This window comes from Poecilia mexicana, unplaced genomic scaffold, assembly GCF_051168715.1.
Source record: "Poecilia mexicana isolate PSO_F unplaced genomic scaffold, ASM5116871v1 scaffold_16, whole genome shotgun sequence".
NCBI classification, from domain to species: domain Eukaryota; kingdom Metazoa; phylum Chordata; class Actinopteri; order Cyprinodontiformes; family Poeciliidae; genus Poecilia; species Poecilia mexicana.
In genome coordinates this window covers 25,668,768-25,790,663 of record NW_028263385.1, presented here as the reverse complement: position 1 = coordinate 25,790,663, position 121,896 = coordinate 25,668,768, and the positions used below count along the sequence as shown (strand labels likewise).

General features: G+C 40.9%; 1 protein-coding gene across 3 annotated transcripts; it reads left to right on the top strand.

Annotated features, from left to right (window-relative positions):
* The first annotated feature begins 5,980 nt into the window (after nucleotides 1-5,980).
* On the top strand, nucleotides 5,981-65,511 carry znf516 (zinc finger protein 516). 3 transcript variants are annotated; one of them, XM_014989963.2, is made up of 6 exons: nucleotides 6,527-8,636; nucleotides 44,095-46,203; nucleotides 48,051-49,358; nucleotides 54,483-54,587; nucleotides 58,751-58,821; nucleotides 61,674-65,511. In XM_014989963.2, exons 2-6 carry the CDS (start codon nucleotides 44,457-44,459, stop codon nucleotides 61,731-61,733), a joined length of 3,291 nt encoding a protein of 1,096 aa, XP_014845449.1. In that variant the 5' UTR covers nucleotides 6,527-8,636; nucleotides 44,095-44,456; the 3' UTR covers nucleotides 61,734-65,511. The 3 variants fall into 3 exon arrangements, with proteins under 3 accessions (XP_014845446.1, XP_014845449.1, XP_014845445.1); XM_014989960.2 differs by lacking the exons at nucleotides 6,527-8,636; nucleotides 58,751-58,821 and adding an exon at nucleotides 5,981-6,274; XM_014989959.2 differs by lacking the exon at nucleotides 58,751-58,821.
* The last annotated feature ends 56,385 nt before the right edge of the window (nucleotides 65,512-121,896 follow it).

Sequence of the window (121,896 nt, the reverse complement as noted above, 5' to 3'; positions counted from 1 at the left end):
TCAGGTTGCAAGGTTACTCCATGCACCATCCTGCAAGGGTTCTTTTCTCAAAAAGGGAGATTTATCAGAGTTCAGGCGAAGCCACTCCCTGATTGATAGGCCAATATAATCAGGGAGGAAACCCTTGAGGAAAACATGCAACAGACTTGATGTTGAGGGGGATGTTAACCTTGAAGGACGACAACACTAACATGTACAATAAGAGCTATATTGGAAGGGTTTAGGTCAAAGGATAAAGACCCATTCAATAAATTGGAATATTACTGAAAAGTTCATTTATTTCAGGAACTTTTTCATCAAGTCAAACACAATATGTAGATTAATTACACATAGATGGATGTTTGAGACTTCATGTCTGTTAATTATGATAATTTTACACTTACAGGTAATGAAAACGTGACATTTAAAATTAGAATATTACATAAGACAAATAACAAAAAATACTTTTAAAAACAAAAATGTGGGCTTAATGAAAGATAGGTTTAATATCTGCTCAATGACTGCGACAGACTGGCACTGGCGACCTGTCCAGGGTGACCCCGCCTCTCGCCGGGACGTTAGCTGGAGATGGGCACCAGCAACCCTCCCGACCCCACTAAGGGACAAGGGTGTAAAGAAAATGAATGAATGAATGAATGAATGGATGGACGGACGGACGGATGGATCTGCTCAATGATAGTTATTTTCAAAACGTATAACTGCTCAGTCAAAAGTCCAGTTGAATTAAGTCAAATTGAGAATCTGTGGCAAAACTTCAAAACTGCTTTTCACATGTGCTTTTAAGGACAGCCTTAAGAGATATCTGGAAATTTTAATGAAATAATATTGAATTGACTGGATGGATGAATTTATATGCATGAATATTATTACTGTTTGTTCTCAATACTTTTTTTAAATTGTTGAGGTGGTTAATTTGCGTTTTTTTTGTTTTTATTTATGTGTTTTAATGTATTTTGTGGCATCTCTTTCTTGCAAGACTCTAAGGGGGCTCTAAACTAAAGTAAACTAAACTAAACTTTCCATTGAACCTGACAAATCTTGAGCTAATTACACATTAGCAAACAGGTCTCTATTTAGACAGAGCGCACACACACATAGCCGAAAACACTTACAGCTGCAGTTCCACAAAATACTGTCTTAAACAGCTGAAAACAAAAGCAAACCTTGTTTTTTGGGGGGGTTGGGGCAGGGTCTTGAAATAAAACACAGTGATGTTTGGGGTTTTAAAATGTCAAAATGTGAGAAATTCCAAGGAGTATGGATTGCTCTGCAAGGCACTGTAAACCAAAGTGAGCTACCACACATGTATACAGACGGCAGATATAAGCACCGGCTGGAAAACTGCACATTTTCTGTGTGTGTGTGTTGATACCAGGGGTAGCTATTATAAGAGCTGCCCTGAGGAACGTGCACGTGTGCGCCATGCATGCAAAAGCAGCATGCATGCAAAAAAATAAAAATGCACATCCTATTGTCTATCTGCATGCACCACGAGCACTATGGTTAGAGATTTTGAGAACGCCCCACCTCACCCCCTCTACCTCTCCACCTCTCTCTTGCCACCCTACCTTCCCTTTTTTTTTTTTTTTTTTTTTTCCGAGGCAAGGGTTTACTGAGGTGTTTTAAATTGCTGAGTGGGTGCAGGCTGAAGGGCGCTCAGCAAACGACAGAGAGACTCTGGTTCAGAGAGAAAAAGAGACAGAGACAGAGGAGACAGGAGTGGGGGGGCAGAGGAGGAGGGTGTAGGGGGAAAGGACACCTTGGCGTGTGTTTGGCTTGACATTCCCTCAGACCAGGCGAAGCAAGAATAGAGAGGAAGGGAGACTGAAAGATGGCTCTCTTTTAACAGGAAGTATCTGAGCAGTGACTCATGCGCACATTATAGGGACAGACTGAAAGACTGTTTAGGCTGCTACTGTATACATCACCTATGTGAGTCTTTATCTTACCAATGTTTGGGGGTGGATCTCTTTCCATGCATGTTACACTGATACCAGTGAAGACAGCTTTTTTTTTTCCTTCTTCTTCTTTCTGTGTGGGTCTTTTACATTTAGAAATGAAAGGTTTGCGTGTTTTTAGACCTACAAAACAATGATCTAGACTATAAAAATTACGATTTGGGTCGTGTTGCTAACACGGTCCTGGCTCACATATCAATCATTTTTTCTGCGAGTTAATTCAACACAAGAGGGTTAACCTAACAAGAGGGTTAGGTTATAGATTCCATCTATCATATGGTTACAAAAAAGCAGGAGGAAATATGCACCCATAACCTGCATTACCACATAAGTAACATTATTTATTTTTAGTTCAATTCTGTGTTCAAAACTAAAAGGGAATTGGAAACTTCATAATGTCTAATAAGACCTTTAATGATTAACGGTTGAATTTGGACAGCAAAAATTCTACTCAAACAAATGATTAAATAAAAGCAATAAAAACGTAAATGATATTTAAGAAAACTTAAAGTAGAAACAAGAATTACTACTTAGTCTGTCTACATTGACTTTATTACTGGTTAGTAGGTAAAAGGCTGAAGGGTTTTGTCTCACCAGGTGTTCAGCAGCAGAGGAGCACCACAGGAGTCTGTGCTCTCACCATTTCTTTTCACTCTGTACACCTTTGACTTCCAGTACAAAAAAAGACTCCTGTCATCTCCTGAAATAGTCTGATGACTCTGTGGTCGTTGCACGTATCAGAGATGGTCAAGAAGCTGAGTGCGAACATCTGGTGGACCCCTTTGTCTCATGGTGTGGGAACAATCAACTCATCTTGAATGTGAACAAAACAAATGAGATGACTGTTTTCAAGGTTTGTCTGTTGCAGAGAGTGTTGGGGGTAGCAGCATCACAGCCAGGGACTTGAAAAGACGTAACAACCTGATAAAGAAAGCTGGTTCTCTTCTAGAGATGACTGTGGAACCTCTGGAGATGATGGTTCAAAGGAATCTTCATAAAATCAAGAAATCTACAGACAACCATGAGCATACAAGAACAGAGTGTCTTCAGTCAGAGTAATACATAATATTAAAACGCTGCAGGAAGTCCTTCCTAAACACAGCGTCTACAGCTCTTTGAAAAAAACTGGCATAATATGACTTACAACAACGTTGAGCTTCACCAGGGGCGATTCTAGCATGTTTGGTGCCCCGGGCAAATCAGCCAGGGTGAATGCCCCTCACCCCATCACACCCCTACCGTGACACATATTTTAAATTTGACACACTCAATTTTAGAATAATACTATAAATATCCATAGCAAGACATGAACATAGCGCATACCATGAAGTTGAAAATATGCAATACAAATACAAAAGATGAATGCAATTCAATATAAATACATTGAATATAAGGTATTTCTAAATAGAATCAATAGTCAGATATTTATGAAATTATGTGTATAACCAATGCGGTTCTGGGAGCTATTGCCACCCTGGGCAGGTGCCCACATCACCCATATCAGACACCGCTACTAAGTTTCCCCTTGAGGATTAATAAAGTATTTTTGAACTGATTTGACTATTAGTGCAGCTAGAAAAGGAAGCAACGTTGCGTTTCCTCACATTGATCACGGTAAGTGTTGGGTGTAAAAGCGTAGGAAGCCCCTCTGAAGCTCTGGGCACTGTGGACTCACAGAAGCGTCTCTGCCGCTATAATTTGAGGGCCCGTCGCTGACAAGACGTCCGTGTGTCTTGAGTCACCGGTACATCTGCAGTCAGCTGCATAGCTCCTTGTCACAGCTCCCGGCTGAGCAAACAACCCTGACCTCGACATAGCACCCAAAACAACAAAGCCGAGTGACAGTGACTACACATAACTTTGTGCACAGAGAGCTGGAGTTCGTTTCATCAACACATATATCTGAATACCATCAGGATGTTTAATCCTTAAAATATGCAAACAACTGGGTGGTGATGTGATCTGAGCAGTTGACCATATGATAAAACTGCTGCCATCTGAATATATGTGCGATCAGTATTACTAGAACCAAGAAGGAACTCTTGCTCGGATGTTTACAATCTAATCAAAAGGTTAATTTTTCAAGCTTTTCTTGATTTTCAGGTCCTGCATTGGAAGCTTTTATAAACAAAGGTCTGGTGACTTTTTCCGGGTGTGTCAGAAATGACCTGATTAGTGAGATTAAGTTTTCCTTTGAGCAAGCTGGCATGCTTGATGATTTTACAGTCGAAACTATAGCAGCCGTTAATCTTTATGTCGTGGTAGTCACGGTCATTATCTGAAGACTTTTTTTTGCCATTTTTTTGCTGCTTGACATTCCATCTTGCGTACGTGGAACAGGATTGAGAACCTGCTGGACGAAAACGATATCAAAGTTATCATCCAAGGCCAAAAGGATTAAATTTGGCTTATTTTCAATTCATAATAAGATAGACAGCTGTGATTTCCTTGTATAACGACAAGGTTTTGGCAAAATATTTTGGCTAGAGGGGATAAAATTTTATTTCTTTTTTTTTGTGTACTTTACAAGGGAAAATTTACAGCACGTGTGTATTTCCGCATAGAATTAATCTATACTCATGAGTTTCAAATGTTTTAGTGAGCTAGCAGCACTGCTCAAACATTTGTGTAACAGCAGACATTTTAAACAGGCATACAACAGGACCCACTTCTCCACTTTGTCGTATTTAGTTGCTTTAAGTCATAAAAACAAACAAAAGAAAAAATTATGACGTTGGTGAAGCAGAATTTTCTCTGACACGGTTACAAGGAGGGAAAGCCACAAAAGGTCATTACTAGAGAAGCTGGCTCTTCACAGAGGGCTTTATTTAGGCTTATTCATGGAAAAGTTGAGTGAGAGGAAAAAATGTGGGAGACAAAGTGCACAAGCAACATGGAAAACCATTGCCTTCCTAAAAGACGTTTTTGTTTTAAACAGGGATGGTCTTAGGTATTTGCAAACTCTGCAACTTCCCAGCAGACCTGAAAGGAAATGTTAATAAATACAGAAGTTATACACACATGCAGGTGTATCTCAAAACATTTGAATATAATCAAAAAGTTAACTTATTTTCAGGACTTAATTAAAAAAGAAGTCAATCATTTATTTATTTATTTATTTATTTATTGTTGTGGCTTTCAAGTAATAAAAGAAGTCCAATTTCAGTTTTCAAGAAAATATGAACTCTTATAACTTATAAAACACAGGTAACTCTTGTTGCCTGTACACCTTTTTTGCCACACTTTTTCCTTCCACTCAACTTATTGTTGTTATGCTCAAATACAACAGTCACGTGATTCTTTCTATGTTACAAATCATAATTCTGGCATTCAATTTCGCCAGAAATTGATATTAAATTTATTCTAAATTAATCCGGAATTTATTCGGATTTTTGTGTTTTGTATTAAATGTGTACAATAGTCTTAAAATTAACAGCTTGTAATGTTATCACTCTGTGTGTAATTAATACATTAGTCTCACTTTTTGAATTTAATTACTGAAATAAATTTAGTTGTTTTTGTTTCATTGGGATTCCAATTTAGTTGTATGTGTTTATGACTAGTGCATATGTCAACATGGCTTCAGAGGACTTTGAACTGCTAGGCAGTCGCAAAGTTCGCTTGTAACTAAGGCATCCTGTCCTCATTACTGTTTTATTTGCCTAAGACATTTGATAAAAGATAGAATTACTTTGAATTTTGCTGAAAAAAGTTCGTTATTGTTTGACCCAAATAAGCAGTTCGGGTGCTCACGCGCTGTCAAAATAATGCCTCTCGATTGACAAAGGGGTGTATTAAATGACTCCCAGTGTGTTTTCCACCTGTAATTGTCCTGCACGTTTCATAAATCCGATAATCCCATCAATATATCTGCATACTGGCAGTGTCGCGTCGTTTTGGGCCACTTTTCAGAGTCTCCCCAGCGGTATCAACAACTTTTCGCTGATGAGACAATAGCAGATAGTTCCATTTAATGCGGGAGCAGCCATCGAGCTCGTGCAAGGGGGCGTCAGGAAATCGTCAGAGTTCTCCCGCGAGCTCAAAACCGGCCGAATCTACAGTAGCGCGTGACGTCTTCTGACGTGCGGTGCTTCTGCTTGTTTATTTACCGCGCGAGCGTAATACAACAGCCGGTGTGAAAATGTAATGTGGAGAAGCTTCCCTTCTCTTATTCTCCCCCCCACCCCCACGGGGACTGAATGGACTCGACCTACTCAATCATGCACTTCAGCATACACTGCAAAGAGCATGCTTTCACCTTTAGGATTGTCTCTGCTTCTTGAAGTCACCCTGGAATTCTCTCGTGAATAAAGCAGGTAAGACCGACCTTACTTTTTCCTCGTCTTTGATCCACGCACGGAGTTCAGTGAAGTGTTTTTTTTTTCCCTTCCCTCCTCAATAGACTGTGTGTATGTGTGTGTGTGGAAGGCGACAGTTTGATCTTGATATATAAATAGGTTACAGCTAGAAGTGTTGTGGCTAATTTAAAAAATTATATATATATATATATATATATATATATATATATATATATATATATATATATATATAAGGGTATATGTGTGTAGTTTTATGCATGCTTTATTGACTTTGTTTTTAACTTCAATTTTAATGCTTAATGAATGAAATCAAGCTTTCTAAAGTCAGGATAAAGTTGGAATTGAAGCTTCTTTGAGAAACCTTGTGGTAAAGCAAACTTTCCACCAGCTCATGTTAGTGTTTTTTTTTTTTTTTTTTTTTTTGGAAACCACTCTGTAATCCCCTCAAACACAGAGATGGCAGATATACCTACAGAGCTATAAATGGTGTACAAAAAAGATAGGAATCACCCAAGAGGAGGGGAGAACTGTTCTTTTTTTATTTTTTTAAAGCGATTATTTTATTCACTCAGCAGCAGGCATACAGGGGGAGAGGTGGACGTGAGGGAGGGGTAAAGGAGGAGGGGTGTGGGGGGTATATCCATATTAGGAAGTCGTGTCCTACATAATAGACGTGGCACAACTGCCACTGAACGGGGCACAGGTGCCAGTAGTCGCTTTTCTTTGACTTGCCAATATGAGGATCTGAAACCGCTGGAAGCTCTTTGGTGTGTCGCATTTCTTCTTCTTTCAATCTCTGCGCTTGCACGCGGGTGAGTGCGTGCGTAGTCGTGCGCGTGCACGTCGAGATGTGATGGTGGTGGTGTTGAAGGTGGTGGAGGGAGGAGGTTGAGGGTGCGGGGGGGTTGCGGAAACATGTGGAAGTGAGGGATGATCGTGTGCGCGTGCACGTGAGCTTGATGTTCTAACTTTTCCCCCTTATTGATAAATGATGATGATGGTGATGATAGCGCCCACGCGCAGGTTGGGGCGATCTGTGCGCGCGCGAATGTTTGCTAAGCGTTTCGATACACACACACACACACACACAGAGAGACATATATATACACACACACACGCCTACAGGTGCGTGCATGTTTCTTTTTGTATGCACAAGTCCCGGTCACAGATGTTGTCGCCGTACCTGTTTACCCAAAATTCAATTTCACGCGGTGTGGCGTGGATTGTTTTAAGCACGCAGGGAACAGGGGGATGGAGCGCGAGCTGCATGGGAGACAAATGTCCAGCGTCAAAACCTCTTCTTCTCTGGACACTTTATAATTACGCAGACGCGCACGCACACTCGCACGCGCCAGCTGATCCTCCTCTCGAGGAGGAAGCGCAGGAGACATGAGTGAAACAACAAAGAGAGATAGAGGAAGAGGACAGATAGAGAGGAACTCGCGTTGCTCCGAGCTGGGGGACTGCGTGGGGTGTGGTGACAAGGTCTAACACCAGCAGGACAAACTTTGTCTCCTTCTCTCTCGTTTTTTTTCTCGCCCTCGGTCTTGTTCTCAGCGTTTCACACATACACACACTGGGCATATTTCCATTCGCGGTGGGTTCAGGTACTCCCTGAAACTTCACCATTCCATCGCTTCATCAGAAACAGAGCTATTTCAAGTTTTAGTTCCTTTCCATCCTTAGTTGGAGATAAATATACAACTGCTAGATTTGTTTGAGAAGTGAACAGATAAACGTTTTGTTGTGTCTGCCTGAACTAGAAAAGCATACATAGCGTGGTCTTGTTTTTCAAAAGGAAACGTTTTTTTGTTTTGTTTTTTTTTTACATATATGTTTTATAATAATTGGGGATTCTGGTTTAAATAAAGACTTAAAAATAATCATTAATTCGCATAATATCCAACAGGTGTTTAACAAACACATTGCAGGCTTTTATTTTGTTTATTTCGTCGGTTTGTTTCTGAGCTACAACATTTCCGACTACCCCTGAAGGCAGCATGAGGGAAACGATAGGAGACGAGAAACACGCAGAGAGAGAGAGAGAAACAGAAAGAGGAGAGTGACAGAGAAGAACCTGTGCTCTTCTACAGCACCGGGAGATAGGAATTCACCAGAGATCACAATTTCTTGTCCCGATTATTTTTTTCTTTTTTGACAAACTTAGTTCGGGTTTCCTCTCCTCTTTTTGTTGCTGTCAGTGTGCAAAATACAGTGGACTCCCTATCTCTGTGTCTCTGTGTTCGTGTATCTCTACTGGATCTTCACTTCTGAGGCTGTGTACAGTTTTGGTTTTGGAGAACTGCACCGGTTTGTTTTTTCCTGCGAGGTTTTTTTGAGCCGAGTGCTGCTTTAACTGGTAAGGAAGTGGCTGTGTATGTATATTATTGCTGGCTGTTTTCTGGGTGGCGTTGTGCAACCTTTTGTGCAGAATGGATTCTTTTCACGAACTTAAACATTTTCATAAAGTTAAGCAAACACGAATAGTAAAAAAAAAAAAAAAAAAAAAAAAAACAGAAATAAAAAAGTAGCAAAAATGTTAGGTGCTTTACTAGAGATAAAGGTTTTTCAAGGGAATTTTTCACTGATAAGATTATTTTCTCCTTGTTTTAGTGGGAAAAAAAGTCAGTAATCATAAATAGTTTTACCTTAGAGGGATGTCAAAGTATGAGTTTGTAATGTTATAAAGCAACAGAACACAGCTGTAAACATCTGGAGTCCTTAACTGATAATCATTGGAATGTGGACATGGGCTGACATGAGGTTGTCATGATAAAAATAACACAGTAACATAATACTAAATGAGGAGTTGGGAGAAAAATAGCCAGTAAAACACAAAATGACACTTTAAGAAAAAAAAACAATCTTTTCAATGAACTAAATATAAAAGTGCTGAGAATTCCAGTGCTAAATTGACGCCGTCTCTTTAAGAGTGATAGGTGGTGCCATTTTTTTTCTCCCTCTGGAACAATGTACAAATTGAAGAATTTAAGAAAAAAAAAATTGTCGAAGCCTCAGCCAGCTGACCGGCAGTGCCTAGCAACACATGGGGGAGGGGCAGTGTAGTCTTAATCCATACTTCAAACTCGGCTCACTCTGACACATTCTGTTTTTTGTGGTTTGGATTTTTTTCCCCTTCTTCTTAAACCTCAGTATGTCCACGAATCAGTCTTAGGCCAGCTTGGAGAAGCTGTGTAAAAAGCTTTAAAATAAATTATTAATTAATCATTGCAGTGAGACGGGGAGGGGAGGCAAAGGACTTGCGTTGCTATACGGCCCATACAACCAGAGAAATCTGGTCGCTCCGCCACTTTTTCACTGGCATCTCGCTAAACGGAAAGGCACGGTTAAATAATCTTAGTAGGTTTAAAAAAAAAAAAAACTTTGTAAAAACCTTGTCATACCAATAAACAGGCCACGAAGAAACAAGGAGGGTGAATTCACGACAAAAGTGACAAGAAACCAAGTAGAGCAAACAAAACGTACTTGTTGAGACATTGTGGGCATTGCCTTTGTAGAGTTCCTCCATTAGGAACTGGCTACAGTGTTTACCACAAGAGACAGCCAGCGGAGAAAGAACGCACAGAATATGTATGTGTGTGTGCCCGCAACTTCTTTTTTGCGCTTTCACAAAAATAAAAACAAGGAAATGCCTTATCAGTCGGTACTGGGCTTTTAACTTCCAACAGTAGCCTATAGTAGCTGACTTTACACACACGCACGCACGCACACACGCACACTCACATTCACACACCAACATACACAGCTGTAGAGCAGTGTGATAATAGGGCTGTGTGTTGGCCGTTTGTAATCCAGTTATTATCTGTCTCAAACTGACGGCGTGTGTGAGATCATCAGCTGCAACTTTTCACTACTTGATAGCGTTTTTCTCTTTTTTTTCCTTCCTCCTATTGAGATTTACTTTATAAACAATACCGTCATGGATGCACCCAACCCAACATATTTTTTTCCCCCTTTGCTGTGATGTCACACTAACTCGTAGTTAGAAAGAGAAAGAAACAGATAGCAGAGGGAGGGAGGGAGGAAGGGAGAAGAGACAGCACGTTGTTTTGCAGACAGGATTACATTGTCTCCCCCCTTGTCAGTTTGCAGACATTATCTTAAACGTTTCTTCTTCAGCCTGACAAAATGCTCACTCTGTGGTTTTGTACAGCATCTTCTAAGTGTAACATAACAAGCTTGTTCATAAAAATTGGTCAAGCTGGACAGAAGCGCTGATTGGATGCAAAGATGAAGTTGTTCAGTTGCGAATGTTTTGGGTAAGAGTGACAAAAATTGGTTTTGAGTGATGTCTTTTTTTTCTGAAAAAGGTGAATGTGGACAATTTGTTACACTCTGACATGTTTCCCTTTTATGTTGATGAATTTGAGGCTGCCTTTATGCAAATAGGCCATGAGATAGAACGCACGTCTATGTAAAAATGTCGATATCTGATTATAATAATGTAATCCTCTTGGACTGCGGAAGTCCTTTGTGAAACCTGTTGATTTACTTCAAAGCTGTGATACCTGTTTATGTTACAGCCGCCACCTACTATTACTCTCCATTGACACCACAAATTACACAAGTTGTTTTTTTGTTTTTTTGGGGGGTAAATGGAAACTCTTTGAGCTACTCGCTGGGTATTGTAAAGTGCAGCAAAAGAGGAACCTGACCTATGCGTAATAGTGTCTTGTTTTTCAGGTTTCCTAATCCAGATGTGATTCATGCTCCTGCTTTTGCACAGCATAAGATCAATAAGATGTAAATTAAAAAAAAATAAGAAGAGAAAAACGTACATGCTTCGAGTGCAGCGCACTTTCTTTTCTGCTTCTTTTCTCTCTATCTGGTCGCCTTCTGCCATTGTCTGTCTTTTCATACACTGGAGAACCGCTGCATACATTTGGGCTTTTGTCAATAGCAGTGTTTGTCTTCTGTGTGGTGCTTGTGTGCTTGTTTCTTCATCCACGTGCTTATCGTGATCAAACTTTCTACTCTAACACGACTCTTTATCTCCTCCAAAGATTTGCTTCACTTGCTTGCCTCTTTTTTTTCTGCTTCTTCTTTTTTTGTGTTCCCATACATGTGGGTGTAAAATTAGCAATTCCATTTTTTTTCTTTTCTCTTGTCCTTCCAGAATGTGGAAGTGTTTTCTTGGTGTGGTGAGAAACAATGAGGACAAGGCAGGGCTTTGTGGTGGCAGAAATGCATTTTTAACCCATGTGAATGAATGGTGCCTCACATTCCACAGCACCAGGCCCTCGACTGAATGGCAGCACTAACACGGCTGTTTTCATTACTCATTACTGCCCTGTGCCTTTTCACCATGGACTTAGTCATTTACCTTTACCTACTCATACCGGGATTTAGTGGTGTGCTGGTTTTTTCTTCTCCTTTGACTTGCGCTTTTATTATGCGTGAGCTGTTATTTCAGCAGCATTTCATGTTGCTCGTAAGCCCTTATTCGAGTTATCATCAACGAAAGGCTCAAATTACAGTGTGTAATGTAAAAAGCTTGTTATTACTTGTGATCGCCTAATATGTCCCACCCTAACATTTAGATTTCTGCTGTGTTGTGTTTCTGTTTTGGGGGTGGGGGGGAAGCTTAAAGTAGCACATTTTATTGCCTAAAAGTCAGTGCAACTCCTTGGTCAGCAATAATGTTCATCCATCAGTTTGTGCTCATTCTCCATGGCAACCAGCTGTAACACCTGACTGGTAGTGAGAGTGTTTTCCACTGTCAGGAATAGGTGTGGGAGATATAAACTTGAAGTTTCATTGTGATATTTTGTGGTACAATTGTGGTAACAATAAAAATGTCAATAAGAAATATTTATTAGTTCTCTTTTAGATATCTGTAGGACTGTGACTGCATGGCACAGCAACACACCCATATGAAATATGCGACTGTAGGACACCAGTCACTTAAAGAAGTGTGCTATGTATCACTAAGCTGCACATGCAATCTGCTTTTAATCATATTTTCAAATGTATTATTACTTATTATAGTACTGATTCTCTCATTGAACAAGCAGTAAGACTAACAATCCCAAAAATACAGACAGGTTTGTGTGATTTAATCAGAATTTATCATGACGATAAATCAAAATTCTTATGACAAGAAATGTATCACGATAAACGATAAACAATACGATAAATGCCCAACCCTAGTCAGGAACATGTGGGTTTGTCACAACTGATATTACAAAGTCTAACATGCTAATGGACTTACCTAAAGGCTAACGACAAGCTATCCCCTATCCTCCATGCAAAATCAGAGCCATTAAAAATAAAAATCTAAAAATAAACCCTTTATTGTACCACATGAATCCAAAGCCAAAGGTTTCCCTATTCTTGGTTTGTGACCATGAGCAGAGCCATTATTGTGCTTCAGTCTCATTGTACTCTTTGGACAGATGAAAAAAGCCACAAATCTAGCATGGGGTGGATCTGAAAACAACTGAGTAAGGGTACAGTTTGATGTTTCTTTCCCTGTTTTTTTTGTTGTTGATTTTTACTCTTGAACAATATTAGTGGCCTTAGTGGAAATCCTTGGAGACTCGTTCATTTTCTTTGGAATATAAATGATTGGCTCTAAATCAAGTCCCTCCCTTCCAGTTTCCAATACTTTCAGTTTGTGCCCTTAAACAAATCATTTCCTATTTATGTACAGTACATAATCATTGCGTAATAGTCAATTTCTTTTGTTATTTAACTGTTGAATTTAATTCTGCAAATTACATGCTCGTTAAATGATAAAAATACATTTGTAGTACAATATTTTCATTCGTCGTTTTCCTGAAAATTGTGGTTCTGCTTCTTCTCTGGGCCAGGCGGCACATAAGAGATTTTGACCCCTGATCAAACCAAAATAACTCTGAACAACGTACTGTTGGTATACGAAATGCATCAGACTCTCATCAGGATACTTTCTCTAAGTAAACTATGAGAATATATAGCAAGTTACTTATAAATCATCATCTATGAAAGCAGGTGGAACACTTCCCCACAGATTGAGTCGAAGTACGAAGGGGATTCTTGCTGTACCCAAATCATGTTGGGTATAAAATAGACAAAACTTGAAAAGCATAAATGAGTAAGAGGAATTTCCTAAGAGATTCCAGAGCTGGCTAGTTTCATTGTAAACATTCAATTGCAAGAAGTTTTGACTTGATGGATGTGAGAAAAAGTGTAGACATCGAGTCACGTTATTCCCTACCAGGTACAGTCGATGTTGCTCTAGCATTCTCCCTCTTGTCTCTGCCTTGTTATGCTTGAGGTTGTATCAGTCCTTTCTGCCTGAATGCGAAAAGTGTATCTGCGTTCAAAGGCTTAAATAACTTTGTGTGGCATATTGAGGTTGGATTAGGAACAGAAGCAGGAAATGGCAAGTGCGAGAACCTATTTTAGCAGCTGTTTCCTTTTTGTTCCGATGAAACAAACCATGAAAATAAACTAGGAAAAAAAAGCGACTATCTCTTCGCTGATGGTCCAGACATTTCTGTCATTTCTATCCAGAGTCTCATGCCTGTTCTGGCATTGGTTGATGGCATTGATTCCCCCTGCTGCATGGTGGGGGTTTTCACTCTGAAAGGGCAATCTCTCTGGGTTAGCCTTGAAACACCACGCTCCTGGATTAAATTATAAATGAGCCCTCCGTGGGATGCGTATTGCTTACCAACCTTGGATAATGAGAGGGAATTTGGATTCGAAGGGGACAGCACTTCTGTAGATTTTTTTTTTTAGACTACCATCCATTTTGTTGCTAAAAAGTTTTGGAAACTGGTGGGGTATTTAATCCCCACCAGTTTTGGGTCACACCTGCACCCACTGCATCCACGTGGATTGATACGAGCCAAGCCGAGACTGCCCGGGCCCTGGGACGCGAAGTCTGATAGTTGTCTAAATTAGTGCCAAGAATATGATGTGGCAATCAGAGGATTAAGATAGGACAGGGGTCAATGGGGGTAGAGTTGGTGGGCGGGGGGATCTGTAGTCACAGTGATTTAGGTAAAAGGCCGTTTTAGCCTTTGTTGTGCTCTCGTGTAGAGTTGTTGCTACTCTTTCTTGAAACAAAATTGATATCAGGAAATATTCTTATCGCCAATGTTGTTGTTATGACAAAGGCTCACTTTTTTTTTTCTTCAGTTCATTGCTGTTGTGGTGGAAAACCCCCTCTGAAATTCAAGAAACTACCCACAGAAAAAACAGTGACACAATGTGCATATTATTTATATGCCTACAGTTGATCCTATTCAAATTTCCTGTTTTGTTTCATGGTTACTGATAACGCAGAGGACAGGTCCTGACATTAGTCACAGTGATTAGAGAGAACAGCGTGTCTTTGAAAACAATCCACAATCTTATTGGTAGTAAGTGAACATTTGCCCTTCAAAACTGTAAAACTACTAACCTTAATGATTTGGAATAATTTGAAACCCATGTAGCTTCAGTTACACCAATGAATTACTGACAACAAAGTTTCACATTAGTCATTTTGAGAATGCCTACAAATTCCCTGTATCTTGAGTAGGCGTAGACCATATGAACTTGAGAAATTTTAGTAAACTAAAGTAATTACCACAAAATAACTATGCATTCAAAATTTGTACATATTTCTATTTGTTGTACTACTAAATAAGATGTTAACCTGTAATGGATGGTAGTTAAAATGTCTAGTTTACTTTAGAGCTCCATCGTTTCATAACTTGTTAAAAACAAACTAACTGGAGTTACTTTCTAACCTGGTCACAGGTCAAATATGGGTTAGTGTTCGATCTCTAATCATAGGTTGATTTAACCCAATTGGGCTGGGTCAGAGGTTTGTCAAAGCATGCTGGGTTAGGTTTTCAACCAAACCAAGAAACCAAGGTCTCTGGTTTTAAAGTAATTCATGTCTAATAATAAGGCTACAAGAAGGAAAGAAAACCCATTATTTGGATCGCTACAGAAGTATTAATGGTTTTTAAAATAAATTTCTTTTTAGTTCAATTCTGTGTATTAGGGATGGGCCATATGGACTTGAAGTTTTATCGCGATATTTTGTGGTGCTACTGCGATAAATGATACAAGAGACAATAAGAACTATTTATTACTTCTTTTTTTAGGAAAATTTATTGCTTTGACTGAATGGCACAGCAACCACAATCACATGTAGAAGTGAGATTTGTGTCACTAAACTTTACACAGTGACTGCATTTAATCATAACTTCAAATTTATTGGCACTTACGAATGCTCCCATTGGTGAAATGGCAGAGGAAATAGTGAAAATAACTATTCTGACAATACATACAGTTGAGCTTTTTCTTTAAATGACATGATGGCAATAAATCAAAAATCTTGTCAAGATAAGAAATTTATCGTGATAAATGATAAGCGATATGATAAATACCTGCCCCTATTGTTTATCACAACAAATTTACTTCAAGAAGGTTGTCAGACGAATAAGATATGCAGCAGGTTGTTTTAAATCTTTTAGAAGATTGAGCCAAACCTAATACCTTTAAAACTGTTGCATAGATCTGAACCAGTTAGCAACATTACAGCATAGAAAGTTTTCACAAATTCCTACGGTTTACCACCACAAATGTCAGTGTCTAGAGCTGTATGGAGGAAAACATAGAGCCACCTTGGCCCTTCTCCCACCTGTTGCTGTGCACTGTGAGTTAGCTGGCTTAAATAAGTCATTGTCATTTTTTCTTATGCTTTCATAATACAAACTAATAAGTAATTTATCTGTGGAAAAAAAATTACCATTACAACAAAACAGTCAGTCATTGCTTGGAAACTAAAATATCACTTCCCACTCAGAAAAATATGCAACCTTTAGTCTCCGCAGCATTAACCAAGCAAATGAGTTAAAAAAAAATATATATATATATTTTTTTTTTCGTGCGGTCAGAAATTCAATCAATTGAACAGAGTTTCACTTTGGGTCAGTCATGTTTGCCGCCGTTTCCATCTTTGTCCCTCGTGTTGATTTTCCGTTTTATTAATGAGCCGATGAAACCGAATGCTGAAAGGACTGGATTCATTAGCGGGGCGCTCGTCAGGTTTGGAGTATGACACGCGGTGATCACGGTTAATAGATTTAGGCCTGTTTCTGTGAACCCTCGCTTGGCATTGTTGCTGTGATTGCCGCGGGATTAAAGGGGAGAAATAAGATTAGCTGGGAGAAATAGCCCTGGAGAAACACGTGGCTGTGATCGGGGATTGAGGGAAGGAGAGAGAGATTGAAGGAGAGAGAGAGAGAGAGGGAGGGAGGGAGGGAGGGAAGGGGAAGGAACTGCGCTCTTTGTCCAGCCCAGATGTCACCGTGTTGGACTACCATTATTGATCCGCTGCTTTGCACACGTACAGCCGGCACCCACCACACACACACACACACTCACTCACTCGTGCCTTAAATAGTTGGCAGTAAAATAGAAATTAAAGATAAAACTTTGTTAGCTTTGGATTATGAACACTTTTTAATAATCCTTTATCTTTTCAAATCACTTAACATACATCATCCATCAACGCTTTTCTCTGTATTACAGCGTGATGAAGTTCATCACACTCATACAGACACAATACTTTGCTGTATACAAACAAAACATCACGTCTTCTTATTGCCTAATCGTGTGGAAAAAAAACCTCACTACTTTTCTTATCTCTGGGCTCTTTCTTCCTCTTCTGTCGAGACAAGATGGCTTTGTTGACGGCCTTGTTTAGGTGCGACGGGCCAAGATCACGCACAAACTTTAGCATGTAGGTGTCTGTGTGCGCCCTCGCAAGGCTCGGCAGGGAGGGGAACATGGCACCCAAACTTAATCCAAACTCACAGCAGCCCAGAGGGCATTAAGGGTGAGTGGGGGTTGGGTGATCTGTTTCCTAAGCAGAGAGGCTCCTTTTTAGCATTCTGTTCCAGTTTATTAACACCCTCTGAAGGCCCACACATGTTTTTTTTTTCAGATTCTCAGAAAAGGGAAAAAAAAAAAAAACATAATATTTTTAGAAGGAAACTGCAGGACATCTTGTGTATTTGCAGTTTTGATAAGCGATTCTGGAGACCTGACAGAGCAGAAGTGTAACTGAAGTTGATATTAATAACTTAAAATGAAAAATGGGGGGGGAGTGGGAGGTGAAAGGGTGAAATAAAAAAAAAAGAGGAAGTCCGGGATTACACGTTGAAAGGAATCCGTCATTCCAACTTTGGTTTCACTTTGATGCAAATACCTTCCTGCCATATAACCTCCCCCCTCAAACGGACACGTTCAACCATAAAGACACAAACAGTGCAGCCTGATCTCCCGCAAAGACCTATTGATCTGACTCCATTTTACTATAAAAAACAACTTGAAACACAACAAACTTCTCTCCTTCCCTATTTCACCTCATTCATCCCAACTGCCCAAAATTCGCTATATATACTTAAGCTTCTCATTCATTACTGCTTACTCTCTTAATTGTGCCGAATCAAAGAGAATCGGGGGTAGTGGGGGGGGGTTGGTTCTGACTGAAGGCCAGTGATGTTGCATGTCTGACTAACTTAGGGAAACAAGCTGGAAATGTCTCCAGGCTACTGCAGCTAATCATTCAGGAACTGATCGTTAGCCGCTGATGTCAGCCTAACCTTGCCACTGTGTGTTTTAGTGAGTTGTGTGTGCATGGATGGGGGACATGGAGATACATATAGATAGAAATTTGGAGCGTATCCTGTCAAAAAAAAATATGGCGCATATAAAAGATAAATAGCGGTGTTTCTTTTTATCTTCATTTAGGAATATAGCACAAAACTACATTATTTAGTACAAGAATTTGGCGTACATCGCTACAAGACTGTGAAACAATTTCATTCTGTTTTGTTCCTTTGTAAAGCTTATGTGAAGCTTTCACCTGCTGATTAAAACCATCTTTAAGAATTTTACGTAATTTTACGTTAATTTTTTTAAAGCCATAGATACAGTCCCTTGGTGTAAGTGCGCAGTCGATGCAAAACGCGGTTTTTATAACACAAAACACAGATAAGATCAAATTTACATTTTAGGATGTTTTCAGCCTCAAGTATTTGGGATTAGGATGATTAGCATTGTTAACTGTAAACATCAATCTCTCTGTGTGTGTTTCCAAGAGGATGTAGAGTCCAACTTTGCTTGAGATTCCCAAATGGTGGCCACATGTTTAAATCCTGCGAGTATTGTGACAGAGAGAGAGTGTTAAAGATAAAGATTCTAATAATAAAGCTTCAGGTCTTTTTCTTTTTTCCTTTACCAAATCGTGGGTATGAAAGGAGCAAAACTGCAAAAATACAAATCAACCAAGGAGCCATCAAAGTCTGGCGGTCTGTTGGGACAATATTAAACATAAATACTGTTATGCTGTCTATTTCTCTTGGTAACAACTTCCACACCAAAGAGTGTTGTGGTTATTGCTGCCACGTAGAGCATATGAATGATGCATTTTCTGGTTGGAAAAGCGTTTTCTTGGATTCCCAGCAACCCATTTCAAGACAATATAAAGGGGCATTTCTCAAAAAAATAGTTTTGTGGCAAACTACATGATTGTGCTATAAGAGCAAAACTGATGTATATATATATATATATATATATATATATATATATATATATATATATATATATATTTTTATATATATATATATATATATATATATTTTTATATATATATATATATATATATTTATTTATTTATTTATTTTTTTTCCTTTTTGCTTGGGGAAAATAAAAAAAACATCCATCTAGAAGGGTAGATTCATTTCTAGGGGAACTTGGGGTATTTTGGGGTTTTCCTTTCTTTGCCCAAAAGTTATCCTTCTTTAAAAGAACCAAGTGACCATCTGTTTTTACCACTGGCAGAAAAAAAAAAAACCCTCAATAATTTTTGAGTTTTTATCTGACATTTCTCTGCACCTCCAGTCGAGGTGCAGAGAACCAGGTCTTGGGGGAAGTAGCAACTGGAGGCACTCTTGTGGGGTCAAGCAGGCTGCGGGGTCACTGAGTACAGAGGTGAGGAGGAGAAGGAGGAGGAGGATGTTCGCCCAGGGGCTACAGCGCTCACCCAAAATAAACACATGTATCAGAGACACAGTTCAGCAGCAAGCAGGAGGAATCTGGGAATGCAAGCGCAGGTTGCAGTCAGTGTCCATCATGTACAGCGTTCCTGGGGATACTTTCTGTGAAAGTACAAGAAAGGACTTTCTTCTTTGTGTTCAGGGATCCCTTTCTTACGCCTGTCTGATCCCTGATTGTAGTTCACAGACAAACAGAAAAACTGCTGTCAAGATTGCGAGTAATACATACATGTAGTAGTTGTGGTAACAACAGATTCATGTAATTGTTTTCGCTCTCAAACTTATGCAATATGTCCTCATATTTCATAATTCTTAGCATAAAGTGAATGTGTGCATAGGGGGTGTAAAATCATGATCGAACTTTGCATCTTTAGCCAAATGCATCAGTTTGAAGTAAGAAACACAAGAAATCTTAGGAATTTTATAGACTGTTTCATTTTTAGACCACAGAGTCAAGGAATCTTCTGTATTAGACTTGTTAGGTTGTGCCACCGTGGGTAATGAAGGCAGGAAAACAAGATGCAGTGTGTTTGGAGTGAGATAAACCATTGTCTAGTATTGTTTAGCTAAACCCAGTTGGGTTAGCCTGGTGAACAGTAGAAACACTTGATTTGTTGTACTTCATCTGGGACAATGCCTCCTGATTGTGTTTCCTGGGCTGCAGTCTGCTGCTCACCTCAGTTCCCACCTGCCCCTCTCTGTCCGTCTGTTGCTCGGGGGGCTTGTAGTCAGCTAGGGAGGAAGGAGACCAAAGACCGGAAGATCTGAAGTCCCCCCGCCCCCCATCATCTTCCCTCCATCACAATAAACTCAATCTAACTGCCCCAACATCCACCTCTGCTCTCAGCAGCAACACTCTTGATGTTTTGCGAGGATCCCCTCCCACCCCCCTCTAACCCCTTCAACTAACCCTCCCTTCAGCTATTCTCATGTCCTCAGTGCCTTCTTCCTACATTGCATCCAGATAGTTGAGGGGAGAAGGGCGAGTCCCACTCGTGTCTACCTCTCACACCTCCAGTCCTAAGAAGACGAAGCGAACTAAACTAATGAATTTAGCTTCCGGTATTTAGGGAAATGCTGAAGTTGAATCTATAGATTCATTTAAGGTCAGGCAATACTAATTTTGCTATCATGCCCTTCTAAATGAATATTTGGGAGAAGACTGTACAGTGTTTTACCATCAGCCAAGACAGGCGTGAATTGTTAGGAATGTTTGATTTTATGGCATTCTTAAGATTTTTCACTTTAATTTGTTAGACTGCAGATGGATCTGCATCATGGAACAAAGTCAACTACAGAAAAAATATATTATTTTCTTACCACTGCAAGAAGATCATAAAATAAACATGTTACTTGTAAAGACAGCGTTTGTAGAGATCAGCCTGTGTCAGCTTACTGGTCTAATTTGGCCTTTCTTTTTCATCTAATGTGATTCCCACTGCCAACCAAGTTTCTTTAGATATGACAGAAGTCTGGCTTAGTTGAGTCTTTTCTAGTTGAGGTTAGCATATGCATTGTTCTCCTCCTCAGGTTTCAAGTTTTCCAGCTCAAAAGACTTGCTTCAAGATGGACATGGCAGGAAGGAGGTGTAACTAACGTCCTTTCAGCACAGCATTTTCTTCTTGTTTGTCCTTTAAAAACTGGGGTTCAGCTCGTGCATCTTTTGGCTTTTAGTTTAAAGATGCTCTGTCAGTAAAATATGACATATATTAATGCCAAACGCCTTTCATAAAACCCTATAAGGTTTGACTTGGCGATCTTTTTGACTGAGGTGATGAGATGGGTAGAAGTTAACCCACCACTATTATAACCATGACTCTACAAGTGAGGCAGTGAGGTGCAAGAATAAACCAGCATTTTTGCGCGTAATGTAGTGATTACAGAGGGTCCACGCGACGAGCTGGCCAGGACTTGTGTGGTTTATTTCTTGCTCTACAGTTCATTTTGACAGAACGGAGATCTCAGCCATAGGTTCTTCCTTCAGGTGAAACCTGATTAAAAGTATAACAAACATTTGTTTTAAACATTTGTCTTTTGATTTTATATCAACCACCTTCCTTTTGGTTCCACGTTGCAGGCTTGATTTATGATGACTCGCTCGTTTTGCCCAATATCTTCAGCTGGATTATTGATTTCTAAATGACTAAAAGCAATCGGGAGAGGTTCGATTGTCTTTATGCGTTTATGATGGAGCCGTTTTGTGAAAAAGGCTGAGGCGTCATCAGCCGAGAGTGTTGCTACCTGTAGCTCGTGCTTGCTGCCGTCACAAGGCGTCGCCTTTGAGAAAACGACACTTCTGTAAAGTAGAAGTGGTTGCAAATGTTGCGTTAACAGGAAGTACACCCATTCGCATCCATAAATAAAAGTATGATATCAAATTGGTGCTACATCCTGAACAATTCTGTGATGATCCCACGTTTATCTTCACCATATAATAAGCACGGTAGCATATGTACGTGTCCCACCGTAGCGACACCTTCTGTGTCTTCTTCCCACATCATATAGATGAAAATCTGTTACTCTTAAGTGCGACCGCCTGTGATTATCTAATCCCTGGCTGTGCAACTCTATTTAAAGAGTGCAGCCGCTAATCCTATCAGATTATACCTGACCAACTCAACAGAATCACCCAATTAGTGGTCTTAAAGAAGACACCAAAAGGCCATCTTACTGAGAAAGAGGAGAATGAAGAAAAATCGCGTTGAGAAATTTGACCCAGTTCTGGCTCTTAATGCTTAAGCCCAAACAGAGAGGTAGCCGAGACTAGAATAAGGAATTTTGCAGTACATCATTATTGTTTGTCCATTGTACATAATACAGATGGGACTCTCTGTAAAAACACTTTTTTTTTTTTTGCCAGCCAACTTTGAATCTGAGATTCACTGGGGAAGCTTGGATTTAAGTGCCTGGGCAGCAGGCGCGGCAGGCACCGTTGTCCCAAATAGATCTGTGTGATATCCTCGTACCTATCAGGATTTGTGAAAACTGTTTCTGCCAGCAGCGAGCAGCAGATCAGCCTGTGCCAATTTTCTTTTCTTTAAAAGAAAGGAAAAAAAAAACCTCTCATTTTTCTTTTATCTTTCGTGGAGTACCAACCAGAGCAACAAAAGGTTTCCAATGCTGTTATTTTAAACAGAAGCCCAACTCAAAATATGCAGAACTATCAACTAGCAGCATTTTAACAATATCACTTTCAGGACAGTGTGTTGACTTCTCAGTCTGCTGTAGCGTTCCATGTTCGACTCGCTGGAGAAAATCAATCTCTTCCTCATGTAGTGCAGTTTGCAAACACTGCATCTCATAATAAGTTCCACTTCATCAGATCGTTTTTTTTTAAACAAAGGTGTTTTTACATGTAGTCATATTTGTTATTACAGCCATCTCTCTGTCACACTAAAGCCGTGGTTGCTGCAGTGCAAACTCCCAGCTGTTTGATTTGCTTATCTTAGGAGTCATACAAATTCATGCAAGTGAACCAACATTGTCTTTGACTTCATGTGTTTATTTTTGTCTTTTTGAACCGACTCATCGCCGCTTTCATTATCCCGACATCCAGCCTTTGCTCGGCACCCGGCGTCGTTTAAAAACCTCGCAAAGTCGGGAACGGCGCGGGAGTGGCTGCCAGCAATTCCCCGGTCTTCTTCTGCTGCTGATTTCTGGCCTAGCAGACCTGTTTGGTTTCCAGCAGTAGCTGATGAAGGCAACTCCCGCCGGAGCTGCCTGACCCCTCCAGGGTAAGCAGGGCAGGCATGGCTGCTTGATGCAACATTTGCCTTCCCTGTTGCCCTCCACCTTCTGCTCTGAATCTACAGGCCGACATTAGGTGGAGTGCAGAGTCGAGCTGTTGCGGCTGCTTGATCTTTGTCATAGTGGCTTGTTTTCGTAACGCAAATCACTCCGATGGTAAAGGAAAGGAATAGATTACTGCTAAACAGATGGCGGTACTTCCTTTGACTAGTTCATCTTTTTTTTCTTCTTTTTTATTACGAAGTTGGTTTTATTTGTTCTGGCTATATTTTTGAAACTAAGATGTTGCTTAGATTCAAATGCAGGGTGGATTTTCTGGGCATGATCCGGTTTCAACCCACAAGAGCAGCTCTATCAGACGCTGGATCCACCGTAGACTCCAAATCACCCTTAGATTTGAGTTGAGTACTTAAACTGCTTGTCTTTCCTGTCTGTATGATGTCCCTGTGATGGGCTGGTGATCTTTCAAGGGTGTATCCAGGCTTTTACTCATTTACTGCTGCAAATGGGTAACAGCCTCGCCCCATGACCCTGGAATGACTTAAGTGGGTGTAGAAATGCAGTGGATGGAAGCAACGACTCAGGACATGGATCTCTCAACCTGCCAACTGAACTGGTGACCGGTAGCATACCTGCCTCGTAAACACTGAGTTTTAAGAAAATAAAATGTAATCGTTACAGGACATCCTAAAAATGAGCGTGGCCATGCGTTGTGGTTTATCTCGCGTATGTCTGAGTTGACCCTGTGATAGATTCATTCAAGATGTAGCCCACCTTTGCCCCGTGGAAGCTTGTATGAAATCCTTCACCTCACGACCCTGGTAGTATGAAGAGGGGGGTAAAAATGGATTTAATTTTGGAAAGCAAATCATCAACATTCAGAGGTCAAGCCGCTGCCACTGACACTCTTAGAAACAAATAGGTTTAAATGTGAGATAATAAAGTAGATTTTATTTTATTGATTTTGAAATATACGTGTCACTGTGGATGTATGACGGAGTATTAGGGCCACGCTTAGAAAATAAAAAAAAATAAATATAATTATGAGAGTGAAGTCATAAAATTCTGAGAATAAATTCATAGTATTAGAAAAATAAACTTGAATAAATTCATAATAAATTTGGAACAATTTGCTTGTCATAAGTATTGTGATAAAATTATAATATGTTCTCATATTATTACGACTTTATTCTCGTAGTAGTATAACTTTGTTAAAAATTAGTTTTACAAATTTATTCTCTTGAAATCACGACTGCTCTCATCATTGTATGGTTTTTATTTTTTTCTTAGTATGATCCTAATATTCCATTGTAATGGATGTGCTCCTGCTCTGAAAAGTGTTTTTATGTTGAGGTCAAAATGTCAGAAAGTGTGCCAGACCGCTTCATGCTGTTCATACTGCAGCTTCATACTTGTAGGATTTGGAAGTATTTTCTGTCAACGGCATTGAAACAAAAGGCTGATATGCATAGAATGACCGAAGTATTACATTTTATCTGAATTAAACTTTCATATGAACAGCTAAGACAAAACAGGAAACAAGAATAAGCCGGGGACTGCAAGTAAAGAATCAATGTTAAATCAGACAAAGTCTTCTTTTTGTCTAAATAATAACAAGACTGCAGGTTTTAGAAGCTTTAGCAGATGTAGTCTAAGCAGCTGAACAACAGTGTAATTTAGCATTGAGGCTGTAACACATCTATAGTATGAGATCTGGGAAGAAGGCGAGTGTTTTAGAGACGTTTTTATTTTTCACAAATGGAGAACAGTTTCATAAATCACAAAAAAATCTGTGTTCAGTATAGAAAATATTTTAAGGTTTGAACTAAAGGGGAATGCATTCCAGTATTCCAGGTTCAGTAAAAAACTAAGCAAAACCAAAAGTTGCCTAATTTGCATAATTGGCTAAATATATCTCTAAGTAAAATTATTTTTTACAGTTTCTTGCTTCCACATTTTCCACAGCTTAGCCTGAAATTATTCATACGCCTGGCAGTTTTAATTTTAAGGCGATTTTCATTCAGCCACACAGTTTATTATTGGTATGTGACAGATGTCGCATTGATCCATTTCATACATTATAATCAAATAATTTTTTCATATCTTTGTAAAATAATCAATGGGAAAATCCTCACTGTAACATGGTATTTTCCCATTTATTTAGGTGATTAGCTACGGCCTGCTACCGTTTACCAGGCCATCAGTGAAGGTCCTGCCATATGCGGATCCAGTTGCTGCTCTCCTGTAAGATCACAGCTACACATCAGGCCAAGCTGATAAGCTTTATTGCAAACAGGCAGGTTGAGGAATGCTCCTTATTTACCAACAGGATGGTGCAATCTGTTGTTTTGGGGGGTTTTTTAAACCGACTTTCAGGAGGTGAGAGAACAAACTAAAGCAGACCTGCAGAATTTATTTTAATCAGTCTCAAAATAATTCTTGAAGTGCATTTAACTGATATAAACACAAGCTACTCAGTGCATCTTTCTTCTTAGCTTTCCTGACTTTGCGAGTGTTGCATCTCTTCACTCCGTCGTAAGAAATCCCTGTTTTCAGTTTGTAACAGCTAATAGTTCAGCGGGACGTTTCTCAGCTTCCCTAACTAAAACATTCATTTACGAAGGAGAAAGAGGCAACCTGTCATTTGCTGCACCCAGACACCCACCCTTTTACAAACACACCTATGTCAAACATACTCATTTGTTTTTTACATTGCAGTTGGACTTTAAAAAAACCCAACAAAACAACTGAAAGCAAACCTGTAACAAAAGACGGTCTCTGTTGGTCTGCTTTGATTAAAGAGGCACAAAGATATTGTCTGATTTGTCTTCTTCATTCTGGCTGTGAGAGAGTGAGAGAGAGCAAGACTTTAGGTAAATAGCAAAAAGGCTAAAGTGAGCACAGATCTTGTTTTTATTCTTTTCCTTCCCAATTTTTTCAACACAAACTATGAATTTAATTATGCTGAATGTGCTCATCACACAAAAAGTCGGCAACTTTTAAAGTGAATACTTGAAATTGGTTCAGCCAGCTTCTCAACAATTCGAAATCAACACAAAAAGCACCAGTACATCTCTACTTTAAGTATTTTTATTTAATAAGAATAAAGAAAACATTAAGTCACAGCTGATAGTGATTTTGGCACTGGTAACTTCTTATTAAATGCTACTGATCAATTTTCCAAACACCTCAGGAGTCAGGGCCTTGCTACGTGAGTTAGCTCTGTGGCGTGTGGATCACGACCTACATTTTCCTCCATTCCTTCCCTCCATCTGCAGCATCTCCGTTTCGTTCTCCCTCCCAGTCCGCTCCTATTATCCCCATCCATCTCCTGCCGACTTTACATCTCTATTTACCACTTATCTTCGCCTTGCTGCCCTCCCTCTCATTATCCGCGCTGCCTTCTCTGCAGTCCTTGACGTGCATCTGTTCCCGTCGTTCTGATGCTGCCTTGCTTTGCTCCGTTTATTGGTTTATGGTTGTTGTTTTTTTCTTTTAACTGGGTGGGTTTGACAAGCCACTATGATTTCATCGGTGTGGATAAGTTGGCCTGATAAGATGTGACCCAGATGGGATCTCCGTCTCCTTACACATCTGTCCATCATAACAAGACGCATAAGCTCCCACTCAAGGTTCAAGATAATGAGTCATGTGACTGCCTGAAAAACTCTTGAGTACTAACAATGCTTGTTATCCTCTTTCTAGGAGCCCTAGTGTTTCGTGCAGTTTCTGTTTTTCTTCTTCTTCTACTTATTGGCTCTAAACTCCTGGGCAGATGTGGAGCTTACATGTAACTTCTTGAGTATTTCTTTAGGGTCTGCTAATGGTCAGCTATAAATTAGTTTTACTTTTTATAAACTTTGACGTTTTGCACTTCCTCTCTCAAATTCCCTCAATAATTCTTCTGTAGGGACTAAAACTATGTTTTGATGACGTAAAGATGACTTTCCAGGCTCATGAGTACGTCAGATGTTACATTTTTTGAGTTTAGGGAATGTTGCTCTTTATTGCCAAGATATATTCAGTAAATCTTACACACACATAAAAAAACATGTAATCACCAGATACAAATGAAATATGATGTTTTTAAATCACATTTGGCTGTACCTTTTTTTTTTTTATGCAATAAATGTCTAGTTTGCAGCTTTGAACTAACTAGAATTATACTAGAGAAACTAGTCTGCTGTGGTTGAAGAGGTTTTGAGAAGTCTTTAGTTAAAAGACATCGAGTGTGATGTCTTTTAATTTTAAGACGTTAAAAGAAAGATCAAATTGAAGCAGTTTAGGAAGATAAAATTTGTTGCCACAGAGAAAATCCTAACTATTTTTCTCAGACTTCTCAAATAAAACGCTCTTTAAAAGCTTCTCTTTTTGAGCTTGTGTGTGTCATCTTTGTCCTTTTGACCTTTTTTCAATTTTGGACTTGTGTGGCTTTGGTTGTTACTTACTCAACATTTTTTGGTTAGAAGTTGAGTCATCTGCTTTGTACTGTGAGAGGGACGTAATGGTTTAAAGACGCTTTCTATTGTCTTGTAGTTTTCTGTGAGGAAATCTAAATATACGTAACTGATCAGGGATCCTAATCTTGTATATTTCATTAGGAATAACTATCCCTAGTTATGATAACAACCAATGTTAACCAAACTTGAGTGTAATACAAAGTTTTTAGAAATACACTGAGAATTTGATTTAAAGTAAAAGTTAGATTTTAACATTTGTATGACGGTTATCTCCATAATTGACAAAAATAAAAAATAAAAAATACGTAACTGAAAAGAAAAATAAACTGGGATGGGATAATGGTTGAAGTACCCCAGGAGATGGCAGCTTGTTTACGGGAATTTAATTAAAATATAAAGAGATGAAACCTATTGCTAAGATTCAAAGGTACAAAGTGGTGAAGGGGTGAACTGACCTTTAGCTACGATTCATAAAGATATATTTTGAGGGCAGACTTGGAGCTCTGTCAACGTTTCCATTCTCTTTTAGACTTACTTACCCAGCATCTAAAGTAAGCTAATTAGAGTTAGAAATTGGGCAAAAATAGTCAAAATTCTCCTTTAAAATGTTAAATGTAAATACATTTCTGCCATCTTTCTGCAGTTTGTTGTCCTTTATTGTGGTAAATATGGACACATTAGGTCAGACAAGTAAAACAGGGCTGTTATTATTGTTGTTATTATTATTATTATTATTATTAATATTATTATGATGATTACTAAGCAATATTTATTTCCATCTTGCATGTATTTGTGTGTTAGTGTGGTAGAAATGGTTGGAAAAGTGGAATTTTTTGGGGGGCATGTGCTCATTATCATGGCATTAAGTGAATAGATGAAGTTACCGTCTACAGCACTCCACACACACAAAGCAATGCAAGAATAGTCTGGCAACGCAGATGTTCAAAGATGTGGATGGTTGGTTGTAACAAAGGAGGTTTTATAGCAGCAGTGGAGACAGAAAAAAGGGTGATTATTCAGTGCAAATTATTTTAGAAACACTACTTTTTAAACTTGTACTAGCCTGTTAAGCAAAAGGGCAGTTGGCATTAAAACGCTGTTACTATAAAATGTTTATTATTTTGTTTCTTTTGTGTTTTTACTAGGAAGATGCTTTAAAGTTCTAAACTGCATTTTACGACCCCTTTCGACTACGAGATCTGAAATGTTTCCCCCCAGAACTTTAATTTGTTCTGGCCTTTTTTTTATTTTTTATTTTTGTGATCACCCCCACTGTGGAACAGGGCCATTGCAGCAGCAGAAGCTGAGCGGTAGCCCCCCCCTGCCCTCCCCCATCCCCACTGCAGCTGTGTCAGCCAAGGTCTTACTCAGACACCGAGAGTGACAGAGACGCTTACATCATGGACTTGAAAACCATGATTTTTCTACGAAACTAAACTGTAACTGATGACTCCGTCTCATTAACTCCAAATTCAGAAGTTACAGAGTCATCACAAACTGTGGAAAAGGCGTAGCTGGAACCACTTTTGGTAACACTTTATTTGAAGGGGGTTGAATAAGACTGTCATGACACTTTCATAAACATGACATAACACCTGTCATGAACATGAATAAGCCTTCATGAATATTTATGACTGTTGTCATAAAGCGTCATTCGGTAAATTATGACACTTTTAATACAAAGTTGACATTATTCAAAATGTCTTTGTTATGACAACTTGACATTAACCAAGAAATCATTACTGATATAAATTTGTTATAAAATAATTTAGGGCTGTTGTAAACGAATATTTTAGTAATCGAGTAATCTATCGATTATTCTTACGATTAATCGAGTAATCGGATAAAAAAATAAAATAAAATGGAATATTGGTAAATCTGGCATAATACCGGTGTTACTATCAGATATCAATATCAGTCCAATTTTTCATATTTGAGCATCCCTAACAGTTGCTTTTTTGTAGTTTAGAAAACTAACCTGTAACAATAATAGCTCACTTTCTAAGTAAACCAGAAGAAAAGTTATAGAAAAATCTGAAATTATATTGAATTTAATAACAAAGAGGCAGGCTCACAAATATGCTTATAAAAAATGTCTACAATCCAGCTTTTAGTTTATATATTCATCTTCAGTGAGTTTAATAGATTAATTAAACTCACCTTGCCACCTAACCTGTCACGCTTTGGGTTTGAAAATACGGGAAATGCCGCCTGGAGTGGGAGGAGAGGGTGAATGAACGAACGTAAGATGGGGTGGAGGGGAGGAAATAGACCAGCGGACTGACGAACCGTTAGACCGGGGGACGAACACGGGGGGAAGCAATACGGGATATTTACGACACCTTCACTGGTCACACTCAGAAACTCATCTACCAGCCATGTACGATGCGCTCCGCCACCCGTTTCTTCAGACCGGGATATGAAATTTATTGTGCGGTTCGTCGGTAAAGCTACATTTACACGGTAAGCATCAGCTACTCAGCCGCCCGCCCTGTTCAGGCTATCCGCTCACCTCAGCGCTCTTCCCGCCGTTCGCTTTCAACCAGCAGCCCCGGAGGAGAAATGCTGCCGTACTCCAGGCATTCCCCCAGTCATTTTAAGGATGCTTATTGGTTCCCCAAAAACGATAAAAAGTCGGGCATTATCATCAATCAATAAAATCCCCACGGGCCAATCTTGAAGATTGGACTTTATGCCGCTGAGACTTAGCTTTTGTCAACAACTCAGAGGCGGAAGTGAGAGCTCCGCGCAACGCAAATGAAGTCCCGGCCGGAACACGTTGCGCTAACTAATAAAACATAAATTAACGAAGCTTCGAGGCAGGTAAATTTTCCTCGAGGAATTTTAGTAATCGAGGTACTCGAATCATTCGAGGAATCGTTTCAGCCCTAAAATAATTACTGATTGCACTTTAAAAATTAGGTATCTTTATGTTATTAAAGGTAAAGTTTAAACAGTAATGATTTCCTGGTTAATGTCAAGTTGTCATAACAAAGACATGTTGAATAATGTCAACTTCGTATTAAAAGTGTCATAATTTACCGAATGACGCTTTATGACAACAGTGATAAATATTCATGAAGGCTTATTCATGTTCATGACAGGTGTTATGTCATGTTTATGAAAGTGTCATGACAGTCTTATTCAACCCCCTTCAAATAAAGTGTTACCCCACTTTTTAAAGAGACTTCACTGATGTGCTTTTTGACTGGTCTCAGTCTCCCAGCAATAGTTATGTACAATAGCCGCGTTTCCACTGACCATATAATTGTGCAATTTCATATTTTGAAAAGAACTTTGCTAAAGACAGCAATTTTGGAAAAAAAAAAAAGAAAACTTTTGTCTTACGGTAAAAAGTTTTGGCAAGAGGATGAGGTGGTTTTTATCAACCAATCAAAATTGGGTTTTTTGCAAAACTGCCAAGAAACATTTTTTCCCACAAAAGTCACACATTCAATGATCGGATCTTGCCGCTGGCATAAACCATGAAGAAGACGACAACAGGAAGTAGTTGGAGAATGATGATGAAGCAGCATGTTTTGTAATGACTTATCATGTGAACCAAGTTATTCACGTGTGAATTATTATTTTTTTTTTTGTACTTAATGGGAACACTGCAATTGCAAAATCGTGTTTTTTCAATGTTAGCAAAAATATTGACAGAGTTTTGTGCACATTTATAATGGAAACACAGCTACTGTGAAATCACATCAAAATCATAGAAAACAGGTTTGTTTTCTATGATTAGTTTAATTTGATACTGAATTTAAACCTTGAAAAAAAAATCAACCCCTTGGACTTACTTAGGACTCTTCCTACACAATTCTCTATCCACAAGTTCCTGGTAAATAAAAAAACACTACCTCTATACTGTGCCTTTTTCTGAGGAAAGTGTGTTGCTGGTAAATATTTTAAACATTTTTTTTACCTTGTTAAATGCATTGCAAATATAAGAGTGTGATAATGAACCCATAAAACTAGCCCAGTTCTAGAAAAGCTTCCTGTAGCGGAAAGACGCCTCTAAGCGTTTGCATGTTAACGGGCCCCGATGAAGTGAACCAGTGGTATGCTCTACTTTCATATGAAAACATAAATGCTTCAGTTTTTCGCATGATAAAATAATGCATTTTCTTTTTCATATAAAGTATGTGAGGGACCGTGTAGCTCAAACTGGAGGATAGTTTAGTTGGCTGAAGTGGCCAGCCCACAATCCTGCCTTAAATTTACACATGGGTTATGTTTTTTTTTTGTTAAAAAGTGAAAATAACTTGATCTGTGTACCAGGACTTTTCGTCTGTAAGCATTTTTTCTTTTTTCCCTTTAAAAAAATATATTTATATTTTACATTTTCTAAGTATGTACGTACAAAAAAAGCAGTGTGTGAACCTCTCTCAACAACTGCCCACATACTCTTTCTGTAGCAGAGTCACTAGGAGATTTCACTGGAAACCCTACCATCCTGCCTGGCTGTGTTTTTCGCCTGTACAAGCGCAGGCGGCAAGAAAGACTCCGAAGCAGATCTGTGTTCTCTTATCTGATCTTGTCAGCTCCTGTAATGTGTGTTCCTCAGGTGGAGGCAGGTTTGAAAACGAGACGCGCGGCACGGCTTCCCGGTGAATGGGGCAGGCGAAGAGTGTTTTCACTCATCATTTTTATAGTCCGTGCATCGATAAAAACGCTGGATGCGAATCAATGCAGCTCTTCAGCCTTTTTGTCAATGCAGGCGCTGATGTACGACTTAGCAGACATGTTTTTGGCTTTTCTCGTGAACTCAAGCGTCTTCACGTCAACATCCTTTGGAAGGAAGTATTTGAGATATTGCTTGAGTCTTGTCTTGTTTATGTAATTGAAAATGCAACCCAAATTAGTTTTTTGTAGGTAGCAGAACCAGAAACCTTCAGTTGCAAACTTATTGATAGGACAGTATCTTACTAGGAGTGTTAGCGCTAGCGATGTTAAAGTGGTACCAACGTTTTGAGCACGGTGAAGTCTGTCTTGCTAATAGTTGAATCCAGCTGGTGTCAACATGTGACTTTGTCTGGTAGAAAAAGTGCAATAAATCACGAGTGCAGAATATGAAGGTGAGTTTTTTAAGATTAGCAGTATGCTGTATCTATGATTGAGATCTACAGATGTGCACAAATATACATGTTTTGATATAATTCAATTAGATAGCAAAATAAATTAATTAAAAGGGATTAAATAAGTAATGAAAGCTCCATTTTTACCAGCTTGTGTTTAGCACTGTCGCAGTTGCTAGGTGACGGGATAAATCTGAGGGCTAGACCGTCCAATTTTTACAGTCTTCACTTCTTCAAAGGATTCAACCCCCGAATTTGGACACGCCGTCTTATTTTGGAGTATTAAAGGAAGTGGCTCTAACGTAGCCCAAATGTGTCAACAGAGCTAGCTAACCAAGATGTCTTGTGCTGTCGGACAAAACTACCTTTTAGTTGTTTGTGAGAGAAAAGAAATGGTGACAGACAAGAAAGAAGCAGACATGACAAGCTAGCCGTTAGCCTCTAATGCTAATGCTTCAGCACTTCATATCAGTCAGCTGAAATATACGCGCTAAAATCTGAAATAGATGCTTTTCACTGTTTGAATATAAACTTTAAGTGATACAATGAACAGTGACTCTTTAAAATGCAGCTTATGATTTTTAAAACTTTTATTAAATTGAGGTTTTGTTATTTTTGAAGCTTTTCTGGCTTTAGGACCACTTTGTGCTGAGACAAGCACAAATAAAACATAATTTGTGGAATTCAAACTTAAATTTGTGAGAAAGTATAAACATACTTTCTTAAAATCTATGGAATTTATGTAAAATTATTCATTTTATATATTTGAAAACATAAAATGGGGCTTCCCATCCTTTTTCTAGTAGAAAGAATGATGCTAAAATTTTGTTTCATTCTCATTAATACAGCATAATTTAGGTTGGTCTCTTTTTTAAAATGAGAATCAGGTGTAACAAAATGACATGAATGAGCCACTAAATTGCAGTTACATAACAAAGTATCCATGGACTTTATAGCATGTGTAACATCTCTTCACAACTTCACAATCCGGCCTCAGAAAGCAACAAAATGAAGCACTTTCATCAGAAAGTGCGACAGCTTGACAAACCAGTGGCCAGAGTTGAGGTCTTTGGTCTAATTACACTTCAGAAAGACTGATTTAGGATTAGCTGCAGGGGCCGTTTGGAGCAGCAGACAGATGAGGAGGCGCACTGAGGAAGAAGAGGAGGAAGTTCAGCCGAAACCAAAGTGGACAGCGGGGAGTGATGTGAAAACAGAAGGAGGTGTTTCAATTTAGACTTAAATCAGAAGCTATTACGAGGATCGGCCTGTCCACTAACCGGCCTCTTGTTGCGCTCTTGTTCGTGCTCCATCTTCTTCTTCCAGTCTGTACTGCCTTCACTTTTAATGTAGGATAATAATAAGAAAAAGAAAACGTTAACATTTCCTTACACAGAACCATTACAGTCCTGTGAAAACACAAAAACATTGTTTTTGAGTAATTATGAAAGGGAAAAAGATATCCACACAAACTCAGTCCTGGCTGAATAAGTAATAATTGCTTTGTTTAGTTTCACTTCCACAAACCATAACCAGGCCTGGTTAGCACTTCAATTGTAAAATCAAGAAATCCCTTGATCGATCGCTAACAACTCGAAGTAGACTGAAGGATCTCATAAAGTGACGCTTCATGCCCCAGTGCAAAGAAATTCAAGATTAGATGAGAAATAAATTTATTAACATCTATAAGTCTGGAAAGGGTTGTAATAACATTACTGAGGCTTTTGTACTCCAGAGTTTGGGAACCACGCCTGAAACTACTCAGTGCCCAGGGTTCAGAAGAATGGACAGAAATGGCTTCAATTAAACAGTTTGAAGCACTGCTAACCAGAACGAACACACAGGTCTTTCTGACATTTACCAGAAAAAGCATCTTAATGACTCCTTAGACTTCTGGGAAGAGATTCTGTTGACTTGGCACAAGTGGAAATCCTTTGAAGTCCCATTACATCTGCCATAAAACTAAAATGAGATTTGACAAAAAGAATATCTTACCTACAGATGAGAGGAGGACCACAGGAAGGTGGCAGGGGGAACTCAATTTTATTTTATTTTTTTTTCACAAACTATCTTTCTCGTACTGTTAGGACATAGTGACAGTTTCAGCATTTAGAACAATGTCGTTTTCTAAGAAAAATGATTTTACGAAATTACACCATCTTTCAAAAATCATATACTAAAACCATCTCTGTTAACATTCGTCAAACACTCTGACACGTTAAAGTGTGACAACAACAAAAAGAAGAAATCTGTGGTGGGGTAAATACTTTTTTCATCACTTGGAGTATGAATATCCCAGAAATGTCTTTTTTTGTAAAGAAAGTAAAGAAAAGACACAGTTGGTCAAGAACATCCAGCCCAGCAGTTCAGGATTAAGATTTCTTGGACTTTGGGGTTTTTTTGTTGTTGTTTTTTTTTTTTTTTTTTTGGCTGGTGAGATTTAAGGGTGTGGGGTTTTGTTGCCATTTGGACTCCAAACTAATTAAAAATGACTTTTGAATTTTATGCAGTTGAGAAAAGACAAAGTGCTGCGGTTCAGGAGTGGGGTGGCTGTTGTGGCGCAGAGTCCTTTTAGTTAGGAGCAACCAGGGGTTAACGAGCAGTGTGAGAAAAACAGGCAGAGTTTGAGAAGGAGGGGGGAGGGAAATGCACACACACACACACACACACACACACACACACACACACCCACGCACACACACACACACACTTATATGCAAACACACTGTGAATCCCAGAGAAAGCTGAAGATGGTTTGCCCCCTGAGAAAAGGCAGTGGTTGTCGGCTGAAAACGAAGCAGAATTGTCCCGGCAGGTATCGCTCAGGCTCGATTACTAAAATGTTGGAGGTATAGAAAAAATACTTTAAGAAAGGAAAAAGTTTTAAAAGTTTGTGTTTTTTACAGCTTAACATTTTTCAGACTTTTTTTTTTGTCTAAACTCCTTTATTTACTCACTTTTTATGGCATTGAGTCAAATACTTTAAACCCATCCAGCAAACCCACCAGCATGTAACAGGACAGGGTTGACTAAAACACCTGCCATCTTCCACACACACACACACGCACACACACACACACACACACACACGCACACGCGCATGCACACACACACACACACACACACACACAAACAGAGACTTGATGGACTCTCTCCCTTCTCACGCTAACAGAACAGGGCAAGCAGGATCCCCTCTCAGCCTATTTATCGGGGCGGGGGCGTGAGGGGTGCGGGTTGGGGGGGGACAGACAGCGTGGACTCACTCCATTGTTCTGGCTCGGTTTAAGGGGTGGGGGTAGGCAGAGATGAGACCAGGAATAGGGATGGGAAATGGAGACCCCAACAATGCCACAGAGCCCCCCCACTGCTTTTCCTGCTTCTGAGAATGACCTGCTCTGACACAGCGGGGCGTAAAGGAGGAAAACCATCGTATAACTCGGCTGAAAGTGGATCCAAAGTGGTCAACGATCGAGTTCAAGACTGGAACCTGTGTAGGAGTCAAGTTTGAGTCTTAACACGAAGCTTTTTCTGTGATAAAACAAAGTAGAAGAATATGACCATCGCCATCAGATCTAATCAAGGCTAATTACTCCTCGGTGTGTTGCTGTTGGTCTCCTGTTCTGGAAAACACAAAAAAACTGATTTTGTTGGGTTTTATCGCTTCTTTTACCAAAAAAAAAAAAATGGAAGACTAACATGCAGCAGCTTTTTATGACAGATATGAAATGTACAATGTTTCATATCATATCTTACCTTTGCACAATTCTGTTAACTTTGTCGAGGGCTAATAGTCTCTATCAACGGGTCGCCACATGCTGCCGTCTGGATACCTTTACTCTGAGATTTCAAAGAAAGTCTCAGTCATTTCTAAATCTAACATCTGCCACAAGAGACAGAAGCTGAAACCTCTAAAAGGTAAAACCATGAAATGTTGATGTACTACATTAAGCCTTCCTGTTACCTGCGGAATGTCAAAAAATAGCTTATTTACCCCAAATGACGCTGTTGTAACTCACGGCATCCAAATATCTTCGGAGAGTCATTGGTGCTGGCAGTGCTGTGGGCAGGAAGAATCTCTAATATTGCAGTCTTGCTTTCTCTCGCTTCCCTGCAGTTTGACTTCATGCGTCTCTACTGCAAAACAGAAACCGCTCTGAATCTGTCAGATGTTTGGGAATCAACACCAAACATGCAGGAGGTTCTCTGAAAGCCACATTTGCAGATTGCCTTCCTTGTATTTTGCTTTTTTTCCATGGCATGACACATTTGTTGGCCTTAATAAAGTTTTCAGTGCATGTGTGCGTGTGTGTGCATGTGTGTGTTTTGCCAACAGCCTGTAGGCGTGTATTTGTGTGTGTTTTTGGCAGATCTTTCCAGCTGTGCTTTCCTTTTCTCTCTTCATCGCGGAGCGTACAGCAGACCTCTTTGTCTGCTGGTTTTGAACGGGGCGGGAGGTGAAGAGCAGTTTGTTCATAATGGATTATTGATTGGTCTGAGAATACACTGCCTATGCACTGAGTTGTTGCGTGTGTATGCGTATGTGTGCTCCATACTCCATAGATCCCCTCTGTCTTTGTGAATGTCTCCACTTTATGAGCAACTGTAGAGAGTAGAGCGAGGATTTTTTGTGTGTGTGTGTGTGTGTGTGTGTGTGCGTGTGTGTGTGTGTGTGTGTGTGTGTGTGTGTGTGTGTGCGTGTGTGTGTGTGTGTGTGTGTGTGTGTGTGTGTGTGAAGTGCTCTATGTATGTAGCAATGCATGTTTGTGTGTGAACCTCTGTACAGCTGACCAAGCTTTCAATGCTGCCTGTATGAAACACTGTCAACAGCCCGCAGTGTGTGTACGTGGACTTTGAAAAGACGTGCGCGCACAAAATTAAAAGCCCCCTCTGTTTTACATCTTGATTTTTCAGCTCCCCCAGACGTGTGCGTGCGTTTGTGTTGCTGTTCCAACAGAGCTTTCAGTCTCTGCTACCCCCCCTCCAACCCACAATTGCGTATTTTTTTTTATAGCGTTCCTCATCCTCCGCGCTGACGCGTGTGGGAGGAAGAAAGATCCCGTCGTGGCTAAAGGATGACCCCCACGAGAACAACCTGGAGTCGTTACCAATGATAAGGTGACAGAGTGAGTGAGTCAGTGTGTTATGAGAGCCAATCCCCACACCCCGGGGGTGCAGGAGATTTGTGCCAGAGCTTCCTTTTGAGATGATTGCCATGATGGAGGACGAAGCCTGGCTGCAGGACAGAGTTTTTATCAGAAAACAAACAAACAGAACGAAAGGAGAATTTCACTTTCAGAAACCTTTCGAGTAAAACTTCATTTAAAAGACGTCCGTACTGGGATGTCCTCTTGCCAACTTCCTGCAACATATGGAAGCAAAATCTGAACCCTCTAGAGGGAGCTGTTGAGTCAGCAGAGGGTTTTTTTCCCCGAGTTTATGCCTCGAGGGAAACGCACTATCAAGCAGTTGGTTGTCATGTTACTTCTTTTTGGCAACAAGTTGTTTTCATGCTTCTCTCATAATAATAATAGTAGAGAAATGTTGAAAACTTGTTTTTTGTGTGTGTGTTCTGACAAGTGAGACTGTCACAAAGCTAATAGTTTGATTCTAATACCAAGACTAATCCTTGATATGCATTTTTTGGTACTACAGAGGTTTTTTAGGGTACGTGTCAAACTCAAGTCCAGCGGGCCAAAACTAAATCAGTGCCAAATTACTTCAGTGTTAAATATCTAACATTAGAAGTACACATCAAATGCAGAGAAAGGTCTATTTTAGTACCTCAACACATTCTGCCTCAGGACACTAATGATCTTGATGTGGCCCCGAAGTGAAAATGAGCTGTTTTAGGGCAACTGGTTAAAGATTTCGTAAAGGAAATCAGTAACAGTCTGGCCATATTTTTTCTTGCAGAAATTTGCAAACAAAAAAGAAAACCTTATTGAGAAGTTCTGCTTCAGCTAAGCACTTACGTATGGAGAAAACGTAAGAAGTAGGTGTCAGGCGACAAGACAACCCTTCCTACAAGTGTTAATGTCCTTGATGGGGGTATGTAGTTTGGATTAAGTTGAGCAGTTAGTCGGAGCGCGGGTTTCTCCACGGTGTGAAAAAGAATCTGATGCAGGCGAATGTGTTCAGCAGTTCAATATCTGTGTTTCTGGAAAATGTGACTCATGAAGGGACAGACAAGAGTCAGCAGGAGGTTGCAACGGGCTCTGACTAATTTCTGGTTGACAAAACGTCTGACTGTTCAGTCACTAGTCTGATTTCGTGATGTTTTCTAAGAGTTACCTGGTCCCTACGAGAGATCAGAACCAAGATAAATGGGAGTAGTGTGTAAGCCTGTTACAATAAGCAATAAATCAGTTCGTCTCATGATAAATTAAAACAAGCTCAATCATTTGCATTTGCATGATTGCATGTTTTTCTTGTGTTTCTCTCTTTCTACCAAAGGCTGAATCTCAGAAGCCTCAGAAGAAGTTTGTTTAGGGAGACTTAACTATGTATTGTATTTATTGTTTTGGCCTTGGTTGCTCTTTCAGAGGGTGTACTCGCATTATTATGCCTTTATGTTACATGAAAATGATCTCAAAACAATAATATTATTGTTTATCGCAATAATTTCTGGGCCGATTTTTTGTTTGTTATCATGACAGGCCTAAGAGTGTGTAATGTAATGTTTTGGTTTTTTTTATTGTTTTATTGAAGCAGAAAGAAGCAATGCCTTAATTACATGGGTATGAGAAGTTTTGTTTATGGACGTAGGAGGGAATGAGATGGTGGGTAGTTGTATGAACTGGTGAAGGGGCAAACTGGCCCGGAGCGTTAAGAGTAGGTAAAAACAAACACAAACGTAACACTGTAAACGGGTCCTCTTCTGAGCTTCACGGACAATTTAACGGTGCTCGTTTCAAGATTCTCTCCAGATGTGGACCTCACAAGTCCGCCCCAAACAGAAATAGCCGGGCCTGCTTCGTATCGGCCCACTTATGGATGGGAAAATCCGAGCGGATTTCCTGCTCTCTCCCGTTCCTCCGCCCACTGCGCCTCGGCGCTCGACTACCGGGGCAGAAGAGAGCCTGAGCTCGATCGGATGGAGGCGGCGGTGGCGGTGGTAGGGGCAGGGGGGGCAGAGGGGGGGCGGGGCGGCCGGGGGTTGTGGTTTGTTTTTGTTTGACACAGCAGTCATCATCAACTGAGCGAAGGGCTCCATTCATTCCCGGTGACTCATGATAGGCCTGCTCAAGTGTCCATTAGTGACAAGGTGCTCGGCTGAGGTTGGATAGGTCACTGTGTTTCAGGATGATTATCTCCCTGCAGGCTCAGAGAAACAGGTGTTAAATGTTGGGATGGGTGGAACCTTTACACTCCGAAATAAAAGACCAATTGCCGCTCCAGTTAGGGTTAAACACGGCCGGTTTTATTTATTTATTTTACCTTTTTCTTTAGGCTGTCTCTGCATGGAAGACTTCCGAAGAAGCATTAATTTTTTTTAATAAAAGAAAAACAGGTTTCCCAGCAGTTTTTGTTTTTAGTTAATATTTTGAAACATCTTCTCGTTTTTGATGACTCCAGCGATTAGTAATCTTGTTCATCTCTCCTGGACAGTTCCCCTCTCCCCCCCCCCACTCTCTGTAAGCCATTTATTTATTTTTTCTCTCTTTAGCCACAGTTTTCAGGGGCCCACATTGTTTCCCCTCTGGTGGATAATCTGATTACATTTCAATTTGCACGTGACTGTCTGGTGGAGGACAGGCTTACTGCTGCATCGTCTGAACACTGGTCAGTGAGGCTATTTAATGGCAAATAAGATCATTATCCCCTGATTTTTTTTTTTTTTAGCACCAGAAGCAGAGGAAACGAGTAACATTAGGATGTGGAGACAGAGAGCAGATGGAATGGGGAGTGATTGGATTCTTTTTTTTTTAATTATTTGTACTGTTGTATGTTATTTCTTGCAGTAGCATAAACATTTAGTTGGAGAGAAAAATCCCTGATTATTATTTTTTTATTTTTTTTATAAAATTCTTTATGCCCAGTTATTGAACCACTTCTAATAAAACAAATATGGAAATACACTTTTTTTTTAATTATGGAAATGTAAGCATTTTAAAGTCACTAATAAGTGACTGTTAAACCCTGTCTGTCTTAGGCACTCTTCAAAATGGGAAGCACAAGAAAACATGCCATTCAAAAGCGAGGTGTGTGATTCAAGAAATTATTATTAGAGGGGAAAAAAAGCTACTCATTGAAAAAAATTTAAAAGTTGAAAGCAAATTGAAACATAATGACGGACAAGGATCCATTTTTATCTTGTCGCCACCCGCAGAGAGCAGGACCATAAGGGAAGTAAAACAAATCCCTAAAGTTCACTTTTAGAGAACAGTTCTGTGTTTTGGAAAACGTAAAACAGCTCTCTCTGCCCCACCATCACGAATGTAAACTTGTGAAGTTAACCAAACGCTGCCAGGAATTTCACTGTAAAACTGTGGCTTGGACAGTTGAGGCGAAGGGTGAATTTTTCAGGAACAAAAACTCAAAGTGGATCTGGGACGACGATGCAGAAAAGCACCTAACACCCACTGTTACGTATGCTGGGGAACATATGTGATGCTGTGGACGAGTCAGTGGTTCTTCTTATTTGAAACTTTGGCCTCTTTGATCAGCTCATGTTCAACGTAGTTCTGATGGACTTTTCATTTTAAAAGTATAAGAATTCAAAATTGCCAAATAAGCAGAGACATAAAATAATCAACGTTCTTCTAAAAACCAACTGAGTCTCCTAACGCCTATGGAAAATCTGTGAGATTTTATATTTGACAAAATGTAGCCATATTGGCAAAAGATACTTTATTTCTGAATTTATTAAGTATGTATTACCAGTAAAAGTATTTTTTTTCTTAAATTTACAGTGTAAGAATATGCCATAAACTGGATATTATTACATATGGCAGCGTATTATGTGTTCCTAATAAGGGTTATACATAAATATGTAAAAATATATTTAGTTCTCTCGTATGCAGAAGTAAAAATGCCACCAACCATTTACTTTCTCAGAATTAGTAATTTGGCATATGAAACAGATGGACAGATCCACTTATTCCTTTAAAGGCCATTTTTATAACTTTATTTCACTTGTGTTGGAAATTGTAAGCAGGTCAGATCACAAATATGGATCTTAATACAATGCAGAAGAAAAACAGCTTTTCTGACTTTTCCCTGGCATTAGTATAAATATTCTACCACCAGAAACGACCAGCTAATGGAAGTTCGACATGCGTGTTTGTTTACACCGAATCCAAAAGTTATTCACATGGAAAACGGAGGCTGGAGGTGATGCGTCATCGATGATCTTCCTGTGTGGAGCATGAACAGAACACAGACTGTTTCTGATCACTCTGGCTCCCTGATGCGAAAGTAAAAGACCAGCAATAACTTAAACCACTGTAATATTTTTTTGCTGTTTACCTTGTTTTTATTGCTATATGTAACTGAAAACGCCTCACTTTTTTTGGTCCTGATTATGTGTTTCAGACAGGAAGATCATTTGTGGTGCACTGCCCCCTACCTCAAATTCCCATTTAAATAATTGATGGCTTCTTTGCAAAGACCCATCCAATGCAAACATGGCATCACTTTAAAATGCTCCCTGACGTGGCGTCCACATGAACTGTTATAACATTGTTAAATCCGAGTCGCTTTAGGAAGCAAGAAGTGTGCATTCGTCTTGGTTCCTCTTGTGAGTAGGTGTTGGCTTTAGACTCTGGGACAAGCTAATCTAGATTTAATCTCAATGAAGACAAGAGAAAATTATCCACTGCATGCATCACCTGCGTAGACCCTTTAAACAGAACCACATACTTGAAAACCAACGAGCTATCTCTTCGTATCACTTTGATTTTGTGGGACACCTGAGTGACAATTCGTCAGTTTTGGGAAAATAATTTGGGTTGAAAGAGTGAAAAGCAAACCAGTCTGATAGTAGTTGAGAAATTCTTTTGGACGAAGGTGAAAATCTGAAAGCCAGTTCGATTCATGCGCTCTTTTAGGACTCACTGACAGTTTAAAGGGAGCTTTAAACTGGACTCTTTTCTCTTTAGATCTTTTTTCTTCAGTAACTTAAGAGGTCTGGATTTGATAACATACTTTGTTTCTAAAGAATGTCAGCCACATCTGCACTCCTGGCGGTGGCGCTTCTCGCCTGTTGGAAGTAAGCTTCCCGGGAACAATCCCAGTATGCCACTGAGGCGCTTTCCAGCAGCCTGTACCAGACTAGATAGATAAGAGGCTCTGGTGCAAGGGTAGTCATTTTCATTGCAAGAATTTAAGACATATGATTGTTCTCCTCCCCCACCTTATCCTCTTGTGATTATGATCAATTATCCACTTGTAATTAGAGCCTGGCAGTAACTGAGCTTATGGGCTCTGACACTCTGTGTAATAGCCTGTAATAATGTTGTCAGTCACATTTCATATAGTCCACGCGCACAGGCAGGCTTCCCGTGGAAATTTCTTTTAACGTTTCCATTGTTTAGTGATGAGAATTGCTGACTTTACAAATAAAATGTGCTGTTTTGATCGATTGAATGGTCATAAATGAGCTTTTAGATGAAGCAAAATGATGAGATTCACATTTAATCTGGCTAATCTCAGACCAAAAAAAAAAAATGCACGAATCACAACACGGTGTTGAGGAGTCCGACCGTTTACTGAGTAAAAAGTGCTCTGGTGGCGTGAAATTAGTCAACGCTGTTGAAGTCTCAATGCCTATCTGTATTTCTCTTTCTGTTTGACTCGTGGCCCGACCTCATTCAGACTCCCGTTTGAGAAACGGAGCAAAGCAAACTGTCTGAAGAGCCACTTCCTGTTGTGTACTTAAGATCCCTGTCATGTGATAGCGTCAGTTGATGGAGGCGTGCGAGGAGGGGAGGGGAGCGGGGAGGGAATAGGGTGGCACTGCTGCTGATCTTGCTGATGTGCACACAACTACCATTCCCCCTCACCTCAGCCATCACCCTGATTGTGTAAAGTGTTGACTCAGCCGCTGTGGCATCAAGACCCTCCAACCCCCCCCACCCCCAGGCTGTGCACCACTAAGGCACAATCACAGAGCCACCACGTAGACCTGAATAGCAGCGGTGCACAACACTAGTTTGAGAGTAGTTTATCTAAACTCCGTTTTATTGGCTTTGTATGTTTGCTTGGTGTTTATTGGCCGTGTTTTACGTTACCACTGCAAATGTGTGTTTTGACCTACAGTGATTCTCAAGTTTTGATCTTTGATCTACCTAGAATTAAGCAAACAGCTTGCAGATTTTGCCAACAATACATATTTTTGGTCCAACTCTCTCCGTATTAAAATATCAGATTAGTTTTATTGATTTTGAAGCTAAAGTGACACAGATTTACTAACAATTTTCCCTGTTTTTTTCCTCTTTTGTCTCCTTTCAACTCTGCAGGTCCTGTGGTGGAAATTTCACTGTGACACGTGTGGAAATACACAATACACTAGAACTAAGGCTAACGGAGCCAGAACAAGGAGTACAAAAAGTGTTGTGGATCAGCAGAACCCGAGAAAAATCCCCTTAATCGACAATGACCATCAGGACCTGAAAAAGAAACTGATATGTTGAGTTTTTACTTGAGCAGTGAGGTACACAGTTCATTGACTTTATTAGTATCTTGAGATCTGAGTGTGGCGTTTTAGCTGACGGGACTGATACAGATATACATCCCTAGATGTACTTCTCTAGATAGCAGTGATTTCCAATGTTTCTGAACCTGTGAACAACCAGGTACAAAAGGGGGTTTCATCCATACCATGAATCCTAGAGACAGTGTAGAGGTGATGGAGACGCAGGAGAAGCTGACTGGCAAAAAAGCCAACACTGAAAAGGAGTTTGAAGGTGAGGATGACAAAATCCCAGAGGCATACAACTGCAACATCTGTGGACGCAGCTTCCCTTTCCTCAGCTCGTTCTCGCAGCACATGAGACGCCACACGGGCGCACGCCCTTATAAATGTCCCTACTGCGACCACAGGGCATCTCAGAAGGGCAACCTCAAAGTCCATATCCGCAGCCACAAACTGGGCACGCTGTCCAGCCACCACTCTAATGAGGACGAAGAGGGCGGAGCAGAGGAGGAGGAGATGAAGGTTTCCGAGGGTCTGGACGGAGGCACCAGTCCAACTAAGAGCAGCTCTGCCTGCAACAAGATGGTCAACGGGGATGTCGGAGAGGAGAGTCGAAGGAAAATGCCTGCGCGGAGCATGAAAAGAGAAAAGTCTGTCAGCAACCAGCGGCCGTATTGTTGCCGCCTTTGTGGGTACGAGGCCCTGCGGGAAGACCAGCTCCTGAGCCACATTGAGAAAGTCCACATAACAGCAGACGCAGAAGAGGACACGGTCACGGTTAAGGAAGAGGTCATTACCGAGCCTGATACCGTCCAGCCGCAAAGCGATGGGACGTTCCCCTGCGAGACGTGTGGGCAGGTGTTCAGCCAGGCCTGGTTTCTGAAGTCACACATGAAGAAACACGCCGGAATCCTTGACCACTGCTGCCGAATATGTGGAAGAAGGTTCCGCGAAGCCTGGTTTCTCAAGTCTCATATGAAAACCCACAATACCAGGTCCAGGTCTCGCTCCAAAGCAGATTCGGCAGAGCCTCCCACCACTATAAATGACGTAGCACAGGATCCCGACATAACAACAACTTCTGTTACATCTGTCTATCAGATGTGCTCGAAATGCGGAAACCTTTTCTACAGCAAAGAAAGCCTGAGAGCCCACGATAAAGTTCACAGTCCTAATTGTGGCAGAAAATCCCCAGTTCACTGCAGGTCTACTGATGATGAGGATTCACCAGCTGCGAAGAGACGTCTCCTGGAATACTTTAACCTACAATGCGTTGAGGGAAAGACGCCGGGTGAAGAGGAGGACAGAGAGAAAAGGACTCTTGGTCAAAGGATTCCAGAATTAGATCCAGTTTGCAGCTACCAGGCTTGGCAATTAGCCACTAAAGGAAGAGTTGTGGAGCCAGTGGAGCCAAGTTACAAAGCTTCATATAGTGGAGGGAGCATGGAGGACGAAGCCCTTACCGATGCCGCAGTGGTTTATGAGAAGGAGAACAGCCGTTATGTCTTGCAAGGCCAAGAAAAACGCAGCTCAGGGAGACGCAGCAGCTCAGGGTTGGGAAGCCACACATCTTCAGGCGACAGGACACCGGAGAGCTTCAGCGACTCAGAGTACCGCCCTTCAAGTCGACAGGACAAACGGCGACCATCCCAGTCTTCTTCCAAAGGCAAAGAGTGCTTCGAGTGTGGCAAGATGTTCCGCAGCCGCCATCAGATGATCGTTCACCAGCGGGTTCATAGGAAGGATGGCGGCAGAGCACCAGCTGGAGACAAGGAAAGAACTGGAAGGGACGATCAGTGGGGACCCACCAGTGACCCGGAGTCCGGTTCCCCCAGCAGACCCAGCACCCCAGGGTATGGAGATTCTCCACCTGCGTCGACGCTTGGAGATCAGGCTTCCGAGATGGGGACCTCAAACTCTGGGGAAATTGCAGGTTAGTCGGTAACTTTTGACTTTTTCGGTTCTCCTTTATACACAACAAATATCCTTTACATTACAGTGGTAGAAAACAGTAACGAGAAAAATAACACTGTCATTACAGATGAATAAAAAGGATTTGCTAGTAAGTACTTGCCTTAAGTTATGGCTTCTAGTGCTTTATATTAGCTGTTGAAACTGGAACAAACTCTGTCAGCAGTTTTAATTGCAGAAAGGACTGTAGACCTCATTAAGTCTCCCACTCGATACCTCTGTCACTCTGATGTAAACAACTAATGATGAAGAATGCTCGGCTTATCAGTCTCTTTGGAGTGGGCACTGGAGCCACCATGTGGTGAAATGTCCAAACTTCATCAGTGTGAGTTACATTTAAAAAAAAAAAAGTGCTGTTTAAAAACACTATCAAACAGATCGCACAGCTTCCAGTCCTGCTGGACAGTTTGTTGACATTATTATGTAATATGAACCTGCTGTAAACTTCACAGCTTAACTGAGGCTCTTCTTCCTGATGGCACTTCAGCAGCACAAAAGGCATTTTTGGAATGCTAATCATTTTTAACGACCTTTGTAGCCTAGTGACACTACGGCATAAATAGAAAAATAAAGAAGGAAAGACAAAAGAAAACGTAACCATTACTGAAAAATGCTCAACGATGGATTGTGATATATGTTTTTCCTAATATTTCTGCATAACCTGATGCATTTGTTTATATTAGCAAAGAAACAAAGCGATTGTCTCCACTCTTCCCAGCTGGTGCTGACATTCTAAAATAGCTGCAACATTTCTTCAGGCCCAATTGAGCTGTGTGCTATTTCAGGTCTTCCTGTCTCAGGAAACTAACCCCCCTTCTCTCCCCCTTTAGATCTGTGTGTGAATGTGCTTTTCACTTACTGTTATATCTTTCAGCTACTTAAGCATCCTTTTATGTTAATGTTAAAACAGACTGCTGTGAGAGAGAGTTAGCAACATGAGGGGGAACAAACAAAAGGGGTTGTTGCACTTGGGCATTCCCAGGCAGGGGCATCTCCTTTCTAGTAGTAGGTTGAAGTGTAGATAATTTTTTCTTCTTGGTTTATCTCTGTATGTCTACAAATGTGCACAATGTCCTGATATTCCTATTTGTTTTTGTATTGATGAGTGACATTTTTTAAATGACTTACTCTTGGTATTTTGTAGTTCCGACAAGAACTTGTTTCCTGTCTAAAGAAAACTTTGATTAATGTGGAAAACCATTTTTTCAATTACAAGGCTGTGAATGCCACCTTGTGGACAATTGAGGGAGCTGCACATCAGAGAAATTGATCAGTTCAATGAAACAGATGTAAACAACAAAAAAAACAAACAATAGAAATTTCTGCAGAGGATCTTAAAAAACATAATAATAATAATAATAATAATAATAAGACATGTTATTATAATGGCTAATAATAATTATAATGGCTGTTATAATAATAGCCAATGTAATTATATTATTATAATTATATTATTATATTTATAATTATTATTACAATGTCATTATCATTATGACTACTAGTCATAATGATAAAAATATAGTAAAAATCCAAAGTCATATCCATCAATATTTATCATCATGCTACAACAAACCTAACAAATGTGTTCATTGTTTGATTTATGGATTGAACTAGAAACTAATCTTAAGGTGACCTTTAAATCAGATTTTATATTGGGCTACACTGACCCCTGGTGGTTATTTACTATAACTACATCCAGACAAAATTCAGATAAATCTGGAGGATTGTTGCCGGAGTTAGATGGTATATTAAACATTGTTTAGTTTGTAGTGCCTGATTTTAGTAACTATGTCTTTTTTCCCCTCACAGATGAAAAGCCATATATCTGCAGCCTTTGTGACTTTGTCACCGCAGAGTCACAGGCCTACTTCACCCATGTTCGTGTCCAACACCAGGCTGCCTCCAAAGACAGACCCAGCCCTGTCCCCAGTCCCAGCTCCAGCTCAGACAGAGGGTTCCTCAGCAGTTATCCCAAACTTAAGAAAGCTTTTACTCCAGGGCTAAAAACCTCTCCGAATGCTTATCTCTCTGCTCGTCCTTCTTCATCTGATCCCACCATGATCCCGATGGATTTATGTGTGAGAGCCAATGGGATCAGGGGCGTAGCCTCTATAACTTTAGATAAAAAGAACCTCCCAAGCCATAAGTGCTCCTTCTGCTCTCACTCCACCCGCTATCCAGAGGTGCTCTGGATGCATCAGACAGTGGCTCACCGCATCAACAGCAGTAGCTCCAATCTGGCTCCGAAATGGGCTGTTAAGAACAACTCTAAGACCTCCAGGGACAACTCTTCGTCCTCAAAGAGACGCACCGGGCCTCCACCTGTACTGGAAGGGAAGGAATGTCAGCCGCTCCCTCCGACGGTGCGGAGCCAGCGGACGCGGCCTCCTACCTGCACCAGTGAGGTTGTAAAAAAGAGCAGGCCTGTCAGTCACGCAGTCACCCCGTCATCATCTTCTACTCCTTGTACGCCATCCTCAAGAATCTCTTCATCAGCATCAGGCAAGCAGGTTGGGAGAGTCCCCGTTCGGCCAGTCAGCAGCAGCAGCACCAGTAAACGTATGGAGGACCAAAGTCAGCGTTTCAGACCCAAGGCGGAAATCTATCCCCGTGTCAGCACTCAGGCACCTTCTGGCTCTTCGGAGAAGAACACCGGGAGCCGTTCTCGACCGCCTGCATCAGGCCTCAGCTCTTCCACAGCATCCAGGATGGCAGACCGCTACATGATGCCTCAGGAGGGTCTGGGCTTCATGCTGACCAACCAACACAGCCTCTCGGAGTACAGCCGAGCCCGGGGCTCCTCTCATCAACCGCTCCCCAGTTCCCAAATCCACAGTCGGCCAAACCCTTCAAGACCCAACGCCATTAACCACTGTTTGCCCACAACGCACAGCTACGGCATCTCCCAGACACAGGGAGCCGTGGCGCAGGCCTCTTCCTCCCCCTCATCATCATCGATACCATCAGAGAGCCGTAGGGATGTGAAGCAAGAGCCGATTGGAGAGACACCAGACATGTCAACCGACGTCCTGGGCTACCTTAAGAAATACAACCCGCACGATCTGGCTCCTTTCTATCACCACTGGGGTGCGGCCAACTCTCTGATGGACCCCACAGGTAGAAATTACTCATTAACCACACACTGTTCATACATTTACACCAAATTGTTATGCTTCTACGATGAAAAGCGCTTTCTCACATGAAATTCCCCATCATCAGCTCACACAAAAGTTGCTTCAAGCAGCTGATCTCAGAGAAAATGTCAAGTGTCAGAAGGAATAAAGCAATGTTTACTGAAATTGGATGGCTTGCTTCTGAGCCCTTTCGAACAACAATAGCTTGCAGAAGAAAAATCTATAAAGAGAGTCCGCTACCTTGCTGCTCTGCCCTTCTGGCAAGGAGCCACTCGCACCGTGCTCAGGCTTTTACAAAAATGTAGATGCACACGAATGATGAAGCGACACCACCTCCTGCAGACCTTACCGGTGTATGCGCTTCTCTCTTGCAGCTCCTGTCAACATGATGGAAATGGTGGGTGTAACCAGAAAGGAGCTAAACTCTACCTGGTAGATGCAGTCAAACATACCCTCAGGATAATACCACCACCAACGTGTCTCATGGTGGGTTGGTATTACGAGGTGACGTAGCGATCCATATGTAAGCCCAGATCACTTTTTGAATGCATCGCTTTGACCCACTTGTCCCCCCACATGATATGTGGCAAACTTCAAGCAGAAACTCTCATGACTTTCCTTCAGAAATGACTTTCTTTGATTCTGCCAGCTGAGCTGTGAATCTCCTTCACAGTTCTATCAAGTCAAGGCAGTGGAAAATACCTTACACCATTGACACTTATTTCAGTCACCAATTATGAAACAAGCAATAACCATTACACTTTGTCAAACACCATCATCAAGCAAATACACATCAAATATGTTGTTTGACGTTCCAGTTACTAGGACTCAAACGGAAACTCAGTGGTTCAGTCTTTGCAGTTTTCCGGAAGCTTGTTCCAGATTTATGGTGCATAGAAGCTGAATGCTGATTCTCCATGCTTGGTTCTGGTTCTGGGGAGGCAGAACAGATCAAAACCAGAAGACGTGAGAAGTCTGGAAGGTTTATACAGCAGCAGCAGATCTTTAATGTATTGTGGTGTTAAGCCGTTCAGTGATTTTTTTTTTTTTTAAACTCCATCCATCCTTGTCCCTAGAGGGATTGGGACGATTTTTTTTTAAACTGATAAAAGTATTTTAAAGTTTATTATTTGAGCTACAGGAAGCCAGTGGAAGGACTTCAGAACTGGGGGGAAGTGTTCTGTCTCGCTAGTTTTAGTGAGAACATGAGCAGTGGTGTTCTGGATCAGCTGCACCTGTAATCAATGCAACTAAAGAAACACATGGATGAGTTTCTCTACATCTTGATCATTTAACCCTGGAAAGGTTATTTAGGTGATAGTAGGTGGATTGTGTAACTGTCTTTATGTGACTAAAGGGTTTCCAGCTGTAGTAACTGAAGTCTACTATGAAAATCTCAGGTTGTCTCATCATTTCATTTCCACTCCACAGAAATGTGCGCCTTTGTGTTGTTCCATCACATGAAACCCCCATGAAGCGCGCTGAAGTTCCTGGTTGGACTTGGATGTTCTTGGGTTTAAGATGTAAAAGCAGTAGTAGTGCGTAGATAACATTTGTCTTTTTTTTTTCTAACTGTGAAAGACGCGAGAGAACCTTTTCTGCTCTCAGGTCTGCGAGGCATTCACGGACCCCCGCTCCACTGTTCCAGAAAGCTGTCACAAACTGTTTGGGTCACGGCGCTCCGCCTGACGAAGAGACTCGCGCAGAGGAAAGCGAACAAACAGAAAAGGGAGGCCAAAAAAAAACAAAAACAAAAACAAAAAAAAAACAAGAGAGATGAGACAGAATAATTACCCCACCAGCTGCTTTGGAAATGGTCATTACTCAACATCCGTAATATTTGCCCAGTTTGGGTTGTGTCTCCGAGGTCAAGCAGGGCTGTACGGAGCCAGGGGTCAGAGACAACAGCCCCAGAGCAGACGTGTGACATCGCTGTCACCCGTCCAGGCGCATATCGTCACCATCTGCCTTAGCCCTTTGAGTCACATGCTATAAAGTGACCTTTTTTGAGCAACTGAGTCTTTCTCCTGTTTCCCTCTGTAGTACATGCCGACATGTACGTGTGTGTGTGTGTGTGCGTGCGTGTGTGTGTGTATGTGTTGGTGCGCTTGTGTTTTCTGTCCAGCTCTGTCTTGTCTTTCATTAGTGCGTCAGTGAGAAGGGCTGGCGGCCCAGAGTAGAAGTGGAGTATCCAGAGGCCAGCAGTCGGGCTGCCAGACACACTCTCTTTCACCTCTTCCACCTCTCTGTCCTCCTTGTTCCTGCTGTGCCCCCTCCCCATTCACACGCTGCCCCCTACCAACACAGAAACATTCATAAACAGCTACTAGGTACTTGTCCAGGTATGCGCACAGGGGCGATCCTCGTCCGCTGGAGGTTTTGGAGGCATTAAGCGCCACAAAGCCTCAGGCTTGTTATCCGTCAGCAAGAGAGGTCATAGGAATGTACGTGTGTGTGTTTGTGGGTGTGTGTGTGTCTGTTACGTCCAGAATGTCATTAAATGGATGCGAGAAGTTTAAAATGCCCCATGCGAATGCTGCCTCTGCTTCCAATATTGAAAGCGGACTGGAAATAAGAATCTAGCGTTGGTTGCAGAAATGGAGCTGGTTACACAAAAGGTATCAAAATGGGTTTTGAAAATGCAAAAAAAAAAAAAAGTCCTACTTCATGTTGAAAACCGACTCCTGGAGCCTGTCAGTTCAATGCCAGGCAAAAGTATTGACACAGGTCAGCACAAATTGGTGCACAGCTGCAAACTGGAAGGAAAATGATACCTTTTAGTTCATGTGTGTTCAGCTCCCTTTACTCCCATAGCTCTAAATAAAATCAGATGCAATCATTTTACCTTCAAATGCTGTGAAATGAGAAAATAAAATCCACCTCTGTTTAATTTAATAGTTCTGTGAAGGCCTCAGAGGTTTTGTAAGGCACATTCACAACAACTCTGTTTAGTCCGCTTTAATAGAACTCCGGTTTGTTTGTCTAGAAAGTCCAGTTCATTTGGGGAAGTGTGTATGCGCAATCAAACCAAAAAGCAAAAAGCTGAAATGGGAGCTAAAAACCTAGCTCCCATTTCAGTGAAGGTGAACTTTGAATTCATGTGCGAATGTCAAGCAGACAGGATTCCGCTTCAAACACAGGAAGCAAGACTAAAGCAAAGGGAATTGTGGGTATTTTACAACCAAAACAAACAAAACGCCTAGCAAGAAAAAATGTCTCAGTCTTTTGCCAAGGACTGCTAAAATGTCACACCACTCCATTTTTGCCTGCATTTCGAGAAGAAGAAAGACTTGCTTATGTCTTCTGCACCAAAAACCATTGAAGGTTTTGATAGCTTTTAGTGCAAAAGCTATCAAACCTGAACTGACAGGCTGGGAGTAGATAGGCTCATGGTTACTCTGGAGGAGTAGGTGGGAGAATGTCAACTGAACTTAACTGGATGCTATAAGCTAAACTTCTGGTTTGCACTCTTCACCTAGATCAACTCAAGTTTCAAGCAAACATGTTGAGCCTTACAAACTGTACATAACCTCTTACTTTGCATTTTGCATAAAGTTTCTCTCTCAAGTTCCTTCTTCCTTGCTGCTTAAGTCCATTAGCGTGTCCACACAACATCAGTGTTACTGTCTGCGTGTGTGTGTGTGTGTGAGCGTTAGCGCAACAGACCATGTGCCTCACCCTCTACCAAACACGCACACTCAGTTCTTGAAACACGTACGCATACCGACACACACACACCTGACATGTGACACGCGGGCAGCGGAGCGGGCACATCACAGCCGGGGCGTTTTAATTGCCTGTAATTTATGCAGTGTGTGTGTGTATGTGTGTGTGTTGCTGTCAGCCTCTGAGATGATGCTGTGTGACAGCTGCAGTCCAGCCCCCCGAGCGAGCCGCTCATAATGACACATTAGACATACTAATGATGCCTCCCCGAGTCCATTGCTGATGCTACCTAGGTCCGCTGCATCACCCAGGCTTTTACACACACACACACACACCCACACACACACCCACACACACACACACACACACACACACGCATTGAGTCCATTACTGACCTTTATGTCTTCATTTGGTTCCTTCAAACATGGTGGACATTGCCTTCCCACTTGTAGCAGTGTTCGGATCGGTTGTAAGTTTACGGCAGCTCCTGATTTTTTTTTTTTTTTTTGTTCGTTCTCCAAAAAGTGGCATTTTACAACGGAAATTAGGAAAACACCAGAGTTTTTTTCATGTTGGAAAAAAATATATCTTAAAGTCAGATCTGTTGATTCACAAGAACTGATTCTCACAGTGCCTCCCAAAAGTATTCATATATCTAGGCCTGTCGCAGTAAGCAATAAATCAATTAAAACAAGCTCAATCATTTACATTTGCATGATTTATTTATTTTTCTCCTCACTTTCTTTTTACCAAAAACAAAAGTCTTCAGTCCTGTACTTTGGGCTCAACTGGCCCTGTTATTGAACGACAACTGAATTATGAAGTCATAGAGATCATAATTCATTTTATTTAAAATATCTTCCAGTTTCAGTGTTAAATATTTATTAAAATGTACAGTTTATTGATCTGTAAGAATGCATTGTTGCATTCTTATGCCATTGCCGTTATATGACTTGAAAATGGTGTCAAAATAACATTATTGTTTATTGCATAGAATTCTGGGACAATTTATCATTCAGGAAAATGTGTTATTGTGACTGGCTTACATACACCTTTAACGTCTGTAGCTACAACTACACACGCCGGCGTATTTTATTGGGATTTGATGTGATGGACCAGCACAAATGGATACATGGATTTCATTTTATGTTCTTTTTTCTTTTTACAAAATATCTAAAAAATATCACATGTTTGTAATACATCTCCCCTCAGTCAACACTTTTTGCTGCAGCCACAACATCAGATCTAGAGATCTGATTTATCGCCCACCCAAAAGCACACCACACTTTTCAGATTATTATTTTTTTTTTTTTTGGTCTGAATACAAAATTCTCTTTTCCTCTTTTTTATTAGTTACTCTGTTTTGATCAACCTTGTAAAACATGCATAAACTGTGTCGTGACTAACTTCCCCTTTCCTTCCCGTTTGTGTCCGTGACCAGGCATGCTGAGGTCTCTGATGCGGCCGGGCCAGTGCTTCTGCCGCGAGTGCGGGAAGAGCTTCAGCCAGCCGAGCCACCTGCGCACGCACATGAGGTCCCACACAGGTAAACATGGCCTGGACTCACCGCTTTGCAAAAACACAAAAACTAACCAAGTGTTTTTTTTTTTTGTTTTTTTTTTGTTAATCTAGCTTCCACAGTAAGTTCTCAGTACTGATGATACGGTACTAGATTGTATCATTTATAACATGGGAAAAATGTCTTGTTATAAGTGAAATAATCAGCCAGTGAAACTAGCACTTTATCGTCAATATTAGGGATGTGTACTAAGATGTTTTCACTAGAAGCTAGAGAGAAAATACTTGGTAATATTTTGTGTTTTTGCAGTGCAAACAGGAACACAAAAATACTTCCACTCATCTGACAAATCAGCAAAACATTCCTTTTTCCGACTGTTAGCAAGAGAGTTCTTTGCAGATCTACAGTAATTTGTTAATATCATGCATAGTTAAAAAAAAAAAGAAAAGAAAAGAAAACTCACTTTTCTTATAGCAATGTAATTAAGGTGTCACTTCCTGAGTAGATGGTCTTTAAAACGCATTAAAATTTCCTTAATGGATTTGATCAAAGCTCCAATAAACATTCTTTAAACTTATGAGAATCCGCTCCCGCTCGGTATTTATTAGACGCTTACATCTTTATTAGGCTCTTGAGATGCTGAACTTAAGAAAGCGTTGCACCTCCAGGAGCCGAAACACAACACTGATATTAAAAAAGTCTGCTATTAAGCTCTGCTCTGTGAGTTTATGAAGTCACATTCAGCAACTTGATGAGAGTTTTAGTTGCTAATCCAGTTCCAAAAAAACTAATCGCAGTAACAGTAGGAGGAACGTTAATAACGACCAGCATGATGTTCCGTACGGCGTCCTGCTTCTTTACAAATGCACCATTCTCTTGTTATTAATGCGCTTTTCGAACTTCTGTCGCCACTTCTTCATCAGTCACTCACATGGCCAACCCCCACAGCTCCATCCAGCCGCCGGACGGCATGAGGGATGGTGAATATATGCACGGGAACTCGCATTCCCAGCGATTCCTCATTGTCGGACGCCGCGTTCCGTCGCTGGCGTTGAGCAGAAATAAATCAAGAGTCGTCTTCCACTTTTCTTTTCCTTTTTTTTCTTTTTCCCTGTTCAGGCCGGGCGTGACAGCCGGAGCTGTGAGTCCCTCCCGCCCTGAGCCAGGCAGCTGTCTCTATTTTTTTTTTTTTGTTGTTCTTGAAACGGAGACTTGATTCGCCGCAGACACCTGACCTGTGACAAATTGTATACATTATTAATCGCATGTCAATTAGAGAGATGGAATTGTGCATTCTAATGAAGCGGAACGGCGTTAAGTCATCGCCAACTTTGGGGGAAACGGATTTGCCTGACTCTGAGTGCCACTCACCAAACAGCTTGATCTGGACACCCCGTTTGTTTTGCTTTTTGGTTTTTTTCTCTTCTCCCTACTCATGTTCTTTCATTTATTTATTTTTTTTCTTCTCTGGTTTATTTTTTGTCTCTGTCTTGCTCTGCAAAATGATTCATACCTCAGAAATTTGTTCACAAAAAAACTTTCATTTGGATTTAATGCGATAGAAGAATACAAAGCTGTGCAGGTTTATGAAATTGAAGGGAATGATTTTGAAACAAAAAAAAAGAAGTATATCTGACAAATCTGGTGTTCCTTAACTCTGATTAATTAAATCCAGAGTAAACATTTGTTCACCTAATTAAATAAACAGTTAAGCTGTGTGTAATTCGATCCCAGTATAAGTCCAGCTGTTCTGTGAAGGATTCTGCAGTTTGTTGGTGAACACCAGAGAACCGCCAAAATTAGACTCAGGAGTCTAATTTTGTAGTGTGTTGGGGAAAAGTAAAACATTATCTCAGAACAGCTGAGACTTTAACCCCTTGCTGTCCAGCACATGGTTGGTCCAGTTGAGCTGCGTTGTGCTGTCAAAGACCTGTGATCTTGCCCAAACAGGAAGCAGCCAACGCCCCAAACCAAATAACTCAAGGAAAAGAAAAAAAAAAGGATTAATAATAGAAAACATTATGGGGAAAGAAAATGTTGCACAAAAATTGGACCAAACAAACTGAACTTTGGCAAAGCGCCACCTTGAACGCACCATCTCCATAGCAACAAAAAACAAGAAACAGGTCAAAGTGTATGAATACTTTTTCATAGCTGTGTATTCCTTCTTCTACCTTTTCTTATTCATTTCCTCTAGTCTGCAGTTTATCTCTTTCTCCCCTTCTTTTCCTTTTCTCTCTCTTTGTTCTCCTTTCGGCTGCCTGCGTCCTCCCTCCCTCCATCTCTCTCTCTCTCTTTCTCCTGTCCTGTCATGTCCATCAGCCGGGCCGGCCGTGATCGCGGTCGACACGGAGATAAGTAGCTTCTTTACAGAGAGTGTGAATGATATGTGGCACAGCCAGTGATTCTAAGTGACAGAGGCCAAATGGTAAGTGATGCAGCGCCGAGCTTCCCCTCAAGCCCCGCTGTAAACACACACACACACACACACACACCACGCAGAGGGGTCTGTAAACACTCCGCCGCGGCTGTAATTAATGTTGTCACCCAGAGTCGTCTTCGGCGCGGACGTGCACGCGCGGGAAAAGGCCAGCCGCCCCGAGGCCCTCGATTAACATGCGTCACATTAAATCACCGACTCGCCTCCGCCAGGTTCCGTCACCGTCTTCGACCGCCATCGTCGCCGTCATCGTCACTGCCAGACCCCCTCTGCTAACGAGGGCCGCTGGTGGCGAAAAGAAAAGGCTGTGGCGTTCACGCGGGTGGGACAGAGAGAGAGAGAGAGAGAGAAAGAGAGAGAGAGAGAGAGGAGGGGAAGAACGACAAGTAAATGCCTGTATGGACCTGGTGGAAGACGGGGGTGTCGGACTCGTTTTCATTTTGGGTGGGGGTTCCCAGGTCTGACTGATGTTTTACAGTCTAAACACAAAGTAAAACCCACCAAACTCAAAAACAAACAAACAAACAAACAAAAAAAAAAAAATATATATATATATATCACCCCAGCTGCAACCTCTAATGAAGCTCAGAAAGTCCTAAATATAATCTTACATGTCCTATTGATTGACTACATTTTTAGACTTGTGACAATTCACAAAGTTTTTGGTTGTTATTTCTTATATTTAAACCAGAACTGGATTCTACTGGGACTGCAAAGGACTTTGAACACAACACGACTTGTGTGGGATTATAGACTTGATTAATCAATGACTAATCACTGATGGTGTCACGTTTGAGATTCTAGACGTTTCAAAACAGATGAACTAATACGATAATTGCAATATTAAAAATGTTGTGCTCCTCTGCCACACCATGACTATTTCAAAAATAATTTTCTGCTGAAAACTGTCTAAAATCCCGCCATTTTGTGAAATGCTGCCCAAATTTTCACAACCAGCCCAAAGCTGTTTTTGTCAAGCCCAGTGTGTTCAGAAGCATCCCAGATGGGTGAAAACCTGTCCAATCTGGCAACACTGATCTTGGGGCCATATCAATATCACAAATGTTATCTAAAAAATGTGGCAGAATATATTGATACTGAACTAACTTTTAAATATAGCTGTGTCTACTAACCATAAGTACTTCATAATATTAATCATCTTTTCACATTGATCAGTTCCTCCATTGTTTTGTGATTTTGTGTTGCTGATTTAGAAATATTTGCAAGAAAATTTGCGATATTCCCGCTTATGGATGACGGTAATTTTTTGTTACTCGCCTCATTGATCGTGAAGTATAACTCGACATCAAGTGAGTGTAGCAGAAGTAAGAAATTCTGCCACCTCCACAGTTATACGTCAGCATAAAAGAGCACACCACCTGCTGATCTTGCGTGATTTTCCGCGGTATATCGTGGAATCGCGAAAAAGCGGAGGGACTGACTGATGTCATTTGGCAGGATTCAGGTGAAAACACTTCTCTGATTTGATTGATAAAACAATATTTAGGCACACGACTGTTATCGTGAAGGTTCTGTTTACGTGTCCCTGTGGAGTTTAGAGGGCCACATTGAAGGCTATAGTGGGCCAAATTTGGCCTCCGGGCCTTGAGTTTGACACATGTGTGGTAGAGAGTTTAACCAAATGCCCTCCTCCTCCTCCTCCTCCTCCTCCTCCTCCTCCTTCCTCTGCCCCTACCCCACTCCTCCTCTTCCTTTTCCTCCTCTTCCTCTATCCTTCTCCCCCTCACAGTTGGGTTTGATTATAACGGACTCCACCGAGGTACTGACGCTCACACCACCGCTTCTGAAGCTCCCAAACAAGTATGTGGCACAATGGCTAATCACTGGGCTCCATCATGGCTTCTGCATGTCTCTCATTATCGCTGTCTCACCTCATGCATGCCTGCCTGCATGTGTGTGTGTGTGTGTGTGTGCTTATGTGTGTGTTTCATGTCCTGTGCATGTTTGGTCCCCCTTTTTTTATTTGTCTTGGCTCGTGTGTGACCATCACATGTGGCGACCTCGCTGCCTGGCATTAACATCAGGCATCCTCACCCCACACACAGCAGGATCACACCTGGTGCCAGTGTGTGTGTGTATGTGTGCGTGTGTGTGTGTGTGTGTCCTGCACACATGGAAACAGCCTAACAGCTTATTATGACAACTTTGGTTTTATTTTATTTGTCCATATATGTTTTGGTAGAAAAAGCTCGTTGATCATTCTTCTCAACATTTATTCTATAACCAGGTTCAGTTTTAGTCATTTAAGGCAATGAAAACTGCAATATTGCAAAAACAATAACCATATAACCTCATCTTGTACCAGAAGAAAAATTTCAGTCTCTTATAGTTCCCTTCACATATATTTGGAAAAGCCTTAAAAAAAGATTTTGTTACCCTTGACTGTATTTTTCAGGAGTACAGAGTCCCGTTTGTTTCTGTGGAACGGTAACTTGTTTCGTTGAGCAGCGCGTACACGAGAGTGATTGACAGTGCTGTGACCTTCCTCCAGGCTCTGATTGGTTGTTTTTGACTGGGAGGGGTGCATTTTTGCAGACTTGTTAGCACCACAGAACAACTACCAGTTTATTTGTCTCACAGAAAACACAATTGTGATATTTGCTAACTTAGCAAGCCTGTAAAAAAAACTTAACTTAAAAACATGTGCAACACAAAAGTGGTCACACAAGTTAGTGTGCATGTGTGCGTGGCATAAAATCCTCTCCTGCCATCTAGAAAAGCTGAGTTTCTGAGCATCCGTTTGGTTTCATGTTAACTAAGAATGAAGAATTTTATCAATCTACTAAAAAAAATCTGACATTTGAAACTTTCTAGTTTCAAATGTCTGATTTTTTGTATTAAAAAAACCCTCAGCTCAATTAAAGAAAAATAAAACCTTTTCATCTGAAATTCATCGAAAGATCAGATAAATTGTTCTTGCAAACTCCTAAGTATGTCCAAATAAGCGTAAGAAGTCCAATAGAACATTTCCTTGAACACTTAGGCGTTCTGAATGTTTTTGGAGTTAGTCATGTTGGTAAAAGATCTACATCTGTTCTGCTTTTCTCGTTCAAACAGAGCCGGGTTCTAAGACTGTGCCTCCGTCATCATTTATCACACAGACTCAGATTTACCTCGCACTCTGAGTGATGGGAGCAGGCGCAGCAGAGGGGTCCAATTAGATGTACTGTTGACGCTGCTTTACGACGACGATAACCTTTAGCATAATGTAGTGCACCGGTCCCGTCAGCCATGTTTCCTCCCAGGACGATGTCTTTTAGGTTCTCGCTTTTCCCCTCACGTCTCTTCTGCCTCGACGATTTTTATTTTCTTCCACGTTCTTTTTTTTGTGATTAATTACACCTTTTTTCTTTTTTTTTATCCCTCTCACCCACCTTCCCCGTATTTTTTTTTCTTTCTCTTGCGTTTCTGATGATGTATGATAACAGCCATATTTTCTTGTTTCTTCTTCAGGGAGAAAGGTACGGGAGGGGCGGCGGGAGCCATTTGTTTTCTCACTTTGATATTCTTCCATTTATCAAAATGATAATTAGGTGCAATTAAATGGCACTCTCATTTGTTTTGCTCACGTGTGTGTTGCTTTTTTTTTTTGCTTCCTTGCAGAGGTGTCTGTGCCATTGTAGGTCAGTCTAATTAGAAGAAAGTGCACAGGGTTGTGTGTGTGTTTCAGTGGGAGGAAGGTGCATGCATCAGCCCCAGTGATTGAGTGAAGTAGAAGGAAGACAAAAGAACAGCCTGTTCAGGCAGAAGTGTTTAATCTGTTTCTGCTAACTTTGATTCTTCTTCTCACAGTAACAACTTGCCCACTGAAGAGTGTTTTTTGAAACCACAAAAAGAAAATCATATAAAACTTGGATTATTTTGTTAACTTTTGACATCAAAAGTAATTAAAAGTTTAAACTAGGTAAAAAGAATGAAATATTTCAACAATGTGACTAAAAAAATATCAATAAAGAAAATAGCAACTGAATAATTGTCACAATCTAACAAGAAATAGAACAAGTTTTCATTTGAGCAAACGAATTATGCTCAAATTACAGTGCAGAAAGATTCACTACATGTATTTAAAATTAGCAACATGTATTGAAAAAATGTATGCACATTTTTATGTCCATTGCTCAAACACCGTTGTGTTGTGTGCTGACTTTGTTCTTTCTGTGATGTCTTGGCTTTGAAAGCGCTGACATTTTTCATCGAAGACATTCTACGTTTTAAAGTTGTTTCCTATTAGTTTATGGAGTCACTTTATATATTCAGCTGATCGCGAAGTTGCCCCTACCTGTTGCTATCCACGGTGGGTTAGAAGGCTGAAAGAATGCTGCAACATTTTTCTCACGCTTGCAGACGAGGTCAGCCGTTTACTTACCAATTATTTACAAAGGCAAGAAAAAAAGAAAAAAAAACACGTACAGAAAAAGTGTTCGAAAGCTTCATCTGACGCGCATTCCACTTTTCCAACTTCAGTGCCATCTCGTGCATCCGTTCACGTTCGCTTGTGTTTGTTGTCGCTTGTCACATTCCTCCGCCTCGTTCGTCATACACGTCGCTGTGCTTCGTTCGCTGCTCTCCGTATCAAAGCTCTTCCGCTGCTGCTTTACGGCGTCGCGTGTGGCTTGCGTCTGACCTGTTCTCTGCCTGTGTTTGTTCTCCAGGGGAAAGGCCATTCTGCTGCCAGCTCTGCCCATACCGAGCATCTCAGAAAGGGAACCTAAAGACGCACGTGCAGAGCGTCCACCACATGCCTTTCGACAACAGCCAGTACCCCGACGCGAGGAGCTCGTCCCTGGGCCAGGAGGAGCGGAAACCAGCGGCTGCCAAACACGTACCAAATCTGCAGTGACGCCGACGACAGACCTTACTGTGATTAACTGGACCGCAGCCTCAGCACAGACGACTCCTGAAACCCAAAATCTGAACCTAGACTCTGGATTGACTCGTGATTCTGGAGGAATGAAGGCTCTTTAAGGATTTCTTAATGTTTTTTTTTTCTTTTGCAAAAAGGCCTGCCAAGATATGTAAAATTACGTAAAAAAAACAAAACAAAACAAAAAAACAAACAAACACGAATCAGAAAGGAATTTCTGATGACGACATGAAAAGACGTACAAGCTGACTGTGAGAAAATGAAGATTGAAAAATCTTAAGTGTCTTCTCAGCTGGACTCAACAAATTTTAAATCCTTTGCATCGTTTTGGTCATCTTTTGGACATGAATGCTTGTGTCATTTTAAGGATTCCTGAATCTTTTTTGTTGTTGCTGTCAGAATTGAGATCCCTCTCTTGCTTTCGTGTTGGAGGTGTAAAGTTGCCAAGTGCAGCCTTAAAGAAACAAGTCAAGTGACTGTAAAGATGGAAAAAGTCAACTCAGACGGAGCTGGTTTAATCAGAAACAGTGGAAGTACTTGAGGGCCAGAGTTGTCCCTCAAACGCTCGCTTTTTGGCTTCATTGTACGCGAGTATGGACCAATCAGCAGCAGAAGAGGACGCCCTCTGGACTTGAATTCAAAGGAGGACAAATTACAATCCGCTCACCTACAACTTCTTCACTGCAGGAAGCTGAGGAGCGCAAGTCGCCGCATAGAAGATGCATGGAGGGGCAGGATAAGAAAGGAAGAAAGAGAGAACGCTAAAGGTGATGTGTGCTTAAGTGCTCATTAAGAAAAAAAGAAGTCAAGATGTGTTTTTAAATAGCCAATATAAATGAGCATCCCATTTTTAAGGTCATTCATTTATTGTCCATTTAAAACGAAGAGTTTTCCTTTATAACCTGTTCATAAAAAATTTCTGGCTCTAAATTAGACCGAGGCTTCAGCGTAAAGAGTAGCCGGGAGGAGTTGGCTCCAGATTTTATTGCAATGTGTGTACTTGGGGGGGAAAAAAAACTCTCCTACAAGATACACTTGGACTTTTCTGCATATTGATCTGCAAAACGACCTGCGTGATGACATCATGGTCATAATCTAGTTATGCTGGGTTTTAAAACAAATCACACTTTCATCTGACGATTTGTGCCATCAGTTTGGAGAAACGCAGCGTTGATTAATCTGCTGGTTATGAATAAGACCGGACATAACCTGTTTGGTTATACTGGGAAGGTGACAAGTAGTGACAATTGTGAGCTTGTGTCAAAAGTAAAAAAAAAATGGACAGAATATATCTGATACGGGAGAAGAGCAATCTAAAAACAAACCATCAGTGAAAGGTTTAAGCTTCTATGGTAAAACTATTAAAGTTCAATCAGTCAACGTTGGTTATTTCAGGAAACATGGTATTTCTGTTGTAACAGTTAAACTAGAGATGCACCAATTAGTGAAAAGATGCATGTGAAATTTTCAATTTACATAATTTTATACATACATTCAAAATGTTTTTACCCTTCCTGGCCGGAGCAATTATCGATTACTCAAATGAGGAAGAGGGTGAAAATTTACCCTCTTTCAAAACCTTTAAGCGCTCACTGATACTGAACCTAGCCTACTTTGAAACTTCTTCCTTACTTCCACACCAAAGAGTGTTGTTGTTACATCACATAACGAAAATGTAAGATTTTCCTACAAGCTGATGAATGATGGAGGCTAAAAATCATCCAGTCCCAGTCATTCAGTGCATCTCTACGGCAGATACAACTCAGTACCATTCAACCCCTACATAAGCTGTGTTTTGTTCAATTTTACTTTCAACCGTGCCTCATTTGCGCAATATTAAAAAAATATATATTTTTTAGCTAATGTCAACATGAGAAATGAGCACTTGTATAAACATGCCAATCCGTAACCACATGTTGAAGATTTGAAGAGAGCCACTCTCCAATGCTGTCGGTCCAGTTCTGTGAATGATGATGTCTAGATCTGTATTCTGCTGATAGCAGTCAGAGGTCAGGAGATGAGATTTCTTGGGACTTTGGGGATATATACATCAGGAGTTGGTGAGGGGGGAGGCTTATTCTGAAGCCCTCGGAGACATGGAGCTGTCACAGCCTTAACGGGGGTTAGTGTGGGGTTTAGATCGTCCCCTTTCCAAACTTACTATTATCTGCATCTCCGTCTCGATGTTCTATATACTATCCTACCTCCTTTCGCAATGACAGCCTGTTAAAAGTTTATCGCAATGAAGCTGAACTCATTAGCTCTGCTCGCTTCTCACCCTTAAAACAACAACAACAACAAAATCCCTCACTTGAAATCAGGCATGCCTGGATGAAACGAGGCACCGACAAAAGCGAAAGCAGCTCCAGACTTTTTAAAGAGCCGACTTCCTGGACCGAGAAATCTGAACTGTAAAGCTAATGAAAAGGCGTTTTGTACTCTTGTTTCAAGACGGCAGTACTTTTTACATGCTTGTAGGTTGTCTTTTTTTGTAATGCATACAATGCCATGTGCTTGAATTTGCCTAATTTATACACACGCGTGTGTGCGTGCATATGCGTGTGTGTGTGTGTGCGCGCGTGTCTGTGTGTGTGTACAGAAGGCGTGGGTAGTTAAAATACTTGAATTGGATCCTCTAGCCTTTGGGGGTAGTATAGTACTAATACCAATGTTGTACAGAATTCCCTTTAAGATTAACTCCTCAGAGTTTGTACTCCAAAGTGTGACTTAGAAAACTGTAAAGCAGGAGTGAGTGTGTGTAAAAACACAAAGTGTATATCTGTAACCCACTTTTACCAAACCCTTTATAAGCAGCAGTAGAAACCAAATGGCATTACTAGTGCACTTAGGCTAGGTTAGCGCTTTAACTAGTTTCATTTGTCTCCACTTACAGTTAAGATTTCTTTGAGAATGTCTCCCTCTTTTTTTTTCTTTTTAATTGGTGCCGGCTAACAAACTTCAATGTCATCCTTCATATAGATGCTTTTTTTAGGGTTTTTTTGTTAGAATGATTCCAGATATTCCAATGATTAGAAAAAAATAATGAAATAAAGATTTATCACATGAAGGCTGTACAGCACAGCTTTTTAGTGTGTTCTCTATGAAAAGATGGATATTGCTAGCTACATCTGTGCTTTTTTAAAATAATGTAATTTTTCTTTTGTTTTAGAGCTTATTTTCTCTAAACTGTAGGATTTATTCATTAGCTAGTCAAAGCAGCCACCCCAGAGGGACTGGCAGGTGTTTCTTTTTGGTTGGGTTTTTTTTTTTTTCTTTCCATGCCTATTATATTCTGTGTTATTTTTGGGTTTTTTTTTACTTGTTTTGGTCTATGATTAATTTACCCTAGGAATCATTATTTTTCCAAATGTACTTGGTTGAGATCTGTATTTATTATCACTTCAAAAACGATGAGAGGACAGCAGCGAGACGGGGGCGTTTGTTTTCATTTGATTTTTCCAGGTTGGTTTTTTTCTACCGTGTAGTTTTGTTTTGTTTTGTTTTTGAAGCCAGCAAGCCGTCGTGAAAGCTCTACCTCGTCTGAGCCATTCTCAGTTCTGTTACACTTTTGTACATCATTTCAGAAAGATGTAACATCATGTCCACAATAAAGATCAATACACAAATATGGCGCCTGGTTGCCTTGTTTTTTATTTTTTAAATCGGTCATTTCAGGGAGTATCTCAAATTATAGCCAGTCACATTGCCTGTTTGATATTCAGTAGCCTTCATGATGATTGTTCTTGGTTCCATTAAACAGCTGGGCTGTGTCGAGGCTGCATTTAATTTTAGCAACCCGTCAAATTGTATCTGTTTATTTTCTATTCAAAATCAGTATGAATGAATAGTTATGTTCTCATGAAATACTTTAAAGGACCAATGATGAATTTATATATTTATCAAAACCAGTATGAGAGGACAGCAGCGAGACGAGATTAAAGAAATTATATGTTTTTTTTTCTCGTTATTTCTCCTTATGATTTAATTAAGCAGAAAAATAACATAAGTAACACAAAAATATACATTTCTATGCCTGGTATTGAATGTTTCCATTGGGCACTTGAGACCAAAATATATATGTTTCGGCCAGTGAATGAAATTCCACACCTAAAACACCCATGACCCTGAACACACAATCTCCACAGTGAAGCATGGTGATGGCAGCATAATAGTGTGGCTCTGGTTTAGTTCAGCAGGCAGGTAGGAATATGACTTTTACTATGTACAGGTCAGGATAACCCTGAACATAGAAAATCTGTTAGAACGTAAAGGACTTTAGACTGGGACAGTCTAAGGACAACCTGAAACAAAGACATAATTTAGATCAAAGCATACTGGTGGGTTGTAATGGCTCAGTTAAAGTCCAGAGCTAAATCCAATATTTGGCAAGACTTAACAATTGATGTTCATGGATCCATTCAGTCTGACTGAGCTTCAACTGTTGAGCAAAGAATAACAGGCAAACATCTCCAGCCTTTTGTCAACAATTCTGTTTATGGACAGCAAAGGTGTTGAGGGGAGCCGTTTTGATGGCTCCAGGAAAAGGTATCTGAACTTTGTAGATGATGTGGTTCTGTTGGCTTCATCACACTGTGATCTCCAACTTTCACTGGAGCAGCTCAAGTTGACTGTAAAGCAGGCAGGATGAAAATGAGTGCCTCCAAATCTAAGATCCTGGTCTTGAATCAGAAAAGGATTCCTCCTCTTGGTTGGGGATGAGGTCCTACCCAAAGCAGAGGAGTTTCAGTATCTTTGGGTCTTGTTTACAAATGACAGAAAAATGGAGTGAGAGCTCGATAGGTGGATTGGTGTAATGATGCAAGAGCTGTACTAGTCTGTCGTAGTGAAGAGAGAGCTGGGCAGAAAGGTAAAGTGGTAACTCCATTTACCAGTCGATCTACGTCTCTACCCTTATCTCTTGTCGTCAGCTCTGGGTAATGACCAAAAGAAAGAGATCTTGAATACAAGCAGCCGATATAAGTTTCTTTCACAGGATGTGTGCTGCTCCACAACAAGAGGAGCCAGTTCAGGCAACTTGATCATATAATTGGGATGCCACCCAGGTGAGGAATTCCAGACGCATCCCTTTAGGAGGAGACTTGGAGTAAGACCTAGGACATGCAAGAGCGACTGTATTTCATGGGTGGCCTTGGGACGCTCTGGGATTCCCCCCAAGGAGCTGGCCCAGGTGGCTGGGAAGAGGGAAGTCTGGGCCTCTTCACTCAGGCTACTGGCCCAAGACATGATCCTGTTATCTTCTGGATTAAACAAGATAACAGGCGGAAGAACGGATGAATGGACGGATATTTCCATCTCTAGACAGACAAACCTAAATGGACTTACAGGAGACTTTTTAAAAAAATGTATTAGTAAAAATTGAATTTTTGGTCTCGTCAAGATTGTCAATAAGCTACATTGAACTTTGAGGTTGTAGTATCACAGAAAGTTCAAGGCACATGACTACTTTGGTGAAGCATGTGTTGATCATCAAACCCTCATACCCTGACCAGTTCCTGCATATGTTCTGATGTCTTTAAAAACACGAAGCAACTTTGATAATTACTTGCAGTGCGAGTGTTGCTGATCCACGGTGAGCTGAAAACAGATCAAACCTGAACCACACCGCAAGCAGCCGCTCCCTTTCATACCGCGGTGACACGACCGACGGACCCCAACTTTGATGTTCGCCCAGGCCTCGCCGCCACCTTCATGTCCGTGTGTGGCCCCGCAGCCGAAGTCGAGCTGCCCAGCAACGATGATAAGAAACTCACAACCTTCAGCTCTGAGCGACCACCTGGGGATCGGCTGCTACTTTGCCAGTCCCTTTCATGTTCTGCCTCTGTGTGCGCGCGGCGCGCCTGTCGGTTTGAGTGACGCCTGAATGACAGGTTCCCTCTGAGAACATGGCACACCGCGTTAATGCCAGGCAGGCCCCGTGGGCTGAGAACAGACTGCAGCTGCCCGTCACTCTTCCCAGACCTCATCAGTCACTGCGAAGGCAGACGTGAAGGCCCTGAGCTCCCTGGAAAAAACCTGTTGGCTGACATCTCTTCTTTCTGTCACACAGCAGAGAGACGCTGACTGACTGAATGACTGACTGAGGCGGAAAAATACGCCAAACTCCAGGCTGACTCTCAGCTGATGGATAGGTGCATTAGAGAACACTATAGTGTGATTTTTTTATGTGTCATAAAAGAAAGCTGCTGCTCTTAGAGGAAGTCTTGTTTTGCAGGTATAACCACAGGGGTGATCTAGACATCGGTTTTTCCCAAAGCAGAGGGAATTTTGAAAACTTTTTAAGAACATGTTTAGAGTTTCTTTTTTTTAATTACTATTAATTGGTACTACTTGGGGAATTATTTCCCAATTTATTTTTGTAGTGGGTAGTAGCTGCCACTCTTGTGACGATGAGATATTTCAGACACCAATATTTGATCTAATAGTTTAGACAGTTTATACAGGATAGCCTTCGACTAGCTCAGGTTCGATTAGCAACCTGAGCTATTAACTGTCTTCCCTTTTTGTAAGCAACCCACCTCTGACAATATCATCATCAGACTCACCTTGCCCACTTGAGCTCCAAAAAACATGCCTCTCCTCCTCCAGACGTGATCGTTCCTGGCTCCTGGAGAGAAACTGAACTTAATCCCATTTCTCAATCTCTGTGAATATTCTTGTAAATAAACCTTTAACTCTTCACCTGAATGATTCTGTAGGTGAGTCAGGAAATTGAACCCCAAAATGATAAATGTTTTTGCTTTTCATCAGAGAGGCATTCCGACCAGAAAACTTTTACACACTTGCTTCAATCTTCTCAATCGTCCCGGCCCAGTAAAAACGTGAATCCTAACTATGTTCAGCTGATTGTGAAGCTGGTTACCGTACAAGTTTTGTTCCGCCATCTTGAAAATCTATACTCACCTTTCACCGCAATCTTTGCGGTTTTCACCAGGCTACTGTTGAGAAAATAAATTTAAAATAAGCTAGTTTTAAAACTTAACATGTCTTGATTCAAATGGCCTAATTGTGGTTTTGAAATTAGTAACGTATTCTGACTTTTTGACCTTTAATTTACCTGTAGTTACAGCAGATGGTTTGCTAGGATCGTTTGAACTGCCTTTTGGTAGTTCTGACACATGCTAAACTGATGCTAATGCGTTGCTTTATCAGTTCCTCATGTTTGTCTTTGCCTCTTTTTACAGTTATTGTAAGTTTGTTTCATTTTTACTAGAAGAATGTTACTAACCTAGTAGCATTCAACAATGATGAATGATGTACTTTATCTGGAAGTTGAAGCATCATCCATTGTATCGTGCCATACCTGACCAGGATGGCATTCATAAAATAATACTGTATCTTACAGAGAGCTGTTTGACTATCAATTTATAATACACAGGTGGTGCCCTGACATTTTTAAACTTAAAAATAACATTTCTTTTTAAATATTGACCTTGGCACTTAACAGCTGATACTAAAACCAAACTAAGAATTTCTAGTGAAGGTGAATTTTACTACTCATAATCTTTTGAAAAAGCCTGATTTCAAAAATCTTGAGCTATGCTCCTTATGTATTTCTCAATTTTCTCTAGTCAAATCAAGTCCAGTTTAAATCTGACTATTATCTCTTATAGTTTACTGCACTGTCCAAGTCAGAGAGCCTGATCTCAATCTGCCACCAGGGAGCACTATTCCTCTCTAATGGCTTCCTAAATGCTCTTTTTCTTTTTTTTTTTTTTAGAAGGGTCCAGGTTCGCCTTGAGAGGACCAAATGGCACTTGTACGTGCAGGATGGCAGTTTGGAGTAAGTATACTTAAAACACACTAGGGCACATATCAGCGCAGAAGCCCTGACTACAGCTACCACCAGAGAGTCTGACTCCTCCGCATTTCTCAGGCAAAAGGCCAAACACATTTACAACACTTCAAGTGTCTGCGACACAAGAACGCCCTCTCCACTGTGAGATATGTAAATATTGCACTAATCAAAGGGTTGTGGAATCGCAAAATGCCACGGAAAGGTTATGACCTGGAGCCTGTGCTAATAGGGGAGGGAGGGAGGAAGAGGGGAGGAGGAGGAGGAGGAGGAGGCGGGAGGGCTTGGGGGGGGGAGAGGGGGGCTGAGCTGTGGTGGTGGAGGTGGGAGGGAGGAGGAGTGACAGCTACCACAGGCGTTCCTCCTGCCTGAGGAGGACCTTCACATGCTGACCTCCGCCTCCTGCACTCCAACGCTCTGACAGTAATGAATAGGAAGGGGCTGTTTATGCATATCAAATGTTATTTACTCTCGCACAGTCAACTGTAGCCAAAGAGGACAGAAAGAGCAGCACAAAAAAAAAAAAAAGAAAAGAAAGAATAAAAATAAAACCAGGATATTCCCAAAGACCGCCGGCTGCCTTTGGAACAATGTGGACAGAAATGCAAAGGCCTGTGGTACGCTGAGGTTAATCTATCCATCGCAGTGAATTACATGACATGGGTTTTTGTGGGGCTTTACATCGACCTGCTGCATTGTTCGCTAAAGGTGGGCGAAGGCCTGTCACGATGTCCGAGATTTTCTGGACGATAAATCGTCCCAGAAATTATCGTGATAAACGATAATGTCATTTTCAGATCGTTTTCAACTAAAGCAACAATAATCATGGTATAAATGCAAGAATACCCACTCAAAGATATAAGAATAATAATTTCTAAAGAATGTATAATACTTGATCTGGAAAACATTTTAAATCTCCAAAATAAAAAGACAAAACAACAATAATTAAAATGGATTATGAGGAGTCTGCAACTAAAATTGAAATTAAAAAAATATTAATTAATCTTAGAGTATACAGGAAAAAGTGGGAATTAGGACCTTAGTGCAAACTTTGCACAAATATTTGCAGGGTTTTTCAAAACGCTGACTTTTAAAGGGGACCATCTCTAACAATTGCTGTCCAACTTAAAATTATCAATCTCATTTTAATTTACCATGCAACTGATTTATTGTTTATCGTGACAGGCCTACATGGGTGGATCAATCAAAAATATCGATATTGGTATCAGTATGGAATCGACAAGAGTGTGGTAAGACTGATACTTTAAGTTTCAGGTTCCCTCTTGAAGTTTTGTTTTATTTTTTAATTGTAGTTTCCCAAGAATATCTCAAAAAAGATTTTGTTTCGATTTGCACTGCAGTTCTTGTTCGTATTTTTCATTCTTACGGTTACAAAGGTATTTTGTAGATACCTAGAAATTTTGCCCAAATTCTGTCCTAGATTCCAACAAAATCTTTCAAAGAAAAACCCAAAAGAAGATCTAAATGTCAGAAGTTTGATATGTCAAACTTCAATAAAAAGTAGTGGTATCGGTATGAGTATCGGGGATACTAATTAATTATTTACTTGATATTGAAATCAAAATATACATCATCAAAAACCTCTCCTGTATCGCACAATTTCATTATTATACAGATGAAAACCAGTGCAGTGTTTTCAGAACCCAACTCAACAACGAGCTCTTGATATCTAACCCACACGGTCATTATTCCAACTATCTCCGCCACCACCAGGCTGAAAGTCTATATCCAGCCGCAGAATCTAGTGGGGTGGCAGGCTGTTAACATGCATTCTAGTCGTGTAACATATTTTTAAGCAGGATTAATTCTTCTCCGCATTGACATGATTGCTCTTAAATAGCACAAACCTTAAAAAGCCAGAGGGAACAGAAAGGAGAAAAAAAAAAAAGCCTGAGCAGAATTATTCAAGGGAATGACGTTCGACTCAAGAAAATAACCTTGAGCGGGAACAATAAGGAATCAGCCGCCAGAAAACGTTTGTGTTTTGGGTTTTTTTTTTTTTTACTCCCCGATGCCCGCGTGTCATCGCCGTCGGTTCACGGCTCGGCCTCATTTCCGACCGCCCCTTTTGAGAATTAAGTTGGATCTTAAGGATGTAAATGAGAACCTATTCGGCGGCCCCCACCCTCTCTCATGTGAATCCCAGGACAGAGCATGACATTTAACATCGCCTTCACTAATTTGTGCTTAATAGCCAAAAAGTTATTAGAATTAACGTTAATGACATTTCATATGTCTCCCCCCTTTCTACATTCATTACTCCTTCTCTTCTGCTGCTAGTTAAGCAGCTAATGCCGGGGCGCCTTCCGCTCGCAGCTTAAATATCACGTTACACTTTTTGCCAGAAATCTTTCAGTCGGCCTGTTTTTTTTTTTCCCTTCTTCCAATCTTCACTTTTCACAGCTTCTTTGCAGAGAACACAAGAATTAAAGAATCAAAGTAGAGAAAGGGAGGGAGGGCGGTGTAATAAAGCGTTTTAAGTTGGAAATCTATTCTATCGGTCACACCCTTTGCACCAATTGACACGACGCGTTGCGGGAGATTAAGCCGTTTGTTGCTCGACGGCCGTTCCGTCAACCCGAGCCCCTCTTGTCGAAACAAGAACTGTATAAGGAAACTATGGGAGGTATTTATACACTTCCCTCTGATCCCTGCGTTAGGAAGACGAGGAGATTATCGTGTGAAAGATGAACATTTTGTTTCTATCAAAACAACAAGCTCAGCCGGCCGGGGAGGTCCTCCTCTCTCCGGCAATTAGTGACGGTCTGCAACCTTGCTCAAGGGCGGTGGGATTTTCTCGTGTGTTTCTTAGGGGAGGGTCACCGAATTCCTTCGGCAGCTACCGGAACTCAAAAGGAGCACCCCAAGGTGTTACCGCGTGACTTCAATTTAATGGCAGGACATGTTGTTGAAGAGGGAGGTAAACAAAGAGAGGGCTGCAGGAAGTTAAAGTAGCAGTGCCAAATTATTTTACTGCGTGAATTGTAATTACATCACAGCCACACGGTTAACAGCTCAAATATCCTCAGCGATATTGTGCCTGTTTTTCTGTGGCAACTAAACACTTAAAAATGTGAGTTAAAACTGAAGAAAAAGTTGTCGACTTCCTGCAAACGTTCCACAATTTCTTGAAAAGTTTTAAATGTAATCATTTCAGTTTAAAGGTAAATATATTCTGCATCTTGCTACTTTGGAAAGTTGGCCACCAACCAGAAAAAAACAGTGTGTTTTGTTCAACAGGGGCATGTTATATCACAAACGCTCCACAGGAGAGGAGAGGGACTCTGGAATTGACTTTTCTACAAGGACCGGGCAGCCTGTGAGTGTTTCGGGAAACTGATTTCACGTAAATTCCGAGAAACATTAGGATTTATTTTTTAAGAGTTGCTAATGGTACATTTAACCACAAAATCTCTACATCGGAAACAACTGTTCCTGCTTTTCTGTTACCGTGGATTTACTGAGAGTCTGGCACTTTCTTTTCTCATTGTCCTGAGCAGAACAAACTTTGTTCTTGTTTTTGTCAAGTTTTCTTCATTCTTTCGGAGCATGAAGAAATGCGTTTCTTCATGCTCCGAAAAAGCCTCAAATACATCAAGATATTTTAGTAATACGGTCAAACCAACAGAATGATTCTGTTTCTGAAACTTGCTTATTGTAAATTTCAGGTTATTTGTAAGTTGCTGTTACGCAACAAGCTGTTTAGAAGTTGCAGGAAACAGACTGCTCAAGTTGTTAAGTAGGCAAGTAAACTTATAAATCATGTGGATCCTACAAAGTTATGAATCTAACTTGCCAAAAACATAAAAATGAAGACGGAAAAGTAATTTGTTTACACAATCAGATATATGTTCCTTTTTAATAACTGACAGGAACTGAAGACTTCATGTTTGACACGTTAAAATCAATCATGCACAACCTCAATGTTGCATTTATTTACGTTTCCTCAACAACTATTACTAGTTTCAGCTAATTTACTATTGATTCAATTTGGACCTTCATGTTTTCCAGGACGTGGAGAAAAGTTCCAACACTTTTGCTGAGGTTCATTTAATATTAAATGTAAACCAGCGGTGCTAGTTGGAATCTGAGGGCAATTTAAATTTTAAAAGCAATAGCCCATGATCACGCACACAAAAGCCCCGTTAATTAAAGCTGTTTCTGCAGGTTTAGCTGATCTTTTAGTCAGATGTTTTGTCTCATTAAGGTCATCGACTTGAGGGTAGAGTTGAGGAACTTTTCTTAATTTTTTTTGTTGTTGTTTACCGCTAAAACATGGGTGCAGTGCAAGATCAAGGAAGAGTTGGCCATAAAAGAGGAAAATACAAAGGCAAAAGAAAGAGCAGCGGGGTATTCGACAATAGTGGAGGTGTGGATGTGGTGTGGGTTAACAGGGGAAGAAGAGCTGGGGGTCATGGTGGGGTAATGGCGGTCGCCTGGCCGCTGACAGACAGGCCAATCTTCTGTCTGGACAGGCTCAAGAGAGATGTGTCAGTCTCTGCCGGCACCCCGGGCCAGGCGCACCCACACGCAGCTAAATGTGTATTGGCAAAGTGTCGGTGCCAATGCCATTAGCCAGCAGACTTAAATTCCCCCCTGTAATTTTCAACGGCGCTCCTCGTTATTGGCACCTCTGATGGGTCGAGTATTTGAGTCCTAATTCACTTTAAATGGATGGCTGGTGGCGGTGAGCAGCCGGGCGACTTGTTATCACTCCTACGAGACAGTAAGGTCCACGCGCGTATGTTCACGAGCCTATCCGCCGATGCTCAACCCAGGAAAAGCTAAGAAGTTAAGTCATGGAAATAACTGATAATGACGACGGAAAATGTAAAAATCTGAATTTTAGCTGTACAAAACCTTGTTTTTTCCATGAATTACCAATTTTCTTTTTTGCTCTTTTTAACATTTAAAGCTGCAGTATGTAACTTATTAAGAAATATGTTTTTTTGCATATTTGATGTCGTGACAGTTTATTTTACAAAACAGATAATCTGTGAAAAAATTGTCAGAAATACACCACTCAGTCAGAAACCACCAATCTGAGCCAAGAGGAGGGCCTTAGCGCTGTCAATCACTCTCGTGCTTACCCTCGCTTGCTTGCTCTTTGCTAAGCTACAGCTGGTTCACCATAACACAGCCTGCTCAGTTAGCATAGCATAACCGATAACAGCATACAAGCGGTTTTCCTAGAACGGTAAGTTATTTTTCCACCATTAGCTGCATTCACTGACAGCACTAAGACCCTCCTCCTGGTTTTGATTAGTCATTTTTGTTAAGAAGCAGTGAATTTTTTTAGACAGCAATAATATCACTGAGAGGAAGGAGAGGAAATCAGTCTTTTCACCGATTATCTGTCTCATATTGTCACGACTTGGTGACAGTTTTAACAAATATGAAAAAAAAAAAACACTTCTGTAAAACTTCCACACTGTAGCTTTAAACTGGATAAAATTAGGATATAATTCATAGATATACATCATAAATACAGGTTATTTGTCTATCAATACAAACAACCCGACATGTTTTATCAGAGAGAAAAAGGAATAAAAGGTCTACTGGGGTTGTGATCTAATTTGCAGGATCACAGTTACAAACCAGCTTAACCAGGTGAGCTTGACAAGAGCATAAAAAACAACGTGGATTTAACATCTGAGTCAAGGTCTGCCTGTGTGCTCATGTCACAGTGTCACAAGAACTGACAACATTTAGACAATTTTTAGTTTTCTTTTCTGACAAATACAAACTCCTTGGCTTACAGACACTCTTTCACAAAGTGACGTGACAGAGATATCTCTATGTCATGAAAGTAACTGAGTTAACAAAGGCGCCACAACTTGGAAATTATGATTCATGCTGATAAAAAAAATCGGTTTCTGTTTATGGACACAAAACCAACTTTAGAAAGTTTTTTTTGTTGTTGTTAGCGTCAAACCTGCAGTTTTAATGCCGAAAACAGAAAAATGCTTCAATCAGCATAAGTAGTAAACATCAATGAGTTTGTTCATAATTAATCAAATAAATATGACTAAGTTTCTTTAAGTTTCCAACTTAATTTTTTTTCTACATTTTTATGGATTGTGTAAGAAACGTAAATAAACTCACCCAAGCAAAATAGATTAATCTAAATGTTGTGAAATGACCCTACATGTAGCCTTCATTTTGAAAATCACAACTGTCATTATAGGGATTTAAAAAAAAGTGTTAAAAAAACCAAACAATTGTTAATACCAATTTTTTTTGTTTGTTGAATTTCAATTAATATCTGGATTAATGACATAATTTTAAAACATTTCAACAGTTTTAATGGTTTAAAAGTCCTCAGAAATGTTTTTAAACTAGAAGTCGAACTATGTAGTAGTACAATAAAATGCTGTTCTAACTACAATTGAGTATACTTTACAGCATGATTGCTGTCACATGAGACATAGTTTGTAATCTACTTTTATATATATATATATATATATATATATATATATATATATATATATATATAAAAGTAGATTACGAACTATGTAATAGTTCGTAATCTACTATATATATAATACTATATATATATATATATATATATATATATATATATTATTCTACTTAAAAAATGTCCATATTTCCACCACAGTGCATTTGTTGTAATGTACCATCTGAATGTGAGAGTTTAGGTTAAAACTATACTACATCCTATTCTATTTAAAAGCTCTAATCTACAAAACACGCATGAAAACTACCCCAAAACATATTTACCTCAAAACATATTTTATCAAAGGAACAGGTCAAGAGGAGAGGAGACGAAATTAAAAACAGACGCGTTTTCTTGGTGATATTTTGCCCTGATCTGAGGGCTTTCGTTAACTTTTCGGTCCGACCCCGCATGTGGTCTTGACTGTAATTAGCATTTAATCTAATTTCAAAGGTTCTCTGCCTAATTCTCAATGGATGACGATAGAATAAGTGCAGAAAGGAGAGATGTTTTTACTTCCTCTCACTATCTGTGACCCAAAAAACACATTAAAACCGCTAGAATTTTCATGAGCTAAAGAGTGTGAAGTTGTTGTGGATTCTTGAGGGATTTGTAGCTTCCAATCTCTTTCTTTCTCTCTCTCCTTCTTTAAATCGTTTTAGTGATCTCTCTTTCTTTTTTCCCCCCTCACTCTCTCTCTTCTTCCCCCTGTCTCCCTCGCAGCGACAGCGTTGCCCGTCGTGTGTCGAGGGAATACGGCGTTCGTCAGGCCAAGGCAAACACATGCACGCAAAAAACACACACGCAAATGTTAAATAACTACATACAGGAGCAATTTAGCTCTGCCGTAATTTGTATATAGTGTCTGACAACCTTGCTGGAGAAGTTTTCACCCCAGAAATGCTAAGTAGTCCCAGCAGGAGTCAGTCAGGAAGAGGAGAGGGGCTCTTTGCTTTTTAATGTATTCTTCTGGAGCCCAGAGGCCTCCGAAACGCCGCGCGTCTTCACCGCCATGCTGTACACACACGCTAGCCAGCTCGCGCGCGCGCGCGCACGCATATATGCGTACGAGCGCGCTCGCTCACATAACTGTCAGCCTCTGAAGGAGCAGCGCTAATGGGGCTGTTTTTAATGAGCCAGGAAGAGGAGAGTGACCCTTCGAAGGTGAATATCTCTATTTCTCTGAGTTGTTTTACTTCTTTTTTTTTGCTGCATGGCAATGAATGCACGCACACATGTCCTCGTGCATTTACAGAAAAACTTATGATTATTTATCTCTAATTGTTTCTAACTGGCATAATTAGTTTTGAGCTCTGGGCTCGTTCATTCATCCAGTTCTCTCATCAGGAGCGACATCAGAAGGCAGAAATGTGTGTTTCGGGGTTTTTTTTCTCTTTCTTTCTTTATGGCTGGAGAGCTTGCATAAATTGCACTGGTTTTGGAAAAAGAAAAAGAAAAAAAGAGAAAGAAAGTAGCCCCCACAGCAATCGTCCTCCGCAAAGCTGCAGGAGATCCGGTGATTTCCTCAAGTTCCAGTTCACGTTGCAAGGGACATATCCATCCCCCCAGACAACCATTTCACTTTATTTCACTGATTTTATGATCTTTCCCTTGCACAGACGGATAGATAAATAAAAAAAAGAGGGGAGGGGGAAGAAAAAAGGGAAAGAAAGAGGCAGTTCTAAAAACAGCCAAAAGATGGCACACTCTGTATGGCAACATGGAGGGTTGTGACGAGCATTGTGGTTGTCTGTATTTAACCTAGAACCTGGAGAGCATCCTGGGTCTCCTCTGCTGGGAATCTTCTGCTACTTCTAGGAGTCAAGGATGGAGAAGAAGAAGAAGAAAAGGAAGAAGAAGAAGAAGAAGCAGTCAGGTAGGTGAACGGATGTCACGCTTCTGTTCATGTTGCTCAACAACCCTTGGCGTGACTACCTTCGATTTCTTTTTTCTTTTTTTTTTTCTTTTTTTTTTTACACTTAAACAAGCCTGAGGATATATAGCTGTGACATTTTATCTCGCAGCCCCGGGTTCATTGTGTTGGCAGAACATGTGGAGCTGCAGAGCAATCTGTGAACACACGGCTAGAAGTAATGGTTCTTCTGATGTTCAGCGTCTCGCGGAGGAAACAAATGCACCGACTAACCAGATGGGACGCGTCTTATAGTGTGTGTTAATATTTCGGTGGTTAAAATAGATGGAGAAGAAGAGGAGGAGGAAGAGGAGGAGGAGCGGAAAAAGATCATTTCATACATCATCTTTAAAGGAAAAACTGCCAGGAGTGATCCTCATTAATCCGAGCTGAATTGTCTCTTTTCTGGTTTTGTTTAATCTTTCTTCTTTTTTTTTTCCTTTACACCTGTGAAGCAGTTTTATGTCTGTATGAAACACGTTTTCTATAACACACTAAAAGAACTGGGATGTCGTTTTTTGGGGGGATTGAATTAATTGGTAGTTATTACATTATCATCATCATCATCAACAAAAAAAAAAAACAAGTGTAAAAATGTGAAATAGGCTCGCTTTGAATAGATTATGATTCGTGATGTGCCAATATTACAGTTTATATTCACACATGTAATGAGCACAAGCTGATATGAATACTTTAAAAAACGTTTTTTTTTATTATTACTTCTACGTATTATCAGCTCTCTGTTTTCATACTGTCTACATACATTGTGGAAACGAATGTCAGCCACACACACACACACACACACACACTCTGAACATCACACACACTCCTCAAAGGCAAACGCGCAAGCACACCCCGGATGCTACGAGAGCACTGAAAATCAATGTGACAGGTTTCAGTCGTCCCTCAGTGTACACATCCCCTCTCAGAGTCTCTCCTGACATCTGCTCGATTACCTCCCACAGCCAAACACACACACACACGCTCGTGCACACACACCAACTCCCCGTGGCCGCTCTAAGCCCCTCTGAGCTATAAGAAATGGAGTCGGCGCAGGAGAAACCAGATACTGCTGGCTGTGTCACATCGCGTTTGCCGCCACCCGTCAGAAGCCGGCGTGTTTGAGTGCCAGACGTTCTGACAGCGTCAGTCATTCCCAGGCCCGGCAGCGGGTGGTGGGACGACGATGAGGAGGAGGTGGAAGCGGAGCAGGGAGGGGAGCTGGGCGGGCGGACCTTGATCACCAGAGTCTTGCTCTTACAGGAGAAGAGTGACAGGAATCTGTGCAAACCCACAAGATGTGCTGTGATGGATGATACGTCTTCAACATTTGTAGACAAAGGGCAAAAAAAAAAAAAAAAAGAGAAAAGTTTTACATTCATACTTTCGAAACAAAAGAATATAGATTTCATTCAATCAGAACCTCTAGTGGCTCACGAGACGAGACGCGATACGTAGTTCACAAAATTTTAATAATGTTCTCAAGAAAACTTCGAAGATCAAATATATTTTTCATAAAGGCCTTAATTCTGTACTTTTATAGAGTTTACATGAATTGTGGTCTGCAGTACAACATTTCCCAGTGGCTATAGTGGGTTGTGATTGTTAAGTAGCTCAACATACCCATAGACATTCATTCATTGGTTGTTATAGTGATGCTTCTGCCTCTTTCAGCCTCTGAACAACTTTCATACATTGTTTGTGTCTTGTCTGCCACTACTGCCATTTATAGTTCATACAGGAAACTGAAAATGCTTCCAAGCAAGTGATTTAGGTTTATTCAGGTGAAGCCATACTGACTGCAAATGGGTAGCGCTCACGAGATAGCAGTCACCTCAATAAGAAATAAAGTGACTCATTAATATCTTGTACAAGATCTTGTCACACCCTTAATTTCAAAACTGCTACAGTTTACCGTCATATAATTTTATGGTTGAAAGTCCTTTTAACAAGAAACCAGTGACACTACTAGCTGGCTGGATTTAATGCTGCTTTATCTTTGCTTACGTGAAAGACAAATTTAATTGTTTGGAAATACTACAATTATGGCAGGGAAATAAAAGGAGCTCCACCCAGCACTCATATCGATAGCATTATTTTACAACGACAGCTAGCAACATACAACCTGCATGTCTGTAAATCAGCTAGCTATCATTGCTGGTAGTCCCGCTAGTTTCCTAGCTTAGATCCAATGCTGCATTATAAGAAGAAGGAACAGCAAAAACATGTAATAGTCTCTGATTCAAAACTTTAGTGTGTGTTTTTTGGTTAAAATATATAGTTTCACAACTGCATTCAGCGACATAAAACTGAGTGTAATTATGACCGCTATAGCTGGCTACCAGAGAAAATAACCCCGCTGGTTAGCTAACTTGTTAGATACAATGTTGCTTTACAGCAAGGCAGAACAGCAAAAAAAGTGTAATATTCTGTGACATAAACACGTTAGTGTGTTTTTTTTTTTGTAAAACTAATAATACATTATACAACGTAGGTTAAAAATCTAATGAGGAAAAAGTTATAAGATTTAGACTAAGAAAAAGAAGAAAAAGTTTCATATTTCTACATTCAAAAGAAAATACTGCAAATCTGAACACATTAAAGAGACCTTGGAATGGCTTTCTAAACCCCTTCAGGTGTGTCTTTCTGTCTGGTTTGCACGTTCGACAGCTGGCACCTTGATGATTGAGCTCCGTACTTTGTCAGACCTGTCGCTCAGACTTGAATTTTTATCTCATTTCTTGCTGCTTTAAGAAGCAGGGAGAGAGCAGAATGTCAAACCAGAAGGAGGGCAGATAAAAGCTGCCTACTAACAATCATATATGACAGTTAAGGACACACACACACACACACACACGCACACACACACACACACACACACACACACACACACACACACACACACACACAGGGAAACACAGGTGCACAGTCAAACCGAGCTGCACCTCATGCCTCCTATGTCCACAGAAGATGTTGACGGCAGCCCGGTTTGTCAGGTCATCTGACAGCACCTTGAGCTCCCCTGTGGCCGCCGGGTTTCAAGACAGCAGGACAGCGGGCGCGGACAGCAGCACCTTGGAGCCCCACCTCGTCTCGCGCCGTGCGCCTCAACCCCTCCACTCCGCTTGAGCCTCGCCTTTTTCCTCACTTTCAGCCTCACCCAGGCTTCAGAAGAGTCTGGGCAGGATGAGAGCTGATGGACAGGCCGTCTCTGGTGTGAACCCATCGCCCTCTCCGACTGACGTCATGGAGAGACATGCAAAGACAGCAAAGTTTTATATACATGCATAGTGAAGGCTGTTGGATGTACATCATATAGTCTGTTGCCATTTCCTTTCTTTGTGCTAATTTTGAGGGAGCCAATAGCTGTTTAAAATCCCTCTGATTTGCCTGTAAAAGTAGAAAAATATTTTATTTCTTTAAAGCAATAACATTAAAAAATGATGTCCTGGAAATAATCCAAAGTAAAACCAAGTAAAGGTGTTTACATCAAAATAGGATGGCAGATTTACAGTGAAAACTGTTTGTATAAATTGAAAATGCCCAAGTATTATTTCTTGTTTAAGAGTTTCTGTTCTATTCAAAGATCATAAGAAGAGAATATCTTAGTAACTTTGCGTTGGGATCTCAGTTTGGCATAAATCCAGATAAGTTGATTGTGGAGTCTCGAGCTAATGGTTATTTTGACCAAAGTGGACTTTTCTCACCTTAAAATTACTATAGTTTAAAAAAAAAATCAGAACATCCTATTTTCTTAAACACTGCACAGTCGTCATGTTTGCATTTGGTGGTTACTTATGAAAAATAAGGTTCTTATTAACACAGGAAATTGAGTTTGGAGGTGGTGCACCTCCAGTAATCTTCCTGAGTGAAACAGATACTGAATGGAACATGTAGAGCATCAGATTTGAGTGATGGTATGTCAGCAACAAAAATATTGTTGTGGTTTTGGTAAGGAATATTTTCAAATTTATTTACCGTATTTTCTGCACTATAAAGCGCACCGGATTATAAGGCGCATAGAATAGAAGCTACAGTAGAGGCTGGAGTTACGTTACACATCCACTAGATGGAGCTGCACTAAAGGGAATGTCAACAAAACAGTCCGACTCCGGTCGGCAAGGAGAGCCTTCCGGGACTGGGCTGGGGCGTGGCCGGACAATGGTCACCCTTCTCAGTTTGCGCACAGCATGTTCGTGGAGAACATGGTGCTAAATGACCTGCAGACGACCTGATTCTAGACGGTCTAGATAGGTCAGTCAAACTTTATTAACAAACCAGCGTTCCAACAACTATCCCAGCATGCACCGCGCGCTTCTTCTTCTACAGCCGAAAATGAAGTCGGCGGCTGCTTACCGTAGTTGCTAGATCTGTTGTGGCTGAATATTGGTCCATATATAAGGCGCACCGGATTATAAGGCGCACTGTCAGCTTTTGAGGAAATTGAAGGTATTTAGGTGCGGCTCATAGTGCGGAAAATACGGTATTTATTTTTTTTACACAGCTGTTATTTTAGCCACCTTAAATCAAGATCAAATATGATCTTGAATGAACATTTAAAATTTATATAGTAAATAATGTCAGATTTTTTTTTTATCAAGGAATGAGAATCTGTTTCAATAAGAAGAAAAAGATCAATCTTTGTCTTTAAGTTTCTTTATTCGAAGGCAAAAGCGCTCAAAATAACCAGTAAATATAAACATTACAACTGCTAAGAGGCCAATAATAGTGTTTAAATTGCTATTAAAATTTTAAGACACTAGAAGTACACTTTAATTCTGGCCCCGCTAAGGCGAGATATTAGCTTCAATCTCCTGGAACAGCTAAGAGAGCTAACTCTCTTATAGGTGGTCAAGATTTTGACCACCTATAATCTTCTAAAAAAAAATCATGGACTGTCCCTTTAAGTCACCGCACTCATGTATGTCCAAATGAGCCTTTGCCAGAAGGAAGCAGCGAGACGCTTGGAATGCAGCGTGCACTTGAAGATAAATGTTTCACATTCTTCGTGGAGCTCAATGAGGGCTGCTGTCAGTCTCCCTCGTAGCCATTCCATGTATCACTAGCTCAAAAATGAAGGACCTCTGCTACGAATGATTAATAAACAAACCTATTAACGCTGCGGCGGACGTCTCACAAAAGGTTCATTTTCGGAAATACAATCTCCTTTTTGTTAATAATGTCCATTAATCATGCGAGGATGTCACTTAACGCAAGGTTAATGAAACACCGCTAATGCCTGGCTAATCTATCCTGAGTCAGAATGCTGCTGTAAGTGGGATTCCTAACCCCTCCGAAGTATCTTCCGGGTGGGGTTGGGGTGTGTGTGTATGTGGGGGAGAGGGGGTATTCACGCAGCGTGATTGATGGATGCGAGACAGGGGATGTCCATTATTTTAAGTGGAACACAGAGGCAGAATGTGGGGTCAGCTGTGGGCTGCACAGAAAGCGCTACCTGTCCAAACGGCTAATGAACCGCTGACAAGATATATGGGAACACTTTGGAGGAGAATTTAAGTATGACATAACAACTTGATAATGGATTTACTGCGGTGCTCAGAACCATTCATTCACAATCAAGCGCAATGTTGCGACCCCAACCAAGCGCCCGATCGTAACGTGTTTGCTCGCGTTGGGATTTGCGCAAAGTCTTCCTCCGACTTCCATTTTCCAGCTGTCAGGCCGCCCTGTTAAACAGAGTGTTATTTTCGTGTGTGTGTGTGTGTGTGTGTGTGTGTGTGTGTGAAAGCATGGCATGGTGTGAGCACCACATTAGGAGAAATGTTTATTGTAATGTGAGTGTCTGGTGCCAGCTGAGCGGAGCTGCAAGCTGTTTGGAGAAGCGGATGACTGTTTGATTGTTTGATGACAATGTGAGCCTTGCATCTCGCTGCCTTTCGTCTGCGTCTCTGAAGAACGGCTGACATTAAATGTTTGATGTTGGCGTGCTCAACTGATGTACAAATAAAATCCTCACCGTTGAGACGTTATTTTTTATTTTTCTCCCCCCCTTCTTTCTTTCCAGCATTTTGACAATACATTTGTTGTTTTTGTTGTTTTATTTCCCAGATTCGATTCAAGTTTTCCCTTTCCCCATCTCTCTAAAAGTTTGTATTGTTTTATCTTTGCTTTCTTGCCCAATCCCCCCTTCCTCATCTCCCCACTCTTTCCTTCCTTCCTCTTCTTGTGCAAGAAAGCTAATAGAAAACAGAAATTTTACTCTGGGTTGCATATGAAAAACTGTTTTCCACTTGAACACCTCTTTGTTTTTAATAGGGGGGTGTATACGGCATGACGCTATAATGCCAGAGAGGGGCGGCGGTGCTGGTAGAGGAGACGCAGGTCAATATGAGTCCTAATAAAGCGTGAGTTCATTTCCCTGCTGCGCTCCCCCCTGGCCACCGGCTGCTCCATATACAAGTCAAATTGGCTTTTTGCCTCCCAAAGCCCTTTGATTTATGACCGGGTTCCATTGACCGGACCAGCTAGTTTTCATTTTTGTTAAATCGCGTGGCCTCTTAAATGAAACTATTGATTTAAAGTCAGCTTACTGAGGATTTAATTTGTATTTGGAAAATTAAAGCAGGTAACGCTTTATAATTTCACACTACAATGGAGTAGAACCAGTTATCCCATATCCCTGGACTTTTATCCGAAAATAGGCATTAACCCCCCACCACCCACCTATTCCACGTTCTACCAGTACACACAACTATTGCCTTTTTTTATGTTTTTTCCCTCCTCACTCCATCTGCTTAAGCTGGCCACTTTGTGTGGCTGGTAATAACTTCTGGGCAGGCAGAAGATGATTTGTAGCCATAACATCACAAACTGGAGGATCACATATGTAGTGTCTGTTTTGTTTCGTTTTAGATTTTTTTGTTTGTTTGTTTTCTGCTGTTGTTCAGGAATGCTACCACATGTGAAAGCAAAACTGGGATCTAATTGAGTGCAGATCTTGACTGTTCGGTTTTTGGAGAAAATAAACCCCAATGACTTATTATTATTATTATTTTTGCATCAATATGAAACAAAATCCGACACATCTACTACTGACATGTACTCCGTGACTGTACTGAACAACTGTCAAGTGCGTACTCAAAAACATACACCTCTGTGTCATCAGCATACACATAAAGAAAGATGCTGTAATACTTGTAATACTTGTAATATGAGTTAGCTAATAAAAAATGAATGGAAGTGACCCAAGAAAGGAGCCTGAATTCAGTCTCAGTGCCTCGTTGGGGTCAAAAATCCAACCGGAAAGCACTGAGCTGGAAGAGGGGAACGCAGTACACTGGAGAAGTATATGAAGACGATATAGAGCGAGGTACGTTTGGAATGGATACAAGCAAGCTAGTTTAATGCCTACCCCCAGTTCTTTACTAACCGTGAGGGAAACTTTATTCATGTCATTTTTTAAGTCAAAAATGCTAGATTAGGCTTGTGACATTAAGGAAATATTTGAAAGAGAAATAAAATATTCAGGGTCTTTGCAAAATGATCTGAGTGCAGTAAAGTATTTACTATCCACAATGTTTGGGGTCCAACACGTCTACAACACACAGCCTGAAGGTCACTTCCCACTGGTCAACACGTCCTCAGTCTGTGTCAGACGGCTCCGATTTTGGCTTTATTGAAAGCAGACGAGATAAGTAGTTGAACGGTTTCTTTCATCTGTGACTCAAAGAAGACCTCTGTGTCAGTTTATCTTTTTGTTCGCTGGTTTGTCACCAGCGTTCCACTTTCACAAAACTCAAAGGGGGGGGGGGGAATTTGGCATCAAGTCACAGAGGAGTAAACAGTTGAAAACATCACACACACGACGTCGTCTCCACTCTGGAATTATTCAAATGACACTTGGGGAGCTTTCGGATTCTCCATCATTTCATTTCTTTCTCTTTTTTTTTTTCCACTTCTGCCTTCGCATTTTTGACAGAATCTGAAATGATGAGCCTCACCTTTTCAAAAAAAAAAAAAAAAAAAAATCACACTTTCTGCTCCGAAAGAGGAAGCTACAATTACAGCTCAAAAACGGCGTGACATATTTGTTACTGATTGTCCCTCGTTTGTGTGTGAGGAAGACGCGCTCACAGTGGGGCCTGTCTCAGCTTTGTCTCCAGGTCTTGGCTTCCGCCGTCTCCTCCGCTGACACCGTGGCAGCCAGGCTTCCCTCCCTGCCACCCCGCTCACCTCTTCCCCGCTTCCCTCACCCTGCCATAAGCTCCTTCACCAAGCCCCTTATTAACCCCTCCCTCTTCCCCTGGCATTGAAAAGGCGCTGTCTTTAAACCTGTCCCTGTGTCCTCAGCAGAGTTTTAAACAGCGAGCGTGTGGGCGGATGGGTGGATCCCTTTTCCCGGGCTCCCACTCTGACTGTTTTATATTATATTTAGTAATAATAATCACAGCTATCGCGCCTCCTCCTCCTCCTCCTTCTTTTTTGTGAAAGCCTCTTCCCAACGGGGCGGAGGGACGGGATTGCTGTCTCCCCGGCCTCCTCACCTCTGAAATGACTGTGTGTGTGTGTGTGTGTGTGTGTGTGTGTGTGTGTGTGTGTGTGTGTGCCGATCACCCTCCATAAAGGAGAGGGTAGAGCGGCGGGAGGGGGTGGGAAGCTCTAGGGTGTCATTAACTCTTTTCTTCTCCCTGAGAGGAAACAGCGATTTGACTACCATGATCCTGACCCCCCCACTCCCAAACCCAGCCAGCGGCCCTCCACCCCCTTTGGGTGAGCCCACCCAAATGCCCCCTCACCCTTCTTCCTCCTAGTGTTTATTAACACGTCTTTGACTTCACAAGACTCTTTAAAGTGAGATCCCCCTCATTCAGACGTCGCATAGAGCGCCCTCCCACACGTCCCCCACTTTCGTTTTCATCATCAGCGACCTGTTGGACCAGGGGAATTCACAACTTCGTCTTGATCACTTTTTCTGCTTGTACTTCTTAATCTGCCTGAAACTGCATTTACTGAATGATTCTGATTGTAAATGTAAAAACTGATATTTAGATTCATGTCGTTTCTTTTAAGATGTTCCGTTTTTGCACAATATTCTTGAATGAACTGTTCTGCTTTAAGAGGCCGAAAAGTAAATTAGAATGTGCGTTCCGATGAGGCTCTTTTAACAGTGGGATTAAGAGTGCCTCTTGAAATTTGGCAACATTACACATACTTTTAATACCCAATGTCTTCTGGTTCTGGTTCTGCTCTACATCTTCAGAACCAGAACCAAACATGGAGAAGCAGCAGTCAGCTTCTACGCACCACAAATCTGGAACAAACTTCCAGAAAACTGCAAAATTGCCAAAACACTGAGTTCCTTTACGTCCTCTGAGTCATTAGTGCTGTCAATCAATCTTGTGTACACGCTGCTAAATGTCCTACTGGCAGATAAACAAGTTACCATTACAGGAAAACTGTTTATCCGCCATAACTGGTGGTCATGCTAACTAGCCGGAGCATTCATGGTAGACTCTGTTGTTGTGAACGAGGGTGATTGACAGCACTAAGACCTCATGCGAAGCATGTATGTGGTGACAATGAAAAGGAAAACTTCCATTTAACCAACGGGTGGTTTGAGAAGATAGAGCGGACACAGAAACACATCGTGTTCCAAAAATATGTTACAAAATTAATTCCTGCTAGCCTGGGAAAACCTATGGAAAACTTTATTTGTGATGGAGGATCTGACCTGATAGCTGTCATTTCAGGAACTGGCGAGATGAGAAAGCGACAGGTGTGGACTTGCTTTTTTGGGGGCCTTCAAAACCAAACGGAAATAAAGGAGAAACATATAAAGTTTGGTTCAAGTTTTGTAACCCTAATTTAAAAATTTAAATCAGTTGATAATGACCATTGGGCATCAGGTCAATGGTTATTGACCTAGCAAGGGTAATGTCCTTGCCATAACCCTCCAAGGACAAAAAAAACAAAAACATGTATAGACATTGAATAGATTGCCATTTTTTTATACAATAATTCCCTTTTTAATAGTATTACTCTTTGATATTGAAAACATCCTGTCTTTACTGAACATCAAAGAAATCTTGTACTTTCTTTTCCTCACAGGACTCCTTTACACCAAAGCTTTCTTAATCAGATGATTCATGTGTTTTTCCTTGAAGACTCACGTTCCATCATTACGAGGCAAAAGGAAACATGCTGAAAGCTGACAGAGAGCAAGTTTCAGCACCAATGAGGGGCAAACTCATTGCAGTGCAAACTGCCATGAAAGTATATGCACTATAGCATGTGATTAATATTTGAATACCAAGCGTCTGGTAAACATTTTAGTGTTACCATGTTGTTCTCACTGGAAACAAAAATGGTTTCTGACAATAAAATGCAAAGACGTGAACAACTGAGGTCTAATGTACTGGATTGTTAGATATTCTTTGTCCTACATGCTCTACATTCTTATTCTTATTAGCAGAAATGCCTTAATAAAACCAATAGTGATGGCTGGATTGATTAATTATCTCAGGTCTTCTACAGATTAAAAGGTGGACATCATTTAGTGTCAGATGTGCGGCTCTTAACCACCCAACGTGACCCAAATGTGAAATGCATCTGTTCATAAAACATCCCAACGCGCTTTCCCTCCCATCACAAACCCCAAGCAGATGTGGAAAATACAAGGTCACATTCCTACCGTGTCTTTTATCTCCAAATTCTGAGTAAAACCTGCCCGAATCCGACCCGATCATAAATCTGTACATTTCTGTGGGCTCAGATATTTTAAAATGTATGTATTGTTTGAATCTTTGTGGCCTCTTGCAAATATAAGGAGAGCTTTAGACAATACAATGTCAAAATAATTAAATAATTAGTTAACATTTAATGAGGTATACACTCAGGTCCTCCACTCTAACACCTACAAACAAATACAATTAAGAAAATATAAATCTGTAAGTTTGTTATTCAAATGTTATCTTCACTGTAAAAACTATTATGAGGCATGTTCTAGACACCATCCCCATGATGAAACACGGTGGTGGCTGCATTTTGTTGTGGGATTGCTGTTCTTCAGAGGGGACAGGGAAACTAGGGCGAAAGTTTACCCCTAATATCCTAAACTTGCAGCCAAAGTCACAAAATATTTAGGTTCTAAAACATCCTATTCAAAGCCCAGACCTAAATTCTATTACAAATCTGAGGCATACTTGAAAACTGCAAACCACAGAAGCTCTCCATTCAGTCTGACTAATCTAAAGTTATTTTGCAAAAATGAATAGGCAACGTTTCCATTTTTAAGATGGAAGTGCATCCAGGAAAGAGTTGGAGTGAAAGACGGTTCTACAAAGTATCGACCCGGAAGGTCTGGATACATTTCCAATGAAAATCTCTCATTTTCTAACTTATTTAAAGTTATGCATCACAATTGTGCCTTACTTGATCACTTAAAACTGGAATAAAATACACTGACATCTTTTGTTCTAACGTGACAAATTGACAAAGACAGCCACAAGGAGGCGCACCAGCAATAGATCCACTTCTTCCATGAATTTCTAAATACAGCACAGTGATATTGAATGAAAAAAAAACAAAACAAAACTCTCCAGTGCAATAATGATTCAGTTCTTTTGCGCAGCTATTTTTGAATCTTCCGACTGTTTACAACGAGCTAATCACTTCCTGGAAAACGGAATGAAGCCGTCCAGCGGGGGCATTAGTCACGTTGCAAACAACTCCGATCAGGACTCCATTGCTCCTTGATTGATTCTTTCCCTGAAGTCGAGACTCGGACCCGGGATGATCCAGGACGGTAGTGACTGACTGACTGTGTGAGAGTCCCACAGGGAGCTCGAACGAGGGTCTGCGGGCCGGGCTGCCAAAAGCTCATATCTCTCTCCTCTCTCATAAACATAGCAGCGCGCTGATGTCTTTAAAAGGCCCTGAATGACATCTGGGAGTGCGGGAACACTGTGATTAATCGCCAAGTTAATTCTCATGGAAATCACCCCGGGCCGACGCAGAATGAGAAGAGGAGGAGCCGGAGAGGCGTGTGAAACAAACTCTGGCCAAATGCACAGAGATGATTGCTCACCGGGGGATTTTTATGGTATCAGCGCTGAGTACAGTGGTCCTCCCTCTCGTGCCAGCGCTCAACTCCATATTTCAAATCTATAGCTTATAAATTGGTCAGCTGAGGTTGTTAGGATATAATGGCTCTGCATATGGCTTGTTAAAATTACGTAAGAAAGTCGTAAAATGTACAAAGATTATCTCGAGTTTTTAAACGCGGCCTCAAAACAAGGAAAAACGGAGGAAACCTCCCGGAGGACGCCATTCGTGGCAAAGTGAGAAACGCGGGTTAATGGCAGGAGTGTCAGGCTCGGGGATGAAGTTTCGGTGGTAAACGCGGGATTATGCTTGATTTAATGGGATGTTTGGTAGTGAATCGTTGAGTCTGATTTCCCACAGGAAAAAAAAGGGGTGGTGGTGGGAGGAAGCCTTCTATCTGTTGCAAATGCTGCGCATGTACCGGCTTAGGTAAATCATCCAGGGTAGGGGTTTGGGGGGATGAGGGGGAATCATTCAACTAAACAGTTCTCGGTGATAAACGACAGCTTTGGGAAGATACAGACACGTGTGCATTCTTGAGGGGGTCAAAAAAAAGAAAAAGAACGGTGTCCGCTGAGTTTGAGAAACGGTGGCATTCACAACTCGGCCTCTTCTCGCAACAAAGGCTCGGAAAGTTGAGGCTGACGCCACACAAAAAATGGATGAAAGTTAGATAGAGGCTGCCGATGTTTGTCAGGAGCAGGACTTCTGCCGTCTGGCAGAAATGCCTTCCCTAAGTCATATGTCTATGCCAGCATTTAAAAAAAAAAAAAAGCAAAAACGGAGAGGTGGGAGCAGGTACTGGAGAAATTTGCCCGAGTGAGGAATTGATTTTTGTCTGACCCAAGAGAGTACTTCATTTCTTCGGTCACGGAGGGTTCTGGGAGACGTGTTGTGCTAACAGCAGAGCAAAGGAACCCATGCAAAACAATTTAACATTTTTAGAAATGTTTCTGTTTCCTTTTCTCTCTCTCTTTCCTCTTTCCACCCACTCGTCAACTGGAGCCCAACCGGTTCACCTTTTTTGACATTTAGAACTGCACGGTTGCTCTGATTGGTTGATTTACAGAGGAAGGGAGAGTTTGAGTCTTAAAGGAGCAGCGCCAGCTTCCCCAAAAGGTGCATAAATGAACGTTCTTCCTTTCAACGACTCACCGTGCCCACGGTAAATCTAGAAGCCAGATGTTTCTGTGATATCAGTCAAACTCACTTTGAATGTAGCTCGTCACATTATAACGTGACTTTTTGTTTTGCTACGTTGCTGTAAAGAACATAGCCTTCAATTCTCAAAAACAAGCTCCCACTCCTCTGATGACGTCACAAAAGACAAAGCAGTTACTTTGACTACGTCCACTCATATTTTTTCTTCTTTACTTGCTTCTTTTTAATCAAATTCCTCCTTCAAAGGTGTTTACTTGTCTTCTGTCTGAATGCAGTAAAATGTTTGAGCTGGACAGATTCTAGGAACATTTGGCAACAATGAAACACATGGGATGGCCAGATTTCATCATCAAAAGTCTTCAGGGATCATTTTGAGTCAGATTAAAACTGTTGCCTGGTTGATGTGTTACTTCAATGTGATATTCAAGTCCCAGCAGAACAGCTGCTTTGCCCATGGGCGGCCTCAGCTGAAAATGATTCCAAGACGACAAACTTTTACTGGTTTCACCCGACATGCATGCACCCAGCTTATTCTAGGGGTCAGCGACCTTTAGTGTCCAAAGGCCATCCTTTTGTCATTATGCCTACTAAATAAAATTTGTATGGAAACCGCAAAACCTAAACGACTTTAAATAACTGTATTTTGTTTTGTTTAATAAAATAAATATATGTATATATTTAATTTAAAATTAATGAAAACTATCAAACTTTAATGAAGGAAAAATTAATTTATGCTCTTGATCAAGATATCTTATATCCATGGAAGAGTAACAAAAAAAATCATAAAACACAAAAAAGTATATAAAAAATATTTCCTATTATACTCATGTCAATCTGTTGTATTAAAAAAAATTATGCATGTTTTTCATGAAAAAATGTTTTTCTAAAAACACTCGTCATTTTTGTATAATTTCAAAAATATTAAGAGAAATATGTATCTGGATCCACAGTCTCTAAACCATCACAACCACAACACTAGTCTTTGGAAAATCACATGGCTATTTAACATGATAAATAGCTACAATCAGAAGTTCATTTCAGTAATGGAGAAAAAGTTCAAATGCAACTACAGAGATAAAGTTTTGAAGATGATTGTTGTGATCAACACAGTTTGCTTCAGTTTTACCATCCTTCGTAGTTTGGGACTCAAACTCTGTTTCTAACACGTCATCATTTGTAGATAAAAGGCAAATGAAATGCTTAACTAACACCTGTCAAAAACTGCTTCTTAACTCGATTTGGTACTATTTTCACTTTTCATAAGAGTTTTATAACTAACTTATTTGAATACAAAATGTAACAGATGTTTCATACTGACTGTAAATAAACCTGTACATGACATGAGGATGTTTCTTCCCTAATTTCTATAACCTACTCAAAGTCTACTATTGGAAAATCTGGTTTTATGACTCCAGTAAATGCTATTTATGATCAGAGGAACCCTCTGAGTAATTTTCTTCAATTGTAATCTGTAAGCAGTAATCATCAAGACCAAACAACGATGAGAACCACAATCAGATGGAAACTGAGCATTTTGTTTATAAATATTTACTGCCATCGTCATTTAAATAAGCGATTCTCATTAGCATAAAGCACATGGGAATGAAAAGTGGCAACACTTGCGGAAAAAAATAAGGGTCCTAATTGGTGTAAATGTAAATGGCCAAGTACTCAGGAAACAGATGTCACACTTTTATCCTTTGGTGCACTTTTAAAACTTTTACACTTTTTGGATATCTTACATCATCACCAAGCTGTGTTTTATTGTCAGTCTACATTTGTTAGTGGTAGAAAAAAAAGAAAAGAAATACACCACTGCATCTTTAATTGTCAATCCCCACTCTTTTTTTTTTTTTTTTTTTACATTCATTTCAACAGGCCATTGGTTTTGATTTCACACGATTATGGCAGATGATGGTACAATCTTACCCGTATAATTGAATACCTCTGCTCTTACTCCATCAAAACACAGCGATACGGATGGAGCGTACGCGCCGGCTGTCACCGTTTCTGTCCACCTCAGCAAGAAGCGGCTGGTTTTATAGGGCTGGTAAGGAGCGGAAAATGTGAATAAGCGATTTTGGAAAGCCCGACTCCCCTCTGCAGTGCTAATTTAGTGTGAGAGCTAAGTGGCTCATTTTTATGTGAACACCATTGTGTTCCCTAACTGTGCAGCAAACAATCGCTGTTCCAAGGCAAAGAAGGACACAATGTGAACAATAGAACAATGAGGGCCTTTTTTCCCTCTCTCTTGCTGCCTGGAGGAATATAAAAAAAGCGAGACAGAGAGAGATTCTCACAAAAACAAAAAAAAAAAAAACAGGGCTGTGTAATTGTTTTCTGAGGCTGAGATTTGGATATATTAAGTGCTTTTAAAGATATTTTTTAAAGGGCGATGTCATGCACCAGAAGGAAGTACGGTACGTCTATATGAGTGCTGCTCATGGATGTGTCAGGTGGAAACGTACACGGCAGGTATCAGGTCGTCTGTTGTCAAGACTAGCTGGTGTGGATGTTGACAGGGATCAGCGACGGGTGTTAAAACATTGTGGGGGGGCCCTTGCTCTTCCCTTGCCACTGAGCAACCCGAACCTGACACTATCTATCACTGGGGAGCATGCACGAGTCAATGCTACGCTGCACACACAGACAGCGAGCAATCTCCCCTCTCTGTCTGCCGCACTCCATCTCGGCTTCCCCAACCTCGTACCCCCCCCTGCATTTTCTGCACGTCCCTCCTCCGTCCCCTTCTAAAAAAAAAAAAATATGCCGAGAACGCTACAGCTTCACGGCCTGGTCTCGGGCGTGTCATCAATCAAAACCGATCGTATCAGTCTTGCACACAAAGCTGGATTCGTTGTGCGGCGCGATGGTACAGAAGATTCAGCTTGGCAACGTCCGTTATCGTCCGGTGTATCAAACTTTGTTTCACTGTCGCGCCTCTTTGCAGCGGAAGCCTCATCGAGGCCCTCTTCCCTTGGTGTGGCTTGCGAAGGCCTACATCTGTTTGTGATATACAATGTAACGGAGCGCCTCACCCACACTCTGAAGTAACAGATTCACAGTACGACGTGGAGCTGACACTCTGCACTTTCCCCAGAAGGTTGCGCTCTTAACGACTACAAACCCCGCCACCGGCGTGACCGGCGGCGACCCCCTCTTCTTCCCTCCTTTTCAGCTCCTCACACTGCTTACATGGACAGCCCATAATAGCAGACATGAATCTGTGCCTCCCCTTGCTCCAAACAGATGCCGGCTGTCCATAAATCACAGGCCTCCATTTTGTTGGGTAGAACAAAAAGCGTTGTTTCTGTGGGCCTGGTAATAATCCCCGTGCCCCATGTTGTGTTTTGTCTCTGGACGGGCTATTGTCTCCGCTCTCCTCTGTCACACTCCTGCTTCTCCACATGCATTACAATAGGGGCAGCCAGGTGATGAATATTTGTGTCTCGCCTGCCGTTAAGATTTCATTAATCACCGCAAGACTTGAGAGCAAAGCTGTGTACCTGGCCGGGCCGGCAGGCTGAGGGGCCCTCCCCCCCGTGCTACCTCCTGGGGACGACGAGCAGCCATGTTGCGTTGTGTTGTGGCAGGGCTTATTTGTTGTATTTGTTTCTCCTCTCTCTTCCTGTCTCGGTGTTCGCACGGTTCCAAGCAGCCCTTGTTCCTCCCAAAAGGACGGATTTGCTGAAAGAAGCAAAAAGTTAAGCCATTACTGTCCGAGAGCAAAAAATAACTACGACATGTCAGCAGCCGCATTTTATGGTAAAGTTGTTGATCAATATCAACTGACTCAACGATTATTCGGCCAGGTGCGGAAATCTGTGGCGCCCCTGATGCCTGCAGACACAACTGCGCGGCACATACAGCAGCAGAGCTGCAAAGCCAGTGAGATTAGACAGAACACAATTACGCATGAACGTTTTGCATGGGTTCAAAGATTAGCGAACAGCGACTGCAATTTAAAACAACATAGTCGTCAGCGTAAAAGTTTACTTTTTGGAAACGTGAGATAAAACTTCCTCACGTAGAGTTGTGCTTTGCCATGATGGTTCAAAAGAAGAACTTTTACATTGCCTGGCAAATGTAGTCGTACCCTTTGAGGTTTCCCACATTTGATCACATTATAACCATAAACTTTAAATGAATTTGCGGGGATGCTGTATGGAAGGAAGGCCAACATAAGGCAGTGCATAACTCAAGAGGAAAGTGACGGCTTCATGGTTTCAAATGAAATCAAAACCTGAAAGTGTTTTTGTACCAATAGTTGTCCAGTCGAGCTCGTCCAGAGCTACTGTGGGCCTCTTGGCCGTTTCTTTGATGAATCCTCCGCTGTCAGTTTAGGTACCGTTTCTTAGTAGGTTTACGACAGTGCCATACATCTGAAAATAGATGCATGGCACTATATATAGATATGAGTAGAGCAGCTTAGAGATAATCTAAGTATATCTTCTAAAACCACATTGACCTTAACACGATGGATCTAATGTTGACCAGTGGGGACACATTTCTGCTCTGAAACGCCACCTTGAGTTTGAGTTGTTTTGATTTTGGACAATAGTTCGCCTCTCCTTTTTATGAGAGTGCATTTTAATTTTACAACCTTCAACTGTAAAGTCACATGATATAGATTAACCTTTTGCACTTAATGTCCAACTTTTGATGTCTAAACCACAGGCAAGTCAACTGAATTTTCAGCGGTTCATCCTTGAACCTGACCAAAACTTCAGACTTCAAAAACAGGAGATACAACTGTTTCCTTGTTTGTCTTTCTTTGCTGCGCTCCTCACCTCCTTCTTCTTCTTCTTTTTGTTTTTTCCTTTTCTTTTTACGGCGCGGGTGAGGCGGTAACAGATGGAGAGACAGAGTGCGGGGATGATGAGGACGTAAAATGTGCAACGTTTACTCATTCGCTTCTTTATTGTCTTCCGCTGCAGGAGCCGGAGTACCAGAGCGAGCGGAAAACAAACCGGTGGGTACAAGGACACGGGCCTCCCGAGCCTCATTCACCAACCAATCGGCCTTGATAGGATCCACCAGCTGCCAAGGATTCACTCACTCCCCCCTCTTTATCTTCCCTTTCTCTATCTACCCTTACCTCCCCACCTGTTCCCTCACTGTCACTCAATTTTTACACTTTTCTTCCTATTTGCACCCCCTTCCTCCCTCTCCCACTCTCCTCTTCCTGTCTGTAATGCCTAGCAGTGATGGATAGACACGTGCCGGCGTACAGAGGAACCTATTTGGACTGGCGTGTCAGCCCATCTTTATCAAATGTTGCAGAGGTATATTCTCTTGCTATGCTTCATTACTCTGGAATGGCGGGCCCTGAAATGTTTGACTGCTCTGTCTTCTCTCTTCAGAACCCCGCTCCGCTGCTCCTTTCCCTCCACCTCCCCCGTCTTCCTGCCCATTTAGCCGCTGTGAGCTGCAGGATCGGAGCTTTAGAGTGAGCGCGAAAAGCGCAGGCCCTTCTCCGCCGGATGGCCGAGGGAACGCTGCGATGCTTCGGAAGAGTTTGGAGTGGGATAGATATCGATTCACACTGCATGACTGGGGCCGCTAACGAAGCCTCTCCCCTGCCTGCCCCATCTCATGACAACCACCTGCCTCGCCGCGCAGCCATTGGCTGAGCCTCGGCAGCGCCTCTGCCAATCAAAGCCCCACTGATGGCCCCTGCTTGAGCATGACCTCAGGATGACATCACTGAAAAGGCATTAAAGTAATAAAGGGCTTGCTAGTACAATACAGTAAAGGGCAGGGCAACATAATGCCTCATCAATCAGAGCATACACAGAATTCAAATAGAGGCGTCTCACTCTTAGTTGAACGAGAGGTCATCTCTCCCGGAGCGCCGTCTCCCCTGGAAAAAACTTCTCCCTCCGAGTCTATCAGTTCTGTCGTAATGTTTTGAGTCTATCTGCGCTGCACACCTTGTCGGTAAAATGGAGACAGGCTGTGTAAGTGTGTGTGTGTGTGGGGGGGGTGGATAGAGGTATATTACCACATAGGAAGGTGGGGATCAATAGTAAATCCTCCTGAGCTGTAGGTATTTCTCCTGAGATGTGGGGACTCTTGAGTCTAATCAATGAAAACCACGGCGAGCATCTTGGACTTGATGGAAGTTTGGACTGATGGGAATCCATCGTGAGATGAGTTACAGCGGCCATCATAAAAAGGAGAGGCGAACGATCGTCCAAAATCAAAACAACTCGAACTCAAGGTGGCGTTTCAGAGCAGAAATGTGTCCCCACTGGTCAACATTAGATCCATCGTGTTAAGGTCAACGTGGTTTTAGAAGATATACTTAGATTATACGACACAAATGTAGTAAAATTACCCAAAGTCTTCTTCAGCTTTTCTTCAGAAAGGAAAGGTCTGTTCGCAAACAATAAATGTTTGACTTTGAGAAATGAAACTGTATCCACTGATTCAATCATAACAGCCACATTTCAGGCCTACAAGTGTTGTAGGGTTAGAGCAGCGGTAAATGCTGTGGACTTGCTGAGAACACGTTTATGTCATTATTGTCTTGAGACTTGCCATGGCCCTCGATGACTTCAGGCTAGACTTGGACTCTGAAAAAATGACTTGTGACCATCTGTGGTATTCTGCAGCCAGAACTTCTGCATCATTTTGCAGTGCACAGTCTCTGAAACAGAGTTTAAATCAATTCAAAATCAGAGGAAGTTTGCATTACTTACTGCTTTTTATTAAGCGATAGCCTGTGTTAGATATCTGCCAAGGATTCACTCATTCATCTGTGCGCACCCTTTTTTTTAAAGCATAAATACATTGTTTACAATCTCAGGAGATTATGATTGTTAAACTTTGTATCTCTGAAATGCTAAAACATTCAAATTTTACTTAAATCCCTCAAAAAACTCTGATGACAGAATTTGACTTTATTGACTCTCAGAAGCTAAAAAACGACATCTTTGTTTCACATAATTCAAGGACTTATGTGGATTTTATTTTTGTATTTTAATGTAGCCACTGTAAAACGCTGCATTGTGACAGGGTTAATATGTTGTTTGCAAACTTAAATATCAGTTACTTATGTTGGTTATTTTATTGTTACCAGAAAATATAATTAGTTAACAAATGTTTAGCATTCTCCTGTCAAAGAGCTTTTCTTGGTTTAAGATCAAGGCAAAAACACATTACCTACTTTACCATAAATATAGTATCTGAGATTGTAATCTCAATTGACCTCCGATCCAGTGATGGAAATGATGGAGGTAGAAAAAAATGCCCTCGAAAGTTTATCTTTATTCCAAAAGAAGTCCTAAAAATGCAACAAAAAAAAAGTTTTAAATAAAAAAGTCTGATTAAAAAAAAAAACTGCAAGACTTCAAGCTTTTAAAAAGTGCAAAGAAAAAACAGCTTTTATTACTGCATATTGAAAATCGAGGTCACCGATGCCACGGGATCTTGAGTGACAATAGAGAGTAGACAATAAAAGAGTAATAAACAACCGGGGTAAACACAGAGAAGCGAGATTCAAGATGATTGGCTTTGATAAACACTGTGCATGGTGAACGACTTTTCAAAGACTCCAACTTGGAGCATTTTTTCCCTCTATTTTGAGGAATGCAACTTTTACTGGTTTGACTGGACCCATCGTAAATCTGTCTGCTGGGTAACCGTTCTACCCAGTTGGGACAAACGATAAAGTTGTTTTTGAGATCCTGGTAAGATGTACAATTGATGGGGTTTATTTTAAATTATCAGTAACCCAATGCAGCTTTCTCATTTATGGCTCAGGGGACACAGTAAGACGACTGTGCTTTAAATGCTTTGATGGTCATTTGTAATCAAACAAACAAAAATAAAAAAATAAAAACGTACAATAATCATCCTCCTTTATGCCTCTATCCTTGATCTAGGGCTGTTGTAAACGAATATTTTAGTAATCGAGTAATCTATCGATTATTCTTACGATTAATCGAGTAATCGGATAAAAAAAATTATAAAATGAAATATTGGTAAATCTGGCATAATACCGGTGTTACTATCAGATATCACTATCAGTCCAATTTTTCATATTTGAGCATCCCTAACAGTTGCTTTTTTGTAGTTTAGAAAACTAACCTGTAACAATAATAGCTCACTTTCTAAGTTAACCAGAAGAAAAGTTATAGAAAAATCTGAAATTATATTGAATTTAATAACAAAGAGGCAGGCTCACAAATATGCTTATAAAAATGTCTACAATCCAGCTTTTAGTTTATCTATTCATCTTCAGTGAGTTTAATAGATTAATTAAACTCACCTTGCCACCTAACCTGTCACGCTTTGGGTTTGAAAATACGGGAAATGCCGCCTGGAGTGGGAGGAGAGGGCGAATGAACGAACGTAAGATGGGGTGGAGGGGAGGAAATAGACCAGCGGACTGACAAACCGTTAGACCGGGGGACGAACACGGGGGGAAGCAATACGGGATATTTACGACACCTTCACTGGTCACTCAGAAACTCATCTACCAGCCATGTACGATGCGCTCCGCCACCCGTTTCTTCAGACCGGGATATGAAATTTATTGTGCGGTTCGTCGGTAAAGCTACATTTACACGGTAAGCATCAGCTACTCAGCCGCCCGCCCTGTTCAGTCTATCCGCTCACCTCAGCGCTCTTCCCGCCGTTCGCTTTCAACCAGCAGCCCCGGAGGAGAAATGCTGCCGTACTCCAGGCATTCCCCCAGTCATTTTAAGGATGCTTATTGGTTCCCCAAAAACGATAAAAAGTCGGGCATTATCATCAATCAATTAAATCCCCACGGGCCAATCTTGAAGATTGGACTTTATGCCGCTGAGACTTAGCTTTTGTCAACAACTCAGAGGCGGAAGTGAGAGCTCCGCGCAACGCAAATGAAGTCCCGGCCGGAACACGGTGCGCTAACTAATAAAACATAAATTAACGAAGCTTCGAGGCAGGTAAATTTTCCTCGAGGAATTTTAGTAATCGAGGTACTCGAATCATTCGAGGAATCGTTTCAGCCCTACCTTGATCAGACTTTTATTCAACTCTAAAGTAATGCCTAAAAGTAAATGAGATTGGTTCGTATGTTTGCAGTGTGAAAATGGGAGATCTAATTAACTTAATGACTTCCAATTTTTCACTGTTTGTCCAGCAAATTTCTGCTGTTGTATGTAGCATGAGTTTGACTGGGTTTAAACCACTGTCTGACCAATGAATAAGTCATCAAAGTTGATTCAAAGAACGACTTGATGAGTAGGAGCCAAACTGGAGGTTCAGTCAGTTCAGCTGCTAAGATTCGTTGTAGTCATACCAAAGCCGCCGCCCTCCCCAAACCGTTGTTCGGACCCGGCTGGCCTTTTCCCAAACAACCGTTCCATAATCCATAATCCATGACAGGAGATGGAGGCAGTACGGGATCAAAGGCAAGGCATGAAACCCTAAAGAAGCCATAACTCTGGTGTTTAATTGTGTTTCGAGTAAATGCCAAAGCACCCCTTGACCCACCCAGACGTCTGGGGATCATCTGCCCTCCGTTTAATAAGGGGTTATTGTCATTCTATCAAACAAAATCACATCTGAACCAAAATATTTGGATTCCCGCCATGCCGAGCACTAAATTAGGGAACAAATGTAAATGGGGGAGCCGCTTTATGACACGCACCGTAAACATACCGTAAAGTAGATTGCCATCGGTACATTTCTTTAAAAAGCAGCAGAGAAACGTCTGCTGGATGTCGAAGGCAGAAGTCGGCTCGCTGTAAAATTGCTTTCTAACTAGAGTGAAACAGAGTGGCTCTTTTGTCTGCGATAATTAGGGCCGTATTCTGTTTTGCATAATCGCCTAGAAAGATTAAAAAGGAATTCAGATGAAGCATTACCAAAACAGTGATAACGCCACAGGAGGACGTTATCAATATATCTGTTTCAAAACCTGGATTTTTACTTTTTTTTTCTTTTCTTGGTCTTATTTTGACAACCTATATATAGCTCGTTTAACCTTCAGTGTCTGTTTCTCAAATGAAATTGCACTGTGAAGGAAAAAAGAAAAAGAAATACTCATATTACCGTGAAAAACGATGGCTTTTCTCTGGAACAATAAGCAGTCCTTGAACTCCACGTCATTAAAGTGAACGCCATCATTTCCTTTCATTAAGATGACTGTGTGCAGACACATATTGCAGTTGGAAGGCGAAGCTGCGGCAGGAGACTCATTTAAAAACCGCCCTAATCTGGAAAATGATCCTAATGTTTCTCAAATGTTATATCCTCCCCAACCTTTTGGCGCGCGAGACGCTTTAAGAGGGCTGTACGATTTCCAGGCGTTTAAGCGGATCGCTCCTTTTGAAAATAAATAAATAAATAAAAGATGCACCCTGAGTGCTGCTTTTTCTGTTTTCACATATATTGCCAATATTTCTGACAATAAATACTGGGGGGCGGGGGGGACTGGATAAAATTCATATCCTCCTTCGCTGGTAGATTATGGGGATTTCATGCAAAAGAGGGCCTCTCGTGAAATTGCGAGCCTCTACTACTGCTGCTTCATTGTTGGGTGTCAAAGTATAGAAATAGCCATGCCCTCTCCTGTTTTGCTCATTTGACTCAACGGGTGTGAAACAGTCCCTCATATCCCTGTCTTGTCTATAAGAAATGAAATGACTTTAAGACTGCGCAGCGTTGCCACAGGCAGGTCGGCTGAAAGGCTATTTCAGGAGAAATGGACATGGACATAAATATCCTTGCGGGGTGCTTTGTAATAAAAAAAGAAAAAAGGAAAGGAAACACAATGTTATGAAATGCAGTGAAACATAAAGAGGGGAAGAGGCAGGGGTATGTAGTGGGTGTGGTGGTGGAGGGCAAATATCCATCAAATTAACACATCAGTGGCTTTGATTGTAATCTCTGGGCCCTGGCTCTCTCGCTCTGCCACACCAGACAAGCAGCCAAACGTGATTTATCAATGCAAAGCTAATGGCATCAATATGAATCTAACTAAAAATCAATATTTCATTACCAAATTGTTAGCGAGAATGAAGAAAAATGGCCGCGGCCGGAGCGCTCTCCGGGGTAGGAGCATCTGGAGTTCAATGTGACAAGATGAGCGATGCGTGACTCGGGGCTCGAGGAAGGACACGGCGAGGACAGGACTCAGTCTGGGCACACTTTGAACTCTATCTCTCTCCGTCTTCCTCTGCCTCCTCCTCGTTTTCAGCCAACTCTGACAAAGCCCCCCCCTCCACCCATCTCTCTACACTTTATGTTTTTCGTCGTTCGCTTCCGCTTTTCATATCTTTATCACGCCGTTTCCTCTATCAATCTCCGCCTCGCGTGTCAGCGACGGTGTCGGCGGAGGACCACACAGTGTTTCGCGTTCCTCCTCAATTAATGACCAACTCGAACATGGAGCCTCTCAATCTCTCCCACCAGCTCTCTCTCTCTCTCTCCCTTCGCTAGCTCTCTCTCTCGCGCGCGCGGAGCCCATTTCAATTATTTTTTGCCTCCTTTGAAGACAAGTCAGCATTTTTTTTTATCTATTCCCCTTCCCCTTCAGTCTATCCCTACCTCACTCCCTCCCAGTGGATATATCTCCCAAGGCTCATCACACGTTCTCCTAACCAGCCCTGCATGGCTTCCCCTATAATGAGCGTGAGAGAGAAAGAGAACCAAAGAACTAAAAAGAGAGAGGTAGGTTGGCTTGATGGTTAAAAAGCCTAGATCCCGCCTCTCGCTCAGATGTGACCTTCACTTTATTTATATTCCAGTCTTAAGTAACGAGTATTTATTAGGAAGGGCCTGTGATTGTGGAGCTCTGTCAGGTAAGTAATGATGCACCTTTGTGCTTGTGCAGCAACCCTGGGCGCAATTAAAAACAAACACCCCATTCTCTTTCGTTTCCCGTTGTATCATCAGCCAATCAGCAGTGGCGGTTCTGGCATCAATGGTACCCCGGCAAACACTTCCTGCAACACTCGCCCAACAAAGCCCATTCCCGTAAAACAACAGAAACTTACTAAAAAAAACCAGAATCCGTTCAATACTGTTCTTGTGGTTTCATCAGAAAAAAGTTAATATATGAGACAAAGGGAAAATAACTTTGTTAATTTGGGAATTGACTTTGACCACATTTTTTGAGAAGCTGAATTTATTTGCTAACGACTTCGAAGCAGTTTTACTATTGCTGTTCTGCTTTTAACGATCTTGCGGGTTGACTGAAAAACTTTTAAAAGCAACACACTATGTGCACAGATGAAGAAAATTAAAGAACCGATATGAAACAAAGTTTGTAGCTATGTTTCCACTAAAAAAAGAGCGGCAGAACTATGTCAATTCTCTGCTAATGTCTGGAGAGAAAAAAAACAATTCCACAAATTGCAGCGTTTCAGTTATATAAGACAAATAAATAAAATCATACGTGAATAAGTTTGTTTATGTGTAAAGTTATTAAAGAAGCATTCTGCTCCATCATCCTCCTTCCACTTCCTGTCATCGTCTTCTTCGTGGTTTGCGTCAGCGGCAATGTCCGGTTGTTCATCGTGTGATTCGAAAAAAGTGTTTCCATTGCAGTTTTTGAGAAACAACTCAATTCTGAAAAGGTAAAAAAACAAGGCCTCATCCTAGCAGAAAAACTTTTTATTAAAAAAAATAATAGATGAATTATTTTGAGCTAGGATGAATTTAGCATCCTAGCTGAAAGCCCTGTGGGAGAATGTCTGACCATCGGTTTGTGATCTCAAGGTTTTGTAACCGTCTAGTCAAAGTCTAAACTTGAAGCCTTTTCAGATGCTCAGATGTGACATAAAACAAGAGACGGAAGCCTGAAAACATCGAAACTAACACAGTTCTGCAAAGAAGACTGGGTCAAAATTCCTCCCCTCCGATGTAAAAGACTCATTGCCAGTTATTGTAAACTCTTGAAGGCAGTTACTGCAACCATGAGGGGAGCAACCAGCTATTAAGTTCAAGGGGACAATGGCTTCTATCACTTAGGGCCAAGTTAAGGAAAAACAACCTGGAGCTCTACCCACTAAAAGCCATGGCGATGACTGTGAACATCTGGAGAACACACCCAGAGTGCTGACTGTGAGTCATTTCCAGTTCTTAAAAACCACCTCAGGACTGGAGATGTTCCTCACACGTAGACACTAATTGGAAGAATGCCCTGCAGAAACTCAAGAGGCACTACCAGAAGAGTCTGTCTGGTGTTCGTCTATCACTATGTGGTTTGACTCAACCATCAAACAGGCCAGGAACAGACTGCAACGTACAACTAGGTCTGCACAGAGGATCCATCCAGAACTTTTACAAGTCTGGGGTCGGCAGCTAGCTTACTTGCAGAGCCCACACATCCTGGACACAAACTGTTTAGACTTCTACCATCAGAAATGCATTTGCAAAAAAAAAAAAAAAAAAAGAGACACAGAGACAGTTTCTCCCCCCAAGATGTCTCTGATGAATATAATGAACGTCTTACACCCAGAGTGATAGTAATACTGCGCTATTGAAATCTGCTGTTTAAAAAAAAAAATCCTTAAATACTTTAAAGGCTTAGTATTAGTATTTTTCAGGCACATAGTGCCATTTTATAGCATAACCGAGTAACTCTCCTTCAGCTGTTATAAAAATACTGTATATACCAAATATAACTTAGTAATTTAATGACTTGAAATTGGGTGTCTGTGTCTTTAAAATCTCCTACTCTTTCTGAAAGTCTGCCTTCAACAGAAATCTTCTACTAACCCTTTAACAACGTTTTTACCAGAGTGGCACTGAGAAATAGCTCGTATAATGATGCAGAGTTTCAAGTATTTATCATTTACTTATTATTTAGTATCAGCTAATTGCTGCTGGCTAGTCTAAAGGAGCTGAGTGGGTGAGTCACGGGGCAGGGCTGCTCTGTGAGGCGGAAGCTTGGAAGCCGCAGCTTCAAGTAGGAGCTTCAACTTGAAGGTGGAGCTAATTTCATCCAGACATTTTGCATAGCTGAGTAGTTACCACTGAAAGTATTTCTCAAAGATGCTTGAAAGAATCAAGGCAACACTCCAAGTATGTTATCTATGAGGGAGTACCATTAGAACATGATGTACAGCTCAAAAAATTACATTTTACAAAATACTGTCCCTTTAAGTAATCTCATTTCATTTTACATAACAGTTCAGCTTTGAGCTGTTAAAATAATTTCAATTTTGAATTGGAGATTTTCAGATATTGTCTAAAAAGTTGTAAAAAAAAAAAAAAAAAAACACCTTTAAGCTTCAGAGCCAATAGGTAACCGAGGAGGTCTGCCATATTTTTTTTTACAGAATCTACAGTTGCAGAACCGTGGGGGCATCCATTCCTCTTCAAATGTGTTGCCCTGGGCGTTGAGCCAATATAGCCCAAATCAAAAACTGCCACTACCCAACAGTCCACTCAATGGCTCCTTTCCTCCCTCCCTCTGTGTTTAGACTGTCCTGGCCCGCTTTCTTCTTCTTGCAGTCTCCCCCTATCGCTTCCATCTCATTTATGTCTCCCCTGGGAAGAGGTGGTAATGTCCGAGAGGCCCATTTCTCTCCGGCTAGGAGTGGACAGGTCCTCTCCTTCTGAATAAAAAAAAAAAGAGAGAGAGGAAAGGGAGGTGATTGTAAAACATGTGTCATTACAGTGTCAAAACACCAAGCAAGCACAATGACTCCATCCTCCATCTTTCGGCTGCGATGTTTCGGAGGGAATTCGTCCCCTAATTTATGGCTCATGAGATAAGGATCCCTGAACTGTGCCGGTACGCTAAAGGCCCTGGCAATGACGGATATCATACATGGGAGAGGCGGCTAATATGAATGCTAATACAGCCCCTGACATACAGTAAATCGACCGCGAGTGTGGAACATATGCAGCTTAGGATAAAGTGTTTCCATGTTTCCATTGGTGGGAGATTAACCTACGATAGATTTTTATTGACATTTTAGCACCAGGGAGCAAGAGTGCGTAAAGAAGGGCATGCGGGTCGGAGGGAGATAGCTTTTACACAAATACTGTGTAAATATTAATAACAATGTTATGATCCACTTCCAGTTCTGAAACACAGGCAAAGATTGCAGAGAAGGCCATCTATACGGGCTGCCGTTCCCTTTAAAGAGAACCAGTATCGCCAAGAAAAGAATATTTTCACCGTTTAGAAACTCTACTCCTACAGTGCTCCAATAGAGAAACGCAGTGGCACATTTTGTCATGTCACAAGTACAAATTTCAATGTGTTTTACTGAGACAGGCCAACACAAAGCGCAATATAACTGGGAAGCAGAGAGGAAATATTTGGTTTTCAAAATCTTTGAATGTGGCCAGTGAAAATTTGGTCACAGTCAGTGGGAAGATGACTTGAGCTAAAATCAAACCATTTCTGGAAGAAAACCTGTTGGAGGCAGCAAAAGGTTTGAGTCTGTGGTCCAGGTTCGCCTTCTAGTGTAAATCTACAGCCGGAAATTCATCGGAGTGGTTCAGGTCAAACCATTCCACTGAAGTTCAGACCTAAATGCATCTGTTCTGATTTTCATGTTTTGGGTACTGGGCCCTTCTGTGATTGAATATGAGACCCCTTTCAAAAGACCTGGAACCACGAATTAGGTTCACCTTCCAGTAAGATGACAATAAGCAAACAGCAAGAAATCAGCAACCAAAGTCTAAACCACCCAACACAATTTGGGATCCGACATGAACTCAGAAAAATGAGCAAAGATTTCGGTCTGTAGAAGTGCAAAGCGGGTGGAGATATCCTAAAATACTTGCAGAAATAACTGAAGTGAAAGATGGTTCTACAAAGTATTGACTGACAGTTGTAATTCTGGTACAAATACCTCAGAAGTCTCAGCAGTAAAAATAACTCAGCGTTGTATATTGTAACATGATTAGAAGGTTTGGATATGAGAGTTAAGCAAGTGAAAACAAGAGGGGTATTTTTGCCTTAATTTGACTAACATAGAAGGAAATCTGGGCTCTGATTAAAAACATGAGGACTATTGGAAAATAAACTCCAGACTTTCACATTTACTTTATTTTTCCTGCAATATAAATGAATAACAATGTGGAGGTTTAAAGTTTTATCAAATTACATCATGAAGAACAAAGTTAAGGAAACATCTTACAAAAAAAAACATGATTGTTGAAACGTTCTTGACATGCTTATTTCTAGGTAAACCTCTCTTAAAAGGAGAAATGGAAACATGTCATATAATTTAGAGAGTTAAAGCATTCAATGATATCAGCTGCATTTTCTCCAGCACATTGACAACCTGCCATACGGTGGGTTTTAAAGTGGCAGGCGCCGCTGTCACGTTACATCTGAAAGGGCCCATAAGACATGATTGCATCACTTTGGCTGTCATGGTGTTCATGTCATGCTAATATCTCACCCTGTATGAGCCTTACACAACCACTAACCTAAAGGCCGACATGTATAGGTTAGCAACACCAGTTGACCATAAAAGACGGGAACAGTCTTGAAAAAGAATTAGTCTTAATTGTTCTGAGAGCGGTTCAAAACCAGATAAATAATGCTCAAAAAAACGCCACGCTAGATCGTACAGTTTAAACGGTTTATTATGAGTCTAGGCACTTTTTGACTACATCAGTATTACCATTGCAACACAGCTAGCTCGTAACAGGAAGCTAGAAGAGCAGAAATGTACAGTAAAACGTTTGTGTTCTATTATATATTTTACATACTTATTTTTCCCTGTTGGAAATGATTAAACAGGCACTTATTGCAAAGACTGCATTTTGTATGTAGCATTAGAACTGGCTATTAGAAAGCCTGTAGTAATAGCTTGTGATGTCTTCGTCAATATGAGGAAAGCAGAATTCTGGGAAATTTCAAAGGTGGAAACTTTCAAGAGGAGTTAACGGGGATTTTTTTGTAGCTAAATTAGATTCAAGGGAACAACTCTAAGAATTTTGAATTAGTATGAATTACAACATTTAATTTCCAATTTCAATAAAGTATTTTTGAATTTGGATTGAATTGAAATTAAAGCTTGTAGGTTGATCCTTAATCAATTGTGCTCTCACCATTTCTTTTCACTCTGTACATCTCAGACTTCCAGCACAAGTCAGCCTGCAGTCATCTCCAGAAATACAAAGATGACTCTGTGGTGAAGGAGCTGAGCACAGAGAACTGGTGAACCGCTTCGTAGCATGTTGAGGCAGCAATCGTACCTTGAAAGCGAACAAGACAAAGGAGATGGGTGTACATTTCAAGAGAAACAGGGTTAGGCCAAACAATATTATGGGAGAAGAAGTGGATGTAGTGGAGGATAAATATTTTTGTGTTCATCTGAACGACAGACTGGACTGGAAATGCAACATTGAAGCCATGAACGCCCTTACTTCTTAAGGAATCCTAGATTTTCCAGTGTTCGCAGGAAGATGCTGCACATCTTCTGTAGGTCTGATGTGGAGAGTGTACCAGTAATATCTGAAGATAGAAAGCAGTTTGACGGCAGCTTGAATTATAATCATCCCACAAAAACAAAGATTTAGATTCAACTTTTTATAGATATTAACTTTGATGGCATTGTTTCTTCCGACCACTTGTCACAGTATTTGTGATGAAAATCCCATTAGCGGAAATTAGATGGAATTGAAAACACATTAATCTTTATCTAGAGGTATTTCCGCTGATATTATCAGCACTCCGGATCCAAAATTCCCTGACATCAGCATCCACGTTACCCCCATTAGAATTTCTTCCATTTACCTGAAGTGTCTAACCAATCAGCAGCTCTGTGGCCTGTGGTGGAGGGAGGGTAAAAAAAAAAGAAGCAAAGGCCTCTGGGGTTTATCTGTGGAACATTCGAGGGATCTTCATGGAGGCAGGCACAGTTTGATGGGCGAGACACACTTTAGTGCATGGTGAAGGCAGTATGACTAATGTGTGGAATGGGACATTTACATAGGAGAGGCAGGCTGTGCTCGCAGCCTCCCAGAGGTACGTACGGCTGGCCCGGCGCTGGATCTGCTGCCTGTCCTCAGGGCTCCCTCTGCCACTTCATTTCCATGCTCCATTTTAGATCAAGGCTTCTCTAATATTTCCACATTATCCAAGGAGGCAATCTAAGATTGGAATTTGATCCACTTTGAAGCGACGTGTCGTCACACACACACACACGCACACACCCCTCTTCTTTGCTTTTTAAGTTCTTTTGCGCCTGTTCGCTTTTACCTGAACGTCCCTGCGTTCCTCTAGATGTACATGTCAATACTGAAAGAAACACATATTGTTCTGTTCATTATTTTGAAATCTCTTACACATTAGGATTGATTTTGCACTTTAGCCCAAATATGTAGTAACTCACAAGTGTGCCGACATTAGTGTTTCCACCCCCCCCTTTTTTTTTTTTTACCAGTGATAAATTTAACAAAAAGAAAAAAAGAAAGTGATTTAGTAAGCACCAGGTGGGAATCGCATTGCTTCAGGAATTGAAAATCTAGACAGAACAACAGTGGGTATTTATACACGTCTTGTGACGACTATAACTCATTCTGCGGGAAGTAATTATTTCTCACAAACCTTCTCAGCTTGAGCATTATTAGAGCGCATTACTTAGCACTCCCCTTTGTAATTGTACACGGCAAAAGCAGCAGGTCGGAGGGTAAATTAGTGGAAGGGAGAGGCGGCGGTGAGGGGAAAGTAAATCTCGTACAGGAGGCTGGAAAATAAGACGGGGGGGAAGACAACAAGAGGAAGGAGCACTGGGGGAGCCGTGGATGTGAATATTATAGACAACAACATGCATAAAACTGATAAAACTGGATGCGCGCAGGCCGTCTCCCTTTGGACCTGTGTTATATTGCTGTTGTTTTAATTAGGTGTGTGTGTGAAGGGCTGGCGTGTGTCTATGTGTTGTATATGACCACATGTGCGTATCTGTCAGGTTTCTGTAAGCAGAGATGAATGAGGGCTGAGAGGTAATGAGCTCCGGTCGGCGCTCAGCCGGGGCCGGCCGGCCGTCCGGGGGCGACCCGTTTCAGCTCTGCTCTGTGCTCCTTTGTCCTGTGCGAGTTTAGAAAGGATGGAGGTACCGACTTCAAAGTACTTTACTATGCTTTTACGTGTCAGGCCAATAGAAAGTAGAGACGAATTGTGCAAAGGGAAGAAAGACGAGAATACATTCTTTCTAGATTTTTGTTCAGAAAGAATTTTTAAAGTGTGGCATGCATATGTATTTTACACCTCAGTTAGATGTGGGACCAACATTGTATTTTTTATTTATTTATTTTTTAAAATTTTCAGCTGGTGTGCTTTGTTTCATGCTGCATTGTGTCCAATCAGCCAAAAACCTGTGGCAGTGGCAGCATCATGCTGTGGGATCTGATTTGCTGCAGGAGGAACTGGTGCACTTCAGAAAATAAATGGAATCACAAGGAAGGAACATGATGCTGAAATATTGATCACAGATTTAATGAGAAATAATTTTCTGCCACATTCACATTTCATTACAGAAGATACGACTGTCATTTTAAAATGGCAAAATTTGGATTGGCTGAAGGGACGTTGATGCTTTCCCAACACACTGTGTTGCAGAGAAGGGCTTTCTGAAAGAATTTCTCCCAGCTTTTATGCTTCAGAAGTGCGTGCATGGTTAATAACCTTGATGTTTTCCCTGAGGCTTGGAGAAAATGTGAAGAACGTCGTGGCATCTTTGCAGACAAATTCAGAGCAGTTTAGAGACACTTGGTTTGACTGTAGAGCAGGGACAATATCCACTTCTGTTTGCATTTGTCAGAGTGAATCCCTTCTTAAATGGTATTTCATGAAGTCGCATGTTATACAGATCCACATTTCCTAACAGCGCTACACGGGGGAAAACAGCAGCAGCTGTATTCTTTTACTTTATTAAACAAGCATTTACAGCCATCCGCTGAGGACAGAGGGTTAAAAAAAAACGGTGAAGCAACTTTTTAGGTAATAAAAATACAAAATGGGCAAAAATAGCATGTTTTGGCAGGTTTATTGTTTCATCAGCTAATGTACAGAAATGCTGAATAACATTTGGCAAACTTCTAACCCTTGTAAATCCATGAATTCAATTTGTGGCAAATACGTTGCTGAGTTTTTTGAAACAACATAAAGCTTTTTGGAAGCAACTAATGTAGAAATTCATGAGAGAGTTAGCACTTCATGGCTTTCTGTAAGAAAGAAAGAAAGAAAGAAAGAAAGAAAGAAAGAAAGAAAGAAAGGAAGAAAGAAAGCAGCTAACCATAGTGTGGCCCGGCAGACTTCAAACTTCATCAGCAATCGCTTTGTGTTCCTTTAGATCATTTTGTTATAAACTATTTATGGTCAATGAAGTCCATTAAGATTGAGTGGCGAATACTGTCACCAATGAGATGGAATAATTCCAGTAAGGAGCAATAAAAAGGGATTTGCAGGAAGTAAAGTTCTGAGGAAAAATATTCCCATTATCACAGTTTACTTCAGTTTCGCTCTCCGTGGCAGAATCGTGGTTCAGGGGTCACTCGAGTAAAGCGTTAAAAAATGGAAGGCTGAAAATCCTTGGCGCTCAACACGGTTCACGATCTGGGTCTGAATTCGCCAAATTCACATCTGTGTTTTCAGTCGGTGTACTTTCGTTAGCGCTATAAAAAACACACCGCCGGTCAGTATCTTCAACGTGTTCCACTCAATTCGTGACAAAACATGAATGGATTTTTGCCGTTGCAGACAAAAGATGGATGACGCGTATCGTTTACAGCTTTAAATGATCTCCAGAAGTTCTTAGCTGCTTGTCATAATTCCGCCTTTTATTTCTACTCAGACAAGCTGCCAAAACCAGACCGATACCCTGTAATAGACGGTTCGAGCGGACAAAAGGGGTGGGAGCGCTCGAGCGCCGTCTAGTCGAGCAATGAGCGACTTCCGACTTAATACCGTCCAGATGGAGGAGGTGAAGATTGACATCCACAGGAACCCACATGCTCAGATGACACTGCAAAGCACAGTGAAGTCATCCGAGGTTCCTGGGGGACCACCATCTGCAACTCCATTAAACCGGACGCAAACATCTTCGATGTAATTAACGAGGCCAAACACAGGATGTACGTCCCACGTCTACTTTGGCCAAAACGTCAACATGTCACAGCCGAGCGCGCTCTAACTGCATCAACTGTACTGTCTCTGCTTTTTCTCAGCTGTGCAGGATGTGATTTAAATAGCCGCCCCGGTCTCCATCCGAGACCTGTAAGGAGATCAAAGCAAAGGAGAAAGAGAGAGAGAGAGAGAAAGAGGGGAAAAAAAGGAAAACAAAAAAAGATGGCTGCTGTTCCTCCTTGCCAAGACGAGCATCTATCTGACATCTCACCTGCTGGAAGACAGTTCCGGTTCGTCAGCGCGGCTCCCACCTGCCACGACGCCGCCGTCCCCTCGACGGCAATCGCCATCCTCGGCCTGCCCTGCTCAGCCGGCGGACTCCCCCCACACACAGCCCTGTCACACTTACTCCCATGAGTACACTCGCGTATACTGAATGACCCGGCTGACTCACACGAGTAAGTCAAGCTTTATTTCATATGCACTTTATCATCTTTTTCAGGCAACAGCGGCCCTGCTACACACTTGCCTTGAAACATTTCAGGGAGTTGCTTCAGCGCCGTTATTCTCCTGTAAAGGAGAAAGCACAGCACCATACTGTATATGTTAGCTTAGCTGAAGGAAAAACCAGACACTACCTGCCTCCAAGTTAAGGTAACAAAGAATGTCTGTCACTGAACTAAGCAGCTTTGCCAAGACGGAGGTACCAACTATAATTTTTTCCATTCTTAAAGGGGGAGTATTACATAGGAAAACCTATGTTTTCCTGTCACACTGTATCAATTTATAGCTGTTACCATCAGTTTTTATAGAAAGTCTGTATATGTCAGATATAACTTTCAGGAAATTGGCCCCTGTCTCTTTAAGAAAAACTTGTTCTTTCTGAAACTCCACCTTCAGGAAGTCATCAAAACATGGCTCCTCTATTAACCTTCTAACAAGCGTTGCACTGAGGAGTAGCTTGTATAAAGAGCTCAGCAGATGCGTAGTTCCACTAGGTGTTTGCTAATTGCTTCTGGCTAGTCTGAAGGAGCTGAGTGGGGCACTGGCGGGGGAAGGTGGGAGCTCGGAAGCTTGGAAAATGCAGGAGGAGCTTCGTCCTCGAAGGCGGCACTAGGTCCAGTCAGGCGTTTTGCTTGGCTGAATGGCTGAAACATGAGTTTAAAGGATTTCTCAAACATGCATGAAAGATTCGAGGTGACAATCAAGGGATGTTTTTGATGAGCGAATAACATAACATGATGTGAAGCTCAGAAAAGTTGATTTTACATAATGCTGCCCTTTTAAAACACTCTTTTCAAAACATCTCTAAGTCACTTTGACCTGTGAATCCATCAGGTATTAAGACCCTCCAAAGATGAAGTGTGACTTGGTGTTGAGTCGACGCATAAAACACAACTTAGTGAAAAACCAGTTCAAATCTGATCTCTGGACTTTATTAAAAACAGCAACCTGTCACAAAAACACAAGTTATCCTTATTTATTTATATGACTCTTTGAAAAATGATAAAGTTAAGACACAAGTGAAGACTTAAAATAGTATTTTAACACTAACCAAGCACGTCTCAGACGCCTGTTTGTTGAAAAGTTGGCATTACAATAGATGATCACTTTAAGGAATATGCTTCTCTTCGGGTATGTGTCAGATATTTGATGAATTTCTTCTTTCGGTTATAAACATAAATGTATTCCATGCTTTTTAGTATGCTTTCTGGGTCTTTTCATTTCTTCCGCTTCGCCATTAAGTGCCTTTCATTGCAAACACACTGTACCACACAGTCCTCATCAGGTACAAGAACTGGACATATAAAACAAATTTTTAAAGAGTCTACAAAACTCTGGCTGTGGCCGAGACGAAATGGAAAAACAGAATGCCGTTCTTCACTTTTTTTTTTTCCAAACAAAAGGGTCATGAGAAAAACTAGCCACATCCTCTTGTTCGCCTGCTTTCCCAGGACGGATATCTTTCTTTTCATGTCAGACGTCTTCCCTCGTCATGTCTCCTTCTTTCGGGGTCACAGGTTTTATTCTCAGCATTACAGTGTTGCACAACAAGTGGAAGATTGCAACAACCGAAAAAAGAAAACATTTTTTTTTTACACAAAGGAGAATTGGGAGCGCTCTTTCTCAGGGCAGCAAATGCAGGAGTTGGAATAATGAATTCTGGCAAAGAAAGACGAACACATGGAGTCAGTTGACTACTGTAATCGCCTTTTGTGCTCTAAAATACACGCATTCTCATCGCTTGAGTCAAAACATAAAGTTTCCAACAATTAACATGTTGGCGCACTTGTCTCAATCCCCTGAAGATTGAAGGAAATTAGCATCGGCATGTGCAAATTTATATAAAGATGAGTGACATTTTCTCTAAGGGAGTAATAAAGGTTTCAACGTTGTGCTGATGACATTTTTTTCCTTCTCCCCCCACCCCCTAACTTGAGCGTTTGCAGAATAACGTACCAATTTAATGTGAAGGAAGTACCCTTTAGTGTGTCACTGTAAATGAGTCGAGAGGCTGCTGACAGCGACCTCTTGCCAACGGAGCACTGACACCGCGAGCGGCTCGGAGAGGGTGACGCTGCTGCGTCGCCTGGCAGAGAGGCGACGAGCAGAGCGGGTGAAGCCTCCTTGACCCCCGAGTAACGCAGTGGGTGTGACCGAGCGTGTGTGGGCTGCAGAGGGGGGCAGGGGATGAAGGCGCTAAGTGCTCCGCTTGTCCATCCCTGGCAGGTGAACTGGCAGGGGCTTCACCTTGGGGTTGGAGGGGTTGGCACTGAACACTGGCACTGGACGGGGCTTCTAATGTCTACGACCGAGTGTGTTTACGTGATCGTACAAGCGCATATACATAAGAACACATGCTCATATGTTCCTTTTCTTTGTGTGTATAGCCCTCGAAATGATGAACGCCTTGGTAGTACCATTTGGCAGATGGGGACCCACCGGCCCTTTCTTCGAGCGGGACTAACAAGCTGACGAGTGTTTGGGAGGAGGCTCGACAGGCTCAGTGCCTCCGCCTCTAAGCGGACCCCTTAACCCCGCTGACGTCTGTGAGGGGCCCTTACGAGCCTCTGAAATGGCCTTTTCTAGTCGTAAGGGTCTCGCGGTCTCGGCCCTAGAGGACCCTGCCTCTCCACCTGGCACGAGGGTGTCGAAGAGGGCAGGAGGAGTCAGCGGATGCGTGGCGTTCGTTTAGACAGGACGGAGAGAGGTAACACGCTAAAGCTACATCGCTACATTCCTGAGCTGACAACGGTGAGAGCTGTTCTCAGGGAGCCACTTTGACCTGTTTTTTTTTTTTGTTGTTGTTTTTTTTGTCTCACAAAGAGACGATAATCCCTGCCTGCTGCAACACGTTCGTTCGATGCTGAAGTGTGTAACACCTTCTGCGCCACATTAAAAGTGAATCCTGTCATTGTGGAGCTACAGATGAGCAATTTCTCTTTGCTTTGATTTAATCTTTTTCAGTGGTAGCGTGCGCGCGTGTGTGTGTGCGCTCGTCTGCTCAAAGTCTTGCACTTTTTTGATTCCACCTCACCATAAACACATGTATGACAAGTTTATAATTGCGGCTCCGAACCGGCGTGTTGGAGTGTGCCACATGGAGGCAGAGGAGGCCGTAATTGGCATTCCTACCTCTGCGTGCCAGCCGGTTCTCTCTCCTCCCCGTCAGAGTGAGAGTTGACAAAGAGAGCGCCAAGCGTTTCCAATCCCACATCCCTCACTTCTTCTTCTTCTCCTTATTTTTTTTTCTCCTCTCTTCGCGGCCTGTGACGAGAAGAAGGCGAGATATGTGTGTGAGCGTGTGTGTTTTGGATTAGTGTCTTGCTTCACAATAAATCTTTGTTAAACAAATGCAAAGCAGATGGCACCGTGGTGTCTCCACCATGAGGAGAGAAAGAAAAAGAGAAGGAGAGAGAGAAATGGAGAAATAAAGATGGAGAGAGAGAGGGAAAAAAAAACACACGCCTACTGCTTATTCTTATCCTCCGCAGACACACTGATCACACACATTACACAGACGGTGACTGTGTTGAGCTGCAAAACACTTAATCCCAGAGTGGAAGCTAGAGGTGGCGTCTGAATGCTGACGGACACCCAAACACATTCTGTTCATGGGAGAGGAGAACATTTTGTTTATTTGACAGCATGCCTGTGGATATTAAATGGACGGCTTAGATCTTTTCAAGTGAGGTTCGGTGAAGTTAAGAGTTATGGTTCCCTTACCTGTGGAAGACAGAGATTGTGTCTCTGTGATTCGGTTTCCAGTACCACACCGTTACTGTGTTTACTGTTTCATTTAAAACAGAATAGCAACACTTATTCCTACTGCCTCTAAAATATTTTTGGCAAATTGATAATTACAGTCATATTTTTGCTGATTAAGATAGTATCTATTTATTTATTGTAATTTTGACTCTGGAAAATAGCCTAAAGGAAAACTTTAGAACATAGCTCCATTTAATTTAGGTTTTAAGTAAACATGCTGCGTGAACAGAAGTATATTAAGTATTTTATTTTTTTTTAGTCAGGCTACCTGCGGAGATAGCAAACCTACAGCTGAGTACCGAACAGCAACTTGTAGCTCGTCTGGAGTAGCTTTTAGAGATGTGGACTCAAGTCATGTGACACAGAATCAAGTCAGATTCGAGTCACAATTTAGATTTGACGAAATCAAAAAAGACTTTGGACATCAATGATTCATCATCTCACTTCAATTCAAACCTTTTGACTTAAAAAAACTTCATATCTCTGTAAATCAAAACCACAGCGAACACCTTGTCCTGTTTCAATAAAACTTCCAAAGCGAACTGAAGAAGTGTTTGACTGAGAGGAAATGCTGAAATGCTTCACAGGATAACAAACTGAAAATGTCCTGGGAGAATGTTTTGGTTAGCATTGCTTTAGCTACAGAGTGGACCCATGGCTATTTAAAGTAACATAACAAAACGTAGTGTAATGTAACAACAAATTATTTGTGGATTTTTCATATAGCATATCAAAACTCTTCAAAAGAAAATGTAGCTTAGGAAGCTAAAAAGCGTAGATACAGTCCTACCTGACATGATGCTAATAGTGCTAGCCAAAAGCAAAGCAGCCGATCCAAGAATCTCCTTTGTCCCCCAACAGTAGAGCTAAGTTAGACTGCAGATATTAGCTTCTGCGTCAGTGCTAAGACAGTTTCTATAATACATATTAATGCATACTAAGGTATGTATTTGGTGTCTGAACAACTAAAATAGGAAGTCTAAGTGTTTTTAGAAAGGGTCTCAAGTATTTGTGGATTTTGCTCTGGTCTCTGAATACCAACTGTACTCACAATCTGCTTATTTTGAGATCTGTTGTAGTTAATGTAAATGAAATCGAGTCCTGCTGGCACTGCATATGGTGGCGTTTTTTTTTGTTTTTTTTTACTGAATTGAATGCTACGGAAGCGCATTGCTATCACGCAGGAAAAAAAAAATTTCGAGCGTTATCACGTTATAACGTGATACGTATGTCGTTAAAACGTGATAGTATCTCGTTAAAACGTGATACGTATGTCGTTAAAACGTGATACGTATGTCGTTAAAACGTGATACGTATGTCGTTAAAACGTGATACGTATCTCGTTAAAACGTGATACGTATGTCGTTAAAACGTGATATGTATGTCGTTAAAACGTGATACGTATCTCGTTAAAACGTGATACGTATGTCGTTAAAACGTGATACGTATGTCGTTAAAACGTGATAGTTATCTCGTTAAAACGTGATACGTATGTCGTTAAAACGTGATACGTATGTCGTTAAAACGTGATAGTTATCTCGTTAAAACGTGATACGTATCTCGTTAAAACGTGATAGTTATCTCGTTAAAACGTGATATTTATCTTGTTAAAACATGATAATTTTAGGTCCAGGAAGTGGCGGTATTATGCTAGGCTAGTGCAGTGGCTAACATGAATTGGTCAGGTTTCCTTTCATGTTTGGTCTACAACATGTAGAGATACGGATGCTGCTTTGCACTGTGGTTAAAACCATTAATAGCATGCGTACTCTGAGCAGGATCCTAAACAGAACGGGACTGCACCGAAGGAAACGTCAGTCCGGTCCTCTAGCTGTAGCGGCGTTCCTGACTGTCTGGATCGAAGCTCAAGTTGGCTTCCGATTGTAGCTTCTGATTTGGGAAATGGCTAAAGGGAGATTATAACGGAGGCTCAGACGTATTTGCTGAACAGTTTCTGTTCAGATTTGTTTTAACAGTACACTTGCTGAACTACGGCTGTTCGTAACCAAGCAACCGAAATCAACAGAAGGCTCGATAGTGGCAAAAGACAAAACTAGATCCTGTTAAGCATTCTTCAAAATAAAAGACTTCCTCTCTCCAAAATAAATCATAAATCAGCAAAAGCTGAATGGCCTCCTTTAAGCGTCCTGAGAAACAATCACCTAATGATCGTGATTCATAAATCTCTACTCGGCTTGGCTCCAGCATCCTTAAACTTTCTTTTACATAGGTCTGTTAATTCCCATTCTTTACGTTTTAACAATATTTTTCTTTTACATGTTCCACTTTTCTGAACTGAAAAAGGGAAGCAAGCTTTTAGTGTGATGGCTCCTACAGCCTGGAAACAGCTCCAGTCTGAAATAAAGATGTCAAAGCTGGTTTCACTGGACTTATTTCGAGCGATTCTTAAAAACAGACGAGATTCTATTAAACAGTGTCACTGTTTTTAAATTCTTTTCTACTGTTTTACACTTCTGCATATGCATTAATTAATTTTATTTTGTAACCAGGTTGCTGTGTGTTGCAGACTTCTACCCAGGTCCCTCTTGAAAATAAGATAAGATGTGTATCTCAACGGGGTTTACCTGATAAAATAAAATAAATAAAATAAAAAAATAAAATAATAATATTTGTCAAATATTGGTCAACAATTTTTAATATTTGTCGACAAACAAGGAGCAAAGAAGAGACACCTCTCCTTTACCATATAGGTGACTTAAAATAATGTTTTCTAATGGAGACAAAGAGGGTAGATAAAGATTATTGTGTTGCTTTGATAAAATAAAACTCTGAACTTGAAGATAGTTATAGAAATATTTTGTAGGAATATCATGTTTGTTTTTAATTTCTTCAAGTTACATAAATATCTTCCCTGAAAAAAGATCAGACACTTTAGTTATATTCTTAGCAGTTTAAATCCTGCTCTACATGGATGAACATTACATCGGATAGTTGTTGCATTTCTCCCAAATAATCAAGTGTTTTTTGCCAGATCATCATTGTATTTTTCAGAAATGGGTATTTTGTTTGCTTAATTGACCTTTTCCTGCCTGATGAGTACATGTACAAGTCTATAGCAATAGAGATCCAGTGGGACACAATAGTAACCCATGCTGGGGGCTGTCTGGCAGTAAAGTAAAACATTGCTGCCCTGATCTGGGTTGAAATAACATAATAGGTTTGATAATTGTTAACACCCTCTGTCATATGGCTGATATAAGACAGACAGTTTCATTCTCGGGCGTTTACCATTTAAGTGAAGTTGGAAAAAGTTATATTTAGCTCCTTAAAGAAGAAGGGGAGTGAGGAAATTGAAACTGATTGGAAAACATATAAGAATTTTGGCAATATTGTAATTTTTATAATATTGATGTGACCAATTAAGGAGATGAGTAGCATCTTTAACTATTAAACTTTTAAAGCTAACATACTTAGACACTTCTGATCTGGAATAGATTATTCATCTCTGATGCTACGTTGCATCACTATAAATCGGAATCTGAAAAGTTGTTGGCATTATTATCCCAGCTGATGGATCCTTGTAAGCCACACAAAAAGGCAGGTGCTCTAGGACAAAAAAGTGAAAGAAAACAGAAGGTTAAAATAATAACAAATATTGTAAATGTGATAGGAGTTTATTTCTAATGCATTCCAGATGCAAACATATTTTTAAATCTCTCATTGCTGAGGTTTCAATTCAGATAAAGATTTCACAAATCACAAACTAGGTTTGAAATATTCTGCCATTAGCGTAGATTAGAATAATCTACTCCAGATTTGAAGTGTCGATGTATGTTCGTTTTTAAAGCAGAACAAATTATTTCTTAACATTTATATGTTAAATATAATTTCCATGATTAGTTACTTATTTACAGTCATATGTCAAGTCATATGTTAAGTATAATTTACATGATTATTATTATTCACCGAATTTAACTTGATTGTACACAATTCCAAAAGGTGACGTGAAAAATAATTAAATTCAAAGCTTTCTGTATGATTTATTTTGGAGAGAGGAAGTCTTTTATTTTGAAGAATGCTTAACAGGATCTAGTTTTGTCTTTTGCCACTATCGAGCCTTCTGTTGATTTCGGTTGCTTGGTTACGAACAGCCGTAGTTCAGCAAGTGTACTGTTAAAACAAATCTGAACAGAAACTGTTCAGCAAATACGTCTGAGCCTCCGTTATAATCTCCCTTTAGCCATTTCCCGAATCAGAAGCTACAATCGGAAGCCAACTTGAGCTTCGATCCAGACAGTCAGGAACGCCGCTACAGCTAGAGGACCGGACTGACGTTTCCTTCTGTGCAGTCCCGTTCTGTTTAGGATCCTGCTCAGAGTACGCATGCTATTAATGGTTTTAACCACAGTGCAAAGCAGCATCCGTATCTCTACATGTTGTAGACCAAACATGAAAGGAAACCTGACCAATTCATGTTAGCCACTGCACTAGCCTAGCATAATACCGCCACTTCCTGGACCTAAAATTATCATGTTTTAACAAGATAAATATCACGTTTTAACGAGATAACTATCACGTTTTAACGAGATACGTATCACGTTTTAACCAGATAACTATCACGTTTTAACGACATACGTATCACGTTTTAACGACATACGTATCACGTTTTAACGAGATAACTATCACGTTTTAACGACATACGTATCACGTTTTAACGACATACGTATCACGTTTTAACGAGATACGTATCACGTTTTAACGACATACGTATCACGTTTTAACGACATACGTATCACGTTTTAACGAGATAGTATCACGTTTTAACGACATACGTATCACGTTTTAACGACATACGTATCACGTTTTAACGACATACGTATCACGTTTTAACGAGATACTATCACGTTTTAACGACATACGTATCACGTTATAACGTGATAGCGCTCGAAATTTTTTTTTTCCTGCGTGATAGCAATGCGCTTCCGTAGAATGCACAGCTTATGCTTTCAAAAAAAAAAAAAGGGAAAATATATTCTTATCCTGATATCTGGTGTAGTGTATCTGGCCTTGTTTGTTAAGGCATTAAAAGTAATGAAGTTAATTAAATTGAATTTCTGCTAACTGTAACAGTGCTAATTACGCTTTATAATCATAAATTAGAATGGTTAAGGGCTCCCAAAAAAACAATTTTTATAATAAAGAGCCTTTTGTATTTTCGAAACTAATTTAAGAATTTGTTCATCCCTCCAAACTTTTGACTCCATCTCAAAACTTTGACTTTTGAACAGAAAATTTGTATCCCACCATATGA

What these genes read in the sequence shown, in the direction of transcription:
- znf516 (XM_014989960.2), top strand. Translation starts at nt 44,457, where the DNA reads ATGAATCCTAGAGACAGTGTAGAGGTGATGGAGACGCAGGAGAAGCTG. An exon ending in AAACTCTGGGGAAATTGCAG is followed by an intron (nt 46,204 to 48,050) that starts GTTAGTCGGTAA and finishes TTCCCCTCACAG; the next exon opens with ATGAAAAGCCATATATCTGC. An exon ending in CTCTCTGATGGACCCCACAG is followed by an intron (nt 49,359 to 54,482) that starts GTAGAAATTACT and finishes GTCCGTGACCAG; the next exon opens with GCATGCTGAGGTCTCTGATG.